This window comes from Balaenoptera ricei, chromosome 4 (assembly GCF_028023285.1).
Source record: "Balaenoptera ricei isolate mBalRic1 chromosome 4, mBalRic1.hap2, whole genome shotgun sequence".
Lineage (NCBI taxonomy): Eukaryota > Metazoa > Chordata > Mammalia > Artiodactyla > Balaenopteridae > Balaenoptera > Balaenoptera ricei.
The window spans coordinates 160,093,865-160,199,939 of record NC_082642.1 but is presented as its reverse complement, the minus strand read 5'-3'; the positions used below and the strand labels follow the sequence as shown (position 1 = coordinate 160,199,939).

General features: G+C 59.6%; 4 protein-coding genes and 1 non-coding gene across 9 annotated transcripts in view; 1 reads left to right on the top strand and 4 right to left on the bottom strand.

The window, feature by feature from the left end:
* Positions 1 to 1,143: 1,143 nt before the first annotated feature.
* On the bottom strand, positions 1,144 to 1,974 carry LRRC3 (leucine rich repeat containing 3). Its single transcript, XM_059922315.1, has one exon. The coding sequence runs from the start codon at positions 1,945 to 1,947 to the stop codon at positions 1,174 to 1,176; it is 774 nt and encodes a 257-aa protein (XP_059778298.1). The 5' UTR covers positions 1,948 to 1,974; the 3' UTR covers positions 1,144 to 1,173.
* Positions 1,975 to 13,330: 11,356 nt separating this feature from the next.
* TRPM2 (transient receptor potential cation channel subfamily M member 2) lies at positions 13,331 to 62,703 on the bottom strand. 2 transcript variants are annotated; one of them, XM_059921696.1, is made up of 33 exons: positions 62,660 to 62,703; positions 57,161 to 57,421; positions 56,284 to 56,372; positions 52,152 to 52,320; positions 50,692 to 50,872; positions 49,957 to 50,123; positions 48,202 to 48,382; positions 47,105 to 47,166; positions 45,775 to 45,975; positions 41,568 to 41,670; positions 39,307 to 39,428; positions 38,739 to 39,077; positions 35,367 to 35,504; positions 33,758 to 33,887; positions 33,424 to 33,569; positions 32,654 to 32,766; positions 32,055 to 32,268; positions 30,494 to 30,612; positions 29,854 to 29,986; positions 29,245 to 29,416; positions 24,988 to 25,171; positions 23,740 to 23,921; positions 23,395 to 23,527; positions 22,688 to 22,775; positions 21,222 to 21,309; positions 20,391 to 20,548; positions 19,706 to 19,782; positions 19,425 to 19,526; positions 18,098 to 18,184; positions 17,492 to 17,597; positions 15,839 to 15,940; positions 14,534 to 14,650; positions 13,331 to 13,887 (listed from the first exon to the last, which is right to left on the bottom strand). In XM_059921696.1, the coding sequence occupies exons 2-33, from the start codon at positions 57,332 to 57,334 to the stop codon at positions 13,762 to 13,764; spliced, it is 4,503 nt and encodes a 1,500-aa protein (XP_059777679.1). In that variant the 5' UTR covers positions 57,335 to 57,421; positions 62,660 to 62,703; the 3' UTR covers positions 13,331 to 13,761. The 2 variants fall into 2 exon arrangements, with proteins under 2 accessions (XP_059777679.1, XP_059777680.1); XM_059921697.1 differs by lacking the exons at positions 20,391 to 20,548; positions 22,688 to 22,775; positions 23,395 to 23,527; ... (20 more) ...; positions 57,161 to 57,421; positions 62,660 to 62,703 and having other exon boundaries at positions 21,222 to 21,248.
* Positions 15,897 to 15,973, bottom strand: LOC132365614 (Z6 small nucleolar RNA). The gene has a single exon (XR_009503142.1). It is a non-coding gene; the product is annotated as a Z6 small nucleolar RNA (small nucleolar RNA).
* Positions 62,704 to 70,317: 7,614 nt separating the features above from the next.
* Positions 70,318 to 80,913, top strand: CFAP410 (cilia and flagella associated protein 410). Of its 4 annotated transcripts, none has more exons than XM_059921700.1 (7): positions 70,318 to 70,508; positions 71,958 to 71,976; positions 73,347 to 73,393; positions 76,035 to 76,264; positions 77,247 to 77,418; positions 78,249 to 78,342; positions 80,443 to 80,656. In XM_059921700.1, the coding sequence occupies exons 1-7, from the start codon at positions 70,432 to 70,434 to the stop codon at positions 80,572 to 80,574; spliced, it is 771 nt and encodes a 256-aa protein (XP_059777683.1). In that variant the 5' UTR covers positions 70,318 to 70,431; the 3' UTR covers positions 80,575 to 80,656. The 4 variants fall into 4 exon arrangements, with proteins under 4 accessions (XP_059777683.1, XP_059777682.1, XP_059777681.1 ...); XM_059921701.1 differs by having other exon boundaries at positions 70,319 to 70,508; positions 78,252 to 78,342; XM_059921699.1 differs by lacking the exon at positions 73,347 to 73,393 and having other exon boundaries at positions 78,252 to 78,342; positions 80,443 to 80,913.
* A 6,088-nt stretch (positions 80,914 to 87,001) lies between these two features.
* Positions 87,002 to 106,075, bottom strand: part of PFKL (phosphofructokinase, liver type) — a 27,814-nt gene continuing 8,740 nt past the window's right edge. Inside the window, exons 3-22 of the mRNA XM_059921695.1 lie at positions 105,184 to 105,261; positions 103,088 to 103,277; positions 102,253 to 102,418; positions 101,589 to 101,633; positions 101,224 to 101,332; positions 99,193 to 99,288; positions 98,152 to 98,244; positions 96,600 to 96,725; positions 95,422 to 95,486; positions 94,719 to 94,782; positions 93,319 to 93,465; positions 92,879 to 92,949; positions 92,319 to 92,406; positions 91,480 to 91,632; positions 89,804 to 89,968; positions 89,300 to 89,361; positions 89,001 to 89,112; positions 88,261 to 88,360; positions 88,069 to 88,174; positions 87,002 to 87,630 (exon numbers count right to left, since the gene is read on the bottom strand). Of these exons, the coding sequence (XP_059777678.1) occupies positions 87,483 to 87,630; positions 88,069 to 88,174; positions 88,261 to 88,360; positions 89,001 to 89,112; positions 89,300 to 89,361; positions 89,804 to 89,968; positions 91,480 to 91,632; positions 92,319 to 92,406; positions 92,879 to 92,949; positions 93,319 to 93,465; positions 94,719 to 94,782; positions 95,422 to 95,486; positions 96,600 to 96,725; positions 98,152 to 98,244; positions 99,193 to 99,288; positions 101,224 to 101,332; positions 101,589 to 101,633; positions 102,253 to 102,418; positions 103,088 to 103,277; positions 105,184 to 105,261 (2,184 nt within the window). The 3' untranslated portion in view covers positions 87,002 to 87,482. The remainder of the gene's footprint in view (positions 87,631 to 88,068; positions 88,175 to 88,260; positions 88,361 to 89,000; positions 89,113 to 89,299; positions 89,362 to 89,803; positions 89,969 to 91,479; positions 91,633 to 92,318; positions 92,407 to 92,878; positions 92,950 to 93,318; positions 93,466 to 94,718; positions 94,783 to 95,421; positions 95,487 to 96,599; positions 96,726 to 98,151; positions 98,245 to 99,192; positions 99,289 to 101,223; positions 101,333 to 101,588; positions 101,634 to 102,252; positions 102,419 to 103,087; positions 103,278 to 105,183; positions 105,262 to 106,075) is intronic.

Sequence of the window (106,075 nt, the reverse complement as noted above, 5' to 3'; positions counted from 1 at the left end):
CCTTTATACCTTAGATCCATGAGCAATGTACCCCTAACTTGCTCCCCCACCCCCAAAATATTTGAAGTAGTTTAAAATATAAACACTCATACAAAAAGACCGTGAAAAATAAAACTGGAAAGACAGATCAGGGTTACAGAGGTGGAGGTAAAGTCTGCCCTGAACATGAATTAGGTAAGAAAACTGAGCAGTAAAGTAGCACTGAGAGTCCTGTCAGCAAAGCTGAAAAGGAGAGAGAGTCCCTGTCGCTGGAGGAAAGGAAGCAGCCTGTTGATCAGCCCTGAAACATCAGAGGTCGGTCCTCCCGTCCATTGGAAAGGAGCTGCTTAGTGAGTAGAAAAGCAAGGCACGGAGCGACCCAAGATGACAGGCTCCCTGGGGCGGGGCACAGCCGGAGGGGCAGGAACCGGGCACGGCCACACTTCTCTGGCTGCTAACACGGCCCCCTGATGACCTACTATGGACCTTCCTCAGGTTTCTCTCCATGGTTTAATTTTCTTGGTTTTGGGTTGTTATTTCTTTTTTCCCTTCTCACTGGACTGAAATTTTGGTACAAGTGTTACTCTTAACAAACATTCTGAGAATAAACAAAGCTGACAAAGTTGTTCAAAGGTTACAAGTTCCACTTATCTCCCGAGAAAAATCCGGTCCCTACCACTTGGCTGTGGAAAGAGCCCTGCGGTCAGAGGTGTTCAGGAAATACTGGGGAAGCAAAGGCAAACCAGTTCCACGGGGTAGGACGACCTGTGCCTACAACCAACAAACTGCACCCAACCTCCTCGGGGAGCCTCGCTCATGGGCACGCACCCTTTCTTCTCTGAATGCTAGTTCACCCTACGGGCGCCCCGTGGGACAGGCTCCCAGAGCCGAAGGGACATATCAGGATGGACGGCCTGGTTTTACATCCCAGCTGGATCACTTCCTGTCCGCGACCTTCCATTTCTCTGAGCCCGTGTCCCCATCTGTCAGTGGGTCTGATGGTAGAATTGCCTGCCCTGAAGGTGTTGCAGCAACTACATGCCCTATGGAAAGAGCTCTGTAAGAGTGAAGCACTGGACAGAAGCAGCCGTGTCACCGCCTCACTGGGGGAACATCAAAGGCGGGACTCAGTCACCATCTGCTACAAGAGTGATGGGAGCCAGGTGGGCCTCGGCCTGCTCGAGCCATTGGGCACTAGGGCGCAGGGCTGATGGGGTCCTTGGACACAGGAGTGCTGGGCAGGGACTTCAGGTACTCCAGGTGCCTCCTGGCGTCCTCCTGGTTCTGGCGCACATAGTACACGACGTAGGTGATCACCATGGCGAACCAGCCGAACATGGTGACCAGCATGGCCACATCGGTGGTCTTGTGGTGGACGCTGCAGAAGCTGACGCCAGAGTCGAGAGCCTGGATCAGCGGCTTCCCCACGTATTCCTCCTGCACCGAGGTGTGGCAGGCGATCTCGTCCACCGAGTCAGGGTCCAGCTTCAGCTCCCACAGGGCCTCCTGCAGGGCGCACTCGCAGTGCAGGGGGTTGTGGGACAGGCGTATCTTGGCGCTGAGCTTGCCCAGAGCGTCCTTAGGAATCCTGCGGATGCGATTGTGAGACAGGTCCAGCAGCCGCAGGCCCCCAGTCAGGCCCGAGAAGGCGGCGGGGCCGATGGTCTCGATGGCGTTCTGAGACAAGTCCAGCTCTCTCAGCTGGTTCAGGTGCTGGAAGGCTCCGTTGGGGATGCGGGCGATCTTGTTGGCGTCAAGCTTCAGGAGCACAGCGTCAGTGGGGATGTCCTTGGGGATCTCCTGCAGGCCCCTCCCACTGCAATGGACGGCCACGGCCCCGGCATGGTCAGGGCACTGGCAGCTCTGCGGGCAAGAGGCACCCAACCGCAGGCAGAAGAGGAGGAGGAGGCAAGACCCTCCCGTGGGGACCGGCAGGGAGGACGGGCTCTGTTTGCCCATGGGGCCCATCCTGACCACCTGGAGACAGACGGCACGCTGCTCTCACTCAGTGCTGCGGTCTACACTCTTCCCCACTCCCCGGTGCCGCTGTGGAAGGGACCATCCCACACAGACATAAACTCTCCTTCCTCACGTGCCAGGAAGAACCATGTTCTCTTTCAGTCCTAAAAGAGAGGAGCAATCAGCATTGCCGGCCGTGGTCTGGCTGGGGACCCGGTGGCACACTTTGACTTTGGGGGAGATGTCACAGCCAAACGGACACACTTGACCAGTGGGGGGGTCTCTGTGACTTACTCCTGGAGATTCCCACTGCCACCCAGAAGAGCAAGGTTGTGCTGCCTGCTGGCTGGGGGTTGGTGCCCAGCAAAGCCGACCGAGAACACTGCCACCCTGCCCTGGACACACCCACTGCACACCTTGGGGGTCAGGGGCTTGGACCGCACGGGGTAATGGGAGTCCACCCCTCCTAGCTGCTCAGGGCTGGAAAGCAGGAAGACTGGCCTGCAGGGTTGTCATACGAAACTGGAACGCAGGGGCGACCGCCGGCCACCACTGCGAACCAAGCCGGCACCCTCATCCCCGCGGGGCTAAGCTGCTGTCAGAAGCTCAGCGCTTTGCTAATTGTGACAATCCCTTTGACAATTATAACATTAAAGCTCTTCTCTGTCGGCCCTAACGGGAACAGCCACCCGCACCGGCATCGGGGTCGGCGCCTTTTATTTCAATTAGGTTTGAAAAAGGGAAACGAGAAAAGAGAAAAGCCAAGCCCTGGGCGCGCGGCCCGCGCTGGGCGTGGAGTGGCGGGGCCGCGCGGGGCCTGGGCGGGCGGGGCTCGGGCCCCGGGGGGACCCCAGACCTCGGACCTCGGGATCCCCAGGCTCCGGACCCCAGGGACCCCCGGGACTCCCGGGTGGGGGATGGACGGGGGCGGGGGTGTCCACGCTCCGGGATGAGGCGGGAGCTTTACCTGCGTGGCCGCGTCTGGAGACTGCTGTGCATGAGGCTCTCTGCCGCTCGGAGTCCGAGCCGGCGCCACGCCCGGAGGGCGGCGGCGACCCGGAGGCCTGCGCCCAAGTCCGCGGCCGCAGGGTACACACGCGGCTCGGCCGGCGCTCCCGGGGCGGGGCCTGGGCGGAGTCTGGGGCGGAGCTGTGGGGCGGGGCGGAGTCCGGAGCGGGGCGGGGCCTGAACGACAGCAGGGCCTGAGAATTAGGGGCGGGGCATGGGCGGAGCTTGTGTGGCAGGACGCGGCCAGGACATCGCGGGGCCTAAAGATGGGGGGTGGGGCCAGGGCGAGGTCTGGCCGGAGTCTTGGGTGGGGCGGGGCCTGGACGATGGGGGGAGGGGGTCCTGAGGACGAAGGGCGGGGCCTTGGGTGGGGCCGTAGAGGCTACACGGGGCGGGGCCTGGGAGCCTAGCTTGTGGGAAGGCGCGGGGCAGGCCTGGGATCAGGGGCCTGGGATCAGGAGTGTGTCTCATGGGCTGTGGGCGGGGCCGTGGGGGAACCCCAGAGCCCCGCCCCTGCCCGTGTCCAGCTCCGCCCCTGGCTCTGGCCCCAGGATGTGGGGGGCGGGGAAGTTGGAGACCCTCGGGTCGGCGCGAAGACCCAGACTGTCTGTCTCAGGTATGGCGCCAGCGGCTGCCAAAGCGTTAATGGAGTTAGGTCTCCGTCCACCTGGGTCTCTTCCTGCCCACCCCCCATATCCCCACCCCCACTCCTCCACCTCCCGTCTTAGGGTCCATGCATGGGCGTCCACGGCGCGTAGGCAATGTGGGGATTGAGCCATCCTTAGGGTTTTTATAACAGCTTTACTGTGGTGTAATTGATATACAATAAACCACATATTCAAATTTGATACATTTTGACATTTGTATACACCCGTGAAACCATCACCACCTCAAAGTATTGATAGTAAATACCCCGGAGTTTCCCGTTTGCAATCCATCCCTTCTGATCCCCATCACCAGGCAAGCACTCATCTGCTCTATCACTAGATCAGTTTGCATTTCCTGTAATTTATATAAATGGAATCATGGGTGTGTACGTTTTGTCTAGCTTCTCTCATTCAGCATAATTAATTTTGGTTCACCAGGTGCTGATGCATTTATCAATGGTTATTCCTTTTGGGGCTGAGTAATGAGACATTGCAGGAATGTTCCACCTTTTGTATATCCACCCACCTGCTCATGGAGACTTGGGTTGTTTCCAGTTGTTGGCTATTATAAATAGAGCTGATATGAAAATTGTGTACAATCTTTGTTTGGACAAATACTCTTATTTCTCTTAGGTAAATATCTAGGAGTGGAATGACTGGATCATACGGTAGCTTATGTTTAACTTTTAAGAAACTGCCAAAGTGATTGTACAATTTTACATTCCTGTGCTGTGTATGCTCCACATCTTCACCAGCACTTGGTATGGTCACTCTTTTTAATTTTAGGTATTCTAATAGGTGTGTAAGGGTATATATCTCATTGTGGTTTTAATTTGTACTTCACTCACGACTTAAGTGTCTTTTCATCTGTTTATTTGCTGTCTGTCTATCTTTAAGGAAGTGTTCTGTTCAAATCTTTTACCCACTTTTAATTGAGTTGTTTTCTTATTTTGAGTTTTGAGAATTCTTTGTGATTTGTATCAGATATGTGATATGTATATATTTTCTCTGATTCTGTGGACTGTCTTTTCATTCTCTTTAAAGTTTTTCATAGAGAAATTTTTAATTTTGATGAAGTCCAATTTATCAGTGTTTTATTTTTTATGGATCATCCTTCTGGTGTCATATGTAAGAAATCTTACATATTGCACTTATATTTTGCATTTGGGTCTATTATCCATTTTGAGTTAGTTTTGGTGTACGGTGTGAGGTATGATTCTTCCAACTTTGCTCTTCCATGAAGTTCTTCTGGTCATCCAAGATTCTTTGTATTTCCTCATGAATTTTAGAATCAGCTTGACAACTTCTACCCAAAAAGCCTAGTGGGGACTTCCCCAGCGGTCCAGTGGTTAAGACTCTGCCTTCCAATGCAGGGGGTGTGGGTTCAATACCTGGTCGGGGAGCTAAGATCCCACATGCCTCGGTGCAGCCAAAAATTAAAAACAAAAACAAAAAAGCCTAGTGGGCTTTTGTGTGGGATTGCATTGAATCTACAGATCAGTTTAAGAGAATTAACGTCTTGACAATATTGAGTATTCCAATCCATGAACATGGTATATCTTCTCATTTATTTAGAGCTTCTTTTATTTCTTTAATTTGTGTTTTGTAGTTTTTGGTTTACAGATCTCACACACCTTTTGTCAGATTTAGCTCTGATTTTTTAATGCTATTGTAAATGGTATTTTAAGTTCAATTTATCTTTGTTAAATGCTAATATATAGAAATAAAATAGATTTTTATATACTGATCTGAACTTTGCTAAACTCACTTATTAGTTCTAGTAACTTTTTAATAGAAGCCTTAGGATTTTCTACATATACAATCACGTTGTCTGTAAATAAAAAGAGTATTACTTCTTTCTTCCCAGTCTGAATGTCTTTTACTTCATTTTCATACCTAACTGTGCTGGCTAGAGCCCTAGTTCAATACCGAATAGGAGGAGTGAGAGCAGATATCCTTGTTCCTCTTGACCTTAAGGGAAAACATTCAGTCTTTCACATTAAGAATAATGTTGACTGTAGGGTTTTGTAGCTGTCCTTATCAGTATAAGAAAGCCTCCTTCGATTTCTAGTTTGCTGAGAGTTTTTAACAGGAATGGATGTTGGATTTTGTCAAACTTTTTTTCTACATCTATGAAGAATATTTTTATTAGTCTATTAATATGATGGATTATATTGATTGACTTTCAAGTGTTAAATCAACCTTGTGTCCTTGGAATAAATCTCACTGGCTCATGATGTATTATTATTTTTACATGCTGTGGAATTATTTAATAGATACAGAGTTGCTGAGGTTATTTTTTTCTTTGACTGAATGTTATAGCCTGCATCTCTCAAGGAATTGCCCATTTCATCAAATCTGTTGAATTTATCAGCATAAAATTGTTCATCCTTTCAATATAGAGTATGAGGTGATGTCACCTCTTTCATTCCTGATGTTGGTACTTTGTGTCTCCTCTCTTTCCTTTTACTGACCAGTCAGTATGGAAGCGTATCAATTTTATTGATAATCTCAAAGAACCAGTTCTTAGTTTCATAGATTTCTCTATTTTTTTTCCTTTTTTTTTTCCATTGACTTCTACTCTAATCTTTTACTTACATTAATTTTCTCTTCTTTTTCTAGTATCTTAAGGAGGAAGATGAGCTCACTGATTTGAGACCTTTCTTATTCTCTAGTATAGGCATATCTTGGAGATATTGCAGGTTCAGGTCCAGACTACTGCAATAAAATGAATATCAAGATAAAACGAGTCACTTAAATTTTTGGTTTCCCAGTACATATAAAACTTATGTTTACACTATACTGTAGTCTATGAAGTGTGCAATAGCATTATGTCTAAAAAATATTTACATACCTTAATTTAAAAATATTTTATTGCTAAAAAAATTGTTAACCATCATCTGAGTCCTAGTAGTAACACCAAAGATTACTGATCACTGATCACCATAACCGATGTAATAACAATGAAAAAGTTTGAGATATCGAAAAAATTACCAAAATGTGACAGAGAGATACGAAGTGAGCAAATGCTGTTGGAAAAAATGGTGCCGATAGACTTGCTCGACTCAGGGTTGCCACAAACCTTCAATTTGTAAAAGACACAGTATCTGCAAAGTGCAATAAAGCAAAGCGCAATAAGACAAGATATGCCTGCGTAGGCATATAAATTTCCAAGTCTTGCTCTAGCTGCGTCCCAAAAACTCTATGTTGTATTTTCATATTCATTAAGTTTGAAATATTTTCAAATACACCTTTTGATTTCTTTTTGACCCATGGGTTTAGAAGTACGTTATTTCATTTCCAGATATTTGAGGATGTTGCAGAGATTATTCTGCATTTGATTATTAATTTAAACCCATTGTTGTTAGAGAACATACACTGTATGCATCAGATCCTTTTAAACTTATTTAGACTCATTTTATCGACCAGAATATGGCCCATGTTAAAAATTGCTATGTGTGTACTTAAATATGTGTTCTATTGCTCAGAGGAATATTCTATAAATATTGATGAAGTCAAGTCTGCTGATGGTATGATTACTGATTTTCCATCTACTTGCTACTTAATTATCGACAGAGGTGTGTTGAGGTTCCTGAGATCTGTCTGTTACTCCTTGCAGTTCTATCAGTTTTTGTTTCACACATTTTGAAGGCTTATATTCAGATTAGTATGTCCTCTTGCTTAATCGACCACTTTATCATTATGAAAAGAGCCTCCTTATCCCCAGATTCTTTGCCTTGAATTCTACTTTTCTGACACTAATAGCCACTCCAGCTCTCTGTTTTGATGGGTTAGCATGGGATATCTTCCTCCATCCTTTTGCTTTTAACCTCCTACGTCTTTTTTAAAATATTTTTATTGGAGTATAGTTGATTTACAATGTTGTGTTAGTTTCAGGTGTACAGCAAACCGAATCAGTTATACATATACATATATCAAATCTTTTCCCATATAGGCCATTACAGAGTATTGAGTAGAGTTCCCTGTGCTATAGAGCAGGTTCTTATTAGTTATTAGTTACATGTTTTATATATAGTAGTGTGTATATGTCAGTCCCAATCTCCTGATTTATCCCTCCCCCCTCCTATGTCTTTATATTTCGTTTCCTTCAGGATTTCCATAGCATCAAAGTTTCATCCTCCATATATTTATTAACTGCAAAGGGAAAAATAATAGCTTTACAGTGAAGAAACCTAGCAGAAACTACCTTACATATGTGACCAAGGTTAACATCATCAGTAATAAGACAGACTGACATCATGTAGCCCTTGATACCACGGCCTGATAAAGACACGGCATCACTGCCATGGTATTCTTGCCAAAAACGCACAATCTCTTTCCAATCGTGGGAACACGTCAGACATACCCAAATTGAAAGGCACTTTTTACAAAGTGACTGATCAGTACGCTTCCAAAATGGAGAGATCATAAAAGACAAGAAATGGCAACTAAACGGGATGTGGGATCCTGGAATATACCCGGGCACAGTGGGGAAACGGGGCACACAATAAGGCTGGTGGTGCAGGTGATGGCTTGGTAACCCACATCCACAGGGTGGTGGGAACCGTGAGCTCCCATCTGTCCTCTGTTTCTGCCCCATTTGTCCCTCTGCTCTGTTTCCTTTTCCTCTTCTCCTGCCTTCTTCTGGACTGAGTCTTTTTTGAGCCCATTTTCTCCCTTTAGTTGACTCCTAACTGTTATGTCAGTGGCCGCTTTAGGGGGTGGTGTCGGCTGTCACTTCTCATCACAGACTGCGTCGGGTCACATCAGACCACCTGCCGCGTAGGGTGGGAGCCCTGCAGGGTGTGTCCGTCCCCGGCCGTGCTGTGGACATGCACGTGTGTAGGAACCCCTCAAATCTTACCATCAACAGTCTTTTAAAGGGATATAAATAAGATGAGCCGTGAAGCTGCCGCTATGTTATTGTAGAGTAGATTGAAGAGGGGAGCCCCAAATTATGGAATATTTTTAATATTTAAGTTAAACACATGAATGTGGTCACCACCCAAAACTACAGTGTGGATGCAGGTGAACCCAGACATTATGCAGTGGGGGGAGGGACCAGACACTCAGAGTTCACGCTGTGGCTTCTGTTTATGGAAAGTTCAAGATCAGGTGGTGGAGGCAGGGACGGGGAAGAGGTGCGAGGGGGCTTCTGGGGCTGCATGTTCTGTGTCTTGATCTGGGTGCTGGTCGTCGATGTAAGTAAAAAACCCACCAAGCTGCTCACGCTTCAGATGTGGGCGGGTGACTGAGGGCGTGTAACTCCTCAGTAAAAGAAAACAATGGTGTGCTGGCCATGTGTGTGTTCACAGGTGGTTACGCGTGTAGGTGATGAATAGAGTGATGGATGGGTGGGTGGATGGGTCCATTCAGGGTGCAGTGTTGCCCTCCTGGTCCTCACTGGTCCGTGGCCTCACTAGGTGATGACGTTGGAGAATCCACAGAAGGTGCTGGCAGCCGGCCAGGTCCAGGCCGCAGGGCCCCGCGAGAGCCTGGCTCACTGTCTGCTCCAGACCACGAGCCTGCTCTCAGAAATACCAGAAACCTTCTAACGCCATCCTGGCCACGTGGTCTGCCCACTGTAGCCGCCCTTATAGCTGTGAATGGGCTCCGGGCTGATTACCTCACCCATTTATCCACCCAGAATCCAGGCCTTCTGACCCCCGGGAGAAAGCACAATGCTCCAGCTGGTTAATTGCGTCCCATCAGGCAGGCTGTTTTGCTAGCAAGGTCTGAGTGCATCTCCCTGGGGAGGAGGTGGGAGGAGCAAAGCTTGCTGCAGCCACTATGGTGGGGATGAATAAAACATCCTGGCAAGGCCGAAACCTTGCCTGCCCACAAAGACCCCTCAGAGAAGCCTGGGACTGGCCCCTCCTTGCGGCGTGGCCGGCCGTCTAGCTGTGTGCTGACCGCCCTGCTCCCCCACCTGCCCGCCCACAGTCACCAGCGTGGCCCTCAGCCGCCCCAGCCTCACACTGGCTCCAGAGGCCCCGCCTCCTGCCCTCGTGCAGCCGTGGGGACCCTCAGACAGAACCCCAGGCCGGCCAGGCTCTGCTGACTGCAGCCGGCTCGTGGGTAGGGGCTGGACCCAGGGCACCTGACAGAACCCGCCCGCTGCCCAGCACCACAAAAGCAGGTCCTGAGCTCGCCAAAGAGCCTCAGTGGATGGCTTGCCTTGGGCAACGTTACCCTCAGCAGCTTGGGCCAGACTCGACCTCCTCCTACGCTCCCTGAATCCCTGGATCTCCCGGAATTCCTGGATCGAAAAGCCCTGACGTTTGTTCCCCTCGAGGGCTTCCCGAGCACTGGGCCTGAGCAGCTAGGGCCCAGCCCCCCGCGCCCTTCCCGAAGCCCCTCGGAACCAAAGGGCCTCACGCTCTGGGCCGCCGCCAGGACTCAGTGTGGGACCAGAGGGCGGTCCGTCTCCCAGGGAAGTGGAGGCCACCTGCACCTTATCTAGTGGTTCTGGGTTTTCCAGGGCAGTCTTCCCTGTCCCCCGCCCCCGGCCCCAGCACACAGCCCCCCCTCCCCAGGCCTCTCACTCTTCCTCTTCTCCAAGTTTTGTCCATTTCGTTGCCCTTTTTCAAGAGCCAAGTTCTGAATATATTCACCATGCCAATTCTTAATTTTTCCCTCTCTCATTAAATTCTGACTTGGTCCCTGCCTGAGCCCCTAGGTTGATGCTGTAGCTATTTTTTGAGCTTCTTGAGTCATAACCTCAGATAATTTACTTTCACTCTTTTCATCTTCAAATAAGTGCATTTAGGGTCCTAGCTGTTCCTTCCTGAGACTTTCAGCCACAGCCCTGGGGCTGTGACCTGGGACTCTCTCACTGTCTCGCTCTGGCTGCTCCCCAGGAGGGTGCAGGTCTCGGGCGGGAGGTGGAGCGCGTGGAAGCACATGCAGCACCCGGCCCGCAGGCCTCACTTGCCCCAAATCCCGAGCAGCAGGGGTGGCCCTGGACCTAGTGCCGACCAGGCTCGGGGACAGCCACCGCTCTCCCACAGAGACACTGCCGCTCCCCATTGGTCCTCCTGCCATGCAACTAGAGGCTCCAGAGTGAGGACAGAAGCCGCCCACCAGGGAGGGCAGAGGGTGGGGCGCCGCAGTGTCCTGTGCCCGACGCCGCCTCAGCTCCCTCCCGGTGGTCAGGGGCCTGGTCACTCACGTCCCGTGAAGGCACCTGGAACCACTGATGTACCTTCTGTCCTCTTCTGGGGCACGGCCGCGTTCTAACATTACTGTTCGGAAGCTGTGAGCCGAGTGCGGCCTCAGTGATGGAGCTGCCTTGGAGACTTGCTGAGATCCACACACTTGCTGGGTGTGATGCATGCCCACTTCTGTGAATGTTCCGTGTCTGAGAACCACGTGTCTCTTCTGGGCCATGTTGTTGTGGTGGTGGGTACAGAATCACACACACGCCATAGACTGTGTGTACATATATGCGCACATTACACATCATTTACTCTACAAATATACATATATATTACACATATTGTACCTAAAGAAACATATTGCACATGACTTACATATAAACACATGTATGTGTAAATTATGCATAATATATATGTATAATATATAATATGTATTTATAGATAAATACACACACACATAATATGTAGGTAAACATGCACACACACACCGCACAGAATGACCTCAATCCTGTTGACTGCGTTATTCAAATTCCGTCCTATTTTTCTTTTGCTCCTTGATTCCTTGATTTCTGAGAGAAAAGTCTCAAACGTTACTGTGAATTTGCCCATTTCTCCATGAATTTCTATCAATTTTGCATTATATATTTAAAAAGGTATTGTTTTAGGTGGATAGCAGTTCACAAAAGTGCTACCTTCTTAAAGGACTTATACCTTTTCCCACTCAAATATTCCCCTTTGTCTTTAAAAGGACAAACTCGAGCCTTGGGTTCTGTCCTCTGCTGGACGTGTCTCCCCAGTTTTCCTTTTGAGAGTGTTTGCTAGGATGAATCCCTTGTGTTGTCATCTAGTACATGTCTCTTTTGGGTGATAGAGAAAAACATATAGAAAAGAAGAGAAATTTTTTGTTAATTTATTTTTTATCCCAATATGACTCACAATTTGTGTGTGCCATAACTGCTGACATGTTTTGACTGCTTCCTGCCATTTTATTTCATGTGAACCATCTTCTATTGATATTTTTTCTTTCCTTGATTTGGTCGTTCCTTTTGTTTCCTCCGGTGGTTTGACATTATTCCTCTCTTTCTATCCTCTGGAGGTCACCCTGGACCTGTAATACACTTACAGGGCTCACCGCCTGCGTTTCTCTCCCAGCGCTATGCCCGGTCAGCATCTATTTCCTCCTCATGAGCAAGAGGAGACCTGCGCTGCACTTGGATTGGCTGCGTTTGTTCTTCTGCCGGCTCCCAGGGAGACCAGCTGGGGTTTCAACAAGAAGCTATCATTAAATTTTCTTTTTATATTATGCCTCAACAATGGTAAGACTTGGCCCTACATTTACTGGTTCCTTTGATTCCACAGAGCTCAGTCTGTGCAAGCGCGCATGTGTGTGTGTGCATGTATTGGACTAAATGTTTGTGTCCCTCCCCAAAATTCCTACGTTGAAGCCATAATCCCCAGTGTGACTGTATTTGGAGGGAGGACCTCTAAGGAAGTAGGATTAAATGAGGTCATAAGCGTGGGGCCCTGACTTGATAGAATTAGTGCCCCTATAAGAGGAGAACCAGAGCCCCCCCCAACTCCTGCACACTCCAAAGAAAGGCCACCTGAGGACACAGTTCAAGGTGGCCATGGCCAAGCAGGGGAGAGCCCTCACCAGGAACCACCCTGCCCACACCTTGACCCCCACTCCCAGCCTCCAGATCTGTGAGAAAGTGAATGTTCCATCTGTGGTGCCTTGTTCTGCAGCCCATGCTGACTAAGACAGTGTGTTTTGCTTTTCTGTAATTCATCTTTGAGAAATTCTTTCAGAAAGGGTGCATGAGGAACACACTTTCTGGGTCCTTATGCTTCTAAAATGTCTTTGTTTGGTGCTGCCACTTGAACACTAGTTTGGCTGGATATGAGATTCTAGATAAAAAACCAAGGCCCCCACAGTGGCTGAGCACCTGCAGGGTGGGGGGCCAGGGGGAGGCACAAGGGGCTGAGTCCCAAGTTGGGGGCTGGAGCCGGGGTCTAGGAAATGAGGAAGAGGAGTGTGTGTGTGTGTGTGTGTGTGTGTGTGTGTGTTGGGGAGGTGTTGATTGGAGGAGGAATCATGAGTTTAGACCGGAGGGGCTGCAGGGTGTCCACAGGAGACCCCCTCAGGCCCCAGGAAGCTTGGCTGTGGGCTGGGTGAGGTCTTGGTGACCCAGACACAGACCCTTGACCACTGCTTGTGTCTATAACTTTATTTGAGGGAAGCATAGAAGAGGCGGGCGAGGCTGGTGTAGGAAAGCACATTTAATGTGGGGTTTTCACAACATTCCATGGCTCCTGATGGCTTGTGCTGATGGCCTGTGAGTCGCTGATGCTGAGCTGGGTGGCCCCTCAGTCCACACCTACCGCCCCTCCTCCTGGGCTCTCAGGGTGAGGGGAGGGGGCACCATGTGCAGGAGAGCCCCCGCCCGCCCGGTGCGTCTGCGTCCTCCCCGCCTGGGTCCCGGGGCAGCACACAGGCAGAGACCTCTGCATCTCGGGAGGAGGCCGGAGCTTGCCTGCGCCTCCTGCCCTGCTAAGGGGCTCAGCCCTGACAGCCAAGGGAAATGGGTCCCACAGTGCCCCGCCCCAGGCCAGGCAAGGGTCTGAGTTAGGTCACGGTGGAGCCCCTCTCGGGGGTGTGGGCCCGAGGAGGAGGCCACAGGGGAACCCCGACTCTCCAGGACGTGCCAGCCTTGGGTGGAGACACCTCTGATGGTGGACATGCTGCTCACAGGACGTGGCCAGGAGGGTGTCCACTGGCCGCCAGCAGGCTCGGGAGAAGCAGTGTCGGCTGGTGGGGTGTCCGTGGCCACCTCAACCCTGAGGCCCTGCCTCGTGGCCGGAGCCCCCCTGCGCCCTGCTCAGCTCTCCTCCCAGGGCACCCCGAAGCCTCCCAGTTCAACAGATGGGCAGGAGGGGCTGCTGATTCGAGCGGGCTGTGGATGGAGCAGCTCCGCCGGCCCCTGCAGAGCTGCCCAGGCTGCGTCCCCAGGTTAGTAGTAGGCCCCGAACAAGGCGGCCACCTTCTGGAGGATGGCCTTGTGGTTGGCATACAGCGGGATGCGCTCGTCCACCACCTGCCACCGGATGGACACGCCCGCATCGCAGGAGTGCAGGTGCTGCGAGGACAGGGGTAGATCCTGACTCCCTCCTGAGCCGGCCCTGCCCCCACCCAGACACCCCGGGACTACAGACGTCAGGGGGTGGCGGGGACCCCGCGACCTGGCTCCCGGCCCTGCCACAGGCCTGGCCAATGGCCGCTCGCTTTATCCTTCTGCTGCACAGGCGCGGATCAGAACATGCCCACAAAGCCTTAAAAACCCTTGAAGGGGGAGAGAGGAGAGGTGCAGCCTTGTTGTGGGGTTTTCTTTCCTGCAGGCACAGCCCGGGTTTTGTTCCCTGGGACTTCCTGGTCCCAGTTCTGGATTAGGGGTACGGAGGACTGATCTAAGTACGGGGGACGGCATCCCCACAAAAGCGCTGGAACCAGCCTCCCCTGGGTGCGAGCCTGGAGGCCCCCAGGGTTCCTGGCCAGCCCCGGCTGCGCCCCAGCCTCCTGCTGCTGCCCTCTGGCCTCTCCCGGATGCCCCCTGGGTACCCTCTGGCACAACTCTGACCCCCGCAGCTCCCACTCTCTGGTCCTGGCCAGCTCTGGCCCCAGGCCCCGGAACCCCTCAGACCCATCCCTATAGGCCCCGAGGCTCTCCGGGGCACTGATGCCCCCGGCCCCCCCATCCCTCAGAGCCTGAGACCCCGGCCACATACAGAGTTCAGCCTCTTCAGCTCCACGTCGCCCTGGTCTGGAAAGTGGACGCTCACGGCCACCGTCTCGATCCAGGCGTTGTCCGTGTTCCTTGGGTCATCCATGTACCCTTTGTACACCTGGGAGGCAGCACAGGTGTGAGCTGGTTCGCCTAACGGAGCCCTGAGCCCCCCGGTCTTCTCCCAGAGGAAGGGGCCCCATGCTTTCTCTGCAGCTGGTCTGGGTCCGGGATGCTCTGAGCCCCGCTGTCCACTGCACCCAAGCCCCGCCTGGCTCTCCCCAACCCCGTCCACCTGCCCCCAACACCACCTTCAGCTTGACTGACACATCGTGGGGACCCACAGCCTCACTCGTCTCCCTTCTGGTCTCTGGCCTGGTACCCAGACCTGCCTCGACTGTCCTTGGAAGGATTAAAAAGGGCCAGTGGACCTCAAAACATTACGCAAAGTGAAAGAAGCCAGACACCAAAGGCTGCACGCTGTATGGTTCCACCTATAATAAATGTCCAGAACAGGCAAATCCACAGAGACGGAAAGCAGCCTCGTGGGTGCCAGGGGCTGGGGGAGGGAAGGGAGTGACTGCCAATGGGTCTGGGCTTCCTTTCGGGGTGATGGGATGTTCTGGAACTAGACAGAGGTGGTGACCACACCACGCTGTCTGTGTACTAAATGCCACTGAACTGCTCACTTCAAAATGGTTCCTTTTATGTTGTTTGGATTTTACCTCAACAAATGAAAGAAGTTTATTTTTACAAAGCAGAGAAACGAGAGATGGCAGTGCTCCCTGTGGGGCCGCAGGGGACAAGCCGTGTGAAACTGCTTGGTTTGTAGGTCAAAACCGTAAATATCAGCCATTGCCTATTTCATCCTGAGACGCCACAGAGACAGAACCAGCAACGACTCAGATGCCCACTTGGAGGACTGTTTAAATAAATCATGGCACAAAATATTATGTGGTCCTGAAAAAGAGTGAGGTGGATTTGGAAATGTGGACCTAAAAATATGGCCTTTGCAACTTAACTGAAAAGCGAGTTACGTCTTTGTGCCCAGCTGTGCTCAGGGCAAGAGGGAGTGTGGGCCGGACACCAGGCGTGCCCCGGCCCCAGGCCGGCAGAGGCTGTGGCCCCCCACTTGATCTCGGGAGGGGCAAACCCAGACAGAGAGAGAAGGCGAGGGGCCCAGAGCCGTGGCCACGTGGGTCCCCCCAGGAGGCTCCCCAGCTCCATGCAGCCCCCCCTGCAGCTGTCACGACCCGCACCTCGGGGCCCCAGACGCACAGGTGCGAGCCAAGCAGAAAGGTCACCTCACCTCCATGCCGTGCGTCAGCAGGCTCTCGAAGGAAGGCCAGAACTCTCTCCGGAGGACCTGCTTCAGCTTCCGGGGCAGCGTCTCTCCTGGTTCCCGGGAGCCCTGAGCGGAGAGGGAGGAAGGGGCGGGTCAGCGCGGCTGTCTGGGGACCTGCTACCTCTGGCCACCTGCCCGGCGTGGGCCGCGGGCCAGCCCCCTGGAGCCACGGGCGGACAAGTGTCTGGCAGCGGCTGCCTCGGGGCTGGAGTGACATTGCCCAGAGCCCAGAGCCCAGGTCAGCCCGCGGGGCAGGAGGGCGGCACAGCCTGTGAGGCGCGCAGGGCACTGTAGGAGAGCCAGCCCCCCGACCGCCGCCACCCTGACCACCAGCCGGGCTGTGTCCTATCTGTGTGCACCCCTGTCCCCGTCTCCAGCCTCTGCTCTGGCACACCGGGCTCCCGGCCACTCCCGACGCCCCGGACACGGGCCTGCACCCGCACTCCCCTCCCCATCCGTCTAGGGGACCCTCTCAGTCCACATCACGTCCATCCACGTAGGCCCTGGAGACGCCCTAGCCCCTCGCTGGCTGCGGTGGCGGGGACCATCAGATGCCCCTCAGTACCTCTCTCGGGGACACAGGGGCACAGCTCAGAAGATGCCCGTCGGCAGGAGAGACCAAAGTGCCAGAGAAGGAGGCTGAATGGTGCCGGAGAACCCGTGGGAGGAGAGGGCCGGGCCTGGGCTCAGAGCCGCGCTCCCTCAGGTAGAGGGCACAGGGGCTATGGCTGCAAGAACGAGAGCCGCCCAGGGCCCTGGAATCCTGGTTGGGGTCTCAAGACCCTCAGTGGCACCACTGCCCCACACACACCCATTAACTTGCTGTCCCAGCAGAGCAGCTGCTGGGCCACCGGGTGGGTGGTGGGGAAACCCGACGGCCTCTTGCTGAGCTGGGCGAATCACGGACTCCCGGGTACAGGCTCAGAGGAGGGGACCCCGGACAGAGCTGCACCCAGAGACCAGCCGGGGGCCTGGTGGGTGACACGGTCCTCCTGCCAGGGTCAGCCTACTCCAACCCCAGAGCAGTGGCAGGGTCGTGGGGGGCAGAGGGCAGATTGACGGGTCAGGATCTGAGTGGTTGGGCCCGCTTGGACAGGACAGGCCCAGGGCCTTCCACACCCCAATTCTGTCACCACAAGGCCTCTGGGGTACACGCCGGCCTTCGGTCCTGCAAGGAGCTGCCGCCCTTGAGCTGAGGGCCTGTGCACCCCCGTCCCCTGCCCCAGGCTCAGCTCGGGCCCCAGGGCTAGGGGCAGGTGCGCGCCTGAGACACCCACCTGGGAGCCGCGTCTAACCCCAAGCCCTGAGCTCTGCAGGGAGACCCAGTCTAGCCTCCGAGGCAGCCCCAGCCCTGAGCCTGGTGCCCCCCGGGATGCAGTAGGTGCTCAGTTAGTGCTTACACTCCGAAGAGCACCTGAACCCGTTTTCACAACCGCAAAACAAGGTACTAGGAAGGAGAATTCCCTCTAAAAGGCAGGGACCGGCCTTTGTCATTCAGGACCAAGGACAGTCTGAGCTGTCCAGGGCAGCGACCACAGGGGGTGGTGTTCCTTCGGTGGGTGGAATGGGCAAAGGCACGCAGGGCCCCGGGACCCGGGATGGCGGGTGCGGGCTCACCCCGGGCAGCACCCAGTGCTCTGAGAGGGAGCGCTTCACCACCAGCACCTCCAGCATCTTCTTTATGCCCTTCCTGCAGATGGCGCCATCCTGGTTCCGCCTCCAGCTGCAGGAGGGATGGTCTGATGTCAGCCCCTCCCCCGCTGCGGGGGAGGCCAAGGCAACCCCCCCCCCCCCGCCCACTCCTGAGCACCTGCTCCAGGGGCACAGAGATGGTAACCATCGCTCCCATAACTGCTGGTCTGACTAGAATGGGTAGGCCTTTTGGGAGAATATTTTTCTATCAAAAGCCTTAAAGAAGCACGTGCCCTGGACCCAGCCAGCCCTTCCACCTCTGTGACTCTTTGGAAATGACGGGTAGATTGATATGGATTTTCATTTTGTCTGCGTAGTGAGCCCTGGCCCTGGCTTTGTCCCTCCCCCAAGGGGCCTCTGAGGGAGGGGGACCCCCAGGGAAGTGAGGGCAGCCTGGGGGCAGGAAAGGCCTGGGCTTTCCTGGGGGCATAGACGCTCCTGCCCTGTGTTTTGGGGCGCGCCCGCGCTCATCCAGGCCACTACGGGGTAGGGCGCGTGGCGCACGCTGTGTGCTCATCCGGGGCTACTCACCGGGTGACCACGGGCTGCAGCGTGTGGTTGGGGCCAAAGCAGCTGAGGTCCCCGCGCCCGCGCAGCCCTGTGCGGCCCATGGGGTTCCTAGGCGGACAAGGGTCTGCTCAGCCTGCCGCCTGCAGCCGGAGAGCCAGGCCGGGGCAGCAGGCGGGGCCTCTGATGGGGCGCGTGCCGGTTCCGCCCACACCTGCCCCAGCCCAGGATGGACAGGAGCAGGGAGGAGGCCACCCTACGGAGCCCCGGAGCTGACCCCCAACGCCCGCGGGCCCCTTGACCGACTGGCCGACTCAGCATCACCCGCTGGGGCTGTCCACCCCGAATCCTGTCCCTGGGGGACTCCAAGGCTTCAGGTCACCTTGGCATGAGTTGGAAAGGAAAGGGTTCTCCTTGGGAGCAGAAGCCCAGCCCCACCGCAGACCCCCCCCCAGAGAGCGCCTGAGCGACCATCGTGCTGCATCCGAGGGCCTTGGCCGGCCTGTGACCTGGCACCCGACGGTCCCCCCCCACCCCGCCCCGCCTGACACTCCGTCCTGCTCTCGTCCTGAACACCACGTCCCCCTAGGCCCCTCCCCTGTCCAGGGCTGGAGCCGCTCCTGGTCACGTCTGTTCTCCTGCCCCACCACCTCCTTCCACAGCCTCTGCTTCCTGTTCCAGAACCTTCCCCAGAGGCCCACCACACACCTCCCCCCCCAGGTCCCCTCAACGACCGCCTGCTCCATGGGGTCCCCACGTCCTAGCCATCTGTGGTCCCTCCGCAGATGCTGACAGCCTTTCCTCAGCCTCCGCCCTGTGGTGCTGCTTCCCCAGCAAACCCCATCAGAGGAGGCCCTCTGACCTCCAAACCCCAGGCTGGCACACAGTAGGCATCCACTAAGTGCCTGCTGGGCCTGACGCCACGGGTCACCTGACATCTTTATGTTGATTCTTCACCTGTACAGTGGGGCTCAGTGCCCGTCTCTACAGAGAGCAGACCTGGAAACACCTCCGTCCCCTACACGTAACCCCAGGGGCACTTTAACAGCTCCCCCCGCTTCATTCTCACGATCGGTGCAGCTGGCAGCCGGGCGGTCCACTTTTTACCCCATTTCCACACCACAGGAATGGAAGCTGTAAAGGTTACATCGGGGGACGAGGGTGCAGCGCCCAGGCCAGCGGGGCCAGCCCACGGCCCCCACCTCCCCACGAAGGAAACGCCTTATGTGGCTGCTTCTTTTCTTCTGTATTTGGTTTGTTTTATCAGAAAAACGCCCACTTTGCCGGAGAGGAGACCTGACCCCGGAAGGAAACCGCCAGAGGCCGCGGAGGAGGGCCCGGCTGCACTCACAGAGGGAGCCCATGCTGCACGGCGTAGACCCCGTGGAAGCTGCGCCGGTCCAGGCGTCCATCCACCGCGTTGTAGCTGATCCTGGACAGAGGCTCCAGGGCGCTGGGAGCGAGAGGAGAGGTCGCGTCCCCGACAAAGACGGCGGGATGCAGAGCGGCCGCGGTGAGCCCTCAGGGGGTCCACCACGAGGGCCCCTCCCCGGCCGCCGCCCTCCCAGCGTGCACGGCCCCAGCCCCCAGGGAGGACGGGCCACCCGCCCAGGCAGGAAGCAGGGCACTCACTCCCCCACAGGGTCCACCAGGTCTTTGTTCTTCCTGTCGGCCGTGTAGAAGGGCGGGTTGTAGATGAGGAACTCCGTCTGCACGACACGGGGCTTCCCTCAGTCGGTCGCCACCCCAGGTCAGCTGGCGCCCAGGACGGCTGACCTCAGAGCCCAAGACCCTGGGACGGCCCAAAGGGCCCGGGAGCCCGAGCTCAGCAGACCTGAGGACGCACACACCCGGACCAGCCCCCAGGATGGGGGATGGGGGGGCTAGGCTGGGCTCTAGAGGGGAGAAGGGGTCCCACTGGCGGAGACTGGGGAAGAGTAACAGCCTGGAATGTTCCAAGGAAAACCAGAGAGAAGACCGGGGGGGGGGCACCCCCATGCCTCAACCATCTCTCCCTCTCTCTCTCTCCACCTCCGGCCTCCCCGGCACTCAGAAACAGGGCGGGGACCGTTCACTGGGGACAGGGGGTCGGACAAGCAGGGCAGTCGGCTGTGTGTGGATGGCGGCCCACCAGCGTCCTGGCTCAAACCCCAGCTCCACCCCCTCTGGCCACGTGGACCGCGTGCCTCCGTTTTCTCATCTGTTGTCATGTCCCTGTGAGGCCGCAGCGGGCTCACCCACCCCGGGGGGCTGGACTGCTCGCCCCCAGGACACCGGGCCCCTGCAGCCTGGTGGACGCGGCAGGACGGGCACTCACCTCCCAGGGCACCTTCTCGTTGGGCACCGGGAAACGCTGGACGGGGCAGCTGGGGTAGAGGAGGTGCCGGGCAGCCGCGTGGTAGGCGTCGCCCGGGTCCTCCACCTGCAGCCCGCCGTCCAGCTCAGGGTCCCGCCCCACCGAGGCCTTCTGGGGTGCTGGGAATGGGAACAGCCCCACGGAGCTGTGGGCAAAGCTGGGCGCGGACTCGGGTGCCAGGCGCGCAGGACAGGGCCATCCGCTATGGTCCTTTCCCACAAACTTCTGGGCTGCCTCTACTTCCCCAAGCCCGGATTGAATGCCAGCCCCAAAGAGGGTACCCTCCCCAGGGCCCCCAGCACGTGGCCCGGGAGGACAGAGACCTGGGGTCAGGCAACCACCACCTTGGACAGCCCCCAGGAGAGCTCTCGGTAATCAGCTGGACGCACAGGCCCTTACGGAAGCTTGGCCCGCTGAGGAGGGCACACTGCTCCTCCGGGGCCAGCAACACCCCAGGAGGGTTACTCATGCCCATTTCCTGGCCGACTGCAAATTTAGGAACAAAGACTTGCTTTCCGTCACCCAGTCGACGTGCCTGGGTCTCGGGTATCTGCTGGAGCTGCCCCCACTTTGTAGCTTGATGCACAGGAGGGGGATGGGGCTGGGGGCCAGGCGACCTCTGGAAGTCCCCAGCTGGTCAAGCGGGGGACTTGGCCACACTCTGCACGTGCATCTGTGGGGTGGGCCGTGCTCCCCGAGGCACTGGGCCTGCTGCATCTCCTCCCCACGGACCCCCGGACGCAAAAGAGCACAGGTGGTAGAGACCAGCTGCTGGTACAGCCACCCACTCACCCAGGGTGGGGACGCCCTCCTCCGAGCCAAAGCCGCTGTCCCTCAGGGCCTTCACGATCCAGTGCAGCGCTCTGGACGTCTGGGCCATCTGGAAGGCACGTCCCAAACAAGATTTGGTCAACACCTGCCCCCACACGGAATGCCCAGCCCCCACCCACCCTGTTCCCCTGTGTCGCAAGGCACAGGCCCTGGGGCCAGAGCACTCAGAGTGAGGAGGGGAACCCAGGGCAGGCCCACGGGGTTGGGGGCCACAGGGTCAGGGCACAGCAGGAGGGGCACGGAGGGGCGGGGACCTGGCCTCTGCCTGGTCCACACTTCCTCGTCCTGGAGTCCCAAGGCCTCCCTGACCGAAGCTCCTGCATCCACCTCCTTCACTGTGCCTATTGAACTACATTGTGACAAGGAACCTTTATGTCTGTGCCTCCCCCTGACTGGGAATCCTCAAGGATGAGATAATGCCTGTCACCCTGACATTCTCAAGGCCAGCTCTGGACAGGCACGGAGGAGGCACACAGGAAACGTGGGATGGATGGATGGATGGATGGATGATGAATGGACAGACAGATGGATAGAGGGATGGATGGATGGACAGATAAATGGATAGATGGATGCATGAATGACTGGAAGGATGGATGGATGGATGGATGGATGGATGGATGGATGGGCAGATGGAGGAATGGAAGAATGGATGGATGGATAGATGGATGGATGGATGGGCAGATGGATGGATGGAAGAATGGATGGATGGATGGATAGATGGATGGATGAACTAATACACATTACTGTCCCTCAGCATCACTCAGGCACCTGAGCCCAGCTGGCCTATGAGACAATGACTCTTGGACGTGAGGCCACTCAGGGCTGCCCAGCTGATGAGGGTGCTGTCAGAGGACACTGAGGGAGGAGGGGCGGGTGGCGGCGGCTCTCCTGTCGCCTACTGGCCACCGCTCTCTCATCTGGAGCTGCTTTGAGACATCCACATGCTGCTTTCCGATGTTGCCCCTCAGTCCAGTTGTCCACACGGACATCCATACGCATCCTTGCTGGCCCCATGGCCTCCCTCCCTCCCAGCATAGCTGGCAGCCTGAGAAAGCAGCCAAGGGCTGTTAGTAATTTCCACGGCCCCCTCCCAGGTTCCAGGTGCAGCGTCTGGAGACAGTGGCTGTCTCAGAGGACAGCTCCAAGGAGGCCAGGGGAAGGTCAACACTTTGTTCCCTCAGACCAGCCCCCGATGTGGCCGTCACACCGTGCGCTGTGGCAGAGCGCAGGCAGGGGAGCGTTTGGTGGAGTTCTCTGGAGGACGGAGAAGGTGCCCCTGCCAGCTGGGAGCAATGGCCCCGATGTCACCGCCCCTTCTCCTGATTGGCTTCCCAGTATGCTCACTGTCAAAGCCACCACACCACGGAGCGACCTTCCAGGTCCGTCGGAGCTGTGCCCAGAAACAGAGGTCCCAGCCCGGGACCCACCTGCTCCTCTAGGGAGGCCAGCCTCTGCTCCATGCAGCCCGACTGCTTCAGGTGTGCCATTTCCAGCAGGTCCACCATGGTGTCCACCCTGCAAGAGGACACAGCTGAGCCCCGCAGGCCAGCCGGGGGCGGGATGTGAAGGAAGCCTCTTTGCAGGTGGGTGGCCTATCAGATCCAGCAGCCCAGGCTCTGTTGGCCTTAATTTCACACATCTTCCTCTTAATTTGAAAGTATTTATACCATACGTTTCCGTATAGAATGAGCACCGCCTAGTGGCCCAAGGGGAAGATCTCTTAGCCAACGGATGCCCCCGGCTCACAGGGCTGCCCAACAGCCCCGGGGTTTGGGGGGGGGGCATGGCTGGGCGAGAGGTGCAGGTGTGCAGACGCGCACACGCCCGGCTCCTCCCCTCGATTTGCCACGAGTTCCACCGCCGAGTCACAATGGGGGAAGCTACCGCTGGGGACTTTGGAAGGAGGAGGACGCAGCCCCGTTGTCTGGGGAATGTTGGTTTGGTTTCTGTCTTCTTTTGCTACAACATAGGAATTGCACCCAACGCGGCCTCTGTTTTTATACGAAAAATACTTCCAAACGCTCTCGTCCTTTGCGTTTGGGGTTTCTGAGCTGCCTTCCCCCCGGCGCCGCGTGTGCTGTGTGGCAAGAGCACACGTTTCAGGAACCCCGAGGGGACCGCCCTGGTCCCGTACTTGTCGCTGACGTCCTGGATCTTCTGCTCCGGCCTCTGCTTCTGCTGGATCTGCTGGTCCTGAAGGTAGTTCTCCTTCAGGTAGATCTCCCAGGACAGGAGGGCCGCCTCCTCGTTCTTCTCTAGCTTGTTCTCTGTCGGGGGAGGGGAGCCTCTGACCCACTCGGGGGCCCGCAGGGAGGGGCCGAGACCCTGACACCCGCCCCCAGCAGGCTGGTGGGAAGTCGGTGGCCTGAGCGGTCTGCACGCCCACCGAGCTTCCGGAACTCTCCAAGGAGCTGCTGCCCCCACCCCACCCCGTCTGCGCCCCAGATGCAGCTCTGGGATGAGGGAGACGGCAGCTTACTGAGCTGCTTGTGCCGCTTGGTGGGGACCTTCAGGATGACCCTCTTGATGAAGAGATGCAGGTGGTTGAGGAGGATGAAGGGGGGCGGCGCAGGGGGCCTGCCCTGGTACTCCTCGATCAGGTCGTGGCGCTGGAACTTCCAGATCTGGTCCGTGCGCTCCTGGACCTGCTGGAACGTGTAGCTGCAGGGGGCAGAGAGCACTGGTTACAGGGGGACATGGGCCACCCAAACACGGTTACAAACACACGCGTGTCACTGCCCGGCGTGTCTGCCGTGACGGCCCATAAAGAGCACACACACCACCCAGGGGGCCACTCCAGATGCAGGAAAAGGCAGCTGAACTGCCGGCCTCAGAATTCTGAGCTTCCTGGGAGCCAAGGGGAGAAGGAAGAAAGAAGACCTAGATTTTAGGTTCTACAGACCTCGTTAGAGGGTAAAACAGCTGCGTGTGTTGGGAGATGCACAGTGTCCTGCACTGGACTCTAACAGGGGCTCGTCCCTTGAATCTGACACACAGAAGGGACGGTGTCTTCAACAGGCCGACACGTTTATTCTCTGCAACGTGTGTGTCTCGTGGATGGACTTCAACTGACCCGAATCCTTGCCAGAGAGAGGCCCTCGGAGGGAGGGAGGGAGGCCAGGCAGGGCCAAGACGCAGCCCCCGCCCGCCGGCCTTCTGGCCTCTCTGTCTCTATCACAGCCCAGCACAGGTCAGGGTCTCTCACTGTTCAGAACACGTGGTAAATCAGAAAGTGGCGACCTCATCGCGCTAGCTGATGAAAGGCAAGAGAAACGGTGCCCAAACCAGGAATTAAGGGATTTTCACCAGGGTCACCACGGGTCCCAGGGGCCCTTCTGTGGAGGCCGGGAGGGGCGCTGAGGGGCTGGCAATGCCCTGAGCCATGGAGAGCAAATATAGGTCATCCTGCATCGTCGGATTTTCAATAAGTGTGACACGCACCTCCACATCTAGAGCCGGCCTCAGCCAGGTCGCTGCCCCGCACCCGCTCCCTCCAGGGTGGGAGGGGCGAGACTTCCATGTGCCCCAGCCCGCAGCCTCCGGGCACACGGCCCGTGCACTGGTCCCGCAGCAGCAGTGCCTGGGACGGGCTCAGCGGTGACCAGAGAGCGTGGCCGTGCACGGTCAACCTGGGCTGAGCCAGGTCCCGGGCTCCGCCCCGTCCGCACCCCATGGGGATGGCGGGAGGGCCAGGGGTGTGCGCCCGGCCAGGCCGCAGGGCGCTTACTTGAACATGGCGATGAGGAGGTTGAGCAGCAGGATGTTGGTGAAGAGCAGGTAGAGGCAGAGCAGGATGACCGTCAGCCACTCGGGGAAGGCGGGCTCCCGCCGCGTCGCGTCGATCTCGGGGCACTTGGGCTTGTAGGGGTCGGTGCCATTGGGGCTGCAATGGTCCAGGTTGAAGTTCACGCCTGCCTCGGGAGTGAGGGGGCAGGTGAGCCAAGAAAGCCAAGTGGAAGCACAAGGGTCCTCGGGCGATGAGCCCGCAGACCTGGACACCCACACATCTGGGTGACCACAGCTATCAGCTCAGGCGCGAGGGCAGCCCGAAGAGGGGCACCCATCTACCCCCAAGCATCCTCGTGGGCAGGAAGTGCGGCTGCCAAGGGAAGCCAGACCTGTACTCCAGGCGGGCACGTGCCCCTGCCCAGATCCAGCCATCCATCCCACCAGGGCGCTTTCTGGGCCCCAGGCGGGGGCAGCACCAGGAGGGGCTGTGTCATCATAAGGCACAGGTCCCAACCCTGGGGAGAAAAACGCGGTGGGAAAGGATTCAAGGAGAAAATTAACAACTATCAAAAAGAGAAGGGAGACACGAGAAAGGAAAAAAGCTACAGAGGCAGCATTCCTATATGTGGAACGAGTGATTACAAAACAAAATATAGCCACACAATTGCAGAAAAGTAAAGGATAATATTTATCCTTTATCCTTTATTATAATATTTGTAATATAATATTACAAAACATAAATATATATTCCATTTGTGCATTTAAAAATCTCTGAGAAAATATACTAAGTTAATAGTGGTTAACTTTGGGAGGTAGGATTATGAACATTCCTCTTTATACTTAACTTGAATTTAAAATTTTTTTAGCAATGAGTATGCACTGTTCTGTAATCAAATATATTTTTGAAAGTGCTACTAATTTTCTAAGATAGAAACTCATTATAATAGCTAGAAATACCTATATTTAAAAAAAAAGAGAGATCAAATCAATAAAATAACCTTCCATTTTAGTAAAGTAAACCCAGAGCAAGCAGAAGGAAGGGAATAATAAACAGCAGAATGCAAATAAATGAAATAGAGAATTCAAAAACAATAAAGAAAATCAACAAAACCAAAATCTGGTTCTTGGAAAAGATTAACAGAATTACAACCTTTTAGCTAGACTGATCCAGAAAAAAAAGAAAGACTCAAATGACTAAATCATAGCTGAAAGAGAGGACATTGCAACCAACCTTACAAAAACAGAAAAAACTATAAGGAAATACTACAAAAAAATTGTATGCTAGCAAATTAGATAACTTATAAAAAATGGAAAAATTCCTAGAAAGACAAAAACTACCAAAAGTGACTGAAAAAGAAGTAGAAAACACAAATAGACCTATAACAAGTAAAGATATTGAATTTGTAATTTTAAGACTTCACACAAAGAAAAGTCCAGGCCTAGATGGCTTCTCTGGTGAATTCTACCAAATATTTAAAGAATAATTAAGACCAATCCTTCGTAAGCTTCTCCAAAATATAAAAGAGGAGGGACTACTTTCTAAGTGATTCTATGAGGCCAGTATTACTCTCATACCAAAACCAGATAAAAACATTACAAGAAAAGAAAACTACAGACCAACACCCTTTAAAAAGATAGATGCAAAAATCCTCAACAAAATGCTAGCAAACTGAATCCTGCAACATATAAAAAGATTTATACACCATGACTAAGTGAAATATATCCCAGGAATGCAAAGTTCTTTTAACATCTGAAGATCAATTAATATAATACACCATATTAACAATATAAAGAAAATAAACCATATGAACATTCCAATTGATGCAGGAAAAGCATCTGACAAACCTAACACCCTTTCATAATACAAACACTCAAGAAACTAGGAATAGAGGGGAACTTCGTCAACCTGATGAAGGATATTTACAAAAAACCCATAGCTCACAGAGTACTTAGTAGTGAAAGACTGAAAGCTTTCCCCTAAGATCAGGGACAAGATAAAGACATTTGTTCTTGATATGTTTCAACACTGTACCAGAGGATCTAACCAGGATAATTAGGCAGGAAAAAGAAATAAAAGACATCCAGATTGGAAAGGAGCAAGTAAAAGTATCTCTATTTGCAGATGACATGATCATAGCAAATCTCCAAAAAATGCACTTAAAAACTATTAGAACTAATAAAGAAGTTCAGCAAGGCTTCAGGATACAAGTTCAATATACAAAATATAGTGTATTTCTATACACAAGCAGTAAACAATTCAATTAATAAAACAATTCTACTTACAACAGCATGAAAAAGAATAAAACACTTAGGAATAAATTTAACAAAAGAAGTGCAACTTATACACTGAAAAATAAAAAATATTATGGAAAGAAATGAAAGATCTAAATAAGTGGAAGACATCACATGTTTACAGTCAAAATCCTAGATGCTCTTTTTGGAAAAATTGATAAGATGACCCAAAAATTCATGTGGACCCAAGGACCCAGAGGCCAAAACAATCTTGAAAAAAAGAACAAAGTTAAAAGACTCACGCTTCCTGATTTTAAAACTTACTACAAAGCTATACTAGCCAGGACTGTGGTATCCGCACAAGGATAGACACATAGATCAATGGAATAGAACTGAGAGCCTAGAGATAAACGCTTTCATTCATGGTCAATTGATTTTTGACAAGGGTGCCAAGACAATTCAATGGGGAAAGAATAGTCTTTTCAACAAAGGGTGCTGGAACAACTGAATGCTTTCTGTAAAAGAATGACTCTTATATTGTATACAAAATTAATCTAAATAGATCAAAGGCCAAAAGTAGGTGCTAAAGCTATAAAACTTGTAGAATAACACCATAGGCATAAGTCTTCCTGACCTTGGCTTGGGCAGTGTGTTCTTAGATATGACACCAAAAGCACAAATGATCAAAGAGATTGACAAGGTGAGCGTCAACAAAACTGAAAAGTTTTGTGCTTCAAAGGACAACATAAAGAAAGTGAAAAGACAACCCACAGAATGGCGAATACACTTGCACATCATAAATATGATAAGGGACTTGGTAACCATATGTAAGGAACTCTTACAACTCGATGAAAAGACCGATACCCACTTGAAAAATGGGCAAAGGATAGAAACAGATATTTTTCCAAAGAAGATGGCTCAGTAATCACATGAGGAGATGCTCGACATCATTGGCCATCAGGGAAGTGCAAATCAAACCACAGTGAGATACACTTCCCGCCCAGTAGGGTGGCTAGAATCAAAAAAGACAGATAATAACAAGTGTTGGCGAGAATGTGGAGAGATTGGAACCTCATACATTGCTGGTGCAGCTGCTGTGGGAAACAGTTGGGCAGCTTCTCAAAAAGTTAAACATAGAATTACCATGTGACCCAGCCATTCCACTCCCAGGTATACATCCAAAAGAAATGACAACGTGTCCACACAAAAATTTATAGAACACATAGTCACATTAGGCATAAGAGCCAAAACGTAGAAACAACTCAAATGTTCACCAGCTTATGGATGGATAAACAGAACATGGCAAATCCATCCAATGGAGTATTATTTGGCAACAGAAAGGAATTAAATGCTGATACAGGCTACTATACGGAAGACTCTTGAAAACACTATGCTAAGTAAAAGAAGCAAGACACAAAAGACTGTATTACATGATCCACTTTATATGAAATGTCCAGAAAAGGCAAATTCTATAGAGACAGAAAGTCGATTAGAGGTCACCTATGGCTGAGGGGAAGGGGGAAGGGGAGTGACTACTAGTGGGCATGGGGTGTCTCTTTGGGGTGATGCAAATGTTCCAAAATTAGATTCTGTAAATATACTAAAAGCCACTGCAGCGGACACTTTATACAGGTGAGCTCTATGGTAATGTGAATTAAATCTCAATGAAGCTCTTCAAGAGAACAAACTCAGTACACAGAGAGTGTTCTCTGTGTCCAGAGAAGGAGGACTTATTTCTGACTGCAGTGGGAGGAACAGAAGGAATAGGGCAGCATTTAATGCCGGGGGGTGGGGGTCAGCTGATGCCCCAGGGCCCCATCTCCCCGAAGCTGCGAGGTACAGCTCAGGCTCCGCCAGCTGACGCCCTCCCTTCTCAGCTGGACCCAGCGTGCACCTGTCTCTTTCGGCCACAGGCACTGCAGGAGCCACGGCCCCCGGGCCCTCCCTCCCCCACTTCTGTGAGCTTGCAGGACCCCCGCTGGGCCGGCACCTCCTTCCCCATGGCTGTCAGGGCCCATCGTACCGTCGATGTAGGCCGGGATCTGCCCGAAGATGGTGAGATACGAGTGGTAGACGACCCCCCGGAAGATCCACTCCACCCGCCTCTCATTGTGGATGAGGATGGCCTGCTTGGCCACCCCGAAGGACACGACCCACACGGCCAATAGGAAGAGGAAAAAGAAGACGTCCTTCATCTGCGGGGACAGGGGGACACCAGGCTGCAGCCCCACACCCTCACTGCCCACAGGTGGGCTCCTGTGTGCCCTGCAGCGGAGGGGGACTCCATCGACGCCCACGGCATGGACGCCTAGAGCCAGGAGCTCCGGGGGAACAGCCCTGGGGCTGCCCCAACACCCCAAAGGTGCGCTGGGCTCCCCCTGAAGTGCAGGAAGGGTCCAACGTGACCATGACCCAGGAGGGGAGTGATAGGAGCTGTAACCGGGGTCAGGACTGAGCTGTGGAGATCAGGCAAGGCTGCGTGGAGGAGGCAACAGACAGGCAGAGACCCGAGACGGGCCGCCCGGGGGTGGGGGCCCAAGGGGCAAGGCAGGGACTGGGGGCCTTACGGGCTGTGCTGGAGCCCTGGGGCGCCTCACTTGCAACTGGCATCAGGGGCCCCTCATCCCGTTACCATCCGCTTCACGATGATGATCTTGGGCCCCAGCGTCTTGCTGATGGTGAAAATGTGCATCAGCCGCAAGCAGAACAGGATGAAGTCCAGGGAGAGGATGACGCGCCCGGGGTACAGCAGCGAGGGGATGAGCCTGGCTGGGCAAAGCAGGGCCTCAGCTGGCCGCCCCGAGGGCCTGGCCCCAGCCTCCTGCTCACCTGCCCCAGTCCAGGGGCAACCCCGGGACCCCAGAGTACTAAGGCTGGGTGTGAGCTCAGGGGCAGAGCCTCCAGGAGGGTCCAGAAGCCCAGCCACGGGCAGAGAAGCCAGGCCGCATGGGCGTCCCGGGAACCAGAAGGCTGGGCCGGGCAGTCTCGCCTGGTGGAGAAAGCGGGTCACGGCAGGGCAGACACGCGCAGCCTTGACGGGCAGTGGAGAGGTCAGAGCCCCAGGCTGGGATGCAGGCGCGCGCACACGGCAGCTACCCGCCGTGACAGAGCCCTGAGTCTCCGCCCTGGTTCCCTCACTGTCCCCGGGTGGGGGGAGGGCACCCTCGGGGCAGATGCGTCCAGAGGGGAGCTGAGCCCCGCGGGGGGACCCTGTGGGGCGGCTGCCTCAGGCGGGATGGGCGGGGCGGGCGCCACACGGGGAGGCAGCCCACCGGCAGGTCAGCCCCACGATGAAGAGCAGGATGGCGCAGATGTCCAGCTTATTCCAGAAGTCGCTGAAGTACCGCAGCGCCATCTTCATCAGCCCACACTCGTCCGGGTCGTAGAAGAGCTGGCAGGGGACACAGTGGGCCCAGGGCGTTATCCCTCTCACGGCCCCAGCAACCAGCAAACCACGGCTTCCTGGGGAGGGGCCGCGGGCAGGACACGTGGCCTCCGCTGGCCCCAGCCTCAAGCGAAGGCGTCAGGGAACAGCTCCCCGCCCCCTGCAGCGGCCCCCAGAGGAGGGAGAGACGGTGGAGGGACCGCGGCCCCGCTTGGCCTGCCCCGCGGGAGTCCCCACCCCGGACCCCAGCAGCTGGGTGCGCGGGGCAGGCGGCCCCACGGGAGCAACCGGGTCCCCTCCTCGGCACCGCTGGGCAGGCTCCGGGAGACGGGCCTGCCCTCTGTCCTGGGGCTGCCCGCGGTGAGGCCGGGGCTCAGGGACCGGGGGCTTCTGCTGCAGGAGGCCGTGCGGGACGAGGCGAGGCCCGCAGAGCCAGCGCGGCCCCAGGCCTGGCCGCCCGCCCTGCACCTCCTTCCTGGGGACCCTGATGGTGCCCTAGGATCCCCCACAGGCGGAGGTGTTGGCGCGCGTGAGCTAAGCTGGCTTTATCTTGGGGCTCTTGGCTGCCAAGTTCAGAAAGCAGGGGTGAGTCTGAGCGGGCGTCTCTCAGCGGGCCGGCCCCTCCCCACACCAGCTGAGGGTCACGTCCACCGGCTGCCTCCAGGTACTGGCAGGTGGGGACAGTGTGGGAACGGGGTGGGGGTGGGGCAAGCCGTGAGGATCAGCCTTTCCCTCTGCCCTGGGCCCCCGAGGAGGCATCCGAGCCCAGAAGGGGTCTTTGTTCACCAGGTCGGCTCACAGCGGGACTCAGGATGGGGCCTGGACCGCGCAGGGCCAGCTTGACCTCCAGAGGGGCTGGACACTGAGGTGGGCCACCCCCCAGTACCCGACCGACCCCCAGGAAACACCCTGCCCACCGAGGGAAGGGGGCAGCAGGAGCTCTGTGCCCAGAATCCTTGGCCGGACGCTGCCGTGCACCTCGACCCGCAGCCGATGTTAAGCTGTGGCCTCCTGTGCGGTCATTCACCTGTAACCGCCAGCTGCCGGCTCAGGGCGCTGGGGGTGCTTCTGGAGAATTATCAAACCCAAGAGTGGTCTCGGGACCCCACACTTTGCAGTGCCCTTCACAGCGGAGCCGGCGTCTCACACGCCCCCAAGGTCCAGGAGGCCACGGGTGAGGGCATCCCGTTCGGGGTGATCAGAGAGGGTTTCAAGCAAAAAGCAGAGCCTGGGGAGGGGAGGTCAGGTGGAGGAGGAGCAAGGGCCGGTGTGGCTGGGGGGCCGCAGGCCACCCTTTCCGAGGGGCCTTGCGCGGTTCTCAGCGGCCCCGTGAGTCTCGCCGGGGACGGCGCTGGGCCAAGGGCCACCGTGAGAAAGTGACCGAGCCCGGGGAGCGGCCCAGGGGCGGGAGGGTCAGTGGGTGGGGCTGGGGCCGAGCAGGGCCCCACCTGCCGCAGCTCCTCGCACACCAGGGAGAAGAGCCAGAGGTAGATGAGGAACTCGCAGCCCGAGGGCCTGGGCTGGAAGTCCACCATGAGCACGTAGGCGAAGAGGCAGAGGAAGGCGAAGTAGGACAGGATGTTCAGGTGGAAGACGACCACGGGCGCGCTGAAGAAGGCGCGGATGCGGGACAGGCCCCCCTCGGCCTGCAGCCGCCTGTCCCTGGGGGCAGACGCGGGGTGGGGGGACCGCGGCCGTGAGGTGCCTGACAGCCCACCCAGGTCACACCGCAGAGAAGGGGGGCCCAGGACCCGCATGCGGCTGCTGCCCCTGCGTGCATGGCTTCAGCGGGGGCTCAGCCAGACGGCCCCACGGAGGGGTCCCCAAAGGGCCCTCGGGTTCCTTTCCGGCTGTAACAAAATACTCAGGCCACGGTGGATGGTGCGGGCAGGGTGGCGCTCGGCCCCAGCGGGTACTGGGGGACAGCAGGTCTCGGCCCGGAGGGCCCCTCCCCCAAGCATGAGTCCCCTCCGCCCTGGGATCAGTGGCAGTGGTGAGGACCCCCAGGCCCCCAGCCCCCGGCCCCCGCCCGCAGCCAGGCCGGCACCTGAAGGAGACGAGGCCCGTGTAGAGCAGCGGGAAGGCCAGCGTGCACAGGGCCAGCTGCCAGAGCCCGTTGTCCACGCAGAGCTGACCCCACCACACCTTGGTCAGGAAGGCCTGCGGACACAGGGGCCGGTGTCAGGGCGACGGGCGTCCCCCACCCCCGACCCCGTGCTCCCTGAGGCCCCCAGGAGGACTGACTCTGCACACTGCGACGGCAGCTCAGCACAGGGCCTGTCACCTCCCGGCCGAGGAAGAGGCTCCCTGTGGGCAGGGCAGGGCAGGGCCAGCTCTCCCAGACAGAAGGGGCGGAGAGCAGGGCTCAAGCCCAGGACTTCTGTCCCCCTGTCTCTCACCAGCTGGCCCCTCTGAGCTCTCTCTGGGGGTGGGGGGCTGTGGACAGGACCCCCTCCCCGCCACGTCCCTGGGATCCAGCACGGCCGGCACACGACAGTGCTGTGGACGTGGTGACAGCAGGAGGCTGTGCTCCAAGGAAGCGCCAGGGTTCCGAGGGACACCCACTGTGTGCCACGCGCGCCCTGTCACCAAGGAAACGCCAGAGCATCCTGCACTCGGTGCGCCAAGAGGATGCCCTGCCCCTCCACGTATCCCTCGTGAGGCCCCAGGTAGAGGGGGTGGGCGTCCGAGTCCTGTCCCTGGGGCCTCCTGGGGGCCTGCTGGGGGCTCCCACACAGGCACCTCCTGTGCTGTCTGTGTGAGTGGGAAGCCGCGTCTGCCCCTGCAGCAGCGCGGCAGGTGTTTCTGGAAGGTCACCTGGATGCCCCCGTGAGACACGAACTTCATGTCCTTGGCCTCCAGGGCCAGCTGCAGGCAGGTGGTCTTGCCCCAGGCCTCCGACACGCGGACAAGCAGCTTCTGCGCTCTCTCCTCATCTTTCCGGTAGCACTCGGTGAAGACCCCTGGATGGGAGGAAGGCCACGTCACAGCAGCCGTGTCCCCAGCAGTGACAGCCGAGGACAGTGTCGGAGCATGGCCTCTCCAGATGACACAGCCTGAACAGGGATGGCGCTGAGACTCGGGGCGAGGACCCCAGGGTGACCCAGGAGGAGCTGAGCCCAGGTCCAAGGCCGCGGCCCCAGGAACTCACCGATGGCTCTCTGTTCATACTCGTCCGCGAGCACCAGCATCTCCTCCAAGCTGTCCGTGTCCTCCTCCTCCTTGGACAGCTCCTTCAGGATCTTGCTGCAGGCCAAGGCCGCAGCGATGCAGTCCTGGCTCTGGGCACCAGGGGAAGCCACCGTGAGGACCTGGATGGTCCAGCCCTGGGAACCCCCGACACACCGCCCAGGGTGATGAGAGCAGAGGCCCCGAGACAGCAGAGGCCCCGAGACAGCACAGGCTGTGGAGCAAGTACTTGTGGATCCTTCCATATAAACCACGGGGCTCACCCAGATCACAGGTAAGCCCTGCTGGTGGCCAGTTTCCTGCACGGGCCGGTGGGAGTGGTCTGCTTACCAGGCAGCCCACTTGCCTCCCCAGAACATGGGCTGGACACTGGTGCTAGCACAGCCCTGCCAGCACGAGGCCCACAGCTCCCCGGGGATCTGGCCAACCTCATGCATGGAGCACCCCGAAGGTGAGAGGCGGGGACCAGGCCCTCGCACGTCCCTGTCCAAACCCAGGGTGCCCTGCCTTGGTGGCACTGCCAGTCCCAGGCACCAGAGTGGGGGCCAAGAAAATCTCATGGAGGGTCTCAAAGCTCAGCCCAGAGGCGCTGGGTCTGAGGGCAGTGCCAGTCCAGGCGAGGGGTCGGTGTCAGAGCCTGGAAATCCGAGTTTGGCTTTTCTCTCCCCTGAGCCCCAAGGGGCACACCTGAGGCCACAGTCGGGCCCGGCTCTGTTGCCGACCCCCTCCCCAAGCACCTTGCGTGAGGGCAAACCTCCCAGAACTACAGAGAAGGGGGGGGGCCACCAGAGCCTCTGCTGGGACCCTGGGGGGAGCGGGCTCTTGAGAGCAGCCTGGAAATGCCAGCACGTAAAAGCGGGGCCTCTCTGAGAAAAAATTACAGAACTTTACTTTCCCGTTATGAGGAGAGTCAGCTTGAACTAAGGAAAACCACTCAGGAAGACTTGGGCCTGCAGTGCCCTGTTTCTCAGGGAGCTCCCCAGCAAGTCCCCCGCAACGGGTGATGAAGCCGCACGCAGGCCCAGGGACTAGGAGCCCACAGGCTAGCTGGCAGGTGTTCCCAGACGGCCCACCAACAGCTCAGGGCAGCGGCACCTGGGAAGCGCCCATCTTAGTAACAGATTGTGTCTGAGATCCCCCAACCATCAATGGAAAGAGAGGCCGCCCCTCCAGGGATGGAATTTGCCTGCAGAGTCTACTGACCGGGGTGGGGCAGGGTGGGGGGCACAGCACGTGCGCTGACCACCAGAAAGTGTGGGCCACAGAGGGTGGCCTGGCCTGCTTGGTGTGTGTGCCAGGTGGGCCTTGGCCCAGACAGACCACAGGAGGAGATTGTGTGGCACTCCCTTCTAAAAATTCTCTTCTTGCCTAGGGCCTAGGGCCAAGCTCTCTGTTCTCCAACCCTGGACACCCCGAGTTCCTTCTGGTGTTGTGGACACCCACTGCCCTCTCTGCATGGCCCTGTGCTACTCACCCACGCCTTGCGGTTGGTTCTCTGGCCAGAAGCCCCAGCTAGAGCCCTGTCACTGGTCCACCCATAGCCATGCGTGCCAGGAAGCGGGTCTGGGTACCTGAGCCCAGATGATTTCTGCCAGCTCCCGGCGGTTCTGGATGATGGCCCAAATGAGAAGATCACGGACAGGGTCCACGGTGAAGGCAACGTGGCCTGACGAACGCTTGTACAGGGACCGGAGACTGACTCCCTGCACCTGGTGAGCAGCGGACAGTTAGAGCCCTCACCTAGGGCCCCACGAACATCAGAACCCCGGGGCCCATTGAGGGTCCTGAGCTCAGCCCCACCGTCCCTGGAGGATGAGCCCTGCAAACTGCATTTCCAACAACACCCAAATCTTTCTCATGCACACTGGGGTTTTTAAAGCACCACTCTGGAGACGTGAAGACACACCCAAAAAGTGCAATGCCCAGTTACCTCCCACACCAATATTTGTAGACCCTTGTTGCCAGTCAGGCACCCCAATGTTTCCTACTCTTATCTGCTGGCATCAAAGCCTTTTTCTATGAAGTAAGATTCTAACACAGGGTCTGTTAAGAGATTCATGCTGTGAGCTCCTCAAGGGAATCTACACCATGTCTCCTGCAGAGAAGGTCAGCAAGAAACACCAGACAGACAAAGCCATGTGTGAGTGGGAAGGCCCTGACCCCAGACACACTCAACCTACAGTGATATGAGAACCCAGGCTTCCTGGCCCATCAGTAAATAAACACATCCTCAGACAGTCTGGAAACAATTCCCAGAAGCAAAGAACACATTTCCCACATCACACACAAAATTGCACTTTCTTTAAGTGATTTTAGAAATCACCTGAAGACTCATCTTTATAAAAAAAGAAAAATTAGTTCATCTTCTTAAATTACAGACATGGGTCTGCGTGAGCTTCCACTTGAGCACATTCCAACTGGACATCTTAAACACAGTGGAATCAAGAGAAGCAGAACTGTAAATATATAAAACCAAGCCACAACCACATCATTCTCAGGGGTCAGGAACAGCTCACACAGGACAATGGACAGATTTGCAAACCTGAAGGAAGTGGATAATTTTCTAGCAGGAAAAAAACAAAATGAAATATGATCTTAGAACAGACAGAAAACCTAAACATCGGGACCATCAGGAAAGAAAATGAGAAAGTTATCAGTTACTACCCAAAAAGGCACCGGGTCCTGACGGACTCCTAGGGGAGTCTGCCAAGCTTGTAAGAAGCAGTGAACTCCAGCCACATAAACTGTTCCAGGGCAGAGAAAGAAGAAGGGCTTCCCAATGTTTTTACAAAGCTAACATAAAATTGATACCAGAACCTGACAAATATAACCCCCCCGAAATAAAACTACAATTAAAGACTTAAACATTCTGATGCAAAATCCTAAAACTATTAGGAATCCAACACCATATTAAATACATGTTACCCTGCAATCGAGTTGAGATTCAAAACAGGAATAAAAAAATAATAACGACCTATAATTCACCAAATTCATAGGTCAAAGAAGAGCAGTTCAACTCCTCAAAAGGCATCTGACAAAGATCGGCACTGAGGCTTCGTTTGTAAAAACTTAATAAGTCGGAAGAAGAGGCTCCCTCACATAAATACACACACAAACGCCAGCGTTGTACTCAATGTTGAGAGGCTGCGGGATTCCCATCAGATAAGGATGCAGACTAGAAAAGCCCCTGTCCTGTTGTTGTAACACACATGCATCTCACCCGGATACGAGTGGAGCTGCTGACCTGGCTACACGGACACCGATTACACCTGCGAGCGGGGCTCGGGGCACAGGGCTCGGGGCACAGGGCACAGGGCACAGGGCACAGGGCTCGGGGCACAGGGCTCGGGGCACAGGGCACAGGGCTCGGGGCACAGGGCTCGGGGCACAGGGCACAGGGCACAGGGCTCGGGGCACAGGGCACAGGGCACAGGGCTCGGGGCACAGGGCACGGGGCACAGGGCACAGGGCACAGGGCTCGGGGCACAGGGCACAAGGCACAGGGCACAGGGCACAGGGCTCGGGGCACAGGGCTCGGGGCACAGGGCACAGGGCACGGGGCACAGGGCTCGGGGCACAGGGCACAGGGCTCGGGGCACAGGGCACAGGGCACAGGGCACAGGGCTCGGGGCACAGGGCACAAGGCACAGGGCACAGGGCACAGGGCTCGGGGCACAGGGCTCGGGGCACAGGGCACAGGGCACAGGGCACAGGGCTCGGGGCACAGGGCACAGGGCACAGGGCTCGGGGCACAGGGCACAGGGCACGGGGCTCGGGGCACAGGGCACAGGGCACAGGGCTCGGGGCACAGGGCTCGGGGCACAGGGCACAGGGCACAGGGCACAGGGCTCGGGGCACAGGGCACAGGGCACAGGGCTCGGGGCACAGGGCACAAGGCACAGGGCACAGGGCACAGGGCTCGGGGCACAGGGCTCGGGGCACAGGGCACAGGGCACAGGGCACAGGGCTCGGGGCACAGGGCACAGGGCACAGGGCTCGGGGCACAGGGCTCGGGGCACAGGGCACAGGGCACAGGGCACAGGGCTCGGGGCACAGGGCACAGGGCACAGGGCTCGGGGCACAGGGCTCGGGGCACAGGGCACAGGGCACAGGGCACAGGGCTCGGGGCACAGGGCACAGGGCTCGGGGCACAGGGCTCGGGGCACAGGGCACAGGGCTCGGGGCACAGGGCTCGGGGCACAGGGCACAGGGCACAGGGCACAGGGCTCGGGGCACAGGGCACAGGGCTCGGGGCACAGGGCACAGGGCACAGGGCACAGGGCTCGGGGCACAGGGCACAGGGCACAGGGCTCGGGGCACAGGGCTCGGGGCACAGGGCACAGGGCACAGGGCACAGGGCTCGGGGCACAGGGCACAGGGCACAGGGCTCGGGGCACAGGGCTCGGGGCACAGGGCACAGGGCACAGGGCACAGGGCTCGGGGCACAGGGGAGAGCATTTTCCCCACATAACTTTTTGTACCGTTGGAGGTTTTCAGAAAGGGAGAGTTATGGACTGAACTGTGTCCCCCAGATTTCATATGTTGAAGCCCCATCCCCTAATGTGACTGTATTTGGAGATGGGCTTTCAAGCATGTGATCAAGGTTAAATGAGGTCATGAGAGTGGGGTGCTGATCCAACAGGACCGGTGTTCCTTGGAGAAGAGGAAGCTATACCAGACACACTGAGGACAGGCTGTGTGAGGACAGGGTAAGAAGATGGTTGGTCCCCTGCAGGCCAGGAGGAGAGACCTCACCAGAAGCCCACCTGCCGACACATTGACCTTGACTCCAGGCTCCAGAGCGAGGAGAGAAAGACGCCTGTTGTGTAAGCCGCCCCGTCTGTGTTACGGCAGCCCAAGCTGACTTTCCCAGTGAAAATAAAAGCGCGTGTTTCAACGCTCCGAGGACGCAGCGGTGCGCGTGGCACACAGCCAGCACTCACGTTGAGCTTGATGTTGGGCACCGGGAGCAGGAGGCGCGGGCGGTCGCTGGAGCGGGGCCGGGGGTACAGCGGCTGCGTGGAGTCCCCCAGGAGCTCGCGCAGCACCTGGGCCACGTGGTGCATCTGCACGCGGGGGGCCGGGCGCTCGGGCTCCTCGGCCAGCACCTTGTGCAGCTTGTAGTGGAACAGGCAGGTGGGCTCCAGGTTCTCGTACAGGTAGAGCAGGGTGTCCCACGTCACGAACTCCTTCAGCCGCACCCCATTCTCCAGGAAGAGCTTCACGAACTCGGGCTTGTTGGCGATGAGGGCGGCCGTCATCATGGGGTACAGCTCTGAGGGCTGAGAGGGGGACGTGGGGGGCCGTGCATTTGGTCATCGCCCCGCATAACCCTTATCTCAGTGCCCCCAAGACGGGGGTGCCAGCGTCTCCCGTTTCGGGAGGAGGAGACGTGCCAGCCGCCCTCACTGAGGGCAGAGCTGGGGTCTGGACGAGGCCACCTCAGGGCCTGCCCTTGTTCCGAGGCCCAGCAAGCCCCTCCCCAGGGCCCCCCCCCCCCCGCCACCTCACCTTCCACTGACGCTCGTCCGTGAAGATCTCGCTCCGGGCAATGTCCACGCGGTTCCACGCCACTGCTAACTTCAGCTGGTGGTCCCAGTTCTCGTGGCCAAAGTGGTCGTGGCTCCGAGAGGCTGCAGGTAAAGGCACACGCGTCAGGGGCTTTGATCTGGGCCTCAAAGCCACTTCCCATCTAACAAAGTCAGAGAGGGAGGGGTGTGTCACCAACCCGTCTCCATCATTTTAATTGAATAGATAAGATGCTCAGTCACAAAATCACCGCCACCCCCCACCCTTCCCCTGCATGCACCTTTATAAAATCGCTTTTCCTTTCAGTGGTAGAATCAGAGAATCTCTGGGTTTCTGTCACCACTTCCACTCACCCCAGCCCTCCACTCTGTCCCCAGCTCCTGGTCAAGCCCCCACCCTAAGTTTAAACTAGACACGGGTCTCTGAAAGGCAGGCATTTCAGATTCACACTCAAAAGTTGGACCACAAAGGCCATCACATTTCCTTCCTTTGCCCTGTTTGCAAAACCACCACCTCACCCAGGTTCTCAGTGCAAGTATCTTGCCCAACTAGTTTCTGCTCTTGCTGGGTTAACATTTTAAAACATGGGTTGTTATTTGGGGAAAAAGAAAAAAGAACTTTGACCCTTACCTCACACCACACAGAAAAAGTAACCTGAGGCAGATCATAAACCTAAATATAAAAGCTGTGGCTATAGAGCTTCCACAATGAAACAGACGAAAATATTTGCAACTGTGGGAAAGGAAAAGATTTCTTGGGATGCAAAGAACATGAATCATAAAGAAAAAAATTAGTAAACTAAAATGTGTTAAAATATAAGCTTTCTGCTCTCCAAAGACACCTCGAAGGACATATAAAAGCAGACCATGAGGGGCTTCCCTGGTGGCACAGTGGTTAAGAATCCGCCTGCCAATGCAGGGGACACGGGTTCGAGCCCTGGTCTGGGAAGACCCCACATGCCGCGGTGCAACTAAGCCCGTGTGCCACAACTACTGAGCCTGCGCTCTAGAGTTCGTGAGCCACAACTACCGAGCCCGTGTGCTGCAACTACTGAAGCCAGCGCGCCTAGAGCCCGTGCTCCACAACAAGAGAAGCCACCGCAATGAGAAGCCCGTGCACCGCAAGGAAGAGTAGGCCCCGCTTGCCGCAACTAGAGAAAGCCCGCGTGCAGCAACAAAAACCTAACGCAGCCAAAAATAATAAAATAAATAAATTTATTTTTAAAAAAAAGCAGACCACGAACCAAGAGAAAATACACCCAACACATATATCCATCACAGGATTTGTATGAGAATATATCAAGAACTCATACACCTTAAAAATAAGAAGACAAATAACCAAATAAACACAGACAAAAGATCTGACAGACATTTCACCAAGATGAAATACAAATGGCTAAGAAGCCCAGGGAGACGCAAATCCAAACCACACGGAGATCTCCCTTCATAGCCACCAGGAGGGCTACAGCTTCAAAGGCTGACAGTTCCAAGTGTTGGCGAGGATGCAGAACAGCCCAGACCCGCATCCATGGCGTGTGGATGAATGCACAGGAATAAAGTGAAAGCCGATCCTCTGCTACGACAGCCTCCTGCTCTGCCATCAGGGCTGGCCTGGGGCTGGTGTCCCTCCAGGGTGAGGGGCTGTTCAGCGCAGAGCAAAGGCTTCTGGGCACCAGGGATGTCTCAGCCATGTCAACACCGGCGGGAAGGACAGGGAAGCACTGGCTTCCCTCCCCCACAGAAGTGGGAGAAGAGGGAAGAGTGAAGTGTGGGCCCGGGGAGAATGGGCTGGAGGGCAGAGGTCAGACTAAGGAGCAGAAGTCGGTCGAGAGCCCTATTGGTCATGAGGACCCCTGCGTTTGGACTCTGCCCTGCGCTGGGGGCAGAGGAGTTAAACATGAGACAGACCGTGGGGAGACAGGAGCAGACTTCCAGGGTTCTTTCTTTCTATGCTAGAATTTTATGAGAAACTATGATGACCACTAAGGGGTAAATCAGTGCAGGCTGCACTCAGATTTCAGGGAAGAAGGTAAGTTGAGAAAGGAGCCTGTACCCCAACATTGGTGGTGGGCACCCAGCTGCCCAGTGGGAGCATGAGGTAGGCCTGGCGAGGTCCACCACCACCTGCCCTCTGACCAGCGCATCTGCCCACGGGTGGCATTCCTGGCTCCTCTAGGCTAGGACTCAGGGTCCTGAACCCGCACCTGGCTCCTCCCCCTTGTCCCCACTTTGCCTGGCCCTCACCCTTCAACAAGGCCTGCAGGATGGCCACGTCCACGTCCTGCTGGCCATCCTTGCCTTCCCGGAAGACAGTGAGCAGCTGCCGCCTCCGGACGATGTCTTGGATCTGCAAAAGACAGTCCCCACGTGAGGTGCCTCTTGCCTCCTCAAAGGGCACCCACAGAACCAAGGCCCAGGACACGGAGCCAGAGCCCCAGGCAGGAGTCCTAACTGCTTGTGTAGTCAGGGCCACCCCCTCGCGCCCCCCCCCCCACTCCAGACGGTGAAGATGAAAGATGCATGAGGACCAAACACACGGTGCTTGCGAGTGGCCTGTGGGGTGGAAAACACAGCCCAAGTGTAAAGAATCTTCATCTCACTGATCGGTCACTGATCAACACTCAGTACCACTTAACTGAAGACTTCTCCCCAGGTCCTCCTGCCTGGGGGAGGACCTACCCACCTACCTGTCTGTCCATCCATCCATCCACTCATTCATCCAATCATCTACCTACCTACCTAGCTATCCATCAGTCTGTGTGTGTATGCATGTATGTATGTAGGCATGTGTGTGTATGTATCTATGTACCTATCTGTTCACCCTACCCACTTGTCTACCTACTTACCTACCCTACCTACCTACCTACCCTTCTATATATCTACCTACCCACTCTATGTATCTATTTAGCTAGTCACCCCACCTACCTATTTATCTATCTACCTACCTATCTATACACCTAGCTACCTACCTTCCAATCTATCTATCTATCTATTATCTGTCTATCTATTATCTATTTATTATCTATTATCTATCTATTATCTATTATCTATCTATTATCTATCTATCTATTATCTATCTCTCTATTATCTATCTATTATCTATCTCTCTATTATCTATCTATTATCTATCTATCTATCTATCATCTATTGCCTATCACCTGTCTATCTAGTTATCACCTATCGTATCTATCATCTCTCAGCTGCCGTGTCTGCCACCAGCAGCTGCCCCGCCTTGAACCCTTCACCCTGAGACCGGGGGGAGCCATCCACTAGTTCCCCACACCCCCAAAGCTTCAGGCTCCTCCCCCAGCTCCTGGCCGCCCCGCCTGCCTTCCCACCTCCTCTCTCAGCCTGGCCGTGCAGCTCCTGCCTCTGTACAGACCGCTCCCACCTAGAGGGCCCCTTGCACACCCCACCTCCACCTCTAAGACCCCAACCTCCCTAACCCCTCGGGGTCCAGCTTTCATGTCAACTCCAAAATACCCCGGGTCCCTCTCCCCAACCGCAATCCCATCTTCCAGCTGAAATCGCTCCAGGATTTAACCCGGCCTTTGATTCACAGGATGAAGTAGCTACTGTGTGTATGTGCCGACCAACCACTTAGCACTCTCCTGGGTGACCTTGCTCCATCCTCTGAGTTTAAGTACCAATTACCCCTATTCTGCAGGTAAGAAAACGGGATTGCTGAGACAGGGCCAGCAACTCCTCTGACCCCAGCTATGTGGTGCTGGCGGGCTGGCAGTGAGACCCCCATGGCAGATGTCCACATCCGCCAAGGGCCACACCCGAGTACCTGCCATGGGGCAGACCAGCCCCGAGGTTTGTGGAGTGAATCAGTGATCGCGGCTCTGGGGGTCCTCTCCCCACTGAACGAGAACAACCACTGAGGGCGACCCCCTGGCTTGAGACTGGTGTGTATGAAACACCACTTTCAGGCCTCTACTTGGCAAGGGATTGAAAACACAGGCCCCTTTAAACCTTGGCAGGTTAGATCCACTTCTGAGAATTGCCTGAATAATTTACAGACTAACTGAGGAAAGGCCACAGGGCCGGCCAGCCAATCCCCACCATCTCCACTGGCAGCTGAGCTGACGCCAACAGCAAAAACAATCTCACAGAACATTGGCTTCTAAAAGGAGGTCCTCTGATGCCACAATAAGACAGACAAGGGCAGGGTCACCGTGCCACCCACAAAAACTGCCCGGCTCCCCTCGGAGCGGGTCCGCTGCCCTCCCCCCCGCCAGCCCCCATCCGGGGTCCCAGCCCTCCCCGTGGTCCTTGGCTGGTGGGCACAGACCGTCCACATGGCCCGAAATGGGACACGGTGGGAGCTAAGCTGCTCCACAGACTTGCCCTGAAAAGCACGTCAAGCACTTAAAACTGAATTTCCATGAGTTTTTACAGCCTGGCTTTTGCATCCACGGAGCTGGATGAAAGTCACAGACCCTGACTGCTTTGTCAGCCCCAACTTGTTGGGGAAACCGAAAGTCAGAGAGGCACTGACTGCCCCCATCCCACAAAGAATCCTGCCGGGAAATAGAGGTCAGGCGACCTCGGGGCGGGTGAGCCCCTGCCCCCGGGGCTCAGAGTGCGGCCGGACAGCGGGGTCGGCAGGACCACAGGGGCCGCGGGTGCGGGGGTTCTCCGCCGGCCAAGGGCTTCGTGGCTGCTCAGGGCTCAGCCAGCGCTCTCCTTCACACCTACCCCCCTTGGAGGCTGGGGCCATGGCCATGGGTTAGGGTCCCTCTGCAGAGCTCACCAGGGCCCCCGAAATCTGGACTGGGGAGACGGCCAATTCTGAGGCCCATTCCAAATGCCCCAGATCACCCAACTGAGCCAAACAGCCTCAGAGTATGTGAGAGAGAAATTCCTTCTTTTCAGGGCCTGCAGAGACTTCCGTATGCACATTCCTGCGTTATTTCTCCCCCTGGGTCCACCAAGGACCCCGTCTATAAGGGATGCTAGCAAAGTCTACACCCGTCTGTAACCAGTGTTATCTCCCACTGTAGCTATGAAAGAGCAAATACCAATGCACTTTAACACAAAAATACTGAAATGCAGGGCAACTATGGTCCTGGGCTGTAACAGCCATGGTCTCCCGGGGTCAGGAGAGGGGCCCAAACCAGAGCTCTTGGGGCTGGGAGCATCCACGAGGCTCACGGCTCAGGAGTTGAGGGGATGGGCAGAAAGCGAGGCCCCAGAGCCCCCAGCCCACCCCACAACCAGAGCAGCCCACTTTCACCCAGTTCATATGGTGGTGTTCCAGAAAATCTTTGGAATCTGGTGGGCTAGTTAGAAAATGTCACACTTAAAAAAAACAAAAGAAAGAAAAAAGACAGTGAAGAGACCAGGCTAATGGTTTGGATTCCGGCACAGAAAAAGGCCACTAGTAGATCAACATGACATCCCAACAGCCTGAGTTTGGTCAACAGGGATGAAGCAGAGCTCACTGCTAGGTTCTGATAAATGCGCCGGGCTTATGTAGGACGTTGACAGCAGCAGAGTTGGGGGAAGGGTAGACAGACACCCTCCACTACCTGTGCTGCCGGCCCACAAATCTAAAATTATTACAAAACAATGACAGAGAGAGGACAGGCAGGCACATGGAGTACAGCTGAGGCCACCCTTCCAGCGGTCTGTCTCCGGACTTGTCGCCGCAGGGTCACGTGTGCCCTGCTCAGCACCCAACTCCCTGTGCTCCCACTCAGTACCTCCTGCCCACAGGGCAGAAAGGGTGCCCGTTCGGGGCGTAACTAGCTCCCTCCCAGGTCTCAAGTCTCCAAACCCCCTGGCGATGGGGGGGGGGGGGATCTCCCAGAACACTGGCCCCAGGATGGGCCCGGGCCACCGATGCGTCTATCTAAAGGTGCACGTGAAGCAGCCCCCAGGTCACCACACGGTTCCCGGAACCACGCATGGGCCCCCATCTGGCGCGTCTGCCCGCCTTGTCGACCCCAGAAGGTCTCCATTAATCTCCCCGGTGGCGTTGAGGTCACCAGGCCTGGAGGCTGGGCCGGACCCTGCCACCCACTGCCGTCACCTGGCAGCGCCCCTGTGCCGGAATCTGGGCTCCCCACCCCTCTGCCGCCCCCAGGGCCTCAGCACCAGCCTCCTGCCCGCCCAGGGCAGCAGGGGCCTCTTCCTGGGACAGCCGTGTCTCGTGCCCTGCGGTACCGGCCCAGGCCCGGAGTTCTGCAGGCGAGAGGCTGAGCACGTCCTCCCTTAAGGACAGCCTGCTGCCTCAGCCGAGGGCTTCCCGCCTGCCCTGGGCCCACTGCCTTCCGGGCTCAGAGCCCCCCACCTTCTGCAGATCACTCCTGTGCCCGCCCCAGGCCCGCTGGGGTCTCCGTGTCTGGTTTTGGCGTGTCCTGGTCCCGCTCGCCAAGCTGACAGCGTCTAACTTACTGGCTGCAGGTCCACACCTGGTGACTCATGTGCCCGTGTGCCTCACCTTTTTGGTCCACTCCACAATCTTGCTCTCGGTGAAGGTCTCGAACATCTCCTGGAAGAACAGGCCCAGCTTCTGCTGAATCAGGGAGATGGTGATCTCGGAGATGGGCAGGCTGGCCACCTGGGCAATGACGTCAGCCACTCGTCCCGAACCCTCCACGATCACACATGGGGTGCCGTTGGTGATGGCATTGTAGATGGTCTGCAACACAGGGGCTGACCATGAGCCCGGGACCTGACTCCTCACCCGCACGGACACCTTCTAATACAGAGATGCTCAAACAGTGTTGATGTCTGCCTATCGCGAAGTTTACAGAAGACATTTGCTTGGCAGCATGCCACTGCTCAGAGGGGAGAGTGGCTAATCCTGATGTACGTGGGATACACACCCGACACACCACCTCCTTCAGGCCTCTCACTCAACACCACTGTCACGAAAGGTTCGGATGTTTCCGCCCTTCGATGTGCGGACACGGGCACCATCTCCAGAAGGAGGGGGCACTGCAAGAGTTCCGCCCCCTCGTTAACCAGGACATCGAGGGAGACCCCCGGAGACCCAGGGTGAGCGCAACCTGAGGAAGGGGTTCTACCCCAGCAGGAAGGACGCCCTGCTCTGGGCCTGAGGAAGCCGTCTGGGCGATGCTGCGGGAGAGCCAGGGTGGGAGTGGGGACCAGACGCATCCCGTCCTCCCAGGGACCCCAGGATCCTGTGTTGACCTCCTGCGGTTACTAAACATAAACAGACACTTTCGATGATCTCATAAACAGAACGTCATGCTCTTTCCCCAAATCTGCAGGCTGTAATGTCGTCGTGTGTTACTACAGCAGAGGGCAAGTTGGCCCGCGTTCCACGAGGGAGGCCCACCCCACGGCAGAGAGTGGGTTCTGAACAAAGGTCCACGGCAGCTTGTCAAAGCCACTGAGGGTCCTGCTTTACATCTAGCTGCTGGTCCCACGGGGCTGAGGGGGAGCCGAGGGCTGTACTTTCAGAACCCCGCCCGGGAGCCTGGGTGCAGAGCTGCAGAAACCCCCCATGGGCTACCCGGGGGTCCTGGAAGGGGGGGCATGGGCTCCACCCTTGCCCCAGTCCCCTCTGGAGCCCCTCTTTCTTCTGTGCAGGTCAAGCCCCAGGGCCAAAGCCAGAGCACCCCTCCTGAGGCAGGTCCACTCAGGGGGCTCCGACCCCCCCACCCAGCGGACAGGATCCCTGTCCCCTCTTGCTGATGACCCCCTGGGGGGCTGGTGACAGCACTTGGGGCAGTCGTCCCACCCGCAGCAGGACTTGACCCCCAAGAGCCCACCCCTACCACCCACCCCTGGCCAGGACTCACGTGCAGTGTGCCGGGTCCCCCCTCCAGCACCACGCAGACGATGGGGATTTTGATGGCCACGCCTAGGATGAAGCACAGAGCCCAGTTTAGGACCGTGGGCCACCCCCCCCACCGCCAGCTGCAGCCTAACCAAGTGCACTCCTGTCCCTTTCTGGGGTGGAGGGAAGCCGAGGGCTGTAGACCATCCTCAGCACCCAGGGCTCCCCCAGCTGGTCTGCTCTGCCCGGCTGGCCACTGCAACCAGCCTGGTTTTCCCTGCAGCCCTTTCGTGGCGCCTCAAACCTGGGCAGGGCTGGGGACACGTCAAGCCAACGGGCACCATGCATGGCGCGGGAGTACGGCGTCGCAACTCCGTCCTCTGGCCAGCCAGCCCCACCCTCAGCCTTTCATCCAGCCTGGCAACCAGGAGGGCTTGTGAAGATTCTAGAAACATCTTTCCCTGGGAAGCAAACATTCTTTCCAAGAGTCCACATGGTCTCACCCTCCCCAAACACTCACACACCCCGAACACTCCCACCCAGCTTCTCTTGGTCAAAACAAGTTCTCCAGGTGTGGTCCCCAGGCCAGCAGCATCCGTGTCCCCTGGGGACTGGGAGATGCAAGTCCTCACTCCCCGGACCTGTGAATCAGAGACCCTGGGGGTGAACCCACACTCTGGGGACCCCTGATGTGCAATGAAGCTTGAAAACCTCGGCTCAAAGGTGTCCAACCAACCTGCAAATCATGTGCAAAATCCTGTGTATTTGACCTCCCAACACCCCAGAATCCATCCCATCCCACCCAAAAGGGAAGAGATGTCAAGGTCCAAGCTTTGACTACTGCACGCTCTGATTTCTGAACTAAGACATGTTTGTGATGTAAAGTGACCGTCGGATGCTGTGACCTCAGTGCCTGCCCGAACTTTCCTTCTGCTGGTTAAAAGGGACGCGAGAAGATGAACCCCTGAGCAAGTGTACAGACATCCAGGTGTGTTCTGACCACACCTCCTCAGCGCCCCACCTGCCGAATGTGCTGGTCACGGCCAGCGGAGCCCCAGACACCTGGACCAGCCTGCTCCCCTCTCCCCCCGAGCACCCTGGAAAGCGTGCCTCGCTCACCTCCCCTTTCCTTGGTCTGCTCCGATATGAACTTCTCTAGCTTCGTCCTCAGGGGGATCTCGACGCCGTAGCGGCCGTGGGTCCCGTCGTCCACAAGGACGAAGTGGGAGTGGTTGCTGTCCAGACAGGTCAGGTGCCCCTGGCCATCCTCATCCATGACGTACTCAGCTGGGAAGCCACCCTGGGGACGGGGAGGAGGAGGGCACGGACAGACAGAAAGTTCTACATCTTTCCCACCGAGAACAGGAGCTCCGTCAGGCTGGATAAGTGACCCCACCCCCCAAGATATCAGGCTCTAATGCCTGGAACCTCATTTGGAGAAAGGTCTTTGCAGACGTGATGAAGCTAAGGATCTCAGCATGGGAAGATTAACCTGGATCATCCAGGTGGGTCCCAACTGCCACGACAGGTGTCCTTAGAAGCGGATGCAGAGGAAGAGGAGGGGGCCATGTGACCAAGAGGCAGAGACTGGAGCGACGCGGCCACGAGCCAAGGAAAGCAGCAGCCAGCAGCAGCTGGAAGAGGCAGGGAATAGCTTCTCCCCCACAGCCTCTGGAGGGAGCCTGGCCCTGCCGACATCCCGAGTTTGCCCGGGTGGTACTGGTCTTGGAGTTCTGGTGCCCAGAAACGTCAGAGAGTACATTTCTGTTGCTTTCAGCCACCAGCTCTGTGGTCATTTGTCCCAGCAGCCCCAGGACCCAGATCCAGGAGGGGTGGCTGCCGGGCCCGCGCACACGGCCCCTGGTGTCCACAGAGGATGGCAGGTGGCATCGCAGGAAGTCTTCTGAACTCGAAATGGGGAGAAAAGTGCAGCGTGATCTTGGAAGTCAGCCAGTCTCCCGTGGCCTCAGATTTCCACTCCATATAACAAGCATTCAAGACAGAACCGGTCCCGTGCACTAAGCACGTCTGTGACGCTGACGCAAAAGGACAAGGGCCGAGGGGCAGACTGGCCTGATGACAAGTGTCTGTGACGGACGCAAGGAATCACCTTCCAGAGGATGCTCTCCCCAGGAAGTGAAGGCACACCGCCACCAGCCGGGAAGGGCAAGGGCTCGTTCATAAATCACCCCTCGAGGGCCTGTTATAATAACGTCTCCTCAGCAAGTCAAGGAGACTTGTCTTTGGGGCCAGCGTTTCCCCCAAACTTTCCTGACTCCGTGAATTAGGTGGACATGTGCTCATTATGTCACATCTACTGTCCTCCAAAATCTTACTGAATGAATCGAATGATCTTTTCCACTCACATCCCCACATTTAAGCAACTGCTTCTCAGGGCTGCACCCAGGTGGACGGACGCAGGAAGGCTCTGTCTTCAGTGGCGGAACCAGAGTGTTGTCCATCCTTGGGCTAGAAGGCCAGGCCCTGGGATCTGACAACCCAGGCGCTCACCGGCTGTGTGCTCCCGGCCAAGCTACCGCCTTCTGCAAAGTCCATTTCTCATCAGGGAGGCGTCAGGAGGAGCCCCCGACCAGTGGCGGCTCCAGAGACTCTTGTGTGGACCCATCCCGTGATCTCAGCGGAGGAAACCAGAGTCCAACCAAGGTAGCTACTCGCCTGGGGTCACCAGGGTCCACGGCGTGGGGGCTTGAGCCCGGGTCTCCTGTGTCCCCGTCCAGCCACTCCCCTCCACACTGCATTTACCCTGCTGCCCAGGTGGTGGCCTGTCCACTGAGCACCGCTAAGGTCCTACAGCCCCCTCGGCCTCCCCGCTGCGCCCCGCCCCCGCCTGCCCCGGAGCAGCCGCCAGCTCACCGCAGGGTAGATCAGGCTCTCCCGGTTATGCAAGGTGCCCCACGTGGCGATTCCGATGGTGACCACCTCCCCTTCATTGTAGCTGCTGCTCAGGCTGAAGTCCCGCACCGCCTCGCCCACCTGCTTCATCACACCCGTGTGGGACCCCCCGGTGATAATCCAGGCCCCTGGGAAGGAACAGAGGGCCCTGCCACGCACACGCCCGATGCCTGCGCCCTGTGCGTCTCCGGGGCTCACTGCCCCGCATCTGCAGCCCCTCTACCCCAAACCAGGGCCTCAGGGAAGCCCCGCCACGATCACGCCCTCCTGCGGCAGCTGGGAGCCGCGGTTCCCCACGTTGCTCAGGCGGGGGAGGGGACAGGAACAGGACCCCCGTCGCTGACTGCAGGCCTTGCCCTCTCTCCCCACCTCCCCGCTGCCTTTCTCTGTCCTGCCCTCGGGAGCACGGCATCTCAGAACTGCCTCTGAATGTGTCTATTTCAAAGCATCACTAGTGGAGAGCCAACCAGAGCTGCATCTGCCGCCATGTGCAAGCCAAGCACAGCAGCAGACAGGGCGGGGTGAGTCCGACCGGCCACACTCCCCCTGGCCCGGGCCTGGCCTCGGTGACCCCCGAGGTCCAGCCAGTCCCAAGGCCCTGACTTGGCCTCCCAGGGACCCTCCGTCCCACCCATCACTCCCAGGCCTGAGCCCCTCCTGTGGCCGGGGCCCTGGGCCCTCCACCCCCGGTGCTACCTGTGGTCTGGGCCACCTTGACCAGGCCTCTTCGGAAGACGCTCTTCAGCCTGGGCTTCATGTTGAAGTCCTTGGCCCCGCCCGTCACGGAGATGAGGAGGTTGGGGGCGTCCAGGCCCCAGTGCTGGGTCATGAGGTGGTAAATCAGGCTGGAGGGTGTGTCCTGGGACAGGCGGACGTACTGCGGGGAGGTCAGAAGACCCCAGAGCGCCAGTGAGCGGCCGCCCCAGCCCCAGAGCCCAGCCGTCCTGCACTAGCAGTGCCTGAGAGCCCCAGCTGGGCGGGGGGATGCTCGCACCCGGGTCCAGACCCAGCGAGTAAAGGGGCCGCGCCAGAGCAGGACACTGCTTGAGGGAAGGGGGAGGCAGGGGCAGGGAAGGGAGGCCGCCCAGAGGAGACCAGCCCCTGGCCCCTGTTCTGGGAGCACCCCAGCCTGAGCCCCATGCCTGATTCCAGGCCACGCCCGCCATCGCCTCCTCAGGGTTTGACCGGCTGCTGCCCGCTGCCCTGCCCCCATGCTGCAGAAGACCGCCTCCTCCCTCCCCGCTCCCACCAATGCTCCGCAGAGGACGCCCCCTCTCAGATTAAGCCAGCTGCGTCTGGAGGGGTCTGGCATCGCACTGACACTGGCTCACGAGGGGCAGGGCTTGGGGACGGTGCTGAGGCAGGTGGCTCTGGGGCCGGTGCCCACCCCAGACCGACCCTCCTTGTTCAGCCTCTTTGGCCAAGTGGGCAGCGTCTCAGCGACTCAGAGTCGTCGAGGGGAAAGGTCACACCCGGCTAACAAGAAGCTCAAGGTCCCAGAACCCCAGCACAGAAATAAGTGGCTACACCAGACCCTCCAGGACAGTGCGGCCCAAGAGCTGCCACGGAATCCTCTGGAAGGCTGGTTAGAACCAGGGTGGCTGGGCCTCTGATTCAGCAGGTCTGGGGTGGGGTCCAAAAATCTGCTTGGAGATGCTGCTGGTCCAGCGATCACTCTGAATCTGCAGCACCTGGGAGCCCAGCGGGGCTTGGCCCTCCGGCTGCTGCCGCCCCCCTGCCCCCGTGCTCCCGGCCAGGCCTGGGCCCCCCCCCGCCCCCGCTGGCAGGACTCTCGCCTCTGCTCCTGGGTCTCACCACACCCCCGAGGTCCTCCCCGCTGCCCTCCCTCCCCCACCCCCGCCCACCTGTGCCCCGTGTACTCTTCCCACTCCCTCCCGGCAGTGACAAAAGCCATCCAGGCCACCCTGCCCACACCCTGCAGAGCGCCAGCAGCGGCCCTGCCTGCTCCCTGAGGGCACCGCGTGTCTCCCGTCTGCCATGCGAGCCCCACCCACTCTGCCCTCAGCACTGGGCAGGTGGGCTCCGCCCTGGGTTTCCGCCAGCCTCCCACTCCCACCCCAGGGAGTCCCAGCCACCTCGGTCACCCACAGTGGGCTCTGGTCCACAGTAAGAGCAACGGAGTCATGGAAACCAACCTTTCCCACCTTCTGGCCCAAGCCCGTGAAGACGATGTCACCAAAGGCGTCTGTTGGCATCTCCTGGACGTGCTTTTTCGGGTCCCACTCCTTGCCCTGGAATGCGTGGGGCCTGGTGGCCTCCTCCAAGTGCTGTTCACGCGTGTAGCCGCATTCACACACCACCTTCCTGCAAAGGCCACTCGGTCACCAGGGGTGACCAGCGCCTGCCCCCGCCCCACTGCGGGGGTCAGAGGAGGCCCAGAGGGGTCAGGACTGGCAGCCCACCAGGGCGAACGAGGCGCCCCAGCCGAGAGCCGGTGGAGACACATAATCGTCAAACTTCTAAAATCTAAAGACAAAGACAAAAATCTTGAAAGTCGGAAATGACACCTTACCTATTAGGGGAAAATAATTCCAACAACTGACTTTGAATCAAAGCCAGAAACAAGTGCCAGAAAGAAGTGACATGACATTTTTCAAAAGACAAAAACTACCAACCCAGAATTCTACATCCAGCAAAAATATCCTTCACATATGAAGGGGACGTCAAGACATTCTCAGATGAAAGAAAACTAGGGAATTTGTCACCAACAGAACTACCCCAAAAAGGTTGGCTAGAGAAGGTTCTCTAAACAGAAACAAAATGATAAAAGAAGGAATTTTGGAATATTAAAAAGGAAGAATGAACAATGGAAAGAGTAAAAGTATGGGTGAATATAGCACATTTTCCTCCTCTTGAATTTTCTGAAGTATGGTTGATGGTTGAAGAAAAATTGCACCATGATCTAACATAATTCTCAGTGCATGTGGACGAAATTTTGTAGATAATTATATTATAAACGGGGAAGGGCAAAGTGTTGTAAAAGGTGGGACTGTTTCTACACTTCATTCAACCTGGTAAATGTCAACACCAGGAGACTCTGATGGGTTTTGGATACATCAGTAGGTAAGTAGATGTCAGTAACATGCGATGAGTTGTGGATATATAATGTAATACCTGGAACAACCACTAAAAAAAAAAAGCTATGCAAAGAGATACGGTCAAAAACAGCATAGATAAATCAAAATGGAACTCTAAGAATTATTCAGGTAACCCACAGAAAGGCAGGAAAAGAAAAACAGAGAGAAATGTAAACAAGAAAATACAGTGGCAGACTTAAGTCCTAATATATCAATAGTCATATTAACTGTAACATTCTAAATACACTGATCAAAAAAAAAACAGAGACTGGCAGAGTGAGTAAAAAAAATAATAAGACCCAATATTTGCCGTCCACAAAAGCCTCACTACAAATATTGTGATGGCGGCCACTCTGCTCCTTGGCAGCAAACAGGAGGCAACTACCAACACACACAACTCGAATGGATGTCAAAGGCATTCTGCTGAGTGAAAAAGCCAATCTCAACAGATCACACTGTGTATGGCTCCATTTATATGACATTGTGGAAAGGAAGCAGTTATAGGGATGAAGAGCAGGTAAGTGGTTGCCGGGGGTTACAGATGGTGGGTTAGAGGAGGTGACTGTGTATCCACTGGTGGAACCATGGGATCTACCGGTAGTATCTTTGCAATTTCCTATGAATATTAGTTATTTCAAAATAAAAAGGTTTAAAGAGCACACAGTGCAGGCTCCAAGCAGAAACTTCTGGACACAGGGCTAGCAGGATACACATAGTCCCCCAAAGAGACCACCCTGCTACCTCTTTTCAACTGGCACCTCTTGCCTTCTTTGTCTTCGTGGGTTGAAATCGTTTTACTCCTTTCCGGCTATTCTTTGGGGTTGCAGGAGAGAGAGAAGACAGCAACTGTGTTCTTTACAGCTTGTTCAATCGGAAATCTACACATTTTTTTAGAGTCCTGCTTTTGCTAGTAACAAGTGACCTAGAAGACTAGATATAGATGAGACCAAACCAAAAAAGTCCAAAAGCAGGTGAAACCTGAGCGGATGACATGGGGGAAACACGACTGGACTCAGAGAGAGAAAACAAGTTTCCCTGCTGCTTACGGAGTGTTTGTCCTTAGGGTCTTCTGACTCTCAACTTCTCAATCGTTAAATGGGGAAAATAATACGTTGTCTGACCTCGAGCTTGCAAAACTTGTGAGGGTCAAATGAGGTTCTAGATGGGAAATAATTTATAAAATTCGTGCAGGTTAACTAGCCGTGCAGAGGACCAAGGACGGGTGAAGAGGGCCATGACCCACCCTGTACCCTAGTCTCCTGGGCTCACTTGGGTGCCCTTTCTCCACCCACAAGGCACGTCCCTGGCTACCCCTGGCCCCACCGCTCAGGCCGGGGCCCCCAGGGCTGGGAGCACAGGGCCAGCCATGAAGAACTCCCAGCACGCCCCGTACACCTTCCTCGACGACCCCTAGGGACTCAAGTCACTCGCAGACTCGCAGGGCTCTCTCCGAGCACCTCGCGTAAGCTCCTCCATTTACGGAGGAGAGAGCTGGCTCCGAGGCGGGGAAGAGGGTCGTCAGGACGAGGACCCCTCTTATGATGATCTGGAACCAGACGTGCATGATCACCGACGGTGACGCTGTTTCTGGGGTCCTGGGATGTGCCCAGGGTGTTATCACAAAAAGTGCCCCGTCTGGGAGTTCACGCTCCAGCTTGGCCCGAGGCTACCCAAAACTTTCTCATAGGTTCTAACAGTTAGCCTAGAACAGACCCTTTCCCTCCTCTGTTTAAGCATCCCCCCTGGTGGGATTAGATCTTAAGTCAACGTGGCATTCCCAAACCAGACACAAAGCAGGAAACTGCACTGAGACCGCTGACCCAGAAATTGAATAATCAGAGAATTTCCTCCTGCACTCGTGGCCTACGTGGGCATAAGTGGGGCACCCCCGCCAGCCCCTCGGGACAAATGAGGAAGGAGCCGCCACAGGGAGTTACACACACTCAGAGCAACGTCTGAGTGACAGCCCGCTCCACCTGCCACCACCGTAGCTGCTCCTCGCATGGATCCTGATACCGAGAAAGGTGCTTCTGGAAGTTTCAGAGCCAAACGCATCCTGAGCGTCATTTCTTCAAAGCGGGACGGAGACACTGAATGAGGAGGGAGCCCCATTTCCGTCTCAAACCGTACCCCAAGCCTCACTGACTTCTGTGGACGTTTCTGCACTGGCTCAGAATTCAGAGGAAATGATGGGGCAGAGGCTTGACGGATGGTCAAGCCCCCGAACCCCTACCAACCAGACCCAGGTTCTGCAGTAACCGTCTTCAAAGTGCTTTGGAACCAGTGATTCCTGTATGGAAAGCTTGGGTATAACGAGTCGCCTCTGAGGCTATTTTTATAAACCTATTTTTAAAAACTAAAACTGGAGACCTCAGTGCAAAGCACTCTCTACATATTGTCAGGATAATCGGTGTGAACTTGAACTCTGATTACCACCACGTACATTAGAGGTTGCCAGCCTTGAGGCCGTCATCTGGAGCACGGGGGCCACTTTCTCGGACACGGGGTCCGCCCCTACCACTACCCGGGGAGAGAGGAGGGCTCTCGTCTGAAAGGGAGCCAAGCTGGGGCGTGAACTCCCAAACGGGGCACTCTTTGTGATAACACCCTGGGCACATCCCAGGGCCCCAGAAACAGCATCCCCGTCGGTGATCGTGCACGTCTGGTTCCAGATCGTCATCCTCTTCTATCATCCCCGCAGAGGACGCCCTTCCTCCCTGCACTGTTCACAGCCTGAGCTGGATGCTGACCATCACCGTCCAGCAGGGAAGTAATAAAGTAACTCAGACACGGTCAGAGCTCGGAGAGGACCACAGAGCCACACGATCGCAGCGCCGTCGGCAACTGGCATAAAAGAGAGACACGGAGTGTAGTGGGGGAGAGAGGTGACATCCCAGGGCGCGGTCAGGGAGGGCCCCACGGCAGAGGCAGCGTCCCCGGGTGACACAGGAGTGGGAGTAAGAAAGAGCGAGGCCCGTTTGTGGCACAGCGCAGGCGAGGTGCGTCTGGAGGGGAAACGCAAACACGAATCAACCCTGTTTGTGGGGTACGTGGAAACACCCCGAGCATCCCAGGCCGGTACAGACACAGGGACTGTCCCCCACTGAGGCCCCCCCCCTCGGCCCTGCTCTGATCAGCCATTCCACGTGGGAACAGGGAAGGGGCCGTAAACACAGAACAAGCCACTCACCCAGCATCGGACAGTTTGGAGCTTTCCACAAAGTACACGCATTCTTTCTTCTTGATATTCTCAGGAATCCATGAACTAAGGTTTCCTTGCTGAGGGTAAAAAGGGCACTTTGAGATCCTCAGACAGTCAAATCAACACTCTTCCAAAGACCACATCCCACACCTCGCTCAGACCCGCCTGTGCGCCCCGGCACACGTCAGGGGTCTTTCTTCAGAGATGGGAGACCGAGCCCTCCCCATCACCTGCTGGAGGCCCTCGGGAGCAGATCGGGGAGGGAAGAGTGAGCCTGAGGAATCGCTTCCTCCTGGGCCCCGGGGAATGTTCACAGCCCTTTACAGTTTATAGGTCAATGTTGCCTATAAACTGGGAAGCACTGTGCTTCCAGGTTGTGCCCGTCCTCAGGAACAGCGCGATGGGGTGCAAAGGCGGCCAGTGAGTGCCAGGATACCTGCCTATGTCCCGCGGGGCTGCGGGCTGAGACATGAGACACCCTGCTCCCACCCGACCAGGGCCTGTGACATTCAAGTGTCTCCAACACAGGCCTGCCGGGGCTTTCCGTGAAGCCAGCCCAGGACTTGGCGGGTGGCCGGGACCTTCCCTGTCGGGAGAGGACATGCAGTCACCGCACAGTGATGTGGGTGGAGGGCTTTCTGTGAGGGCGGCCCGGGACCCTAGTGCCTACCCAGCACTTTCCCAAGCGCACCAAGGACAGGAACAGTCCCTGGGCACAGACCCAGCCACCCAGCACTCTCTCCAAGTCCCCTCCGCTAAAGGGCCTTTCTGGGCTGGAGCCCCCAGCTCAGCCGGGTCTCTGCCCTCCCTGGGTGTTCACTGTACCCCACCAGGGCCCTGGCGACCCGGCGGCACCCGGACCTACCTTTTCACAGTTGCCGAAGGGGTACTGCGACCTCCTGCTCCTGCAGAGGCTGCTGTTGCTTTGCCGGAGGTTGGGGACCATGCCCAGGTCAGCCACCCTCCTGGGCTGCACCCCGAAGCCGTCCTCCTGCCTGGAGCCGGCTCCATCCCGACGCCTCAGCGTCGCCAGCTCCATCCTGACAGCCCCGCTTCGGCTCCGCAGCACGGGCTCTGTCCTGCTCCCTCGGAATGGGCTTTTCTCCAGCCTGCAAGGCTGAGGGGCCTGCAAGTGAGGTAGGAGGTAGATGCGACCCAGGCTGAGTAGCTGGAGCTTATCAGTCTGAGCAATTAGACATTTCAAGGAAAAGTTAATGGCAGGAGCAGAGGGGAGCTAAGCTCTGATGGAGTAAAAAGATAAGATGACCATGTTTTTCATTCTTGAGATCAAGAAGACCTCCCCCACTGCACATGCACAGAAAAGTTCCTCAGGGGTCAGAAAGGGAGGGGGCATTAGCCCCTAACATGTCCTGTCAACCTCCCAGAGACCCTCGCACTGGAAGCCATCTTGGCTAGAAGATGCGCACGCACACAGGGAAGGGCCCTGAGTCAGACCGGATATGGGAACAAAGCAAGATGATTGTCCAGAGGAAAACAAAGACCTGGAAAACGGCCCCCATATAAGTGATCTAAGCCACCCCATTGCACGTGACTCTCTGAGCCCACCCATGTGTCTATCTGCAGATATTCTGTTCTTAATAAACTCTTTACTTGCCTCACTACTTTCTGTCTCTTTGCTGATTTCTTTCTTCAAAGCAGACAGGAACCAGGGTTCTGACCCTAGCCACTAGTCCCTGGTGGTCTGGCAGTTAGGATTCGGCACACTCACCACCTTGGACCAGTTTCAATTCCCAGTCAAGGAACTGAGATCCCGCTTCAAGCTGCCACACCCCACGGCCACCCGAGGTCAGAAGCAGGCCATGGGGGCTGCTGCAGTGGATCGGGGGAAATGAGTCAGATGTGTCCTCGTGCAGGGCCCCATCTGCTCGCCGGTCTGTACATTTTTCTGGCTGCCCAAGCTCTAGCCCCATCGGGCCCTGGGCAGTCTGGAGGCACATGCGCATCCCCGGGGCCCAGCCACCCACTCATAACCTCAGGTCACTGTGAAGGGCCAGAGAAAGAGCGCCATCCCCCCCACCACCACTCCTTGTGTGCCTGCTGGTGCCCAGGAGCCCCCAGACCAGGGGGGAAACCACCCGGTCATCATACGTGGTGCTCACGCTGGGGTCTCATCCTCCTGTTTCCACACATGGTTCACTTCCTTTTTTTTTTTTTTTTTTGGTTGTGCAAGGTCTTAGTTGCGGCTCGCTGGCTCCTTAGTTTCAGCATGCATGTGGGATCTAGTTCCCTGACCAGGGATCGAACCCAGGCCCCCTGCATTTGGAGTGCAGAGTCTTAACCACTGCGCCACCAGGGAAGTCCCATGGTCCACTTCTTTTGTTTTCCAAAAAGGAAAAAAGCCCCCACTGCCCACAGAGCTGGTTTCAGGGAGTGGCACAGCTCTGCCCTCCATGGCACAGGTCCTCCAAATAGAACAGATCTCATTTCCTCAAACCCTTTGCTCCAGCTCCGACCTGGTCTCCATCACTGAGACCTCCGTAAGCAGCCCGATCATTTCCCTTAGCTCACAAACAGGAAAAACAAATGTGTGTGAACCCCACAGGCCCTCCCTGGAGCCATGGTGCCCATGATGATATCCCATGATGTCACCCCATATCACCCCAAGGTGTCATCCAGGGAGGAACCCCCCACCCAGCTGCTCCAAGGGTGTGAACGGGGGCCATCTGGGGCAGAGAGCAGGTCACAAGGTCTCCCTCCGTCTCCCGCCCTGAAGCCCTTTCTGGCCATATCACCTTCCCCCACACATCATGGTCACTGATGGACGGTCCTTTCTCTGCCCATTGTTGGGGCCCAGTGTAGGTGGCCCCAAAATATGCCTCAAAGGCATATTGATTATTTTGAATTAGAGTTCCTTAAGAAACGACCAATGCAAGAGGGACACTCTGACCCTCCTTTCTGTCTCCCTGAGAGCAGGAAATGTCTCTCGTGTGAAAGGTGCAGTCCCTGCACCTGGAGGTCGAAGGACACTCTTATCATCAAAGATGGGGGATTCAGGGCCGAGAAGCCTGTATAAACCAATCTCATGACCTCTCTCATTGACTAATGCCCAAACTCTGCTTAGATCCTTCACTCGTTGGGCACCCAAAACCTGAGTTTCTTTGTCCTGTCAATTCTTTACAAATTTATACTAAAAAGTATAAAAGCTGCCTGCTTTGGCCACTTAGGTCCCATTTCTATGAATTAAAATTAGTTACTTTCTCTCCTGCTAATCTGTCTTGTGTAAAGTTTACTGTTAGTCCAGCCACGAGAACCCTAGAGGGGCAGTGGAGGGAGTTTCCCCTCCCTAACACCCTTCATCCAGCGTCAGCATGCGGTCACTGTGCTCTGGGGAGGGGCGGGGACTTGTCGGGGAGTGAGGCACCCGTCCAGCCCTCATCTGGACCCCCTGGCCCTCCTGGTCCACCCTCTTCGGGGTCCCTCAGCTCCACACTGGGCACTTGGGGTTCAGCCACCCAGTCGCTGGCGCGCAGGGCTCAGGCCACCCTCACCTCTGCATTCTCATTCCCTCCTCCGGGCAGCTCCCGTCCCCCTTGTTCCTGGGGCAGGGTCACTCCCAGAGGCGCCCACACCTGCTCAGAAGAAGGAGCCAAACCTCCCTCACATGAAAGCACTGGGATAACACAGAACATTGGTACCAGGAGTAGGGGCTGCTGGTACAAACACCTGCAAATGGAAAAGCAGCTTGAACCGAGCAATGTGCAGAACGGAAGAGTTCGGAGGGGCGCTAGAAGAAGCCTCCATCGCTGCGGACAGACAGAGCAAGTTTGGTGAGGGGAGCTCAGAGGAGAGGAGAGCTGGAGAGAGGGCCTCAGCCTCCTTAAAGAAGCCTGAGTGGTCACGAGCAGGTGTTGGTAGAAAGTGGATGGTAAAGGCCATTCTGACGAGGTCTCAGATGGAAACGAGGACCATGTTATTGGAAACCGGAGGAAAGGGGATCGTGTTATAAAGAGTTGGAAACCGGAGGAAAGGGGATCGTGTTATAAAGAGGCAAAGAGCTTGGCTGAACTGCTCCTCTCCTGGTGTTTTGTGGAAGACAGAACTTGTAAGTGATGAAACCGGAAATTCGGCTGAGGAAGCATCGAGGCAAAGTGTTGAAAGTACAGCTAAGGCTTCTCTTGAATGCTTATAGCAAATTGTGAGGAGAGAGAAATGACCTAAAGATGGACTTCTAATCAAAAAGGATTCAGAGTTTAGAGAGTTGGGAGATTCTCAGCCTATAGGCAAGGAAAGGAATGAGAAAGCTTGCTCAGGACGGAAGCTGCAGGGTGTGGCCAGGCTTGCTAAGGATGTAGGTGGGCTGCTTGCCTTCATCTAGCCGGGGGGACTGGTCAGCCATCTCAGCAGAAGCCGGGACCCACGTCCACAACAATGGAAGATTGACCCCAAGGCATTTTGGAGCTCACAGGGCTGCCCTCCCAGCACAGGCCCAGAGTGGGAGGGCATGAGGGGCAGAATGATCTCAAAGCGGGGCCCAGCTGCCCTGTACCCCTCCTCTCCTGGACTCCTCAGCAGGAGTGTGGCCCCAGCCAGTCTGGTGTGGCAGCGCCTGCAAGATGCCGTCTCTGCCGATGGGAAGCGTGCACAGCCCTGGGGGTAGCGTGGCTACCTGCCCCCGGATTTGAAGGACGGAGGCGCCCAGAGCCCAGGGCACGCGCCCCGGCAGAGGGCTGCCTCGAGGGCAGTGTGTGGGGCAGGGCAGCCCCAGACCGGTGGAGCCCCTGGCCTGTGATTCCGGGCCAGGAGCGTGCACAGTGGACGGTGCCCAGCAAAGCAGAGGGGCAGGAGCACCCCGCAGTGGGCCTCAAGGCTTTAGACCTGCTCAGGACCCTGTCACCCTGCCTTTTTTCCCAATCTCTCCCTTTTGGAATGGGAATGTCCTCCCTACGCCTGTCCATCCACTGTGTTTTGGAAGCACACAGCTTGTTGTAAGCATGCAGGACCCTATGGCGCCTTCCGGGGGCAGGCCCTTTCCCCACATCCTCTGCTGTACATTTCCTGCATTGTTTCACATCTGTGAAACCACCCACCCCCTCCCCCACCAAACGGAAGATGTTAACTACTTGACTGTGAGCATGTAGCCCGCAGACCCACTGGAGCCTGAGCACTGATAATGTGAGCCCCTGTGACCCCGCCCGTTACCTCATCATCAGCCAATCAGAGAACTCTGCACGAGCTGATCACAGACCCTGTGACTCCCCCCATCACTTGGCCTTTAACAATGCTTTGCTGAAGGCCATTGGGGAGTTTGGGGTTTTGGGAGGCACAAGCCACCCATCTCCTTGCTCAGCCCTGCAATAAACCTTTCTCTGCTCCAGACTCCGACGTTTCAGTTTGTTTTGGCCTCACTGTGCGTCCGTCGGACACACGAACTTGCACTGGGTAACATTGTCTGGTTTCCCAGGTTCACAGCCGGAGAGGACTCTGCCTCGGGGTGAATCTACCTCAAGTCCTCCCACACCTGACTTAGGTAGTATTTAGAGGAGACTTTGGACTCAGACTTTGGAGTGGACGCCGGAATGAGTTAAGATTTGGGGGTAAGGGCTTCCCTGGTGGCGCAGTGGTTGAGAGTCTGCCTGCCAATGCAGGGGACACGGGTTCGAGCCCTGGTCTGGGAAGATCCCACATGCCGTGGAGCAACTGGGCCCGTGAGCCACAACTACTGAGCCTGCGCGTGCGAAGCTTGTGCTCCGCAACAAGAGAGGCCGCGATAGCGAGAGGCCCGCGCACCGCGATGAAGAGTGGCCCCCGCTTGCCACAACTAGAGAAAGCCCTCGCACAGAAACGAAGACCCAACACAGCCAAAACTAACTAAATAAATAAATTAAAAAAAAAAAAAAAAAAGATTTGGGGGCTGTTGGGATGCAGTGAATGTATTTTGCATGTGGGAAGGACATGAATTTTGGGGGCCAGAATGCTATGGTCTGACTGTGTTCCCCTAAAATTCCTATGTTGAAACCGCCCCCCGAAATGCGGTGGTATTTGGAGATGGGGCATTTGAGTGGTGGTTAGGTCAGGAGGGTGGAGCCCTCGTGAATGGGATCAGGGTACTTATAAAAGAGACCCCCGAGAGCTCCCTGCAACCCAAAGGGGGCCCTCACCAACCCTGCGGGCACCTTGATCTTGGCCTTCCAGCCTCCAGAGCTGTGAGGAATAAACGTCTGCTGTTTATAAACCACCGAACGTGGAATTGTGTTACAGTGGCCTGGACGGACTGAGACACGGCAGTGAGCCGCGCTGGCTCTGCAGCCCCTCCAGGGCTTCCTGGTACAGCACTCATGGTGGAGGGGGCCTTGTACCTGTGTGGCCCTTACAGCGCCATCTGCAGTCCTATATAGCAGCTCACCTGGCCTCACGACCAGCTCCTCAGGGAAGCAGATGAGCAGGAAGTGTTCCAGGTGACCAAAGAGGAAAATGAGGCTCTGAAAAGCGCACAGCCGGGCAGCTAGTCTGTAAGGGGACCTGGGCTAGAGGCGGCTCCCGCCCCCCTCTCCAGGGCTCGGTCCTGTACAGGACAAAGAGCAAAAGGATGAGCCATAAAGGACTTGGTCTTAAGAAACTCAAGTGCGTTTGCTCAGATTCACATTTTTCAGACAGTTGCCCATCTCAGACACCCACAGAGGCTTGTGCGGATCTTCTCAAATCCCAGCTGCCAACAGGTCCCTGGGAAACGTGTCAAACACCAGTCCTCCCACCCACCACCCCATCAGACTTCAGGGGACAGAGCCAGCCATGTGTAAGCATTCCCATGCCCAGCTGCAGGGGGGATGCTGGCCTGACCCTCTCCTCCCTCCTCCCCCCGTTCCTCCCCCCAACCCAGCTCCCTGTCCAGCAGCCTAGGCCCTGGGAGAGTCCGGAAGCCCAGCGCTGACAATGACCTTACAAAGCCCCCCATCCAACCTTCTCTGGGGTTCTTCTCCCCAAAATCATATCGTCAGTTGCTTTCTTCACATATCACCTAAAAGCAAACTTGGCCACCCTGTTTTATAGCTAAAGTTCTTCATAAGCAATTAGCACAGGTGTGTTGAGAAAACTCTAAAAGTGAATGACTTCCAAGAAGAGAGAGACAGTACCTGACTGCATAGGCCTGAATATACGGCCACACCACACGCGCACCCACAAACGTCACCTAGCACAGGACACTGGCAAGAATGTGAAGCTGCTGCCATAGAGGGGAGTGAGGGGGTGAATGTCCCACTCAAGACCACGGGTCAAGGCCACGGAGACTCACCAAGACAGGGCTCCTCCTGATACCCCACCCGCCCCAGCCCAGAAGACTCACCAGCAAATAGAACCGCAAGCGGGCCTGGGCACACCGGCTGCGGCCCTATGCGCACCCCCCTCTCCACTCCTCTAAACCCTGCAGCTGCTCCCAGCGGCTCCCGCTCCAGCATCCTTTGAAATCCTGGCTGTGAAAGCACTTTCCAGACTATAAATAGCCACACGCGGGGTGAGGGGCAAAGGAAGTACCAGCCACAGAGGTCTTGGGCGGGGGCGGGGGGGGTTCGGAGCAAGAGCCTGAGATGGCCAAGTCCCTGATCTCCCCAAGTTGGGACACGGCGCCCCCGGACAGACCCCGCCCAGCCCTGTCGCAGCGTCTGCGTCCCGCGCCGCAGCCCAGCGGACGCCCGCACCCGCGCTGCCTGGGTCCCTGCCTTCGTCCCCGCACGCCCGCCGCAGCCCCGCACCAGCACCCCAGCCCGGGCCCGCGCCCAGCCTTCTGCGCCCCGGCCCACTCAGACCCTAGAGCCTGCAGTCGCCCCCGAACCCCAGCCGCGCCCCAGCTCCCGCCGCCGCGCCTGCACCCAGGCGGGTGCCTGGGTCCCCGCACCCCGCGGCGCACGCACCCCAGCCTGTGCTCCGCTTGTGCCGGCCCGACCGGCGCCCCTGGACCCCTGCGCGTCCTCCCCGCGACCCGCGCCTTCGCCGCACCCCGGTGTCCTCCACCCCGGCCGGCGCGCCTACCTGCTCGGGGAGGCCCGCGCCCCCGCGTCACTCGCGCCGCTGCGCAGGACTGCAGCCCTGGCCCCGCGGGGTCGCCCGCATCTCAGGCCCGCAGCGCGCTCTGCGTCACGGCTCCGGAGAGCGCAGCCCGCCCCGTCCCGCGCCCGAGGCCAGAGCCAAAGAGGAGAGAACAGCCACAGGAGCAGGGTGTCCCAGACGCCCGAGCTGCGAGCTGCGGGGTCAGCCTCCCCACATCCCCTCCCAAGAGGCTGGTGGCACGTGCAAACCCGGGGCAGCGATTCTGGTCAAGTCCAAAGAGCCCTGGGGGGGTGGGCAGGGCTGGGTGGGGATTGTGTCAGCGGGAGCTGGAGACCCAGGGGGCCCCCGGACTGGGTCAACCACTTCCCCTACCGGCCTATCCCTGCCGTCACCTGTCTTCCTGGGGGCCCCAAAGCCAGGAGACCATTCCCGGTAAGGCAGGAACTGAGGCAGCAGGAGGAGCCGGAAAGATGCGAAAGCATAGCGTCCACCCTGGCACGTGTTGGCCCCTGGGCCCACAGGTGCCTGATTTCCACCCTGGCTGCCCTGCCCCGCTCAGTCCTCCTGGCTGGAGGGCAGAGGGGACTGACTGTATTCTGAAAGACTGATCCCAACTTTCCCTAAAGGTCCAAACTCCCTGGCCACAAGTCTCTCACCCAACAGAGGCCCTCTGCCCTCTCCTTCCCAGCTGCCACCCCACAAGGCCCCACGGCCACTCCCGGGCCCTTGCTCAGGGTCCAGGGAAGTGAACAGGGTCCTGTGCCTCTCTGATCCCAGGGCCCGGGGGGCTGCCTGCTGACCCTCATTTCCTCCCCTGGGTGTGCTGACCTAGTGTCCAGACTCCTGCCCGGAGCACCCCCCTCTGGAAGGCCCTTCGCCCCCACCCGCCCCTGCCTCTCCGCAAAGCAGCCAGCCGGCAGTGCCACGGGTCCACCGGCCAAAGGCTGGCCCCTGTCTCACCCTCCGGTCATCAGGAGGTTTCTAAGCAGCTTGGGGAAGGTGTCGGAACCCATCAGAGCCCCTTGTACAGCACTTGATCGTTTTTTCCAGCCACTTTAAAGGCAGCTGGAGCCACTCCTCCAAGGTGGTTGGCACCACGGAGTTAAAGAACAGCAACAGTGGGTGTTACCCAATGGCTCTGGCCTGCAGGACTGCACGCTGCAGGGGCACAGCCTTCCACACATCACTGCTGCACCCTCAGAGCCCGCAAGCAGCAAGCGCTCAGTGAGTGGCCGCTACAGGACTTATCCTGCTACGAGGACGGCCACAACCCCAGAAAGGCATCTCAGACCCTAGTCAACAGGCAAAGGAAGAGGAGACGCACCCGTGTCTGCAGCTGCTGGTTAGCAGCTGTGCCCATACTCTCACCCAGGGCTCCTTCCTTGATGCCCTCTGGCCCAAGAGCCATCATGACTAAAAGCACCCTGAGGGGAAGTTAATATTTCATGAGACAGAAGTAACTGCAGGACCATCCGATGGACAGGTGCAGACGGGCTGGCTTTCGTTTCCAGGTACCCCAGGGCCTCTGTGGGAACATTGCTTAAGGTGAAGTATCTCATGAATCAGGCTTCTGACGAAACATATGTGCCCACATTGTTCCCTGTGGGGCTCTTTCCCTTCTAGAGACGAACATATTTCACAAGAAGGTCCTGTTCCACCTGCCGGACACTGCTGCAAGAGCAATTATGAAATGTCTTTTCCATAAAAATAAAAAGCAGGAACCATAAAGTACAAGAGCAGCAAGTACTGATCTTGACCGAGGGTTGTTTCAAGTTCAGGTAAAGGAAATGCAGCACAGAAGACTTTGTTACAGCACGGGCATCATGCCCAAGATATAAAGCCCCTTGGTCTGGCAGCGAGAGAAAAACCACAATCGCTGAAAAGATAGTGATCTAACCGATTAGCATGGCGAGCCCTGGTCATGAATAATACACAGGAGCAAAGAGAGGCCAGGCTGCGGCTCCTTGGAGGAGAGCAAAGGAAGGCGGGGAGGGTCTGAGGGCTGGGAGCCAACATGGCCAGAGCCTAGAGCAGGGGCTGCAGACTTTTTCTGTATGGGGCCGGATGGTTAATAGCTCAGGTTTTGCAGGCGATGGTCTCGGTTTGAACTACTCAACTCTGCCCTTGCAGCGAGAGAGCAGCCAATGGCAAAACATAAGCGATGGGTCTGGCTGTGTGCCAATAAAACTTTATTTATAAGAACAGGCAGTGGCTGGATCTGGCCTGTTGGCTGTGGGTTGCTGACCCTGGTCTAGAGAGGGGACCAAGAGAAGTGGGCTTCATGCTGGGGGACAACCTTGTTTTCCTTCATCACTTCATTTCTGAGGTCAAAGGATGAACTGCATTCCAGAAACGTCTAATCAAAAAGGACTGCCCATAAAAGTAAGTGGGCGCGGTGGTGCTGCCCAGGAGGGTAGAGACCGTGGACACCCTCGTGGCTGTGTGCCCGCCCAGAAAGCTCTACCAGGTGGCCCATTCATTCTGCAGCGACAAGGATGAGAACGGAGATGGAAATGGCCCGGACAGTCAGGACACAGAATAAAGTGAATAGACACAGGACTCACTTCTCTTCCACAAGTCCATTCTGTGGTTTGCAGCTGAGTCTGTCCGTCTGGACTGCTCTCTGCACCAGCCAGCGTCACCGTCGGTGGACGAGGGCAGAGAGGCTCGATCGCTCGGCTGGTCCCCCCACCCCCCAGCTCCCGTCCGCTTGCCAAGCACCACGCTAAGTTCCCACGTCCATTGGCAGTCCTCACGACCCAGTGTGGAAGGAAACCTTCTCACCCCCAGTGGGTGGGGAGGGAGCGGTGACTCCGGGACTTGCCACAGCTGGCATCCGAAGGCACCTGCAGACCCTGCGTGCACGTTGGTCAGCCAGCCTCACCACGGGCAGACCCTGTCTAGGGGCTGGGGCTCCGGGGAAAAGAGGAGCCCAGACCCGCAGTCCAGGGGAAGAATGACCTAAACCACCTCAGGGCATGAAAAACATTGAGGAGTTCAGCGGGGCAGGAGCTGGAGGTCACAGGGTCAGTGTCAGGCAAGCTGGGACGGCCTTTCTCAGCAGGGTGCATTGAGGAAGTGATCCACTTTCTAAGGAAGTGTGATGGATTGAACCAGAACAATCCGATGAAAGCCATTTGGACCCAGGGAAGAGTAGGTGCAAAGGCCCCGAGGTGAACTCAAGTCGTGTGTTTGAGGACCACCAGGAAGGCCATGGTGGCCGGTGGAGTGCACCAGGGGAGTGGGGCACGAAATGAGGGGAGGGGGCAGGGGCCAGATCACGCAGGGTCTTCGTGCCCCTGATGTGGGTCCCCTGATCTGACGAGATGTTGCGGGACCCTGTGCTGGTGGATCAAACCACGTCGAGCCTTCAGACCATGGTGCTGCCTGAGTCCCTGCGGGCGGGAAAGCCGAGGCCAGCCCCAGAACGTGTCCACCCTGTCCGAGTGCATCACCGTCCCGTCTCTCCAAGAGATGGTACCATGTGCGGCCTCCGTCTGGGCCACCATGGCCTTGCCCTCTCTGACTCACCAGCCAGCACCGGGCTGGCTGAGGACAGAGGCTGATGGCCATCAACTGGCCAAGGCATTGCCCTCCCTGGCCGTCCAGCGCCTCGTCCGTGGGCAGTGCCCAGTGGCCTCACTGCTGCGTATGAGGATCTCCGCACCGCGGCCCACCCTGAGTGTCTCTGCCGGACCTCCCGGTTCCCGATTCTCCCGTCTCTCTCCTTTCGGTCCCACCACCACCCAGAGGGTCAGGCCATTCCTGCCCGCCCGTGAGTCCACGCGTGACCCAAAGTCAGTGCTCTTCCCCACCCCAGAGCGGAGGAACAGGCGCTCCACGTGGGGGGCCAGCACTCCCGGGACCTCTTGCTCACCTACAGGTCTCGCTGGTGTGCCAAGGCTGCAAGGCCGTTTCCTTGGGTTGTTCCCACAGCTGGTAACCGTGAGACATGAGACATGTCGCCCCTGGACCAAGATGAGGATTGCTCACTGGTGACTGGAAAAGCGGTGGATCCAGAGCTCCCTGATCCCTCCTGGCACCGCATGAACCCACAGCGTGGGCAGTGAGCACCACTGAGCCCCTCGTGTCGCTCCCGTGGAACTCGGCTCGGGGCGCTGACGCAAACGTGCCGGTGCCGTGAGGAATAAACCGTCCTTTGTCTCTGACTCAGGAGCCGCAGTCTCCTGCCGGCACCCGCGAAGGAGTAACAGGCTGACTTATCAGCCTGCAAGTGGGATCAAACCAAACCCCAGGCTGACACCCTGCTCGAAGCTCTGCCTGTTGCAGGCATCGGCCTTCACCAGTCTTTCAGGGCCACCGGAGGATGACATCCTGCAGCTCCCTAGTTTCCAGCCCCACACTGAGCTGGCCATCCTTCACCAGCTGATCAGAGGAGCCCCCGTGTGGCCACAGGCGCTGGGACAACGGTGGAGGTGGCATGGGGGTCTGGGCCACCTGTGCTCCAGCTAGCTGTGCCCTCCACCCCACGCCCCTCGCACCCGGTTCCACTCACTCAAGATTGTTTCTGGGCCCACCCACCATACGGTAGAACCCAGGCATGGATGAGGGGGCTCAGGGCAAGAATTGACTGATAGACCCCTCACAACACAGTGTGTCCCAGCAAAATACAGCACACAGGATGAAATACAGAAAATGCAGTTGTTAAACTACTGTGGGGATGCTTTTCTTTTTTTAGAATTCTCTGTATTATCTTTACAATAAAAATGGTGGGCTTGGATGGGATGGGAGATGCTATAGCAAAATTCCACTCTCCCCCACTGAATTGCAACCCCTGGTCTTGCCAGGGGTCCCTCGTACAGGCAGGTCCTTCACCACTCTCCAGGTCCCTGGGCTTCAGGTGTGGCTGTGACACCATGGGAAAGCAACCTTTGACCCCTGTGAGAGAAAAAATTATTCTGACACATGTTAGAAGAGTAAGGAAGACTTTATTCAAGATTATTGCAATTAGAGGAGAGAGATTGTGCTCAACTCCAAGTTCAACAAGGAAAAGGGGGATTTACAGCCAAGGAGCAGTGAGGGGCCAGTGGATGGAAAGTTACTAAGAGACTTCAAGGGCAGGGGATCTTGCAAACTACAGGCCAAGAAGATTAGCTACCACTTGTGAGGGAGGCATGAGGCACTTAATCAGATAATGAGGGCGATCAGAGATCAAGGGTGGGGGTGACTTCGCAGGATCTTTGCTGAGATCGGGCTGGGCAGGCCAAAGACTGGACCAGGGCCTAATGGGAAAGAGGTCCCAGAGGAGGCTGAGTTTGGTCTTGTCAATTCTAACGGGTCTGAGATCCCGGGTACCTGTCTAAATGTACTTTGCAGCCCAAGTAACCTTTGATTTCTAAAATGTTTAAGTACTTGCGAGGTCTCTGTTAGGGCTGGCCCGTACCTTTGGCACCTGCCGCCTTTCCTTAAATGCTGAGAGGGAGAGGATCAACGCAGCCCTGGGACTGTCCTGGAGTTCTCCTCTCAACACTTTAAATCTTTCTAATTCAGGGCAGTTAGGAGACTATCACTTCTAATCCACGGGACTCGGGGCGGGGACTGGGGCCCGGGGCGGGGGCGGGGGCTGGGGCCAGGGGATGGGATTCGGGATTTGGGACTCGGGGGGGGGGCACTGGGGCCCGGGGATGGGATTCGGAATTTGGGACTCGGGGCGGGGACTAGGGCCCGGGGTTGGTGTCCAGGGTTCGGGGATCGGGGAGGGGGCTGGGGGCCGGGGGTTGGGATTCGGGACCCAATCGGGGTCCCGCGGCTGGCTGCAGTCTCCAACCCTGTCGCCTCAGAATCGCGTCAGAGTCGCGCCAGAATCGCGCTAGAGCCGCGCCAGAATTGCGTCAGAGCCGCGCCAGAATTGCGTATGCACAGAACCGGGAGCGCGGCGCCGGGGGCAGAGCGGAGCGGGCGAGGCGGAGCCAATGCGCGGAGCAGAAGCCCAGGCGGCCCCACTGCGCTCGCGCCGGCCCGCCCCCTCGCTGCCGGCCAATGGGCTCTCAGCACCCGCCCCTGACGACGCGGGCCCCGCCCCTTGGAGAAACGCCGCGGCCTGGTGGATGGCCTCCGTGGTAGCTGGTGGTTTGAGAGCTGGGCCGGGGTGAGGGCTCCGGGCGGCCCACCGTCATGAAGCTGACGCGGAAGATGGTCCTGTCCCGGGCCAAGGCCTCAGAGCTGCACAGCGTGCGGAAGCTCAACTGCTGGTGAGGCCCAGAGGCCGGGGGCCGTCCCCGCGTGTCCTCCCCGCTGCCCGGCGCCCCCTTCCCGGGACCCTCTCCCTGGGACAGGGCTGGGAAGAGCCGCCTAGGAATGGAGACCCCTGCCCAGCACCTCGGCCCTGGAGCGGGGACCCCAGCCCGCCCCCTCTGCTCTGGGGCGGGACCGAGAAGGGCCTGCGGAGGATGCAGAGGGGTTCGGGGTGGAGGGGGGCACCTCTGGCCTCACCTTCCTGGCCCCTGTCCAGGCTGGTCTGCCCGGTCCCAGGGGCTCACAGCCTCTGGGAGGTGATGCCATAAGCTCAGGGGGCCTTTGGGGAAAGGTCGTTTCAGAATTTTCACTCCTCCTGAGCAGTGGTATTTCACACACAGCTCCAAAGCTGCCCTCCTTGCTGGAAACAATTGGAATTACCTTGAAGACTGGCTCTTGGGCTTCTAGGTAGCTTTAGTGGGCAGACGTTTCCCTCTGTGGACAGGTCTCATTTCTGACATTGCCAGCAGTCCCTGGGAGCCAGGCCTGCTGATAAGGTGGGAGATCAAGGTGATTGACACCCTTGCTAGGGGAAAGAAAGGAAACTGAGACTCTAAAGTGATGCTTCAGTAAACATTTTTGTAATTGAGCCCTGGGGGGTGCGGAGAGGGGTTGTCCCCAGGGGACTCACTGTCCGGGAGGTGACAGGAAGAGATACAGGTGCAGGTTCAAAGGCAGGGCGGCCAGGCCTAGCTGAGCCGAGGAAGGACCAGAAGTACTTCTGAAACTCCGGAAAGGTCTGCACACGTTCACCGGGGGTTCAGAGCACGGCTCCACGCGCCCTGTACACTGGACAGTTCAGGTGGCGCTCAGCCAGAAGTAGACCGTCCTGCCCCTGGTGTCGGGCAGATTGACCGCAGTGAGCTCTGCCTGTTCATTAAAAGCCTTTCTCTTTGCGCAGCACTTCTGGTATTTTGGCCACAGCATCCCTGCCATTGTTTTCAATAACGCGTGCCTTTGTTCTGCATGGGGCGGTCATTCTTCCCCTAAGCAGGGAGGCACAACGGCCCTATTCCAGGCTTTCTGAAGTGTGTTTCATAAGTCGCATGTTTAGCCTTTGAACTTGGCCCTTACAAAGACTCCCTTGTTTATGCACATTAGTGAGGGAATCATCCCTCAGGGCAACAGCCTTGAGAATGAGTAAATCTTTGTGTCCTTCAAATGGGGCAACCTCTGCCGTGCCTTAGTCTGCGAAGGAGCCCACCAGTATCAAATAGTTTTGTCCAAAATCAACCAGGAAACGATTTTTGGCACCTTTGTCAGTTATCTGGGAAAGCTTTCTTTTACTTTGTCGTTGAAATCACAGACTCTTAAAGTTTGTAGACGTTTGTCATTAATTCTTGTTTTTAATGTTTTAAATTCAACTTTAACAAAATAAAAGCGCGTATGTCTTTTTCTCTCCCCAGGGGCAGCCGCCTCACTGATGTAAGTATCATGCTGATCATCTCCAGACAATCCCTGGTCCCCAAGAGGCTGGTTAAATTGACAGACCGCTCCCATTCGATCCAGGCGGCCAACCAGTCCTTTGTTCCTTGAGCAGTTTTTGTAAGGCGGGACCACTCATGAAAGAAAAGTTCTGTAGCACCCAAGTGCACTGTGACGTTCCTGCACACATTCTCCTGCAGGTGAAAGGCAGGCCTCTCAGAGGAGCGGGCAGGTCCACGGCACAGACCTGCTCCCACCCGGGGAAGAGCCCCAGTGGCTTGGTTGACTTTAAGAAGCAGTGCACTCAGCTGGAGGTTTCTTTGTATGGGTTCCTGGACTTCACGTCCCCGAGGAGTTTCTTCACTTCAGCTCCTCCCCTTGGTCAGATCCAGCTTCACCCCGACTCCCATGGCAGGAAGAGATGGGGCCTGGGTGGGGGCAGAGCACGGAGCTGGGCCGCTGGGCTGAGCTGTAAGTCCATGAATAGATTTCTACCCCCGCCCGCCTGTTTCTGGGATGCATGTCTCCAGCTCGTACAGAATGTGGGTGCTAGTCAGTGGGTTCTTATTGACTTCTCTTTCGTACCTTGAACCATACCTTTTCTGAGAAACAAAGTTGGAAATGCTGTCAGGGCTGTCCAGAAGAGCCGGTTCCGCCTCATTCTGTGGCTGAAGTGCTGCCTATTCAGCAGCAAAAACAAACGAAGCAAAACACCACTGTAACAGAAAACAGATCCGCCGCAAACATGAAGCATTCGGACCAGGCAGTGCGCTTGTTGGTGTCAGGACCCCATCTGGCGCCGTGCGTGGTGTCTGGCAGGCACACAGATATTTGGGGCTTCACCGTTCATCAGCCTTACAGGTCAGGGAGCCTGCATGGACCATCCTGAGCCCCGCTGCTCTCTTCCGCTGAGTCAGTGTTAAGATGGTCTGAGATCCAGTTTGAAGCCTGTCTCCCTATTGGCACAGCTCTGTTGGCCAGAAGCGGCTTCTGTCCTTTCCCTGGATGTCAGGGGCAGCAAGAAGAAAGGTTCTCTGTCCATTCAGCTCCCCTTACCGATGTCCTTCGAGGGCATGTAAAATTAGGAATGCTCCGTCTCGAGGGCTGGCAGCATTTGGTAGTAATGATGCTGTTGAAAGTTGTGGAGAGGGTGCCCATTTCTCCATCAGGTAGAGGGGACGTCTGGGCTGCAGAGGGGAGCGGGACGCCGAGCCCTGTGTGCTCCTGGGGCGAGGGAAGCTCCTCTGCTTCGGCCCTTGGGGTGGGGCGGACTGCGGCTCCATCTTGGTTCTCTTGGCTGCTGGAGAGGGGTGACGTCACAGGGCCAGCGCCCAGCGACTTTTGCAAAATCACATTCTTTTCCTTCCTAGATCTCCATCTGCCGGGAAATGCCCAGCCTGGAAGTGATAACCCTCAGGTACTAAATGCCGGCCCGCCCCACTCTTAAGTCACCGGGGCTGGAGGAGGAGGAAAGTGTTCAGATCCCTCCTGCAGGCCCTTAGATAACCTGAAAATTCCCAACGAGGTCTGGGAGGGCCGCTGCTGCAGGCCGGGCCCAGGCAGCACGAGGGCCTGGCAGCTCCGCCCCCTTCCTGGAGGGCACCCGGGCCTCCCCCTGAGCTCGCCTGCCCGTCCGGGGGTCAGTGGGTGCCGCCCTCCTAACGGTGAGCAGCCGCCCCAGCGTGACCACGTCTGCCCCAGCGCGCCAGCCTTTTCCGCCCTCCTGGTTCTGTCACTGCCTGGAGCTCTGCCAGCTTCCCTGCATCACACGATCTGTCCTTGGTAATAGTTGACCTCTTCCAGAGCCATTAGCGGTTTAACAAAGGAAGCCTCGTTTAACAAAGGAAGCCTCAAAAGAACCAAATACTGCCTTTGGGGCTTCAGGCGCCTGGGGAGTTTGCAGGGTCGGGGAGGGAGGAACGCCCTCCAGCCCTGAGCTCTGTCCTGTCCGCTCTGGGCCCGGGAGGGAGCTGACCCTGCCAGATGCCCAGATGCCAGGGTGGGTGCTTTCTGCAGGTCCCCACACCTGAAACCTCAGGGAGATTTAAGCCCTGTAAGGAAGGCAGACTCCCTGTTTGGCAGCTCAGAAGGTCGCAGGGCTCGCCCTGTGTGTGGGGTCGTAGGCCCTTGGTCCCGTGCAGATCCCGTGACTTACCTTCCTCATCACACAGCCGGCCATCCTGTTTGTCCCTCCCTAGCCCTCTGCTCGGCCTCCTTTGCGCCTTCCGAGGTCACCTGGTGGGTGCCGCACCGCCCATCTTGTGCTCACGCACCCCCAGCTCCAACCCGACAGGCTCAGGCCGGCACCCTCTTGCGGGATGAAGGAATGAATGAAGGAGGGGGCCCAGGACCGGTCTCCCACCCGGGGCCCAGCTCGGGCCTGTGTGCCTTGGCTTCCCTGGCTGTAAGACCCATCAGACGGGGGTGAAGGCAGCAGTGGCCCCGGCGTGGGGTGGGATGGAGGCGAGGAGAGCAGGTGCAGTGGGGAGCTCGGAGCGCCAGCATGTGCAGGCGCCAGCCGTCCACTGTCACTTACCTGGTACGATTATCAGTGAAGCTGGGATTTGAGCCCACGCCCCAGAAGGCCTTACCTGACAAACAAATGTATACACTTTCATTACCCAAAGACAGCAGGAAACTTGCAGCGGGCTGCGGACTTAACCCTGTCGCTGCCGAGTGCTGTCTGAGGAACCTGGGGCAAGTTGCTGGGCCTCCGAGCCGAAGGCCCCCTCGTCGTGCAGCAGGGATTCTCACCGCCGCAGCGGGGGGAGGACAGTGCCCAGGGCTGTCGCCTGGCTGTCTGGCCGCTTGAACTGGTGGGGACTGCTGCTTGGATGTGGGTTGGCCGTCCTGTGAGATGACGTCGTTTGGCTTTGGTCTCAGTGCCCGTGGGCAGGAAGGCTTAGTCCATTCTGGCTGCTCTAGTGGGATTTTACAGACATTCATTCCTCGCAGTTCTGAGGCCACAAGCCCGAGATCAGGGTCTAGTGAGGGGCTGCCTCTTGGCTCACAGACGGCATCTTCGCCCTGTGTCCTCACCTGGCAGAAGGGTGGAGAGCTCTGTGGGGTCCCTTTTATAAGGGCGCTGACCCCGCTCATGGGGGCCCCACCTCCTAACACCACTGCACTGGGGGTCAGGATCTCAGCATCTGAATCTGGGGGACACATTCGGTCTGTAGCAACGGCAGCGTTAGCCCAGTGGGCGAGGAGGGGACTCCGGGCCCTGCAGGTTGAAGTTCTCGCTTCACCCCATGGCCTGCGCAGCTTCCCTGATGGTGAGGATCCCAAAGCCTGGGTTTGCTGGTGGTGAGATGGCGTCAGCCTCGTCCCGGCTGCCGGGCGAGGTGGTGCCGAGCACTCCAGCAGCCACGTTGACAAGCGAGTGTCGGGTGTGGCAGCAGCGGCCCTAAGGCAGGAGTTGGGACAGCCTGCCCAGCACAAATGCAGCGGCCAGCAAAGGGTGGTCTAGACCGGTCTGGCACGTCGGGCAGGGTCCCCTGCGGCCTGGGGCTCAGGGCATGAGGGTGCTTGGCTGCCCCCCTCGAGCTGAGCCAGCTGGTCCGACTGGGTGTGCAGGGGGTGATCCTGTTCCGTCAGCTCAGACCTGTAGGTTTCTGCCTGGCGCCTGGCTGATGTCCTGTCTCTGGTTCACTCATAATTTAAACCGGTAGCTATTTCTCTTGTGAACCTGGGGTTTGGAAGTTCAGTGCTCGGTTCTCAGTCACATGGGTTTTCCTGGCCGCTGCCAGCTTTGGGCTTGGTGTGTCCCAGGGAGGCCGCAGTCTCCTGTCCTATGAGGGGGCTGAGACCTCCTACCCCCAAGGTTGACTCCTCGCGGCCTCAACAGAGCGGGGGGCTGCCGCTCCCACCTTCAGCTGGAGGAGCTTCCCCCGCCCCCAGGGCTTTCTCCTGGGCCTGGGCCCTCCCTTGCACTTGACTAGCCACGGCCGGGTCTGACCTACTTCTAAGGCGAGGGCAGGTGGGCACTGGCCCAGCAGCGCTCTCGTCTCCGTGGGGCGGGGGTGCCCCGGCGGGCACTGACGGCCGTCTCCCCGCAGCGTCAACAGCATCTCCACCCTGGAGCCCGTGAGCCGCTGCCGGCAGCTGAGCGAGCTCTACCTGCGCAAGAACTGCATCCCCAGTCTGGCGGAGCTCTTCTACCTGAAGGGCCTCCCGTGCCTGCGCGTGCTGTGGCTGGCGGAGAACCCCTGCTGCGGCGCCTGCCCTCACCTCTACCGCATGACCGTCCTGCGCAACCTGCCTCACCTGCAGAAGCTGGACAACCAGGGTAGGTGCCCGCGGGCCGGGTCGCACGCGAGCAGGCTCCAGCCCTGCCGTCTCGCAGGGCCCGGGGAGGCCGGCCTCCTCGGGGTGCCCCAGGTTGTGCCGTCTGCCACCCGGCGTGGCCCCTCGCGGAGTGCAGGATCTCAGCTGAACCCGCACAGTTGTTTCTCTGTCCCGCCATCGAAGCGCTGAGTTGCTGCTTCTCCTTTTTATCCTGCTAAGTACCCTCTGCTCCAAATGCTCGTCCACCTGCCCCGGGAGCACGTGACGGTCTGGGTGGCCGGGCAGCATCGCTGCTGGTCGACAGGGTCCCAAGGTGGTGATGCCAGCAGGTGAGGGCGCTGCATCGCTCCTTGACCCCCCCCACCCCGGGTTGCCTTGCTGTTGGAGGGGTGGGGTGGGGGGATGGGGGGCGCCTTCCTGCAGTTTCACCCCGCGTCTCCTCCATCACCCACGAGGCGATGTGTGGGAGCCCTTCCTGCTCCCACCTCTGGGGTTCCAGCTCGTTTCCAGGGCCATGCCTTTTTCCTGTGAATCCCCTGGCGTTCTCTATGCTGGTTCCTGACCCTTATGTGCACGATTATTTTCTCCTAGGTGAATGATTTTAATATAAATAAACTTCACATAAACTGTCATGTGTGAGTGAAATAGAAGAAATATAGTGTAGTCTGTTCCTTTTAAAACCCTGTCTTAGTTTAGGGTTTTTTATGAGTATCTACCTGCTTTTGGCAAATGCTGACATTCAGATTCACAAGCAGTCATTGGCCATCTGTCGTGTCTCCAGCACCTCCAGGGCGGGATGCAATGGTGGGGGACCCAGCCCTGCTCCCGGGGGCTGGCCGTCGGGGTGGACAGACAGCCGCCTCAACTCCGAAGCAGACTGTGCTGAGCGCCGAGGGCCGGCCGGGCCACGGCTCGGGGGGCTCGCTCGCGGTGAGGCCGCTGATGTCTTGCCCCTCCCCCTCCCCCTCCCCTCCCCCCCCAAGCTGTGACGGAGGAGGAGGTGTCCCGAGCGCTGGTGGAGGGAGAGGAGGTCACGGCCCCCAGCAGAGAGGACTTCGGGAGTGGCCCGCCCGAGCTGTCCTACACCCCGAGCGCCGTGGATGCCGCCGCCGAGATGCCACGGGACCCGCTGAGCCTCGGCGAGGAGGAGACCAGGTGCGGCCCGCGGGCCTGCCCGGTCCTCCCGCGCGCGGCTGTGCCTCTGGGGCTGGAGGGGGCGTGCGGATGGTTGTTTCTGGGTTGGCTCTCAGGGGCCCCCAGCCTGGGGTCAGCCACGTGGCCAAGAGAAGGCCCAGGGCAGGGAGCTCGTGCGCGTGCGGGACCAGCCCTCCGCAGGGAGTGGTGGACTCGGGGCGGTGGACTAGTGGGCGTGCAGGGCCCCCTGCACAGGAGGGAAGCCTCGTGGCCATGGCCGTGGCCAGCCGAGCCTCTGTGCAGCCTCAGGAGCCCCGGGGACGGCGGGGCAGGTGGGCTGAGGGAGGGCCCTCCCTGACCCACAGGGCACCTCAATTGAATGATTGTCACAGACGTTTGTGGGCAGAAACTGGACTTGGGGAACGTGGTGGAGACCACTGTTCACAGCAGGGCCCCAGGCCGGGCGCCCGCTTGCAGATGAGGCCCGTGCGCCTTGCTGCCCCGCGGCGGGAGAGGGAGGGCACGTGGCTTTTGCTCTTTGTCCGGGGCTCGTGCATCATCTGTGCTCGTGCCCCACCCCCCGGCCCTGGGGGGAGCTCCAGGAGCAGGGAGGTGACCCCAGGGGTCAGAGAAGTAGAGCTGCCCCGCCCGCCGGCCACTGCTGTCCCCCCAGAAGCAGGGTCCTGCAGTGGGGCTCTCCCTGCGGATGGGGTGGGGTCCGCTTTTAGGAGCCTCTTCCTCGCTGTGCCCCGAGGCGCTGGGCCCACAGATGCTGTGTGAACAGTGCGGGCGGGGCTCCGTGCCCCCCCGGGCCTCACGCGCGCTGTCCTCCCCCCACCCGCCCCCGCCAGCAGCATCCAGGGGCAGCTCGGCCTGAAGCGCCCTTCCCGGGACCAGTTTCCTTCCTTCCCGCAGAGGGCGGCCACAAGCAGTCGCAAGAACAGGGTGAGTGTGACAGAAGCTGCTCTGGGCGGAAGTGGCCCCAGAATGTGGAGACTGGGGGCCGGGGGCCGGGGGTCGGGGGCCGGGGGCTGGAGACACCACAGGGACGCGCGAAGCCAGGCCCTAGAGGGTGGGAAGCCGACCGTCTGGGTCCAGTGTCTGTGTCTACGTCTAAGCTGGTTGGACGTGGCAGACGGAGGAGGGGTGCCTGAGTGCGCAGCGGGGGCCCCCCCGCACCCGGGGCTGTGCCGAGGGCGGTCTGGGGGCGGGAAGGTTGCTGCCTGGGGAGAGGCCTCCCGCCTGCGGCTGGAGGCAGGGACCCTCCTGGCCAGGGCGGCGGCGGTGTCCCTGTGCAGTGACCAGGCGGCAGGCCCCACGGCTCCGCAGGCATCCCTGTAAGGATCACGGCTTGTTGGCTGAACGATAAGTAGGTCATGTGGGCCGCTGAGTGACATCGACGAAGACCCGGGTCCCTCCAAGTCCTCTCGTGTCACTCGGGCTTGTGCTTGGGCTTGCCCCGCGCTCACAGGGGTGCCCTGCTCCAGGCTCGCGGCCGGCAGAAGGGTGGGGCCGTTTCTTGCCGTGTGTCCTCTTACCAGTGCAACATCTTCCCCGCGTGCCCCTGCCCCCCAGCAGGCTCGGTGCCAGTTCCCTGAGCCGGTCATTGGCAGGGGAATGGGTCACCAGTCAGCTCAGCCCAGAGGGGGCCTCGCCACCGGCTCACGTGGGAAGGGGAGCTGTCTGAGCAGAACCAGGGTCTGTGGGGAGGCCCAGCACCTGCTCCAGCCCCTGGCTCGGCCTGACCAGAGCTGTCAGGTGTTGTGACCTCCCTGTGGCATCATGAAGGGGGGCATCACAGTCCGAGCGGGGCTGCCCGAAGCCACGGGCTGGGCCTCGCTCATTCACGTGGTGACCACTTGAAATGCGTGCAAAGCTCACGGGAGGTACAGAAGTGGATGGACTGAGGCCCCGTCCTTGGAAGTGCCAGCCCCCAGGGCTGTGGACAGATGTGACCGCAGGCTGAAGGCCGATCTTGGCAGCAGTCACTTGGCCTGTGGCTAGTCTCCCCCACCCTGCCCCACCCCGGCAGGTCACTGTCCCCTCGTGACAACACTCTCAACGAGGTGGCCGCGTGGGGCAGCTCAGGGTCCCTGCACACACTTCCCACATGTTTTGGGAGGAGCCCGAGGTATGTACCGTCCCCAGTGGCAGGTCTGCCCAGCAGGTGGGCTAAGGCCTGAAGCTCCCCCCATCCTCACTCCCACCCCAGGGCCTCTGCAGCGCAGAGTGGACCAGAGAGTGAAAACACTGGTTCAACTCCGCGCCTGCCATAAATGCAAATGAAAGACCATCAAACCTGTTCAAACAGGACACCTACTCTGAAAGCAGAGAACAGCAGGGCCCTGGCTCTGCCACCAAGGGTCCCGGCCAGGCTGGGTGTCCCTGTGGGTATCGAGCCCCCCGCAAGCCTCCGAGTGCAAGGTGCCGGTGGCCAGGAAGACCTGGGGACACGGGGGAGGGCTGGTGAGATTTGAGGGGAGCAGGAGTCTTAGGGCGTTGCAGAGCCAGGGCTCAGCACCCCAAGCGTGAGCCTCTGAGCGACGTCCTCACGTGTCCACACGGGCCGCATGCTCCGGCTTGCGGCTGTGCCTCAGGTCATCCCACAAGAGGGATCGGCTCAAGTAGCCGCCTTGTGCAAAATCCTTCCAGAATCTTCCTAGTAGAAATGGCAATGTTTCCCTGCTCAAATGCAGATGGAAACCAGGTGTAGCTATGTGGACACGGGTGCATCACACACTAAGCACGTGTGCATCTGAGTGCGTGTTGCTGAGAGCCTGCTTCTGGCCCCTGCTGCATTGCCGCCCAGCCTCTCTGGGCCTCAGGGCTGTGAACAGGAGGTAAGTCAGTTCGCAGGAAGTCCCTGCCGGCGGTGAGTGCCACGCCCGTGCCACGACTGTGGCTTCCGTCTGCCGGAGTCTCCATCTGTTGCCTGCAAGGCCGCCCTCCTGCAGGCCGTGCTCCCGCGATGTGCGCGTGTGTCGTGGTGCGGGCGGCCCAGCCTCGCAGGCGTGATGCTCACGCAGTGACTCTCTGTGCCCCCAGAACAACATCCTGACCGCCGTCCTCCTGCTGCTGCGGGAACTAGACAGCGAGGGTCTGGAGGCCGTCCACCAGCGCGTGGTCAGCCGGCTCCAGGCCCTGCAGAAGCAGGAGCTGCAGGAGGCCATGGAGTGACTGTCAGCGGGGACCCTGAGCTGAAGCCCGGCGTCTTCCCGAACACCTGGGAGAGCGGGGCGGGCACAGCTACGGCCTCTGCTCGACCCCAGGCTGAGCCTCGGCGCACAGGGCTGCGTCCTCAGGAAGCCTCGCCCACCCAGGAAAGCCGAGCTTTCGCTGTGGATGGGCACCACGCCAGGGCAGGAGGGGCTGGCTGGGCAGACCTGCCCCTGTGCCCTCTGCTGTGAGGGGCCGTAGCCAGATGCCCTCCTGTATGGCAGGGCCACCTCGACTTGCCTCTTCTTGAAGGTGGGCTTTGCAGCCGTCCTCCCTAATAAATATTTTTCCAAAGTCTGATCTGGAAGCAGATGTTTCCTGAATGACAGGCACGGCCTTGACGTTCTTGTTAAAGGTAAGGGCAGTCGCTCGCGCATGTTTTCTCAGCCAGTTGTCTGACTCTGTCATGGGGTGGATTTCTGTTGACCACAGGAGACTTCCAGAACGGTGGCAGCCTTAGGGATGGGCTGCCCGCCGCCTCCAGGGACGTTTTGTCTGCAGGGCACTGGTGTCCCTTCTTGAGAGCCCCGCACGACACAGAGGGTCTGTGCTGCCCGAGTGAGAAGACCTGGACAGCAGGCCTGCCGCTTCTGTCTGGGGACCTGACGCAGCTGCGTGGGAAGGGACAGCCTTCTGGAAACCGCGTCTTATGTTCTCCTCCTTTGAGAAGAGTCGCAGGCCTTGCTGCGGTGACCAGGACGCGGGCGGTGCCTCCACAGCCCTGGGGTCCTTCCTGGTGCCCCCAGTGCAAGGGGAGGAGGGTGCCCTCCGAGCCGTTAGGGGAGGTCCCTTCTTGCTGGGCTTGGAATGACCGGGACTGGTGTCCTGTCGGGGCAGGAACATCCACGCCCCTGTGGGAGCCGAGGGTGTGTCGGGTTGCATGAGGGCTGCACAGACCCAAGGGGGACTGACCACAACGTGTGCAAGAAACCAGCCCGGAAGACCACCGGCTCCGGGAAGATGAAGCTGCACTCGTGGTGCCGCCGTCTCACGCTGGCCTCGTGGGAGGCCCCGGGGAAGGCGGTGGTTCACCTTGGGGCCCCCCTGTAGTTCTCAGGGCAGGGGGTGAGGTCTGGCCGCGGGAAGCGAGGACTCGCCACGCGGGGCCGTCTAGGACGGGTGGCCGCGGCCTGTGCATGTGCCTTCTCTCGTGTTTACGGGACGTTGGATGCTCTCGATAAAGCCTCGTCCTGGTTAGAACGAGCTGGGCGTGCTTATGTTTCGTTAACACCCTCCCTCTCCCCACCCACCAGGCGCGGCTCACACCCACTTCCCCTGCCCCACGATCTGGTACGCCTGAGTCGGGGACCCTCGACTCGGGCCCTGGTCGGGGTGAGCTGCCCGCCTCAGCGCCTTGACTCTTCAGCTCCCCGCGTATCCACCCCTGGCCTGGATCCCAGGCCTCCGGTCTTTGTGGGCACGTCATAGTCCCAGCTGTGAACTTCGCCCCAGGTAGCCCTGAAGGTGGGGTTTCGGAGCAAAGCAGGTGCTGGCATTACAGCCTGTGTGTGTGTCCTGTTGGCCCCCGTTTAAGGAGGAGAGGGCTGAGACCCAAGAGGACACATCGCTCGTCTGAAACGCTGGCCAGTGCAGCCAGAGGCGGGCCAGACGCAGTGTGCTCTCCACGGAGCTGCTGCCCAGGAGCGAGGGCGGTCACTGCATCTCGGACCCCGCCACTGGGTCACCTGGGCCAGCAGCCCCTGTGCCGCACGCAGCGTCCAACACTCGTGGCAGGACAGGCCGAGATCTGGGTCCTGACCTGACGTGGGGCGCTGGGCCAGGCTGCAGCAGAGCCTGAGCCAGGAGGTGGCCGGTGTCCCCCCCCCCCCCCAGGGCCTCCCACGTGGCGGCGACAGCCCGTCTCCCAGCCGCCAGGTGGGTGGGGACCCCGAGCACCCCCCAGTTTGCTCCCTCAGCCCCCTCCCCCCGCCCCCCAGCGGGTCAGGAGGTGAGCTCCGAGTTCTGGGGAGGACTCAGCCGGGGCTGCCCTCTGCTCGTGCTGACTGGGGGCGACTTGCAGGAGGAGCGGGAGTGGAAGGGAGCCGTCCAGGGGCCACGTACCCACCTTGTCCCCGAGCCCAGGGCTGCCCTGTTTGCAGGGGGACACTGGGGCTTCCCTCTGATGGTCATCCTCCGGGAAGCGTTTATGGGGCCTCTGTCCCCAGAGGGGCTGTGGGATGCTCACGGGGCCCCCGTCAAACCAGTTGGGAAATTAGACAAGAAACAAGGGGTCCTGGCTGCCAGCATCCCCTGAGGACAGCGGTTCTCCAGGGCGCTGTGAATGGACACGGGCCCTGGTGCCTTCCCGGGGAGCCTGCGGTTCCGAGGGGCCCCGCCGGGGCGTGGGAGCACCTGGGGATGCCGAGCGGGATGCCACCGTGGCGATCACCGGATCTTCTCGGGCCGAGGAAGAGCGCTGGCCCAGCTAGGAGTGGATGCGAACGGTGGCCTGGCCGAGTGAGGCCAGCAGTGCCGCCAGTATGAGTTGTGCCTGCCCCGTGCTCCTGCGGCCGCTCAGCCAGCCAGGACGGCGTGGCCACGCGGGACCCCGAGCTTGGTCTGTGCCCTGCTGTAGCTGACCTGAGTACCTTCATCCCTGTTCAACACGGGCCCTGGTCCCTGGGAAGTCGGCGTCTTTCTGCTCTTGCAGGGCTGTCACTTTTTGCTATTTATTCGTAAAGGGCAAAGCTGCCCATCACAGCGTCACGTGAGGGAGGTGGGTGTGGCCACAGCTCGCCTGGGGAGCCCGACACATGCCCTGCCCCCTCTGCAGACACTGGTGGGCAGGGCAGGGTTGGAAGAGACAAACCTATGGACCTTAGCCAGCCCAGGGGTGTAGCACCTGCGTAAACCCTTCCTCAAGACGTCAACAAGTAGCCAGTACGGCGTCACCGTACCGTCCCCACGTGCCCAATGGGCGGGACTGCCGACAGGTGAGCACCCCGACAGGTGAGCAGCCCGACTCGACCATCAGACTGAGACAAACACACTACATGTGGCCTTGATGTCCCCTGGCCGGACTGTCCAGGGTCTGGGACAGCGTCTGAGGGCCTCCCCCCACCCCCCTGCATTTAGGCCCTCAGGGGAGGCCCCTCCCACAGTCCTGTCGTGAGCGCACCTGCACAGGAGCCTCTGGGGTAGTCTTCAATGCTCTCCAGCACCTGCCGAGCCCCGCCGCCAGCAGAATTACAGAGAAGGGCTCTAGCTGAACCTGCTGCACAAGTGTCTACTTTGGTGGACGCTCTCAAAGTTCCATCACCCCCGCAAGACTGACTCGTGGGCTGTGTTCCCTGGAGAGCTCGCAGGAATAGCAGTGTTTGTCAGGGCCTGAAATTATAGGCTTCGCGTAGTGAGACAGAATGCAAGAACGCTGAGACAGAAAAACTATGCGTTTGTGGTCACCTGCGTCCCAGAGCCTGCCCGGGCAGCCTCCCCGGTGGGCACCAGGCTCCGGGAGGCGGCCATGGCTTCGGGGGAGCTGCCCTCCAGGACCGTCCTGGGCCTCGGGGGTGCTGTTAGGGTTGAGAGGGGCGCAGGGTTCAGGCCCTCCCCACCCTGCTCAGCCGGGTGGCCCTAGACCAGTGGGGCTGAGGGGGGTTGCAGGAATCGTGGGGATCCGGCTGCTTCCCAAGCCAGGGGGGTCATCACCCCTGCTCTCCAGACCACGTGGACGCCTGCCCAGCACCCCAGCGCGCAGCAGACCCCAGCCGGCCCCTCCAGGGCCCTGTCCCGGCCTCAGGGAGCCCGAGGGTGATGCCCGGTCCCTGGCTCACCCCGTTCCTGGGCCTGCAGCACCTTCCTTCCCCAGCCATGTCCCCTGAAACGCGCCCTTGGCCTCACACCCCACCCGCATCCTGTTCTGAGAAACTTCTACACACATGCTTTCCTGCAGTTGAGGCCCAGTCTTGTTGTCTGTGGCGGGGGGCAGGATTCTGAGGTGGCCCCAGGTCCCAGACCCCTGGCGTGTACACCCTACCAGATCCTCACCCCCAAATGGGGGGCCAGTCTGTGAACGTGACGGATACACGGCCGTATATGGCCAAGGTGAAGGGGTTGCACAGATGTAGTTAAGGCCCCTAATCAGGTGACTCTGAGTTAACAGAAGGGAGTGTCCTGGTGGGCCTGCCCTAATCCGGTGACCTCGGTGCCCCACGTCACCCCCCTCCAGGCATCCCCGGATCAGGGCTAAGAAGGCCGAGGGCCTTACCTCCCCGAGCTCAGCAACTAGGAGCAGAAGACACCCTCCTGGGCTTCCCTGGTGGCGCAGTGGTTGAGAGTCTGCCTGCCAATGCAGGGGACACGGGTTCGAGCCCTGGTCTGGGAAGATCCCACATGCCGCGGAGCAACTAGGCCCGTGAGCCACAACTGCTGAGCCTGCGCATCTGGAGTCTGTGCCCCGCAACGGGAGGGGCCGTGATAGTGAGAGGCCCGCGCACCGCGATGAAGAGTGGCCCCCACTTGCCGCAACTAGAGAAAGCCCTCGCACTAAACGAAGACCCAACACAGCTAAAATAAATAAATAAATAAATAAATAAGTCAATAAATAAATGGGAAAAAAAAAAAAAAAAAAGAAGACACCCTCCTGCTGCCGCTGGAATTCTACCAACAGGCAGCTCAGAAGGGCCGAGGTCCAGGTGAGACCAAACCCGGCCGAACAGGGAGCGCCCCCCCTTTTGCTTGGGGAGCCCAGGGGCTGGCTGAGAGGAGGAAGGGGGGCGACAGGGAGGAAGGAGCAGGGCAGGAACTGGGCCCGGACACCTCGGCCCTTCTGCAGCTGCCGCAGCCTCTGCCTGGGCCTCCCAGCTGCTGGACAGGCGGCCGGTGGCACCGCGGACGTCCTTCCAGCCTGGCAGGCAGCCTCCTGTGTGCCCCGCGCGGGACGCCCTGGGGAGCGCTGAGCGCTCGGAAGGCAGGCAGCAGGCCTGGAGGGCGCGTCCATGCCTCGGAGGCCGGCACGGGGCCAGGTCCTTCACGGCTGCTGACGCGACCGCCAAGTGCTTGTTACACCAGCATCTGAAGACACTGCACATTTAAGCCAAACCAACCCGAAAACCCTGGAAAAGTAGCCTTCCAGCGCTCCTCCCCCCTCCCCCAGGCTGGGCATTGGGCACCCTGGGAGGGGCTGGCCCCTGCACTGCAGGGGTCAAGTGGAGCCAGGCGAGGGCGAGGCCGGCACTGGGCAGTGCCTGGGCCAGCATGGCATCCTGGCTGGGGCGGGCGTGTGGTGAGGACAGAGGGGACACGGCTGCCACCAGCCAGGGTCGCCCCCAAGGGAGTCACCACCCCTGAGCTCCAGCCTCCCGCTCGTATGTATAGGCACGTGTGCGCACATACACGTAGGCACATAGATGTGCACACGTGCACACATGCACAGGCACGCTCACATATGCACACACACACACATGCACACATACACACTCAGGTTACTGGGCCCTGGAAACTTGCCTCTGGTCTTTTGAGACAGAGGCTCAGACCGCTGGGGGACTGTCCCCCCTTGGCCTGCCCCAGGGCTGGCAAAGCAGACCGGAAGGTCCCCAGCTCCAGAAATGGCCACCCAGGAGCCCCCAGGCTCTCGGCAACACAGTGAGGCTGGCGTGGGCCCCCAGCACAGGTCAGCCCAGCCAGGCCTGCGGCGCCCAGGAGTCACCAAGGCTCCCTGCCAGGGTCTGTGGGGACACGAAGGCAGCCTGAGACGGTGGGCCCCAGCCTGGGCCCGACAGGGAGACCCCCTCCCACCCGGGGGACCCCCAACTTGGTCTGTGGGCCTCCCCACAAAACCTCCTGGGTCCCAGAACCTCGTCCTGACCTCTAAGGGTGCCAAGGGCAGGAGTGCAGGCAGAGCAGCCCTGGGCGAAGGGCCCGGGTGACTGCAGTGGGAACACACGTGGATGGGCGTGCCGCCTGCGCAGGGGTGACGGGGACCTGCCAAGCACAGACCACGAGGTCGACATCCAGCTCGTCCTCCCGAGGACCCTGGTGCCGGCGCCACACTGCGGAGCGAGGGCCGCCTGCCCTCAGCCACCTGCCCCGGGATCCTTGGCTCTACTTCTGAGACCCCAGGCTGAGTCGGGGGGAACGGTCCGGGTCAGACTTGGGGCCTAAGAACCAGGCTCAGAAGTCCTCCCAAGACGGGCGGAGGCCAGGCCTGTCACCCCTCAGGACGGGGTTGGGGGGCTCAGGTCACCCCGCAGGATGGGGGGTGGGGCTCAGCTCATCACATGGGCAGGGGCTGCTGGTCCTGGGATGAGGGTGCGGCCCCAGAGGGCCCGTGTCCCTGAGACCGGGCTCAGCCCAGAGCCCAGAGGAGGCCCCCAGACCCGTGTGTGCAGGTGGGGAGCTACCAACCACCAGATTGCCCACCCTCCCTAGAAGGTTCCAGAGGCCCTGCTTTCCAGAGACTGACAGCACCCCACAGTCGGGGTGATTTTATTTCTAGAAAAGGTGACAAGCGCTGCTCAGCCCCGCCGGTCAGTGCACACAGGGGTTGGGTCACAGTGAGGCGCACCGGGGCACGTCCCCACTCCGGCACGGAGACCCAGGCTGCTGTGCCCCCAGGGCTGGTGAGGGTGCAGGGCCGGCTTGGGGAGAGGTACCTCGGGGTACCGAGGCAGAGGGGCGGCGGTGTCCAAACGCGGACGCCCCCACATACCCCTGCCGTGGAAGGTGGGTGCCCAGGGTGCTCTGTCCTGGGGGAGAGCCGAGCGGACAGCAGGCTGGGACTTGGGCCGTGAGAGTCCCGGAGCCAGGGTGCACCTCCCCAACGCCCGCCCGCCCGCAGGCTCCAGGAGGCAGCAGCCCAGGCTCCAAAGTGGGGGCGGGGAGGGGGGGGGGGAGGCGGGCGCAGGCGGGGGCGGGGCAGGGACGCGGCTTCAGAAGCCTGTTTCGATGCTGAGGGTGCTGCGGGTGACGTGCTCCAGCTCCCCGGACACGTAGTCGGCCATGCTGATGCGGTAGTGCGCCAGCATCTTCAGCATGAGCCGCAGGTTCAGCCACCACTGCTCCAGGGGCATCCGGTGCCTGCGGCGGGGCCGGGACTCGGTCGGGGGCGGGGTCGGGGCCTGCGGCGGGGCGGGGTCAGGGCCAGGGGGCGGGGCAGGCGGTGCCAGGGGCGGGGCAGGCGGCGCCAGCGGCGGGGCGGGTCAGCTCCCGGGCCGCCACCCCAACCTGGGCCCCGCACGCCCCCTGGGGACACCTGGACCTCGGGACCCGGGACATGTGGAGGCTAGCTCCGGCCACCGCGCTTCAGAGGTGCCGGGGCCCGCCCCCAGGAGGGTTCGGCAGACCGCGAGCGCCTGCAGACCCGACCATGGCTGACCCCACCCTCGCTCTCTGCCCCGTCCGGAGCAACAGGGACCCGGGGTCAGCCCTGGGCGTGGGGACCGGGCGGCCCTGTGGGATCAGCGGTCCAGGCAGGTCTGGGCCCGGCGGTCCACCCCTCTCTTCGGAGGGACTCACTCAAAGTCGGTGTCCTTCTTGAGCTCGGTGACGGGGCTGAAGGCCACCGCCTTCTTCTGCAGGCCGATCACGCAAGCCGAGTCGGGGGCGTTGGCGAAGACCCGCCCTGTGGACACAGGCACGTGCTGGCAGCCCCACACCCAGGGCCCTCGGCGGGGACAGGTCACGCTACCCACCACCTCCCTCACGCACCCTTGCGGTAGACTGCCCGCAGTTTCTCCGACATCCAGAGTATGGCCTTCACCCCCAGCTTGGTGCCGTAGTTCCGGTCGAAGGGGGTGGGAGCCCCGCCCTGGAAACACAGTGGGTGAGGCCAGGTTCTGGCCCTCAGGGAGGAGCTGGGCCTCAGGCAGCCGAGCCCCGGCCCGAGCCCAGCAACCAGGCCCTGCCATGACCTCAGGTGAGCCCTGCTGGGCTGACAGCCCTTCCCCTTGACCTGCAGCACCCCGGCCCCTTTCTCCGTCCCAAATCTGGCCTAAAAGCCACCTCCAGAGGCCGGGCAGTGGGCTGCCTACTCACTGACTGGGGGGCCTCCGTGGGCCCCTGCATCTGGCAGGCAGGTCCCACCACCAGTGAGCAAAGACCCCCCGGGAGAGGGGAGCCCTAGGGGTGCACACGGCCCTCAGTCTGCTTGGAACCCACAGCGCGGGCTTGCTGCAGGGCCTCCGGGGGGCCGGAAGGGGAGGGGGCTTGTCAGGGTGGAGGTGGCGCCCGGGCCCGCCCCTTCCTCAGGCTGAGGCCTCGGCAGGATGCGAGCCTTGCTCGGGGGTGTGAGGACCAAGGGGCACCTACAGCCAGGTGCCCCATGAGGAGGGCACAGAGAGGGGTCCTCCTCCTGCCACGGCCTCCTGGGACCCCTCGGCCCGGGCACAGTTGGGGGCCGGGGGCCAGGGAGCAGCCTCCCACGGAATCCGTGCTCCCCCACCCCGTACCTGCTGCAGGTGGCCCAGGACGTTAGTCCTGCAGTCGAAAATGCCCTTCCCCTCGGAGGAGTACAGGTTGTACAGAAACTCCGTGGTGTAGTATTCGTGGCACTTCTCGTTTCTGGGAAGAAGAACGGGGTGGGAGCGGCAGGGGAGGCCTGAGCCTCGCCTGGATGCTGAGCCCCTCCGGGCCGGGCCACAGGCTCTCGGGAAAGCCCGACCCCACCCACTCCTTCCTAAGCCCCCCAGCCTTGCTCCACCCAGCTGCCCCCACTGCTGGACCCTGCGGGCTCGCCCGGCAGCCTCACCGGAGCACCAGGCCCCTCTGGATGTCCGTCTTCATCTTCTCGGTCATGTGCTCCACGTTGGCCTGTGGGGTGAAGACCTGGGCTGAGCGGGGTCGTGGGCAGCAGCCAGCACTGCACACCGCTTCCCGCAGCCTGAGGCTGTCTGGGAGGGGCTATTCCGGACTAGCCAACAGGTGGGGCTGAGAAGACCCACGTCAGCCTGGGGTGGGGGGCGGGGACCGGGCTGCGGTTGCTGGAGGGCTGTGTGGGGTGGTGCGGGTGTGGGCCTGGGGCTGGACCGTGAAGCCGCGTTGGGAGGGCCGGGGCCAGCGGCCACGGAGGCCACAGGGCGGCAGGGGCACTGCCAGGGGGAGGGGGAGGGGTGCAGAGGGTCACGGGCCGGGTCCCCTCGAAGGCAGCGAGCCCCCAGCCTGCTGGGCCCTGGCTCCTCCGCAGGCCTGCTCCGCTGTGTCTCAGGAGGGCACCCTTCAGCCTGGCCGGGAGAAAGGTACGGGCTCGGCTCACCTTTAACTCCTGGATGTTGAAGGGGTCCTCGAAGACGTAGGCGGCGTCGGCCCCCACAGCGATGCCGGTCACGGTGGCCAGGTAGCCACAGTAGCCCCCCATGGTCTCCACGATGAACACACGGCGCTTGGTCCCCGAGGCCGACTGCTTGATGCGGTCGCAGCTCTGAGAACCAGGGTGCGGGTCAGAGCCCTCCCCTCAGACCGCGGGGACCCGCGACGCTGCAGGGACCCGGGTCTCTCTCCCAAAGTGACTGAAGATCAGGAGCGGCTGGGACCTTGCCCCCTGTGCCCAGGGCACTGGCAGCCCTCACCACACGCCCTCCATGCGGCCACACGGAATTGGGTCCTCAGCCCGGGCATTTGTGCCCCCAGGACAAGGTGGGCGTCACTAGCATCTAGTGGGTAGGGGCCAGGGACGCTCTAGGAGGCTCTCCCTGACCTTGGGCCAGGGACACACTGGGCCTTAATCTGCTCATCTGCCAACGGGGGAGGACACTCTGCCAGGGCAGGGTCTTCGTAAACAGGGGCCCTGACGACACGTGAAGTAAGTGCTCTGCAGACGCTAATGATGATGATAATCCTAACTGAACAGTTCAACGAAATTCGAGCATTAAATAAAGAATTGAGGAAAGAGAAATAAAGCAGATACGTAGGTTACTGGTGTCTGAACTATGAGGATAAACCCCAGATAACAGATGAAGAGCAAAGTGGAGGAAACAGCTGCAATGTTTGGCAAAGGGTCTATAGCCTACATATGTAAAGAACGTTTACAAATAAAAAAGAAAACGTGCCCAGAGAAAAATAGGCAAATGGTGGAAAAAGATAATTTCAAAAAAACCCCTGACAAATGGGCAATAAACATATAGAAAAATATTCAACCAGAAATCAGAGCTGCAAAGTAAAACCGAACCCCGTCCTCCCTCATCTGGTGAGGGGCAGGGGCACGAGAAGTTTCAGAGGAGCCGTGGGCGATCCACAGCCAGTTCAGATGGGAGGTAAATTGAAAGAAAACCCTTGAGGATCATGGGACTCTGGGTTAGGAGATGGGGGTGGGGTGGGATCTCCTTTAGCCTCTTGTTTCACTTGTATTTTCTCCTCCATCTAAAAACACGCAGCACTTGATTGAGCAACACACCCCCATCCAGCTTCAGACCCCCCCAAAACGGAGGTGCTGAACCCCTGGGGAAGCTGGGCTCATGTGGGGTCACAGTCAAAGGTGGGAAAGGTCTAGAGGGTGGGGACAGCAGTGGGGATGCCCCCAGAGAGCCCCTGGTGGTGCCAGCCTGCTGGGATCCCTCCAGGAACCGGGCTCCCACCTCCCACCCTCCCACGTCCCAGCCGGAGGCCTGGGTTCCCCCCAGAGCCACGTGTGGCTGCTTCACCGGACAGGACCATGGCCCGACGTCCACACCAGTACGGTAGCTCAGTTAGGTCAGCGGCAGCCTTGACCACCGTCATCCTCACACCCTGGTGACCCCAGAGCCACACCCTCGCTGCCATCCTTGAGACCTCGGGGGCAGCCGGGTCCTGCCCACTCCCCATGCAGGCCGCCAGCCTCGGTGGGGGCCCCGCACCCCATCCCACCCCTCAGCAGCCCCTCTGGGCGCCCTCCCCTCCCAGGCGCCCCGTCCGCCCACTGCCGGCCTACGCGGGGGCAGCGGCCCCATGCCCCACCTCCATGGCGGCATTGACGGCGGTGTCCGAGCCCAGGCTGAAGTCGGTGCCCGGCACGTTGTTGCTGATGGTGGCGGGGATGACACACATGACAATGCACAGCTCCTCGTAGCGCTCGCGGGCCTCCACCAGCTGCAGCACCCCCTCGTAGGCCTGCAGGGATCGGTGGGGGCTCAAGCCCGGCCCCGGAGAGGCCGGGCTGCCGGGCGAGGCAGGAGGAGGGGCCCCTGGGTCCTGCTCCCGGCTGTGTGCCTGGCGATGGGCGTCTGGGCCCACCTGCCACACCCCAGGACCGAGACCAGGCGGGCCCCACCCAGGAGCTCTGCAGCCGCCTTCACCAGGGAAACTGGACTCCAAGGAGGACAGGAAGGAGGCCCGCCCACCCTGCCCTGACCCCAGCCCACTCCATGCAGTGTGCGGGGGCTTGGGCTCCTTCAGGAAAGGGCAGGAGTGGGTATCTGTCATTTACGGGGGCTGACCAAGCCCCAGCATCACACCGACGTGCCCCCCGCTACCCAGAACTCCGCCGAGAGCCGCTCTGGACCACCACCTCAGTGGCGGGAGGCTGAGGCCACTTGGCCCTCCTGCCTGGGCTGTCCCACCCCCACTGTCCCTCCCCTGCGGTCAGAGCTGCCCCTCCCCCTCCTCCTCCTTCTCCTCCCTCCCCCTAACCCCCTCCCCCTCCTCACCAGCCCCGCCACACTCACCCTGGTGGCCCTGTCAGTCCAGCTGGCTCAAGGTAACCTCCTGCACATGGGGCTTCCGGAAGGGCCACCTCGGCGGCCCACACCCTGGGGTCTCCTCCACCCCCACTTGCTCCCCTGCAGCTGCCCCCTCACCTCGAAGCCTCCGATGACCAGCAGGGCGTGGATGTTGTGAATGCGGATGTTTTCCACAATTTTCTCCATGTAGCCCTTGGGCAGCGTCCTGCAGTGGGAGAGAAATCAGACAGACGTGCTGCATCTGTACAGAACGCCAGGCTGGAAGGACCCACGTCCGCACCGTGTCTGAGCTCGGGAGAAGGCAGGCCTGGGGCGTGGCGGTGGGATTCCCGATCAGAGGTGGAAGCAAAGGTGGGGCACCCGGGGGCGGCGGGGCCCACCAGTGGCCTGGCACCCGTTCAGTGCCCTCGCTGGGCACTGGCCACTGCCCTCCCGACAACCTGGCTGTGAGCCTCACTTCCTGCCCGAGGGGATCCCTGCTGTAGGTGTGGAGCTGCCCGAGCAGCCTTCCTCTACACAGGTGACTTCAAGTGAGCTCCTGGCCAGGAAGCCCCAGGCAGGAGGGTGTGTGTCCCGCTCTGGACAGGCCACCAGCCAGAGGAGACCTAGCCCAGGGTCACAGGGCTGGTTTCCCTTGCATCGCACCCCGCTGCTGCCCTCGGGGGCCAGGTGCTCACCTCTTGGTCCCCAGCATGGAGCCGCCTCGCCCCAGCCAGCCAGCCACATCATGCCAGCCCACTTCCTGCACCTGCAGGGGGAGGCACGGCTTCAGGGGGGCAGGCCAGGGGCGCTGGCCCACCCCTCCTCAGGTGATGGACCTGTCCTCAGGGAGCGCACGTCCTCGGGGGAGGGGGGACAGAGGCCGTGCCTGGCACTGACCGTCCTACCACAGGTCAGAGCGGGGTCTCGGGGCCCGGGCCGGGCTAAAGTGGACCCAGCTGCTCCCCCTCCAACCCAAGGAGAGGACCTGGCCTTGCCCTTAAACCCACATCGCGAGCCCCTCGGTCCTTGTTTGCTCGTAAGCAAGCCGGGGACACGTCATAAGCTGACCAAAGACACACAGGGCCACCACCGCAGGCCCAGTCCCCCGCCCGGCCTCAGGCACGGCCACGCCTACCTGCCCCTTGGCCAGGCCTTCGAAGCCGTCGTGCACGACGTACACCGTGTGGCCCTGGGAGATGCCGGTGCGCACCGCCGAGCGCACGGCCGCGTTCATGCCGGCCGCTGGGGCCCCCACGTTCAGGATGGCCAGGGAGAAGCTGGTCTTCAGGGAAGGCGGGGAGACAAGAGCATGAGCACGGGGCTGGGGCGGGGGAACCGCCGACCCGGACAGAAGTCAGCAGAGAGCGGCTTCCGGAGAAGAGGCCCCAGTCCTCGTGGCAGCCTGGACACGGGCCAGAGATGGGACTCCCCCGGGCATGACAAAGACCTGTCCTCCTGACACCACAAGGCTCTGCCCAAGACCACATGAGCTACGGTGCAGGCCCCACTCACGACCGCAAGGTCCTCGGCCAAAGGCAGGAGCGGGACTCGGGCCGCTGTCGGCCAAGCGCGGCTCGCGGGGGCAGCAGTGGCTCAGGCCAGAGTCAGCGCCTGCCTGGAGGCCCTCAGCAACCACCCCACACTCGGGGCTCAGGGCAGCAGCACCCCCAGGAAGTCCCTGGCGAGCAGCACGGGTGCGTGGAGGGCAGGGGGCCACCGTAGCCACGACAGGAAAGCGCAAAGAAGCAGGCGATGCTCTTTTAATCCTAGGGTTGCTGGAACCTGATAGAACCAGCATGTCATCACCTCAACCCGGCATCAATGTAAGACACTGCTATGGGGCGCTTCCACACCCGCTTCCCTCGCTGCTCCTCAGAACCTGCACCCGTGTGGCGTGTGGGCACAGCTCACGAGGGCAGCCACGTTCCCGGCGCTCCGCGGCCGCGTGTGGCCAACGGCTGCGCTCGGCAGCCTGGCTCTAGTGGGTCCTGGTAACACCAGCCTGACGCGCCCGAGGTGGTCACGCCCCAGGCGGTTCTGGAAGGGGACGTGGGGACCACTCTGCCTTGCCAGAAGCCGCTGCCCACCCCTGGCCAGCTCCCAGGATAAATGGGGGGCCAGGACCCCACCGTCCAAGACTGTCTTGATGGGACCCTTTCCTTGCCCTCGTGGTTTCAGAAACGAATCCTGCTGTCATCTTTATTTTGAAGAGAGTCCATTTCCTGAGGGTTTTAGCTATTTTGGAACGTGTCATAACACTGCATCCCTCGTCTCCTGAGTTAAACCTCCTCTCCTGACTTAAATTCCTCCAGCCGTTTGATAAGCAACGGGCCAGCGTAATCCCCAGGCCTGTCTGGGACCTGCTGGTCAAGCAGAGGCCAGGTCTGGTCCTCTCAGCTCACAGCTCAGACCCCAGACAGGAGGGAGGGTCCCGGCTCAGTGGGGCCAGCTCCCCGCTCCCTGGGCGGGGTGGCAGGGCAGGCGGGAGGAGGCCGAGGGCACAGCCAGGTGTGGGCTCTGCGGCTCGCCCCTCACCTTCTCCTTGGAGATCTTCTGGTGCGCAAGCAGCTTGTAAATGTTCCAGTTGTTCTCAAAGCTCCTGGAAAGGAAGCGGGTCGTGCATGGCGCAGCCCACAGCCAAACATCTCGGCACAGCACGGGGCCGGCAGCACAGCCTCAGAGGAACCGGACACGGGTGCGGCCCACCTCCCCACTCCTGTCGCCACGGACCCTGGCTGGGCGCCATCGCCGGGCGGCAGAGACCCCCACGGACACGCGATCCCAACGCCCCTCTCGGCAAAGCGAGCGCCCGCTTTCAGCCTGCGTGGTCCCGGCAGCTCCGCAGCGGGGCGGGAAGCGTGGCCACGGGAACCACGGGAAGCAGACCCGCAGGGCCAGTTGACCTGGCCCCTCCGGGCCTGCCTCGCTGCTGCCTTCTGTAGTTTCCCCCTCCCCCTTCCCAGGTGCCCTCCCTGTGCTGTGTCCCCCCCATCCCCCCAGCGCCCTGCAGGCCCCGCCAGCCCCGCGGGGCACATCCACGCAGCCTGCCCACTTCTCGGCCACTGTCGGGCCCTGTCCCTCCTACACGATGCATGCCCTAGGAGGAGGGTCTCAGAGCGCCACCTCTGCAGGTGGGCACGTCCCCACGTCGGGGGTGGCCGTGTGCGAGCCACTCGGAGTCTGCTGTGGGCCCCGCTGAGCAGACAGCCGCCCAACACCAGGCCCCCCGGGCCCTCACCTGCCTCGGAGCTGGATGGCCTCTTCAAACCTCTTCTCATCCATGGCCTTCTGCACCTCCTTGGTCTTAAAGAAAACAAGATGCACAGGCTGGAGGCGGAGGCCTGGCACATGCGTCCGAGCCCAACGCGGGGGGCCTGTCCCAGACCCGCCGGGCAGCCGTCACTGCCGGCAATCGAGAGCGCTGAGGGGCCGAGGGGACCCCACCTGGCCTGCCAGGTCCTCCCCTCCCTGGAAGGGGCACCCGGGCCTCGCTCCTCCTCAGCCCTGGGAAGGGGGTGGGGGGCAGCCAGGGCCTAGGAACGAAGGGTGAGGCTGCTCTGGCCCCCAGACCCGCCACCCACTGGCGACCAGCCTGCCCGAAAGCGGGGCCCAGGGGAGGTCACCGCGGGAGGATCTTCCAGGAGAAGCGCCAGGGAGTCCCCCCTCCTGCGCCAGCCCACCTCCCCTGGGCAGGCCCCGCTCTGCCCCCAGCTGCAGGGCCCCCCAAACCTACCGAGCCCCCCACCCCAGTGTCCCCACAGCCAGCCTCTCAGCCTCTCTCTGCTCCCCACTCCCCACTCCCGTGGTCCCTGCTCCGACCACATGAGATGTCCCAGTGGCTCTGGCCACCCGCTCCCCCTCCCCCTCCCATCCTAGCCCCAGGGCCCCACCCTGCCCAGTTTGCAAAGCCAGTTTGTCCCAGGCCACTGGCTCTGGGAAGCTAAGTGTCCTTGGCTCCCCCCAGCTACCCCCACCCCCGGCTCCCCTGGGCTTCCCCTGGCTCCTCTCGATCCCAGGCTCCCCAGCTCCCTGCAGCTCCCGCACCTGTCTCGGGCTTGTCTTACCTTGGGGGCACCTTGGGGATGTGCTCACACCTCCCTCCCCCACCTGGAGGACTGCAGGCCTCGGATACCCTGAGGCCCGCTGGGGGGCGCAGCAACACACTCGGAAGGGGGGCCACAACAGAAGGTGCGACGCACCTGCCGCCCGCTCCGTGTAACACGCGTGGAGGGGCACGGGGGGCGGGGGGCTTGCAGCAGGCCTGCTGGCTGGGCCGAGAGGCCCGGAAGGACAGGCAGCTCCGGGGTTGTGGCCGGGAAGGGGGCACGGCAGAGCCCAGCAGGGCACGAGAGCCCCAGGCACCTCCCTGGGCAGCCCCCCCCCCGACGCCGGCACCCCGGGCAGGCGGGTGCGCACCATCTGCACGCACTCCATGAGGGGCAGCCGCACGGACTGGTTCCCGGAGAGGCTGACCACGCAGGCCGGCGTGTCGGGCGTGGTCTCCAGCAGTGCCATCACCGCCTCCATGCCCATCTTGCTGCTCTGAGCGGAGAGAGGGGCGGGCGGGGCTCAGGCAGGTGCAGCCGGCACGGAGCCGGCCCCACGCCACGCACACGCCCTCGGCTCTCAGAGCCACACGCACACACACACACACGCACACACTAGAAGCTTCTGGAGTAAGTGACACTGTTTATACTAGAAATGGTGACTTAGCATGACCACGTTTCACAGCAGCCCCCCGGCACCATTTCACGGGGTCTCAGCCGGCCCTGCTAGGAGGGCGTGGCCCCCGCACCCCGGGCTTGCAGTGGCAGGGCCAGGGCTGGACCGGGGTTTCCGGAGTTCTCTCCACTATGACGAGGTTCCTCGCTTGGGGCTCCTTTGTCACAGCTGTCCTGATGTGTGTGCAAACTTGGGCATGGACTGGCGGGCCGGACCAGCTAAAACAGGTAAGGACCGTCCTCCATGGAGACAAATCACAAACAGGGGTCCTGCCACGGCCAATGGGAACAGACAGGCGCGCCAGAGACCAAGGCCCGCGGCTCAGCTTGGTGAGACAGCGGCGTCCCCCGCCTCCGTCGCGCCCCCAGACCGCGCCCCCGGCCTCCCACACTGGTCAGGTGTGTGTCGGGAACAGTCCGGGAGAAAGCGCCTGTGTCCCTCGGGAACTGTGTGATGGCCGCCCTCCTGTAACCCACTGTGTGCAGGTGTCGCCCTGCAGGACCTGGGCTCGGGGGCCAGCACTAAGCTGAGCCTCCGGCGCCCCTTTGTCCTCGACCCAGGCCTCCGGTGTCTCCACCATCTGCAAAACCAGCTGGTGAGCCCATTCTCCTGCCACCAGGCGAGGCCCCGGGCCCAAGCTGGCACTCGATAGCCCCTTCTGTGCGCCAGGCCTGGTGGAGGGCCAGTGCTTGGCCCCCTGTCCCGAGTGCACCCCTGGGGCCAGACCCCCTCTGAGGTCAGTGTCCCCACTGCTCTGTGTGGGATGGTGGACGCACCGAGGCCTCCTGGGAGAGGTTCGGTCCAGCGGCTCCCCCAGGCCCACGCTGGTCACCCGGCCTCAACCAGCACAGGGGCCCAGGCACAGCTCCGGCCAGCCCTGCAGTCTCCAGCCCCCAGCCCCAGTGACCAGCGCCTCACAGGCGGGCGCTTCACCACCTCGGGGCCTTCCTGGCCCCGGGTCCTGTCCCTGTGGGGCTGAAGCATGACTCCCACCCTGCAGAGGGTGAGGTGGGACCAGCGGTAATCAGGATTCGGCACCCAGGCCCTGGGCCAGACTCAGAACCACCAGACATTGACCTGCTGCTCACGCCGCCCTCCCTTCCCAAGGTCCTGCCAAAGCCATCGCCAGGAGGGTGCGGCCTAGGCTGCCAGGCCGTGGTCTCACCCACAAGCACCAGCAGCAGTGAAAAAATGCTCACGCACACACACGCGTGCCCACCCAGCACCAGGGTGACGCCCCACCTACCAGGATGCGGTCGAACGCCGACGGGGTCCCTCCCCTCTGCACGTGGCCCAGCACAGTCACACGTGTGTCAAAGCCAAGCCTCTGGACCACCAGCTGCTCGTGGGGACAGAGAGGGGGTGCCTGAGTTTGTCGCTCTACCCCACTGTCCCACCACCCCGTGGCCCCCAGCCCTCGCCCCTCCCCCACTCCCCACCCTGCCTCAGGGATTTCAGGGTGTCAGCTCCCCAGGGGCCCCAGAGAGCCAGCCCAGGGTTCACGCCTACAGCCTGAGTGTGTGCACGTGTGCTCCTGTGTGTGGCTGTGTGTTTCCATGTGAGTGTGTGGGCGTGTGCTCCTGTGTGTGTGGGTGTGTGTTTCCATGTGAGTGTGTGGGCGTGTGCTCCCACACGTGCCGGCTGCAGGAGCTCATCATGGTCTCCAGCCCCTGTGGGTCAGGCCTTGCCAGGTACTGTGGCGGGAAGCACAGCGCACAGAGAGTCGGCAGAGGGGCCGGCTCCTGGCAGCACCTGGCTGGGAACTCAAGGACAGGGTGGGCGACCAAAGTGAGGGGCATGGAGGCTCCCAGGGGCTGTGCCCCACTGGGGGACGGGGGCCCAGGGCCCTGGGCAGAACCCGGCAGGTGGGTGCCGCTCACAGGGGCGAAGGAGTCCCCCCAAAGTTGTTCTGTTATGAATCTGGTACTGGATAGGCAGTGGGCTCCCGTGTCAATGGGGGGCCGGCAGGGGCTGGACCCTGTCACTGGGACACTGTTGGGGGGCTGGACAGGGCCCCTAGGATGGGGGATGATCTGAATGAAGACTGGAAACCAGAGGGTTGGGGGTTCCCAGCAGGTGGGAGCCACACCTCAGCCTCAGGGGGGCCAGGGCTTCTCAGGGGTCCCGGCTGCACCCACCCCACATCTGGCAATCGTTAGGGACAAGAAAGCTCCCTCCAGGAGCTGGGGGTGGGGCCCCAGCAAGAGCACTTGGGCACTGGAGATAAACGGGAGCCCCCTCCCCAAGGCCCCGCCCACCCCACATGACCCGGGGCCCCCCCACTCACGTCCTTCACGTAGCGGGATGAGATGGGCTTCCCGTTGCGGTCGATGGCACCCTCGGCGATGATGATGATGTTCAGGCGGGACCCTCGGCTCCGGGTCTGGGTCAGAGACACGGCAGCGCTCAGCCGCCAGCCTGCAGACACCTGCCCCAGCCACGGCTGCGACCTGCAAGCCCGCCCTGGGGTCCACGCCGCGGGGCAGCTGCCCCTCCTGCGGGTAGAGACTGGGGGACTGGAGGATTCCTCCTCCCCCTCCCACTCCCCGGACTGAGGGAAGATCTCCTACATCAGCCGGTGATGGGCGAATTAGCGTCTCTTAACTGTTGCAAAGGCAAAGCTCTTTGGGGATTTGAAAGTGCTTTTTGCTTATTTATTTCCTCAACAAATGTTTGTGGGATTCACTCTGATCCACCAGCCTCAGATGTTTGCCCCACAGCACCCGAAGAGACTTAGAGAGAAAGATAGGGTCAGAGCAGCTCCTGCAAGACCCAGGTACAGAGGGGCGGGGGAGCCAGGAGTGGAGGGCTGCCTGGAGGAGGTGGGGGTGGTGCAGTGAAGTGAGACAGCCAGAAGAGCCCACACCTCCCTCAGCCTCACTCGCTGCAGCCCAGGAGGCGGGCAGGGCAGAGGGTGACACCTGCATGTAACAGTTGGGGAAACTGAAGCTCAGGGAACCCCGGGTCGGGGTGGGGCGAGGGCCTTACACAGAGCAGGAAAGAACCAGGATGTGAGGCCAGGCCTGAGTCCAGGCCACTTCCAGGAAGACCCAGCCCCAAGTTCTCAGCGAGTAGGCCAAGGCCGAGGTCAGCCAGAGACCATCACCACCAGAGCCCCCCTCTACCCAGGCGAGGTCACAAGGCCACCCGGGGGTGCAAGGACTCCACCCAAGGAGAGGACAGAGGTCTCTGGCTAGCTTCGCCGCCAGGCTCAGCTCGGCCCTACCCTTGTCTTCACTGGGGAAGGTTCCAGAAGCCGGTCATGACCCTCGGCCCCTCCCACTGCCCTGGGCAGGGGTACAAAACCCTGGGGTGTGAGTGGGGGGTAGGGAGAGCAGCATCCGGCAGCGGACGGGAGTGATGCCACCACCTCGGTCACACGGGGACAGGGACGCTCCAGAGCCAGCCCCGGGCCGCCCGCCTCTCCCTCAGGAAACGCAGGGCCTGGCACTGATCTCCCAGGACCCCAGAACAAAAGGCCTGGCCCCGGCAGCCTCCACGCTCGTCCTGCCCTTGGGCCAGGATGCAGAGGACATTGGGGGTAGACACAGCCCATTAGGGCCCCAGACTGGGCCCGAGCGTGAACTTGGGTGCACAGTCTCGGGGGCTCCCCTGCCTTGAATCCAGACCACAGCCCTCGAGTGCCCCCCGACCCCTGATCTGAAGGCGCCCCTCCCCCCCGTCACAGCCCTCCTGTCCACCACTGGCCTAGCCAAGGGGCCAGCCTATCCTAGTTGGGGGGCCTCGGGGATGCCCAGGGCAGAGTACCTGCCTCTTCTGTGCCAGAGCCCCCCAGCTCCATCTTGAAGGGCCTGGAGAGCCACGTTCCAGGCACCCCGTCTCAGGCACCCCTGCTCACCTCCTGGATGAGGCCTCGGCCCCCCATCTGCCCCGCCCTCCACAGCCTCTTCTGCTGGAGCCACTGCCCCAGGTTCCCGTCCACCCATCTTCACAAAGCCACCTCCCCGTGCCCAGGCTCAGCGGTCAGGGCCCGAGGGAGCCAGCTTGACCGTGTCCCCGCTCCCGCCCCTCGCCCACATCAGCACTGACCACGCAGAGCCGAGCCTGGGGCAGTGGTGAGTGTCCCCCTCAGCGCCCTCTGCGCTCCGGGGCAGCCCCCGGGTGTGTCCATCGGCACCGAAGCCCTCTCCACTCCTTGCGGTGCCGCCCCCAGGGGGGGATGCTTGCAGATGCTTGTTGAACCAGAGGGAAGTGAATCGGCCAAAGCCGGCCACGTGACCCCAGGGACACTCTCGTGGGGGACACGGGCCGCGCAGCTCACGGCAGGGACCCTGGGAGAAGACCCCCAGGCCCTCACCTCACCCAGCCGCTCACACATGAAGTTCTCCCAGCCGTCCTCGGGAGGCGCCTCAGGGATGAACAGCCAGTCGGCCCCCGAGGCCAGGGCGGACACCAGGGCCAGGTACCTGGAGGGGCGGGAGGGCGAGGGGCTGCAGTAGGTGAGCCCCGACCCGACACCACAGGCCCCGGTCCCTGCGTCACAGGGGAGGTGCAGCTCTGAGCGGCACCCAGCGCCACAGTCAGGACTCCCCACACCCCGGCTCTCACACCCACGGTGTCAAGTGAGCACCTGCCACGCGCCAGGAGCCCTGCAGGCGCTGCACCCTGCTCCCGCCCCCCCGAAGCCCCGGGCCCCCCGGCTGACCCGGGCAGCCCCCTTACCCGCAGTGCCGCCCCATCACCTCCAGCACGAAGGTCCTCTGGTGGCTGTGGACACGGAAAGGGCAGAGGGCATCAGTGCAAAGGCCCCCTGAGCGGAGCTGAGCCACGAAGCCTGGCCTCTCGTGCCACACCACCCATGGCCCCAGCTCTGCCAAGGGCGTGCCCAGGAGAGACAGAGGACGCGGGAGCAGCCCAAGGACAGACAGCCCTTGTCATTCCCAGGGGGGCCAAGGCTCTGGGCTAAGAGCCACCTCTGTCTCGGGCTCACGGCCAGCTTCACGCTGGTTTTCACTGATCTTTGCTCCTGAGGCTGAAGGCCGTTCACCCTGCTGGGGCCTGGCCGTCACTAGCCAGCAGCCTGAGAACCCCCTGTGGGTGCATCATTGCCCCAGGGCCGTAGGAGACCTGTCAGAGCCACTGCCCACCTAGGGCTCGGGACAACCTGGCAGGGTGGGGACCAGAGCCCCAAGCCCCTCCGCTCACCCCACCGTAAGTCCCCCCACCTGGGGGCTGGGAGCAGCCAGTACAGGCTCCTAGGGATGGAATTACGCTGACAAGCCATTGACCCTGCAGAAGGGCAGCCTCAGCCCCTCGCCGGGAGACGGGACCCCAAGCTTGCTTGCCTGGTGGCCTGGCTGGGCGGGGGGCTGCGGGCCTCACTCACCTCTGGGCGGTGGTGGTGATGGCGTCGATGACCTCCATGATGCGGTGCAGGGCCGAGTCCGTGCCGATGGTCATGTCGGTGCCACAGAAGTCGTTGTCAATGGAACCCACCAGCCCGGCGATGTTCAGGTGCGAATAGGTCTGAGCCGTGCTCTGTGAGATCTTGCCTGGGAAGGAGGAGCCCAGCCCAGGTGCAGCCTCAGTGGCCCCACCCGGCCCCCTTGGCCACAACACGGGGCCCGGACCCCGATCCCCACGCCCTCCCCCAGCCCACCCGGCAGTGCAGCCTGGTGAGGTCCCCAGGCTCAGCTTCCCCCTCCTCAGGTCCTGCAGCAGGGGTCCTGGGGCCCGGCGGCAGTGGCTGAACCGCTGATTACGGACTTGTCACCCTCTGGGAGACGTCCAGGGGAGCCCTGGAGAGTGCACCCCTCACTTCCGGGTCCCCCACGAGCAGCACAGAACCAACGAAGCTCCAACAGGTCACTTTCCGACTGGTGACCCCCCAGGACTCTGTGTCTTATGTTACCAAATTTTAACTATCACACTTCTGCAAACTGTGACAAGCCCGTAACCCACATCGGGGAATGAATCACAGCGCAGCTGAGTCAGCCTGGGAACTGCCATCCAGCACCAGGAGGACAGCACTGCCTGGGGGTCCCTGACGTTGGGTCTCCACAGGCCTCACTACCGGCCAAACCCGGGCCCGTGGCTCCTAGAGCCACCCAGGGTCCGCCTGATCTCGGGCCAGCCCCCTCCTCCAGGCCGGCAGCCCAGCAGCGTCTCGCCTCCTCTGGTCCTGCCTGTTCCCGGCCCTAGCCGCTCCGCCGCCGACCCACCTTCGCTCACCAGCTCCTCCAGCAGGCTGCCCCACTCGCTGCGGAAGATGTTGGCGCCCGTGAGGCTGCCGTCCCCGCCGATGACGCACAGGTTGGTGATGCCACGCTGGACCAGGTTGTAGGCGGCCGCCCGGCGCCCCTCCCGCGTGGTGAAGGCCTTGCAGCGGGCGCTGCCGATGACGGTGCCGCCCTGCACGGAGGAGGGGCAGCCTGGGCCAACAGGGCACCGGAGGGACGCGGGTACTGGGCAAGGGCGGCCTGGGAGACCCCAAGGAACGGAGGGCCAAGCCCAGGGGCTCCTCGGAATGCTGGGCAGGTGCCCGCCCCCCCCACCTGGACTTTCTCCTCATGTGTGCAAGGAGGAGACTGCCCACCGTCAGGCTCGGGGAGCTTGACAGGTAAGGGACGAGCAGGCTCTGAGGTGTGTAAGGCACGCACACGCGCACACACGCGCACACGCACACGTGCACGTACTCTGGCCCACACGGCCGGGCACCAGCGCAGGGACGTGCCTGGGCAGCTCATGCCGTCGTCCTCATGCCCCCCGCCCCGGCTCAGCCTCGGCCCAGGCTCCCCAGACCCTGCCCACAGGCGGAACTGCCGGCCCCTGCACTCGGCCAGGTGCTGGGGACAATGTGCTGCTCCCCAGACCACCGAGAGCACCGGGTTGGGCCCTGGGCCCCAGGCTTCACGGAAAATGCAAATCAGAGCTGGCCCTGGCCCAGCCCAGACTCCTCCTGCGCCCCTCCCCGCCGCCCCCATGCTCTACGCTCCTCACCCCTCTCCAAACACCAGCCCGGCCCCGCATCCTCACCTGCCCACCTTTCATGCAGCTTCACACCCCAGCTAACACTTGGCCTAAAGCTCCTTCCCCGGGCGGTCTCTCAGGACAGAGGCCACAGCCATCCTCAGACACAGGGTCAGAGCAGAGCAACGGCTGGATCCAGGCCTGAGGCGTGATGGCCGCCCTCCCTGGACCCCTGGGGCGGAGGACGAGGTACCCAGGCTGCAGCCCCACCCATGACGGGGTCAGGGAGCACCGCACCAGAGCAGGACGACATGGGGTGGGGGGCTCTGATGAAGCCCAAGAACAGGGCTTGTCTGTGCCCCACTGGACCACCGAGGGCTCAACAAACGGGCCTGTTTGTCCACGAGTGCCTGGAGAGCGCGGTCCCTTGGGGACGTCCACCCTGGGCAGGAGGGGTGGGTGGCACTGCAGGGCTGGCTGTGCCTGGATGACCCAGGGTCCAGGCCCGTCGCCCACTGCTCCGCTGACCCATACATAGCATGTGACGACGACAGGCCTCTTAAATAAGCAGGTATCAGCTGGTGGTCTAGGATACACAGGCGACAGGTGTCCCACAGCGGTCCCTGCTCTGTGGGAGGACTAGGGTCTCCCTAAAGAGACCTGGTTCAAAGACCCCCGCTCCTAGGAACCCCTGGCCCCAGCGAGGTGCTCAGCGCCCCACCCTCAGTAAGTAGGATGACGAAGGGGAAGGCGGGGGAGGCGCAGAGAGGCCACTGAGGCCAAGCGTGCCTCCTCCAGGGTGTCCTCTCCTCCCAGAGCCCACAGCTGGAAGTTGAGACATCCCGGGGCCATTGCACCCCTATGACCTCCCACTCCCACGTCCCCAAGGCAGTCGGACGACAGTCAGCCGGGAGCCGAGCCCCTGCGGGATGGTGTGTATGCCTGTGTGCCTGTGTGTGTGTCTCTGTGTATGCCTGATGTGTGCACCTGTGTCTCCCTCTGTGTATCCCTCTGTGTGTGGCTGATGTGTGCACCTGTGTCTCCCTCTGTGTGTCCCTCTGTGTGCCTGTGTGTCTCTATGTGTGTGTCTCTGTGTCTGTGTGTCCTCTGTGTGTCTCCGTGTGTCTGTGTGTCTCCGTGTGTCTGTGTGTCTCTGTGTGTCTGTGTGTGTGTGTGTCCTCTGTGTGTCTCCGTGTGTCTGTGTGTCTCCGTGTGTCTGTGTGTCTCTGTGTGTCTGTGTGTGTGTGGTGTGTGCACCTGCATATCCCTCCGTGCATCGCTCCATGTGCCTGTGTGCATGTCCCCGGTGCACACGCGTGCTCATGGCGGGAAGGGCCGCGGGCCTCACCAGCTGGATGATGTTGGAGACGCTGAGCCAGTTGGCTGGCCTGATGTTCTCGCCCCCTTCCACGAGGCCCTCGTAGCCCTGAAAGCGAGGGGACAGGCATGAGACGGGTGCCCACAGCAGCAGGACACGTGGAACCTCGGCCAAAAGCCCATCTGGCAGGAAGTAGGCCCAGGGGTCCTGAGCGCGGAGGCCCCTCCACCCCCAGGGCCTCGGGGGACGAAGCCGGGGCCTGCTGGGGTCAGGGGTGTCGGGGGAGAGGCCGGGGTGCCCAGACGCCCCCCCAGGCACGACCTGTGGGGCCTGCAGGGCAGCGCGTTACAGACGGAGCACGACTTGCTCGGCAGCACTCCTGGCGCAGGCAGCCCTGGGATGCGTGCCCACGAGCCGCAGCTGGGTCACCGCGCCCGGGTCAGAACCAGAACCAGCCCAGCGCCCAGCAGCCCCTCTGCCTTCCAGGACCCTCCCTGCCAGAGACACCCGCTGCCCTGCCTCCCAAGGGTGCCGATTAGATGCGGAAATGACAGCACAGCGTCCCCTCTGCGTCTGGCCTCTTTCGCTCGGCCGGGCATCCGCGAGGCCCCACAAGGTCACGTGCGACTGTGTCTGTGCTCGCTGCCGTGCGGGAGCCCCCCGCGCACGCCCACAGTTTATGACCTGTCTGCCGCTGATGGACATTCTGGAGGGATCCGGTTTGGGGCCATTGGAAGTAACGCTCCGTATCTCCCGGGGAAGGACTCCCGGGTCACTGGGTGTGCAAGCAGCCATCGACAGCGCTGCCACGCGGTGCCCACAGGTGCCTGTGGCCACCTCGTCCATCAGCAACGCGGCCAGGGCCTCAGAGCGGCCCACCCCCAGCGCCGGGCCATGCTGGTCTCCATCCCGGAGGCTGCAT

Bases quoted from the DNA above. Each gene is read 5' to 3' on its own strand.
- LRRC3 (XM_059922315.1), bottom strand. From the start codon at position 1,947: ATGGGCCCCATGGGCAAACAGAGCCCGTCCTCCCTGCCGGTCCCCACG.
- TRPM2 (XM_059921696.1), bottom strand. From the start codon at position 57,334: ATGGAGCTGGCGACGCTGAGGCGTCGGGATGGAGCCGGCTCCAGGCAG. The intron at 35,505-38,738 runs GTGAGTGCTGGC...GCTGCTCACCAG, and splicing joins TGCCCAACATCAAGCTCAAC to GTGCAGGGAGTCAGTCTCCG. The intron at 22,776-23,394 runs GTACGGGACCAG...GTCCTCTTGCAG, and splicing joins ATCCAGGACGTCAGCGACAA to GGTGGACACCATGGTGGACC.
- CFAP410 (XM_059921698.1), top strand. From the start codon at position 70,432: ATGAAGCTGACGCGGAAGATGGTCCTGTCCCGGGCCAAGGCCTCAGAG. The intron at 76,265-77,246 runs GTAGGTGCCCGC...TCCCCCCCCAAG, and splicing joins GCAGAAGCTGGACAACCAGG to CTGTGACGGAGGAGGAGGTG. The intron at 78,343-80,442 runs GTGAGTGTGACA...CTGTGCCCCCAG, and splicing joins CAAGCAGTCGCAAGAACAGG to AACAACATCCTGACCGCCGT.